At 46.4% G+C, this 125,208-nt stretch overlaps 5 protein-coding genes across 13 annotated transcripts in view; 1 reads left to right on the forward strand and 4 right to left on the reverse strand.

The window, feature by feature from the left end:
- Window positions 1-10,763: 10,763 nt before the first annotated feature.
- Window positions 10,764-20,914, reverse strand: LOC307070604 (E3 ubiquitin/ISG15 ligase TRIM25-like). 5 transcript variants are annotated; one of them, XM_079729127.1, is made up of 12 exons: window positions 20,791-20,914; window positions 20,064-20,152; window positions 18,260-18,868; window positions 17,702-17,797; window positions 16,016-16,249; window positions 15,600-15,771; window positions 13,658-13,684; window positions 13,048-13,329; window positions 12,782-12,808; window positions 12,448-12,585; window positions 12,269-12,328; window positions 10,764-12,156 (listed from the first exon to the last, which is right to left on the reverse strand). In XM_079729127.1, the coding sequence occupies exons 2-12, from the start codon at window positions 20,136-20,138 to the stop codon at window positions 11,624-11,626; spliced, it is 2,253 nt and encodes a 750-aa protein (XP_079585253.1). In that variant the 5' UTR covers window positions 20,139-20,152; window positions 20,791-20,914; the 3' UTR covers window positions 10,764-11,623. The 5 variants fall into 5 exon arrangements, with proteins under 5 accessions (XP_079585253.1, XP_079585252.1, XP_079585256.1 ...); XM_079729126.1 differs by having other exon boundaries at window positions 13,048-13,332; XM_079729130.1 differs by lacking the exon at window positions 13,658-13,684.
- A 12,156-nt stretch (window positions 20,915-33,070) lies between these two features.
- Window positions 33,071-72,236, reverse strand: LOC307070601 (integrin alpha-X-like). The gene is made up of 31 exons (XM_079729123.1): window positions 72,121-72,236; window positions 62,005-62,076; window positions 61,425-61,548; window positions 60,883-60,971; window positions 54,382-54,446; window positions 54,178-54,292; window positions 53,415-53,545; window positions 53,165-53,307; window positions 52,488-52,638; window positions 50,247-50,382; window positions 50,088-50,161; window positions 49,569-49,689; window positions 48,674-48,816; window positions 47,563-47,709; window positions 46,894-47,091; window positions 46,142-46,272; window positions 44,854-45,011; window positions 44,041-44,198; window positions 42,444-42,560; window positions 36,067-36,137; window positions 35,841-35,982; window positions 35,656-35,754; window positions 35,116-35,195; window positions 34,945-35,022; window positions 34,752-34,827; window positions 34,529-34,636; window positions 34,386-34,427; window positions 34,162-34,287; window positions 33,952-34,053; window positions 33,818-33,844; window positions 33,071-33,728 (listed from the first exon to the last, which is right to left on the reverse strand). The coding sequence occupies exons 2-31, from the start codon at window positions 62,072-62,074 to the stop codon at window positions 33,525-33,527; spliced, it is 3,426 nt and encodes a 1,141-aa protein (XP_079585249.1). The 5' UTR covers window positions 62,075-62,076; window positions 72,121-72,236; the 3' UTR covers window positions 33,071-33,524.
- Window positions 72,237-78,055: 5,819 nt separating this feature from the next.
- LOC307070605 (E3 ubiquitin/ISG15 ligase TRIM25-like) lies at window positions 78,056-89,951 on the reverse strand. 3 transcript variants are annotated; one of them, XM_079729132.1, is made up of 10 exons: window positions 89,848-89,951; window positions 84,500-85,108; window positions 84,223-84,318; window positions 83,360-83,593; window positions 83,008-83,170; window positions 81,322-81,531; window positions 80,271-80,408; window positions 80,099-80,158; window positions 79,895-79,954; window positions 78,056-79,782 (listed from the first exon to the last, which is right to left on the reverse strand). In XM_079729132.1, the coding sequence occupies exons 2-10, from the start codon at window positions 85,100-85,102 to the stop codon at window positions 79,250-79,252; spliced, it is 2,097 nt and encodes a 698-aa protein (XP_079585258.1). In that variant the 5' UTR covers window positions 85,103-85,108; window positions 89,848-89,951; the 3' UTR covers window positions 78,056-79,249. The 3 variants fall into 3 exon arrangements, with proteins under 3 accessions (XP_079585258.1, XP_079585257.1, XP_079585259.1); XM_079729131.1 differs by having other exon boundaries at window positions 81,322-81,534; XM_079729133.1 differs by having other exon boundaries at window positions 81,322-81,534; window positions 84,500-84,972; window positions 89,848-89,906.
- Window positions 89,952-90,139: 188 nt separating this feature from the next.
- On the reverse strand, window positions 90,140-101,411 carry rasal3 (RAS protein activator like 3). 3 transcript variants are annotated; one of them, XM_079729121.1, is made up of 19 exons: window positions 100,652-101,411; window positions 99,631-99,764; window positions 99,365-99,428; window positions 98,086-98,153; window positions 97,594-97,673; window positions 97,347-97,476; window positions 96,910-97,008; window positions 95,253-95,936; window positions 94,849-94,993; window positions 94,560-94,704; window positions 93,843-94,079; window positions 93,062-93,263; window positions 92,757-92,848; window positions 92,225-92,335; window positions 91,674-91,869; window positions 91,166-91,279; window positions 90,881-91,074; window positions 90,676-90,760; window positions 90,140-90,570 (listed from the first exon to the last, which is right to left on the reverse strand). In XM_079729121.1, the coding sequence occupies exons 1-19, from the start codon at window positions 101,280-101,282 to the stop codon at window positions 90,463-90,465; spliced, it is 3,519 nt and encodes a 1,172-aa protein (XP_079585247.1). In that variant the 5' UTR covers window positions 101,283-101,411; the 3' UTR covers window positions 90,140-90,462. The 3 variants fall into 3 exon arrangements, with proteins under 3 accessions (XP_079585247.1, XP_079585246.1, XP_079585248.1); XM_079729120.1 differs by having other exon boundaries at window positions 99,350-99,428; XM_079729122.1 differs by lacking the exons at window positions 99,365-99,428; window positions 99,631-99,764; window positions 100,652-101,411 and adding an exon at window positions 98,793-99,129.
- A 1,904-nt stretch (window positions 101,412-103,315) lies between these two features.
- LOC307070603 (SEC14-like protein 1) overlaps window positions 103,316-125,208 on the forward strand; it is a 42,256-nt gene continuing 20,363 nt past the window's right edge. The window contains exons 1-4 of the mRNA XM_079729125.1: window positions 103,316-103,643; window positions 105,028-105,117; window positions 123,542-123,691; window positions 124,890-125,021. Of these exons, the coding sequence (XP_079585251.1) occupies window positions 105,055-105,117; window positions 123,542-123,691; window positions 124,890-125,021 (345 nt within the window). The 5' untranslated portion in view covers window positions 103,316-103,643; window positions 105,028-105,054. The remainder of the gene's footprint in view (window positions 103,644-105,027; window positions 105,118-123,541; window positions 123,692-124,889; window positions 125,022-125,208) is intronic.

Below are 125,208 nucleotides of genomic sequence, written 5' to 3' on the forward strand. Positions count from 1 at the left end.
TATCTTTTTCTTTGTGAGCCTTCTCTAACTCTGTGTCGGTCATGATTCTAGTTTTCACTTTCTTTTTTACAATTCTGTTCTTTCTTTCTGTGGCTTTTGGCAAGGGAAGAATGACTTCTGGAGACACATGACTCAAGTTAGCAGATTCATCACTTGATAAGTGCTCGGGATTTAGCGGAGTGGCAGGTGGCTCTCCTGGGTCTGGACCTGCTTCAAGGAAAGGAAAGGAACTTTATTGTCATTGAACACAGGGAACAACAAGATTTTGTGGTCAGATGGAGGGTAAGCTTGAGCCGCGCCACTACATGCACCCAATTGTCCTACCAGACTTTTTTTTTAAATACCTGTGACATGTGTTGGCTCATGTGATGGTCCAGGCAGGTGAGCAGTTGAACCAGTGGATGGCTCTTCTCCAGGCAGATCAGCAGTTGCACTGGGTTCATCTTCTGGATTGGCCCTGTCTGTCACCACTGATGGTGCATAGTCTTCTTCCGGGAAGATGTCCCTGTTGAAAGGGTATATGCCTGTTGCTCTGAAACCTGAGGTTGTGTCTGTTGGTGACGCTTGCTTCACAAGTTCCGAGACCTCGTAAATCGATACGGTTTGCCCAGGATGTGATCGCATCCACCCATCCATCGCTCAGTTATAGTAGGTTTTGAGTGGTCCTTAGACCGTTTTGTCTAATGGTTGCAAGCGGTGTGAGGTGTGAGGTGGCAGGGTGAGCATAATGACCCCATTCTCTTTAGCAGTTGTCACTGACTTAAGTGAGGTGTGAGACTCGTGGTTGTTCAGAATGAGCAGGACTGGGTGATCGGTGGAGCAGTTGGTGTGGCGGATAAAGTGCTCCAGGAAGATGAGGAAGGCATCTTCATTCATCCATCCACACTTGGTACAATGACCAATGGAACCTGCTGGTGATCCTCATGAGGCTGTCCTTGAAGCGGACACGCAGGAGAATGAACATTGGTGGGACTGCATTTCCGGTGGCGTTTACTGCACAGGCCATAGTGACGAGCTCTCCTCTTTCAGCAGATGTTACTGAACCCACCTGTTTCTTCCCTTCCTCTATGACAACATGTTAGGTTGTTTGCACTGTCGTCACACCGGTTTCATCCATATTATATATCATGTGTGGTGGGAAGCTGTACCTGTAATGAGATAAAAGGTAGTGCTGATGATCAGAGAGGTATAAAGCAGTTTTACCATACTTGGATGTGGTTGTGTGTGTAAATGTCAACACTGCTGCTGAGGACATAAGACCCTCTAGAGGTGTGAGTGAGTGTGAGTGAGAGAGAGAGAGAGAGAGAGAGAGAGAGAGAGAGAGACTTTGGAGTGTACATGTAATCATATCAGCATGTCAAAGCCAGATGAGGATTAAGTTACCTGTCCATCACTTTAGAGAGGTTATCAAAGAACTCCCCCACATTGTGCTTATTAAAGGCAGTAGCTCTTCCAAGAGAGGTTGCTTCAAGAATGCGGCATGCCAAATGGTATCGTGCTTTAAAGGCATTGAACCAATCAGGTCCTAGAGAAGGTTAAAAGTTTATCAGCACATTGCAGTTTACATTCAGATTTAGGCTTAGTTGAAACTATCCGCTCCAAATAACTATCCAATAACCTATACTTCATCTAACCTGCTTTTTTGTCTCTGGTCCAGCTGGCAGGCATGTCAATATTATTTCTTTGTACAAACTCAAAAGCCTGTTCACGGCATTTCATGGCACCTATGCCATGAAACATTGCTGCTAGTGTGGTGACCCACAAGTACGATTAAGAGACATTCACTAAGGCACTGTACCTTTAAGGGAAAGTAACAGAGTTGCGGTTTTAACCTGGTGTCCCCGTTTGACCTCACTCGCGTTTGATGTGAAGTTATATATTGAAGTGGAGAGTAAAGCCGACTCGACGCATCTCCGTCTTTTGTCTCCTCATTTATTGCACTCCACAATTGGTGACCCCGACGCGAGTTGGATACGGCTGGGTTATGTCTCACATCGACGGTGGTGAACATGCTGCTGCTGCGGTGCCGGCCGCTGCTGGCGGCGCGGCTGATGTCGCGGCTAACGTCGGTGCTATCTACGCTGACGTTGCGGCTAACGTCAGTGCTATCCACGCTGCCCCCGTCAAGTTACCAGACTTTTGGCAGCACAACACACGGCCGTGGTTTCAACACATCGAGGCCCAGTTCCAGCTGAGAGAAATAATGCAGGACGTTACAAAGTATTTCCACGTTGTAGCAGCCTTAGATGCCTCAACGACGGCCAGGGCTATGGTGCGGTTGGAGGCTCCTCCAGCTGTCGGCAAGTATGACGCACTCAAAACGTTCCTGTTGAACCTCTTTGAACTGTCGGAGCTGGAGAAGGCAGACCGCCTGCTTTCCCTGAACGGCCTGGGCGACAGCAGACCGCCCGAGTTAATGGAGAGGATGCTGGCTGTGCTGGGCTCGACGGATACCTCGTTCCTTTTCGCCCACATTTTCCTGCGGCAGCTTCCAGCACCCGTGCGCACCGCACTGGCCAGCTCCCCCCTCTTTTCGTCAAGGGACTACCAGACGCTGGCTGTGGAGGCAGACAGGGTTTTTCTCGCCAACAGGCAGCAGTTTGTCCATGCGCTGCTGCCCCCCCAGCACACGTCTGCCCCGCTTCCACCCCCAGAGTACGACCCGGACACCGCACCTGCTGTGACGGCCCGCCGACAGTGTGACGACAGGTGGTGTTATTACCATTCCAGGTTTCGGGCCAAGGCCAAGCAATGTCGCCAGCCTTGCAGTTTTGGGTCCCAGGGAAAAAGCCTGGGCCAGCGCTCATTAGCGGCTGTGAGCACTGGCCGTGACTGTAAGCTGTTGTTCGTCACTGACACCTTGTCCAGCCAGCGGCTGCTGGTTGATTCTGGGGCTCAGCGCAGCATCCTACCGGCGAAGCCTGTGGGCACCATGGCTGGCGGGCATGGCCCCCTGATGGACGCCGCCAACGGCACACCCATTCGTACCTATGGCATGAGGTATGTGGAAGTGTGTTTCGACGGGCGGCGTTTCGGCTGGGACTGCGTCATGGCCGCCGTGTCTACACCACTCCTTGGGGCAGATTTCCTCTGCACTTACAGACTGTTGGTGGATGTTACGAATTGCCGCCTGATCGGCGCTCTCTCTTTTGCTTCGTACCCCAGCACGCTGGGAGGGGTGGGGGCGCTTTGTCTGTCGAACACGTTCGCCACCGGGGACCATTATCAACGCCTGCTTGCTGAGTTTCCTGACATCACCACGCCCACGTTTTCATCTGCGGTGGCTAAGCATGGCGTGGAGCACTACATCACCACGGTTGGCCCCCCAGTCTATGCACGAGCCCGGCGCCTCGACTCTGCCAAGCTCGCGATCGCCAAGGAGGAGTTCGCCACCATGGAGCGCCGTGGCATCGTGCGCCGTTCCAACAGTCCGTGGGCCTCCCCCCTGCACATGGTGACCAAGGCTGATGGCGGTTGGCGTCCCTGTGGTGATTTCCGTCGCCTGAACAACGCCACCACCCCCGACCGGTACCCAGTGCCGCACATTCAGGACTTCTCCGCCCACCTGGCCGGCGCCGCCATCTTTTCAAAGGTGGACCTGGTGCGCGGTTACCATCAGGTGCCCGTCCGCCCGCAGGATGTCCCCAAGACGGCAGTCATCAAACCCTTTGGCCTTTTTGAATTTCTGCAGTTGCCTTTCAGCCTCAAGGGTGCGGCGCAGACGTTTCAGCGCCTCATGGACTCTGTGCTGCGGGACATGCCGTTCCTGTTTTTTTACTTGGACGACATTCTCGTGGCCATCTGACGCATCTACGGCAGCTGTTCGGTCGGCTCAGTGAGCATGGTCTCGTCAACCCGGCCAAATGCGAGTTTGGCCGGTCGTCCATCACTTTCCTCAGCCACCAGGGGGCCCGCAGGGGGCCATTTCCCTCCCTGCCAAGGTGGACGCCGTCGCCAGTTTCCCACGACCGCGCACTATGAAGTCCCTGCAGGAGTTCCTGGGCATGGTGAACTTCCACAACCGTTTCCTCCCCCATGCGGCCCAACTCATGCGACCCTTGTACGACGCCTTGCGGGGCAGGAGGCCGGCGGACAAGTTGGATTGGTCCCCAGAGATGACTGCTGCCTTCGATGCTGCCAAGACCGCGCTGGCCAAGGCTGCTCTGCTGGCGCACCCGTCTCCGACCGCCCCGTTGCTCTTACTACGGACGCCTCTGATTACGCCGTGGGGGCTGTCTGTGAACAGTGGGTGGGCGGAGCCTGGCAACCGTTTTTTCAGCCTTTTTCAGCAGGAAGCTCCCTGACAACGAGAGGAAATACAGCGCCTTCGACAGGGAGCTCCTGGCTCTTTTCCTCGCCACCCGTCATTTCCGTTTTCTGTTGGAGGGCCGTCGGTTCACGGCTTTCGTTGACCACAAGTTACTGACGTTCGCCATGGCCAAGTCTTCGGAGCCATGGTCTGGTCGACAGCAGCGTCAGCTCTCCGCCATCCCCGAGTACACCACTGACATTCAGCACGTGGCCGGCAAAGACAATTTTGTAGCCAACTGCCTCTCCCGGGTGGTTACTGGGTCCGTCCACTTGGGCCTCGACTACACAGCCATGGCTGAGGATCAGGCTGCGGACTCTGAGGTGCAGGCCTACAGGACGGCCCCCACGGCACTGCTCATGGAAGATGTGGTGTTTGGCGCGGCAAACGCTACACTCCTCTGCGACGTCTCCACCGGCCAACCCCGTCCCATGGTGTCTGCTGGCTGGAGGCGTAAGGTCTTTGACATTATCCACGGCCTTTCCCATCCGGGGGTGAAGGCCTCTGCCAAGCTGGTGGGGGCCAAGTTCGTCTGGCCGGGCTTGCGGAGGGACGTCAGGGCCTGGGCTGCTGTCTGTGTGGCGTGCCAGCGTGCAAAGGTGACTTGTCATACTAAGGCCCCCTTGGCACACTTCAAAGTGCCAGAGAGATGTTTTGACCATGTGAATGTGGACCTGGTGGGCCCACTTTCCCCCTCTCGTGGTTACACCTACCTCCTCACCATGGTGGACAGGACCACCAGGTGGCCAGAAGTGGTTCCCCTGTCCTCCACTACATCAGCGGAAGTGGCCCGGGCGTTCATTATGGCTTGGGTGGCCCGTTTCGGCTCACCATCCGACCTTTTCTCGGACCGGGGTCTGCAGTTCACGTCGGAGATTTGGACTGCGGTCGCCGGGGTCCTGGGGGTGAAGGTCCACCGTACCACAGCCTATAACAGAGCAACAGACTTTGCGAGCGGTTTCATCGTGACATGAAGGCCGCGCTCAGGGCCAGCCTTACGGGCGGCGACTGGGCTGACCGCCTCCCATGGGTTATGCTGGGCCTTCGCTCTGCCACCAAGGAAGATCTTCAAGCCTCATCGGCCGAGCTGGCGGACGGCCAGCCCCTGCGCGTCCCGGGGGAGTTTCTTCCAGATGCCAAGGCCCCGTAGTCGGTTGCCTCCCGTCGTGCTGTGTCCCGGGACATTGCCGACGCTTTCGTTCCCATTCCGACGTCTCACCATGGCCTCTCCCGGTCCTACGTTCCCAGGGATTTACCGTCATCCAAATATGTTTTCATCCGCCACAATGGCCACCGTACCCCGCTGCGGCCCCCCTACGATGGGCCCTTCCGCATCCTGGAGGGAGAGTCTAAGAACTTTGTTGTGGATATGGGGGGCAGGCCTGAGTGGGTTGGCTATAGACCGTCTCAAGCCTGCTCATGTGGATATTGGCGAACCGCTCCAGTTGGCGAGGGCGCCCCCCTGCGGCAGCCTCGACACCTGCCCCTGCCCTTTGCTCTTCTTCTGTTAAGCGCAGCCGTTCTGGCCGCCTGGTCCGGCCCTCTATACGTTGACTTTTCTAGGGACTGTTATGAGCTGGTTTGTTCTGTTTTGCACTAGTGGGTGTCCTGTGTTCTCTTTGGGGTACCCGTTAGGTCTGGCTCTGTTATTTTGGGTAAATTATGGGGGGGAGTGTGGTGACCCACAAGTATGATTAAGAGACATTCACCAAGCGACTGTACCTTTAAGGGAAAGGGTTATGCAACAGAGTTGCGGTTTTAATCTGGTGTCCCCGTTTGACCTCACTCGCGTTTGATGTGAAGTTATATATTGAAGTGGAGAGTAAAGCCGACTCGACGCATCTCCGTCTCTTGTCTCCTCATTAATTGCACTCCACACTAGTGTCTTAATATGGTCAGCAAGCTCTTTCTCCATGGTTTCATAGAAGACATGTTTGGCAGCTGCTGTTCTTTCATAGCCTGGCTTTGTTACTTCTCCTACTTTTTTCTTATCCATATATCTTTTTATGATCATCCTGCAGATCTTCATCTCCTTTCCAACCTGACGTGTGGCCTTCCCCTCTTGCACCTCTTTCACTGCTCTCTCCAACTCCCCAAGAGGAGTTGAAACCCTGTCTGTCTTCCGTTTGTATTTGCGTGGCATGATGATCTGAGAATATCACATAGTTTTAATGATCAAATGTAAGAATACAATGTACAATAACAATAAAATACAATAAAGTAATATATAGTAAAAAAAATCATAAGTTGGCGTTAAGTTGTGCCACTGGCACAACTTAACCCAGGCCCTTTGGCACAAATTACCCCAGACCCACCATTTTGAAAAAAAATGCATCCCCCAGCTGTTTTGAGCATGCATCATGCTAACTATGGACTCAAGCTGTAGCTTACTAAAGCACTATAACATGTGTGAACTGTTTTCAAAGTTGTCTATAATTGTTCGAACACAGCAATCAAAAAACCTTAATCATAAAAAAATTACTTTTGAGGGCAAAGAATTGTTATTTGAACTTCAATGTGCTTACCTCTCAAGCCATGTGTCTCCCTTCTTTGCAGGATGAGTGAAATGGATGCCCCTTCAAAAATATGTGGTCAGATGACCAACTTCTTCTATGGTTATCTAGAACAGTGGTTCTCAACTGATCTGGCCTTGGGACCCACATTTTTCATGGTCATTATGTCGCGACCCATTTTTATTAAAACCTAGCAAATTTATTTCTCTAAAACAATCACACATACACAATTGTAATCATGTTTTTTTACTTAAAAAACAAAACCTTTTTCATCCCTGCATACAGAGCTCTCTAGCAATGAGAAACTGATCAATCAATACTGCGTGCTGCTGATTTAGGTGAATATGAAAAAGATGAACATCATAACTGATCACACAAATATAATCTTCAAGTTGGCTTAGTAAACGGATTGTTTTTACTCAACAAGTGTTCAGTGAAGCTTTTCAGATAGTTGGGGATGTGCTTTTTTCCTGTCTCCTGTGCTTTGTTTCAAAGTCTGGGGTGATGGTTGACAGAGCTACTCTCAGATCATGTTCAGCGTCCAACCTGTTCCTCTGCTTGGACTTGAGCTGGACCAAAGTTGAGAAGCCACTTTCGCAGAGATAGGTAGTGCTGAACTTAGTAATTAAAGTGATATATAGGCCGACACATAGGAATCATAAGTCAAAACGGGCTACATTTGGCTGAATTATAAAAGGTATAAGTGGTCATTTGAAGAGCCGTTTGGGAGCCGAAAGAGCCGGCTCTTGTTGGTGAGCTGATCCAAATTATCCAGCTCACTAAAAATAACCTAAAATCTCATCTCTAATCAGATGGCCTAATCACTGGTACTATTTTTAGCTATTTTATTTTTTCTCCTACACTCCGCGACCCATTCAAAATGAGTCCACGACCCACTTTTGGGTCGCGACCCACCAGTTGAGAAACGCTGATCTAGAAAACAGGGGTGGCACTACTTGCACCTTGGCACAAATTACCCCACTCTCCCCTATAGCATTGAATTTCTCAACGACATTTGTATCCCCCGTAAGCAGGTCTCCAAAACAGTTTGGTGACGAAGTTCCCATAGGTGGCGCTATAATTCGCGGTCAGTTAAACGATCCGCACGTCTGCCCCGATGGATTTAAAATTCTGAAACTTGGTGTACATGCCTTATTTCGCATGCCATTAGTATAGTTTTTGCTGTTGTTACGTATTTTAAGCACATAAGCTACTCCCACATAGCCACAAGGAAGCAGGATCGAACATATAAGCTGCAATAACTACTCCAGCCACAGATGGCAGCCCCTTTAGACAGGTGAGGAAGCCGAAGCCAATACGTCACATAGGCCACGGCTACTTCACATAGGCCACGCCTACTTGATACAAACAGGGAGCAGGAGTCAGATGAGGTCAGAGACATATGGCAGCCCCGTTGAGAGCCCCGGGGGAACCCTCGGGGCGGGAAGTTTGCTCGGCGGTATTTTTCTCCACGTGTATTAAATACAATTCCCTCCATTTGCTTCATAGTTACCATACCGAAATATGAAGAAGAACACGGCACTGTACAGTGTCATTTTTGGACAAACTTAGAAAGATCTTATTCAGAATCAAAGCTTTACATGACACAAAAGGTTTCATACACATGATCTAAGGCCTTGTATATTTTAAGTTTCTTAAATTGGTACTGATTGTGTAAACAAATGGACGAGTTATGGCAAACTGTATTCTATCAATCACATGTCAGTTTCAGAAGGTGGCAGAATCGTGCCATACACATATAAGGCACCCACTGAACATGTGTGAAATGTTTGGTTTTGATATTTCATTCCTCATAAGCGCATTTCACCACTTCGCATCTACGGGGCTAAGTTGGGATCACATATTAACAACATCTATAATTAAACCGGGTTGGGTCTGTGTGTTTGCTATGAGAGCTCAAACTAAAAACATTTGAAAAACAGAGACTTAGTTTTGTCTAGGATTATTGACTACACCCCTGATTTGCTTGAAAAGGGCGTCCACTGGCAAAGGCATTGGATGGGCTTTGAGTTCTTTGTTTGACTGCTTGCAGTGTCAAAGAACATTAGACTCTAATCTACAGATAATCTCATAAGTAGTGTGTTTTGCGCGCCTACTCTATCGGTCGTCTGATTTATCTGGTTTTGGATTGTGTCTAAGCAAACCAGCGAGCTCGGGAATCAATGTGTCACAAGGCAGTAGCACCCTTAGAGATTCAACGTTTATTCAGATACAGTACATGAAGCATATGAACAGTGAGTTTAAGGGATGGTCGCACCCCTGGAATGAAGAGTTGTCTTCAGACCTAAGAGATTAAGAGTACAGCAAAGTATACGTACGCAGAAAAGTTGCAGACACAGTTAAAACAAGAACATGTCAGTATTGAGTATTTCACAGACAAGGACATTTATAAGTTAAATAATACATGGTACAAATCCCAACAAGGTATAAATTGATCCAAATACATGTACATTAAAATCAAATTGAATATAACATTTGACGTTGCATAACGCCCCCTAGCCATTCATAAATCACCTTGCCTCTCATTACTTATTGCTTCATATAGTAACAACCAAGTTGAACCATTCGAAAGAGAGTGAAGGTCCCCACGACTTCTGATCGTCATTCGTACCATTGAACATTATTTACAGCGGTCCACTGAAATTAAAAACCCTAGACCCAATACATATTACCTTAACATTTGGATTAAAATGAATGTAATCTCTGATACAGATGTATGGCCATGTTATTGCTTAACGTCTGTAATGGAGATGTCCGTCCAGAGTCGGAGAAAAACTCAATAGAACGTGGCAAGATGGAGGGTTCAGAATATAACTTTAACAAATGTATTTCTACTGTGGCCCGTTTCCTACACAGGTTGGAATTTAACCCTTTACACTTTGTCTAAGGACGTTGATGGCCGGTCAGGATATTCACTTGTCTTCATACAGGTAACAGGATAATGATATTGCAGCAACACTATGGGGGTAGCGCAGTATAAGAGTCCTGCCATCGATGCCCACCACCTTGGCACCGTCACTAATGCCTACAGGTCACGTTTTAAAACTCTTCTAGAGCCAGAGGTGAGTCTGGGTTCACGTCAAAGTTTTCACCTAGCAGTAATTCATGCATTTTCTTTTTTGAAAGACTGAAGCCATGACAGCATAATCGACAGACGACAGACGTCTCGACATTTCTTTTCTGTCACTTCCAGGGTCCAAAACTAACTTTTTCACTTACCAGCCAGGCTGGCTGGTAAGTGAAATTTTTTACCAGCCAGGCAGATATTTTACCAGCCAACCAAATAAAAATTGCTTTTAAGTGTTGTGAATTGCTATCAGTATTATTTAACATGTCATTTGGGTCTAATATGCGATTCTCAATCAATATTTTAATAGTATATGCACTAATACTAGTAGCAATGTATGTTAAAATATGAATCACTGTTTCTGATTTTAGCTCAACCAGACTGCAACAGCCCTATATAAACATGAATATCTGACCAGTGGTGGACAAAGTATTCAAAGACATGACTTAAGTGAAAGTTCTTTTTTTTTAATTCATGTAAAACCATAACCGTAACCCTAATATTCATTCTTCCGGATTCCACCTACGAAAAACACCGGTCACATACAAAGCGGGGAACATAGGGATGACCCCGTTAGATCGGTCTAGCACACAGTCTATACATTATTTTATCACAGGGAGTAAGTTGTAACGTTACGATGGATGGTTTCCATTTGATAACGAGCGAACGAAGCCATAATATTGATAACTCAGAACGACAACTCACTTCACTCAGTTCAGACAACTATACGCTCAATATACAACAGTTAGGAACCAATCAGATCGCTTGATTTATGCCACCCCTTTTATATATATATATATATATATATATATATATATATATATATATATATATATATATATATATATATATATATATATATATATATTTACGTAATTTACCGTTAAAATATTATTAATATATTCGGGCGCAAACAATCCCAGAATGCACTCGCCCGTGATGTGGGCGGGGCGTGATGTCACGCCCCGCCTTCCCGCAGGCCGCAGCGAGACGTACTTGGAGAACTCTGCTGGAAAGACACGTTACTCTGTCAGGAAACTAGCAGTTCTACTGGGCGCGCCAAACAACACCAATGGGTACGCTGAATGGTGGCATCACGCGCTTACGTGCCAAAAGATCGTCTCTGCTGAAAAGACACATTACTCTGTCAGGAAACTAGCAGATACCAGCGTCGTTCTCCTCCAGTAACGAAAAATTAAATTTTCGCCGGTAAAAAAAATAATAACTCGCCAGAGTGGCGAGTGGTCTTAAAAATTTACCAGCCAGAGACAAAATCTACTCGTAATTGGCGAGTGGCGAGTGTTAGTTTTGGACCCTGGTCACTTCCAATCGATGGGGAGCCATGTCACGTTTTCTGTGCTTCAGCCTGTCAGGTTGGTTCCAGTTACGACTTCTCTGCTCCCAGGAGGAACATGATTGGTCGAAACACATTTGAAGTGAAAGAATGTAAAACGGCCCGTGTATGACATACAATTCAGTCTCACGTATCAGACTTAAGACACCCGTGTTTTACTTCTCAAGACACATTTGAACTTCATTAATCATAACACATTTAGGGATTGGCGAGTAGAAAGTGCAATTGTTTGAGTGGTGAAATAATCAGGTTTGTTCAAGCAATTAAGTGTTGTCCCCGTTTATCAAGAAAAGAGTAAATGTATTAGTCTAGATCATACCTAGATCATTTCACGAAGCCAATGGATGCATAGCCACCCCTCAGCCAGACAGCTTGCACAAGGCGATGGAAGAGGTGTTGGAGAAGATCCAGAAGGCCGGGTACACGGCTTGGGTGAAAGGAAACACAAAAGTGTGGAAGGGATTCGCCTTCTCACCAATGCTGTAAAACGTGGCCGTTCCCTCATCACAATCCACCAGCACGCCAACGCGGTTGGCACTGAGACTCTCCAGCACCGTCTCGCTGTTGGCGTGCCAGGCAGACAGCTTCAGGGTGAACCACTCCACGCACCAGGACTGGTCGTTACGGCCCAAGCGACTGGTGGGGCCTTTTCGATCCATGCTCTTGTAAGCCAGCCCTATGCCCACAAAGTTGTTGCTGCTCATCTTCACTTCCCAGTAGTGGCGTCCTCTGGAGAAACCCTTGCAGGTCAGCACCTGGGAGCAGACTGAGAACCGCGCCGGGCCGTCTGGGTAGTTCGCTGGCTCGTCCATCACTGAGGCCTCGGTCAGGTCGTCGCTCAGCTTCACACGTCTGTGGGCCGTCTTTGGATCCAAGGTGAGCACCGTGGCGTCTGTTCAGGGGAAAGGTTTTTCTTTGAGTTCAGGTAATAATAGAGACCCTGAGATTCCTTTACTTGTGTTTAGGGTCATACAGTGTATCAACTGTGAGCACTCTTCACCTACATTTGAGAAGCTCGTGTCTGTCTACGGGGGAGGTAATGCTCGGTGGGACGTTCACAGTTTCTGAAACACAGAAATTAAACAAGAAGAAAACAAGGAACATTTCATGAGGCCATGTTTATGTCTTCAGTGGTATGCACTCAACGATGCAAAATTGTGAAAGGTACTAGATTAAAGATTACCTGGATCCTCAGTTGATTTCCGTTCAGGTGTCCGGCCTCTGGATTGATCTCTCTTATTTACATTCAGAAGGTTCTCCACGGAGCGGGATGCCTTCATCTTCGTCTCACCCTTTTCTTTTTGACCCTGCGCGGGTTTCCCTACATGAAGCAATGTTATAAAATATGTTACTCTCTGGAGGAATGTTATTGTAACACTTAAACCAAGGATTTGAGATGTTTTCATTAAAATAATTTTTCATCAAAATAATCAAAAAGTAAACTGCTGTAAAGGCATTTTTATAATCATTGAATCAATCGTTACTTCAATCGGAAATCGTCTTCGCATATAACTCACCAGTTGCAAATATGCCATTATTGAACTCTGAAAATTAAGAAAGGATATTGGCTTAGGGCTCTGCCGAAGATTTGGAATCTCCCAAAATATTAGTATTTCAAACGAGCTCAATTGCTTTTCGTTGCAAAGAGCTGTTTTGACTATTAAAATGTGTTGGGTCTTTAACCTCATGATCCCAAAAGGACCCTGTACCGGGTTTAGTCCCTCCACCCCCAATTTCAAATACGTCATAAGGAATGTAAACACAAACAAGTGAGCCATCTTACGCTGATGTCTGCCCCTGGGTCCTTGGAACCTTGGAACCGCGAAGGCTGCTGGACCACAGTAGACACCTGGTTGACCCTGGAAGTGCCCGGGACTCTGGAAGTACCCGGGACCCTGGAAGTGCCTGGGACCCTGGAAGGGCCCGGGACCCTGGAAGGGCCCTGAACCATGGAAGGGCCCTGCACCCTGGAAGGGCCCCTGCATCAACGGACCTGGACCACGGGACCTCCCGCGGCTGGAAGACCTAACATGGCTTTGGGGAGGGTCGGGTACCTGGGGTGGCTCTGCTGAAATGAAAAGGCCGGTCATGTTATTCTATATCTTTAGGCTTTCAGAGCAGGGATTTGGGATTGATTTCAGTTTTATACTGGATTGTGCCAATGTGGCATGAATTTGATCGGCGAGTATTAGTTCCTTGCAGGTTTTAAATCAGATGATTGAAAGTTAAGCCAGTCACTTTGAACAAGTTTTCATCAAGTTAATCAAGAACTAAACTGCTGTAGCGGCATTTTATTAATCATTGAATCATTAATTCAATTTGAAAACAAGATATGAAAATGTTTGCTGATTGATTTATGCAATTCATCATCCTTGTCTTCGCATATAACTTACCAGTAGCAAATATGCCATTATTGAACTCTGAAAACAAGAAAGGATATTGGCTTAGGGCTCGGCCGAAGATTTGGAATCTCCCAGAATATTAGTATTTCAAACGAGCTCAATTGCTTTTGGTTGCAAAGAGCTATTTTGACAATTTAAATGTATTTTGGATGGGTCTTTAACCTCATGATCCCAAAAGGACCCTGTACCGGGTTTAGTCCCTGGGTTTAGACGTCAAAAGGAATTTAAACACATGAGAAAGAAGACATGTGACACAGCAATTCCACCTTTTTTAAATGCCAAACGACGTATTTGATAGATTGGATAGAGAGGATTGGCTTTTCGGGTTGAAGAGGTTAAACCTGAGGGAAAATTAATAAGTACCACTATCGACATAGACTACACTTACTTTTTCAGCTCAGTTTCAGTATATAGTGGTACTAATTACATTGGTTGAAAATTATTTTACCCTACACTAATGCACAGAGGTTAACCATCACTATTTGTCACAGGAATTTTGTCCTTATTTTTTTGTTATTTTATTAGTTGTAATTATAATGATAAAACCCATCCACTGCTTCAAAACGCTTGACCATTTAAAATTGATGTCACTTCCTTTCCACCAGTAATATAACACCCTCTGCTACAAGGCCTGAATCCACATTGTTCTCCATGGATCGAATATATATACATAGTAGAGATGGGCGATATGGCCTAAAATCCATATTGCGATATACATTGCAGCCTCTTGCGATAACGATATATATCACGATATAAAATCATAAAATAACCGTTTCAGAACAGGTTACATAGACCCTAAGGAAAGCCAAACTGCTAAATGTATTTAAAAAAAAGAGAAATATAGTATGTCATTTCGAGAACAATTATTGTGAAACACTGTAATCATACAACATAATGTTGCAGATAAATAAAATGAGTATTGGGTTTCTTTCCTTTAGTGCAAACCATTCTAAAAGGCACTACACTTAGTTTAAGTCCTTGGTTCTTAAATGCCACCCAAGATGCAGAGAACAGGAAAAATGGGTGTCTTTCTAGATAAGGAACAGACACTGTACTGACAATTAGGGATTGGCATGATTAATTGATCGATCATTGATTGTTAAGATTTTTGTCGATTACGTGATATTTTTAACCATCAAAAGGAGGTTGACCCAGCCGGAGAGGTGGTCTCGGAGACGTTGCTCAACATGGAGCAAAGAGGAGACTGAACGCTCCATGTTGAGCCACCACCCGACGGTCCGACAAAAGCAAGTAAAAAGTATGCTGGAAAACATAACTTAAAAATGCCGATGCATTTAACACATTCCGAGTCAGGATGAGGGAGAAGGAGTTGGACCAGTCCGCAGATCAATGTATATCACCCTGGATATCCATGATTGTTGACTTTCACCGGTGCTCCCCCCCCCCCCTTTTTCTTTAACGCTTTACAACGCCCCAGACCTTTTTGCCCAATGATTTAACCCATTCAGACCGGATTGCGCATCAATGCGTGTTTACCATTAACCCATTTGTACCGGCTGCGCGGAGCAACATTGTATCTACTAGATACAATGTTGCGCCGCACAGCAGCCGGTACAAATGGGTTAACGTTCTTTGCACACATGCAGGTTTGTTGACGAATTCTGGCACTGTTGCGAAAATTGCAATGTGAAGAGGAATTGCACCAAACCAAAAATTAAACATTGTATTTTGCGTCATCAACAAGCATTATCACGATAGAGCGATAGAATTACAATCTCTATCGTAGGCCATTTCTTTATCGTTTATATTGTATATCGTTTATATCGCGCATTACTAATACATAGTGCAGGTATGATAACCTGAGAACAGCTTCAGTAACAATAAAAACACAGTCAACCTTTGGTTGTAATGGTGCAAAGTCCAGCATTAACAACCACCGTTGATGTGCAGAAGAGACAGTTTAAAGGCCCACCTGGTTTCAGTATCGCTAGTCTCTTCTCAACAGGTTGTTTCAACAGCTCACACAGATAATCCTTGAAGACAACGATGAACGTCTGGGCGCCAATCACGTCCGTGTTGTCCAGATTCACCCGAGGAGTCTTGCACTCAGCATTGACAACAGAAGGCAGGTCCACTGAAGAATCCTTTCCAAAAACAACGTAGATATAATTTTTTGGTATATGCTACACGTGAAGTGAACAGTATTCATGGAGCCTGAGGCGAATAATTAAGTATTACGATATGACAAGTTACTGAGGGTAAACGTTTACCATTGGCTAATTTAAATCCGACACTAGGAGCATATTGCCAAATACCAGCAAATAAAGATGGCTATTTGCGTGCTGTGTCTAACCGAAATCAAGGGGAGCTGAAGTCTTGTCGTCTCACCTGCAGAAAGGCTAGGGTGTCTGACTGACTCAGAAGATCGCTGATGGCGCGTTTGGCACTGTCCATCTCCTGGATATTCTGGGAGAACTTCTTTGTGGCCTTATTGTACTTGGTCTCCCCACTCTGATGGTGGAGGTCCACTGCTTTCATGGCTTCACGCTCCTCTTTGTCCAGCATCTCTCGGATCTGCTGGTACTCTGCCTCCAGCATCTTCTTCCTGCTGGTCACAGATTCCTAGCGGTAGCCCATAACATACATGACAACGTTATACAGGGCTGGGTAATAATTCTATGTCATCATTCATCGTCGTAGAATGGTATTGCATTATCATGAAATCAAGATATGGATTTATCGCGACACCCTGTTTTATCTAGCATATGATGAGATGCTTTGCCCTTAAAATAATCAAAATTAGTTTTATAACAGTTTTAGTCTGATACCATTCTGAAAAGGTCAATATTTTTCAGTGTAATGAACCGCGGTTAGACTGACATTTTTATTTTCTAATTCAGAAGGGGATCGTGACATTTATCGATTTTGTGTCAAATTTCCCATGATTATCATAATACATTTCTTCTAGGGGTGTAACGGTACACAAAAGTCACAGTTCGGTACGTACCTCGGTTTTGAAGTCACGGAACGGTACAGGAGGGTACAGTTCATAGTTAAGGGGAACATTTTAAAAAACTTCTTGCTTGTCAACAACGGAGAATCGCCGTAGATCAGCAGTAATGAAAAAAACAATTGACTCGGTTATGGCATTTGCCCGTTCTGAATACCCAGACGGGTTGTTGAAATAGTGTCTTGAGCTGGGTTTGCACAGCTCGTTTTTTTTTCTCACAGCAACGGTGATAGTAACACCTGGATGGTGCCTTTTCAAATGCGTACGTGTGTGTACATGCAGTACGTAGACACGGAGAGTCCTCTCTGTAGCCGGAGAGCCTGTCGGAGACCCTCTCCGTAGCTTACGTGCGCATCCAATATTTTTTAACTTTCCGTCGACGCAACGGAGACGGCATGGGCTGTGATTGGTCCTCCAAGAAAATCATTTCCGGAATCACTTCTCCGGTTTGACTTTGCACCTTATTTCCTTTGTACATTGTTTCCTTTGCACATTAAGGACCAATAAAACACTAAATAAGATTTGAAGTTTATTTACATCCCGATGGAGAACTGCGAATACTCGAGGGGTCTCCGTAGTTACAGAGTCGGATTACGGAGTAGTATACTCTGGCTGAACAGTCCGGGGGGAACTCCGACTTCAAGTTTTAAATTCCGCATCGCAAAATAAGCCTTTACATTCGCCATATTAACGCTATGTACGCCACATTTACGCACCGCGGTCGACCTCTGTAACTGCCCAGAAGTGCCTGTGACGGTTCGGTACAACTACGTGTGTCGTTACACCCCTAATTTCTTCATAACGTCCTGCCCTGAGAGGAGCAAGGGAGCAAATTAGTTAAAAGGAAATAGCATGATAGGCAAGGATTTGGCTGAACTGGGTTTATGAAGACAGACCGGAGTAGCAAGTGCAGTTTGCAAATAACATGAAATTGTGTATTCCCCTTTTTAAGGTTATCATTGATTTATAGTTCATCATACGATTATGGTGGTCTTTGACCGTGGGGACCCCAATGCATGTACGCAAACAGCAAAGTAATGTTATATATAATGTATTTACTGTACCTTTAACTTGTTCTTTGCCACTATTATCTGGGAAATGGCAGCCTCGGTATTTTCAATCTTTGAATCCAGCAACAACAATTTGGATTTCAAATCAGACTACAGAAAAGAAGAAGTATTAGTTACACACTGAAAAGATAAGCTCTGTCCACAAGTTTGTATGTGATGTTTTGCGCGAATTGTGGGCTTCACTACCGGTTGCTATGAGATCGATGTAAATCAACGCCGTCTGTCATTCATTCATTCATTACAATGTAGGAACACAACCTCACCGAGTTATAAAACAGCAATATAATTATACCTTTGCCCTATGCAGTTACTGTATGGGAAGACGAAGTTAAAAACACAGCTGAGACGTCAGGCGCATTGGGCGGCCGGAAGTGTGGCCCACAAACATTTCCCCAGTAACCACCCCAGGAAACTTGTGAATAACTTTCAATCTTAGAATCCAGCAACACAAATTTGGATTCAAAGTCAGACTGCAGAATAACAATAAGTAAAAAGTTTAAAATAGTAACACACTTATACAATAACAAAAGATGGACACACAAACACACGCACCCCTTTCTGAGCCTTCTGTTCATCGGGAGTCGAGAAGGGGCATCCCTTGTGGACCTGCTGCAGGCAGAAGCTGCAGATGCAGCGGCTGTGTTGGACACAGAAGAACTCCATCGGCTTGTGATGGTCGGGGCAGATGCGCTCGCTCATGTCCACGAGCGGCTCTCTGAGCTGGTGCGCGCGGTAGTTCGGGTTGTCGAGGTGGGGACGAACGTGCTCGAGGCAGAAGGACGCCATACAGGTGAGACAGGTCTTGGCCGCCTCGGAGGCCATACACGTATCGCACATCACGATGGGCTTTTTGTCGGCTTCCTCTTCCTTCTTCTCAAACCCGAAGTCGGTCATACCGGAGCGGGTTCTGAACGTTTCCACCACAGTACTGAGCACCGTGTTCTTCTTGAGCTCTGGCCTGGTGGGGAAGTGGGCCCGACATTGAGGGCAGTCGTAGCTCTCCTTCCAGCTGGAGGTAAGACAGTCTTGACAGAAGTTGTGTCCGCATGAAATCGTCACCGGATATTGGAAGAGAGAGAGGCAAATGCTGCAGGTGAGCTCGTCCTCCATATCTTTTAGATATTGATCATGGCTGGTTGACTCTATTTCTGCCATGGTGGTCTGCAGTGGTGGACAAAGAACACAACTACTTTACTTGAGTCAAAGTATAGATCCACCTCGCCAAATATATCTCCAATACAAGCTAAGTTGTTAATTTCTCCTTCTTGACTGGAGTTCTTCAAAATACCTCAGAATTCAAATGTATCGTTGCCACAATGCATTTACAGAACATAATGACTCTGAAACAAACTACTGAATGCAGTGGAGTAAAAGTCATACGTTTCCAAATAAAAGTACAGATACTATATAATAACAGTACTCAAATAAATGTACTTCGTTACTGTCGACCCCTTGGTCTGTTGCAATAGAAAAACGTATTCACACCAGGAAATTCCTTTAGTTCGCTTTCTTTGGTCCGGACCAAAACACCGCGTTTATTTTTTGGTTGAACGGTCCAACTCCTTCTCCCTCATCCTGGTGCTGAATGTGTTATATGCATCGTCATTTTTACGTGTTTTTTCCAGCATCATTTTTACGTGCTTTTGTCAAACCGTCGGGTGAAAATGAGTCGTGGTTAAACATGGAGCAAAGAGGAGACGGAATGTCTATTGGATATCGAACCCAAATATCCAATAGACGTTCCGTCTCCTCTTTGCTCCATGTTGAGCTATGACTCATTTTCCCCCGACGGTCCGACAATGTGCTGCTAATCTTGGAGATACCGCTGATCAAACAATAATTCCCATAAGGCGCGCCGGGCGGGTGCCTGTGCCACGTCCAAAGAGGCGTATGATTTTTAAGTAGATCGGACAGTGGTACGATCGCTTTCACACCTCAAGCGAACCGTACCAGGGTTCGTTTCGAGACGAACAGAGACCACCTTTCCGGCTGGGTCTCGGTCCTGTTTGGTCCGCACCAGAGTTCGATGGTTTGTATTCACACCAGCCCAAACGGTCTGCACCAGCGACCTTTTTGGTTTGGTTCGAACCAAACAAGGCAGGTGTGAATACGCCCGTGCCGTGGCGTAGGCCTACACAACAACATGCCCGAGGCCAGCTTGTCAGTAACCGGATAGTAGAATGACCCGTAAAACATTTGTCATCACATTTGCACGCACACTTGACACTTAAACAATCCTAAACCGTTTTTTGGATTACTAGAGGGACTTTAATTCTCCAGTCCTTCAGTTATCTGGTAAACGTATGGGTGATGGGGTTTAAGTCCATAAAATAAATAAAAACAAAGGGTAACTTACACTGAGGGCTGTGTGTTTCTGGGGCTCCAGCTTGACGGCGAGGTGGGTCCGGTATTGAGGGACGTCGTCGGCCATGCGCACTGCTCAGTCTGCGGAGAAACGAAACCAGGGAACGGGTGACGTGAGGTCGGGAAAACGAAACCTAACTGAAAGATAACACGATGTGGGCGTATTGAGTCATACTGTGGGCAAAACTCTTTACTTATTTTATCTAAGAAATAAGAACACTGTACGTAGTAAATTATATTGTGAGCCAAACTCTTTATTTATTAATTTTATATAAAAAATAAGAATACATATTGTATGTGTAGCCTTCTTGGTAAATTACATTTGAGCCAAACTCATTTATTTATTTTATAAATAAGAATACATAAATAGTCATGTTTTCTTCAACAGGTGTGTTTTTAGCTGACACATTACATGAACTGTTGACATGCGCTTGAAATTAAAAGGAACAGTGAGCCCCAAATCATTAGCTTAGTTTTTAAAGTTGTGTTTGTTTTTTTTGCCTATTGATGAGACTATTGATTCGACAAGGGTTAAAGCCGAGGAGGGGGATGCTTTCATATCTGCCCACAACATCGCTCATTACAACGATCATACACAAAGTGAACGAAGGTCGCCATTGCATTTGGCTAATTTATTACACAGCATCACTCATTATAACGCTCATATCGCTGACATAAATCTAGACAAGCACGCCATTTATATTAAAACAACGACCTACCTTTATGTCTTTATACCTGCACGGACAAGGCTGTCAAAGCGACCACTTCAATCCATTCGTTGTTCACTCTACAGGTGCGGCCCATCCTGTATCGCTACGTTGCACTTCCTCATCATGTGACTCGTACAGTCCAGAATGGAAAAGCTGGCTGTGCAGGTAAGCCAAATGTAACTATGTGTCACTCCCTTTATTGCACATACTTGGGTGTGTATCAGTGGCGGCTGGTGTTTTTTTTAAAGTGAGGGAGGAAGGACTGCGCGCTTTGTTGCCATTGGCCTGCTTGCACTGTTAGTGGCGTATGGTGGCATAAGTATGTGAGACTTAAGTTGTTGTGGTGTTTTGGTGAACTACAAAATAGCAGGGAGGGATAATTACGTGAATTGATACAAATCCACCAGCATTGTACTTTGAAAGCTGGCGGGCTGCATGTCTTGGTCTACAAGGGCAGAAGGAAAGGATGCAAAGCCAATTAGTCAATTCAGGCCTACTCTTGATTTGTTAAACTAAATAAAAATATCTGGGCCTATCATTGGGCCTATTTTTGCCCTCAATGACTGAAGCTATTGGTTTTAAGCCCAAAAGTGTTGCAATTTAAAATGCATCATGCTCTGAATCATTCTTTCCACAATATCAAACAGAATGGTCAGAGTAACAAACAATTAAAAGAACAACAAGAACATTATTTCACAACAATTTACGTGGGCTGCAAGTAAGCCTAACATTGTTTGAGGCAAATGTGGATCTTAATGGATGTTTCAGAATGTTGGTCATGGTGTAAAGCCAATTAAGATTGAGGGACTTGGCTACCTGGAGGGCAACAAACGCCAAAAAAAAAAGGCGACGAACAGCGGCCAGCAAGGGGAATTGCAGCCTTGCAGATTTCCAATACTACAATCAATCAACTGTTTAGACCATGTGTCACAAAATGTTCAAATTAGATATTAAGAAAAGATAAACCTACTCGGAACTTGTGACCATGCACAGCACCCGCTGTTGTGTTCATTGCTTTGAAGCTGGCAACGTCTCGACCAGACTTGGGAGTTTGGAGATATTTACATTTATCTTATAGAGAATCCGTCACCTTGGCCGTGCTCACATCTAGCGTTTTTTGTAATAGGCAAAAGTTGAGGCGGCCGGTTTTTCAAAAAAATAAAAGCTGGCAGCGTTTTTTGTCCTAAAAGAGCCGAGGGCGTTTTTTCTATCGCCTAGTAACGAACCCATTCTAGACCCGATGTTACTCGCCTACTACGTATCCAGGCTAGAGACCATTAGACACGTCGTAGATCTCAACATGTTCTGTAATTAAAACTATTAATCGCTCCACCGGCACTTTCCCGAGTGATTTGTTCGCCATTGTTTCTTTTTTTGACAGTTGAGTTTCCTTCGTGACGAAGCGTCAATGTTCCGCTTGTGATTGGTCAGTTGCCAAAAAGACGCCTGACGTCGGCCACTTTCTTCCTGAAAGTTGAACTTTTTTCAACGCTCCGTATGGCAGGAAAAAACGCTGGGAGAGGCGTTTAAAAAAACGGCTGCGACTTTTTCCAGAAACACTCTGCTCCATAGGAATATAATGTAGAACAAGCGCTGGCAGATTTAGAAAAACGCTTGATGTGAACACGGCCCTACACCGCACAAAAAATGAAAGCCTGCAAAAGTACGGTTAGCTAACTTTTTTTCAAGAGTGGGTGGGTTAACAACGTTGTCGTAAAGTAAAAAACAGGAATATCTTCATAATCAAAGCAAAGGTGAGTTACTATTTAGCTAGCTACCCGCAAAACGATCAACAAATAGGTTTCTTCTGAATCAAATAACTTTTAAGTAGCTCTTGTATTGACCAAGTAATGCGGCAGCGTCCACACAAGTTACATTTTCTCAAGCATTTATGAAGTTCCAGCGCAGCGGAGCTTTTTGCTGCACTCTGAAATAAAACTGCTTAGGATCGTTTAGTGACGCCTCCGCCAGTGTTGCCAGATTGGGCCAGAATTCCCGCCCAATCTGGCAACACTGGCGATCCCCATGACGGCGGAGGGAGGGTTATTTTCATTTTGAAGTAATCGCAACTATAATGTGTAATTAAACAATATATATTACTTATTGCAAATTCTAATATAGACAATTATAGACTTATAGACAATAATACAGTTTTTCTCCTTTTCGGATGGGATCCGGTAAAAACATAACCCCGGCTTCACTCCTCGGCGGTTAGTACATCCAATCGCACAACTGTCTGGCATATCGTTTTCACCTCAAAATACCAACTTTTGTTTGGTTTGGTAAAACTCGCGATGTCCTGGCAGATCCTTGATTAGGTTGATAAGTTTCGTTGCTAGAGAACGTTGTTCTTGCCCGCCAGCCAGTCTGCGTGACGTCATGTGCAAAGTATGAATAAGCGAACAGAGCCGCACTGTACCGCAACGAACAGTAGCGCACCGCTCGGTGGAAACGAGGCATAGACTGAGCGGGTTCGTTGGTTCTCGTAGCCTATACTTGAGGGGATAACCCCTCCCTCCAGGCTGCTCCACAGCCAGGTCTCCTGCTAATTGTCTCATGCGCTATAGAGTGGCGAAGTCACGCCCCTTCCGGTAGAGCCCATGGGACCTATGAGATCGAAAAATATGAATGGGTTTCAATGGAGGGAAAGTAATTATTTTCTGGTCCCGGTCTTTATATGCCCTGGATTACACATATGTTGTTTGTGGATTTAAATGATAATTTTTCATGCAAAGAAATAAAAAAATAAATAAAGAAGTTTGATTATGTTAGGTTTTGTGTAGACCGACAATCTCCCCATCGGCATAACTGAAACCCTCCACATGCCCCGATTTATAATGGTTTTCACCTCTTTCGATGCTTTTATCCTCCCCTTGGAAAAAAAAAAGGCGGTGAAGTGGAGCAGAGAGATCGCCATGTCTGTACCGGTGTGAGTACCAAATGTGTTTTCTTTCAATATTCGCTCGGTATCTCACTATGGGACACGCCCCTCGCGCTTGTCCCCCAGAAGCAATTTTACATTACGCCAGTCGTGACTGGCCAACAGATGTGACGTCTGCCTGCAGGGGAGGGACTCCATCCTACTACATAAGTCCCGTCGTCACGTCATCTCTTCAGTCTTTAACCTCTTCTCGCTCCTAGAAGCACCTCTCGGACAGAAGTTGTGGACGGCTTAGCAAACTGTTCCCAGAGCGAGCTAACCCCTCGGTCACCGAACGCTAGCCTACATCGCTGCAACTGACCTCTGTGAGGCAAAACAAAGCTAGACTGTCACCAAACAGTAGCTGCTACTATCCGTACTAGCTGCTAGTACCCACACTAGCTGCAATCCACGTGCCCAAGCTGACCTGTCACCAAACAGCGGCTGGGCATAAGCGGAAAGCGGAGACCATGCAGTTCGAGGTTGAACCTACCCTAACCGAGGGCTCGGGGAAGCCTCCGACAAAGTCCTGCGTGTGCGGGAACAAGATGTCGGGAGCGGATAGCCACACCGCCTGCATTCGCTGCCTTGGGCTGGAACATGCCAAGGCTGCCCTTGAATTCCCGGCCACCTGCGAGCATTGCGCGCGGTTTACTAATAAAACCCGCAAACGCCGGCTGAATAAGCAGGCGAAGCTCTTCGCAGAAGATCCGGTAATGGGGGTAACCGACCCACCACTACCGGAGCTAGCGGGAGGTTCCCTGGGGCTCGCCGCCCCCATGCCAGCTGGGGGCGGGGAGGGAGGGCCAGGGCGCCAGCTGGGGATCGGAGGTGAACCTCACCGAAGCTTCCCACCCGCTGGAGTTGACTCAACCCGACGCTATCGAGGCTAGCCTGCTGGCAGGGCCTGACGAGGCCGAGGGCGGTTACTCCGAGTCGGGGGAGGAATCTATTAGCCTCGGCTCTGACGAGGATGATGATTCTTTTTCCCCCCGCACCGCGTCGCCTATGGTGGTCGGCGGCGCGTGCACCAGCTCCCTGAACCCGGCCGTCAGCATGGACCTCCACGAGGCCTGCAAGAGGGCGGCTGCGAGGCTGAACATCGAGTGGCCTAAGCCCCCGGTGGAGACCGCCACATCTCGCTACGAGGGCAAGCGACTCCCAAAGGCGAAGACCTCGACCAGCCTGCTACTTCCGGCCTTTCCCAAGAGAGAGTGCCTGGATGAAGCGACTCGGTCTTGGAGCAAGCCTCTCTCAGCCAAGATCCCTGTCCAGGGTGGATCAGGGTTGGATTGGGCCGGTATGGAGGAAAAGGGGTTCTCCCACCTGCCTCCGGTTGAACCACTGCTGGCGTCGCACCTCCACCCCACGCAGAAGTCCGCCATGACTTCGGCGAGCCCTACACTGCCGTCCAGAGCCGACTCCTTCCAGTCGTCAATGACCGAGAAGGGCTACAAGGCGATGGCCAAGACGGTGAGGGCCCTCAACGCATCGTCGTTGCTGCTGGCCTACCAGGCTGAGCTGGAGGTCAACATGTCATCGTCACCAACCCCAGCCCTCTGGGATGAATTGTGCGTGGTGACGGACCTGTGCCTACGCCTTCACAGGAGCGCTGTCCAAGCGTCCGGAAGGGCCATGGCGCTGATGGTCGCGCAGGAGAGAGCAAGGTGGCTGAACCTGTCCAGTCTCTCTCAGCGGGAAAAAACCCAACTCCTCGATGTGCCTGTGGACCCGAAGGGCCTGTTTGGCCCAGCGTATGACGTCATGCTAAAACGCTGGGAGGAGAAAAAGAGGGAGGGTGAGGCGCTGCGTCTGTGTCTTCCCAGAAGAGCGCCTTTCCCCGCCAACGCACCTGGCCAGGTGTTCACCCAGCCCCGCGCTCCTCCGCCGGCTTACCGCATCCAGAAGCGTCAGCCCCACTCAACCCACGGTGCCGGCCGGGGCCAGAACAAGCCGCCGGAGCACAGTGGCGCGTGGGCGAGGAAACCACCCGCGCCCGGGGCGGCGCCAGGTGGCCGTGCGGCCCCTTCGGCTACTCAGGGAGCCGTGAAGAAACGGCGCGCTACCTGAGGCGCTGTGGCCAGGGGGGTATGGCGGGCCCGGCCAGACGCCGTCGCCTGCCCCCCTAGATGTTCTGTTCCAAACCCGGTTCCAGAAAGGGTTACAGAGGGCGTGTTCCAAGCCCTGCAAAAGGCGTGCAGAAGGCCGTTCAGCCTTCACAGTTCACGGCGCGAAGGAGAGAAGGGTCGGACCTGCAGAGAGCTCGGTGGAGCGGCAGCAGTGTCTCGCAGACGCATGCATATGTATAAGCACACGCCAGTGCCCAACATCACGCATGTGTCCCCCTTCCCCAAATCATTGTTCATTAAAAATGTTCTGTGCCAGCAAGCATCCAGGCTCCGAGCCGAGGGCGCAGCTGATTGTGAAAACAGAAAAAATGAAAAAAATGATAAACATAAAAAAGGAACAGAATGTAATAAAACGGTGCCTGGTGGGCACAAGCGCCGGTGCGCAGCCCACCATGCCCGTTCTGCCCGGCACGACAGCGGGACCAGCGACGCTGGGGCCGCTGTCTGGTCGGGCTCAACAGTGGCGTGCATGTGGTGCGTCAGATTGGGTTATAAAAACTGTAACCACCGGCTACAGGCTCCAATTTGCGTCCACTCCTCCCTGTTTCAACAGGATACTGCAGTCGCAGGCCCGTGGAGAGAAAGCTCGTGTTTTACAGGAGGAAATCACCTCTCTAAAAAACAAACAGGCTATTCAGATCGTGCCACCGGAGAAAAACCAAAGCGGTTTTTACTCGAGGTACTTTCTAGTCCCAAAGAAGGGAGGGGACCTCCGGCCGATATTAGATTTACGCGCTCTCAACAGATACATGAGACAGTACAGTTTCAGGATGCTGACACACGCCGCTCTCATACGCTTCGTGCGCCCGGGAGGCTGGTTCACGAGCAGAGATCTGAGGGACGCTTATTTCCATATCCCCATTTATCCTCCTCACAGGAAATATCTCAGGTTCGCCTTCCAGGGCGTAACATACGAGTATTTGGTTCTCCCGTTCGGCCTTTCGTTAAGTCCACGGGTGTTTGTGAAGTGCACGGAGGCTGCTATCGCGCCCCTCCGGTTGAAGGGAATGCGTTTAGCAACGTACATAGACGACTGGCTTCTAGCCACACAGTCATCCCAGGAGGCTCAGGCGCAAACCAGCGTGCTCATATCGCACCTAATGTCCCTGGGTTTCACAATAAACGTGAAAAAGAGTGTTTTGGTCGCCACTCAAAGCATAACGTTCATAGGCCTGTGCCTCAATTCAGTGACGTTCAAAGCACGTCTATCCGCGGAGAGAGTGGAAGCCTTTCAGGCTTGTCTGGCATTTTTTCGCAGGGGGACGATGTTGAAGTTCAGAACGTGCCTCAGACTTTTGGGTCTGATGGCGTCGGCGCTGGTAGTAGTCCCACTTGGCCGCCTCCATATGAGGCCGGTCCAGCGATGGGTTGCATCACCCGGACTGAACCCAACGTGCCATGGCCATCGCCGAGGTTTGATCTCCATGGCGTGCGTCTTGGCGCTGCGTCCTTGGGGACGCGCGTCCTTTCTGACTACAGGCGTTACCATGGGAACTATCCTGGCAAGGAAGGTCCTTTCGACGGATGCCTCCCGGGCGGGCTGGGGAGCTGTCTACGAGGGCAGAACAGTGAATGGCACATGGAGCTCACATATGCAGTTTGTTCACATAAACTGCCTGGAGCTTCAGGCGGTGTCACTGGCGCTGAAACATTTTCTTCCCTTTCTGAGAGGGCAACATGTTCTAGTCAGGACGGACAACACCAGGGTGGTGGCGTATATAAACCGTCAGGGGGGGCTACGCTCCCCTCAAATGCACACGTTGGCACACAGACTGACCATGTGGGGCCACGCCCACCTGTCGTCGCTGAGAGCAACGCACGTACCGGGCGCGCGGAACTGGGGAGCAGATTTGATGTCCAGGGGCGACCCTCGCTACAAGGACTGGAAACTCCACAACGTGGTCGTGAACCAGATATGGGAGAGATACGGTCGCGCAGGGGTCGATCTCTTTGCATCAGAGGAGAACACTCAGTGCCCTCTGTTCTATTCCCTGACCGGTCGGAGCGCCCCGATGGGGCTGGATGCTTTGGCATACGAGTGGCCACGCGTCCTCCTGTACGCTTTTCCCCCATTAGAACTGATCATTCCTACTCTCGCCAGAGTGCGAGAGAAGGGTCATGCGCTGATCCTTATAGCCCCCCGTTGGCCGGGAAAATATCGGTTGGCGGAAATAGTCCAGTTGCTGTGCAGCCAGCCTTGGCCTCTGCCTTTACGCAGGGATCTCCTGACGCAAGCGCATGGGGAAATCTTCCGTCCTCATCCGGAACGCATGGCTCTGTGGGCCTGGCCCGTGAAAGGATGAACCTAACGACGGATGGACTCCCTTGGAATGTCATTACGACTATCCAGGGCGCCAGGGCTTCCTCTACGCGTTACGCATATGACGGAAAATGGCGTGCGTTCGAGGAGTGGTGCGCGAAAGCTGGGGAAATAGCTTTCCAGAGTCCCGTGCCTGTTATTCTGACATTTCTACAGGACTTGCTGGATAAAGGCAGGGCTTTCTCCACGGTCAAAGTGTACTTAGCCGCAATATCGGCTTGTCACATAGGTTTTGGGGACAGAACGGCAGGTCAGCACCCGATCGTTTGCCGGTTTATGAAAGGTGCACGCCGTCTTCGGCCGGTGTCGCGGAGCTTGGCTGCTCCGTGGGATTTATCTACGGTGCTTGATACACTGTCACGCCCACCGTTTGAGCCCTTACAACAGGTAGAGCTTAAGACGCTCTCATTTAAAACGGCTTTGTTGCTCGCGTTGGCCTCGGCTAAGCGCACGAGTGAAATCCATGCGCTGTCGGTTAGTCCGACATGTATGCAGTTTTTGAGGGGGAACTCAAAGGTTCTATTAAAGCCGAATCCTGCGTTTGTTCCCAAGGTATTTGACTCGGCAGTGTCATACCGCCCTATTGAGCTGTTGGCTTTCCATTCTCCTCCTTTCTCCTCCCAGGAGCAGGAGCGGCTGAATGCGCTCTGCCCGGTGCGGGCTTTACGCGTCTATGTTGATAGGACGGCTGGATTCAGGAAATCGGAGCAGCTGTTTGTATCATGTGCTACGTCACACCTGGGAAAGCCTCTCTCGAAGCAGCGTTTATCACACTGGATCGTAGAGGCTATAGCCATGGCTTATAATAGCGTGGGTTTGGAACCCCCTATCGGCCTGCGCGCACATTCGACTCGCGGCATATCCGCATCCTGGGCACTGTTTCAGGGGATCTCAGTGGAAGAGATATGTGCGGCTGCCAGCTGGGCGACGCCTCACACTTTCGCTAGATTCTACAGGTTGGATGTTACTGCGCCTAATCTGTCTCACACAGTCTTGAGCGTTGGATCAGTGAACATGCCTGTTTGATGGGTTTGCACTGGTACTTCTTTGGCAATACGGGAGTTACTATATCCCATAGTGAGATACCGAGCGAATATTGAAAGAAAACTTAAGGTTAAGAAATTAACCAAGGTTTTCTGATATATGAGTGAGGTATCTCACCAGACCACCCTCCTTGCCCGGAGCGAGGAAGAGGTGTTTTTGCCTATAGACTGAAGAGATGACGTGACGACGGGACTTATGTAGTAGGAGGGAGTCCCTCCCCTGCAGGCAGACGTCACATCTGTTGGCCAGTCACGACTGGCGTAATGTAAAATTGCTTCTGGGGGACAAGCGCGAGGGGCGTGTCCCATAGTGAGATACCGAGCGAATATATCAGAAAACCTTGGTTAATTTCTTAACCTTAAATTCGGGGGTCCTAGATGCGCAATAATGACGCACTTCCTGTAAACGATGTCATTAAATGCGCATGCGCATACTAAAACGCTGACTAAAACGTTTTTCCGCTCTTTAGGTAAGTACTGTATTAACGATCTCCTTTTCTTTTCTAATCTATGAATAAAAGAGGCGTTTTTATGTGACTAAACACGCCACAAACTATTCGAAGCAGCATACTTGAGAAATAAAACAAAATAACTACAGCCAACTTATAATAAAGCAAAAACAATATAAATAAAATAGATAGAAATTTTAAAAATGAACTAAATTTGTATGAAGTTGTGTGTGTGTGTGTGGGGGGGGCTTTTGTAGGTGATAATTACCCTTAACCTAATACCATTGAATTAATTGTTTTCTGGCCTTAATTCTGAAAACTGCCTTTGTCTTTGTTTATTTCATTTATTTTCACAGAAATGGAAGGGTTTTATACTGAAGTCAAGCATTACCTCAATCTAAAAACATACCACAGCTTAACAACAACCGTCCCAAACCCAGAGAGCAGGAAGGCCAACATTAGGAGGGTCTCAAAGACCTACTTTCTGAAAGGTAAGTCACATTGTGTCAAACACAAATGCACATTTGAGCCAGTTTATCGGAAGTATTCTGTATTGGCACTATTCCTTTGCTTTTTTCTTCCAAGTACTGCCCAAAACATTTGCATTTTATTTTGTTTTATGAAACCATATTCGACTTGCGCATTGTTGCGAGTTGGAATTTCACATCGAACAGATACTTTAAACTGTGCTAAAAAAAAAGCAAATTGTTTTTTTGCCACCAAGATAATATATTTCTTATTTACTGCCATTTGATTTCTTTTGTTTTTCCTCAGAATGTTATCGTTTGATTTTGCTTGTGTATGTGTGACATAATAACACGACAATGTAGAAATGCTCAAAGATGTTTAAAATATTAACTTTCTCAATGACAAATGCGTTACACTTTTTCTATTTTAAACAAACATCCAAGTACAAAACATCTAGTTCCATCTAGTTCCTTTATTTGTAACTTGGCAATTTCACTAGATTTCCTGAAGCTACTTGTTGTCATAATGTTACCTAACCACAGATTGTACATACACATTCATAAATGAAGTAGGGCTGCCCCCTAATAGTTGACTAAAAACTTGTTGGTTTTACTAGTAATGTTGTTATACAAAAGAAATGAGAGGGAATATTCTAAAAGGAAAACTCTTAGTCAGGGCAGGTCTAAGTGAATGTTTTTTTCCCGCTGCATCAGATGAGGAGTTGTATTATAGGCACAAAAACAATGTAAGATTGGTGGTGTGCACTAATGAGCGGGCTCGTGATGTCCTCCGGGAGTGCCATGACAACCTGGGCACTGGAGGTCATCCAGGGAGGCGCAGGACAATGGACAAAATAAAGGCATCCTACCACTGGGCAACATTGCGAGAGGACGTTAAGAAATGGGTAAGTTTTTGGACTTTTTGAAAGGTGAGTTATGAGACTGAATTGAGATGGATTTATTTTAAATTTAGACATTCTGTAGAAGTATTTTAATCTGTCTCCTGTAACCTCCTTAAATTGCAACAAATATACAGAGAACTTGTTATTTGCTTTGTCATACTTATGTAATACCATGATACCAGTAGATCTTAATGGAACTTTATTTCACTGCTTTAAAGGTTGATGAATGTCCCCGTTGTCAGCGTCAGGAAGGGATGAAGACGGTTGCCCCTGTCCTTCATCCTATTAATGTCAGCAAGGAAAAGGGAACTGTGATGACATCTGCCGTCCAAGATCATAGGTACATTTAAATTGTAAATATGGATACAAATCCCTTCCCGTCGAGAGGAGTGGAGATATGGCTTGATGACTGTTGTTTTCAGAGCCTGTGGGAATACACCTGTGCGATATCGCCACTGCAGGCCACATGAATAAAAAAAATAATAATAATATACAAATATGTCAGTGTGTGTGCCCGTGTGTGTATCCAAACACATACACTGCAATTCACATACACACATTCAGCTCAATGTAAATCCATAAAAAACTGCATGTTTTGATCCCACGGCCAATTGAGGATATATTCATGAATTATATACATTGTTATAGGCCTACCTTGAATTTTTTACTATTTTACAGATGTTTGTTAAATTGTAGAGCAATGATACCCCTAGTGGAAACGAGGAAAATGTTACATTTTATATTGTTATTAGTTGTATAGGCAAGGATACAAGTCAGTGAACATCTGGAAAATCATTAAAAAAAAAATCAATATTCAAGGACTAGGATGAATATCTAATATGAACACATTCATGAATTCATCCTCAATTCAACATGGGATCTAAACATGCCGTTTTATTATATAAAATCTCATCAATCATATGACTGTCCAAGCTCTTCATTTTCAGTAAATAGAAACTAGAAAATGTATATAGAAAATATTAATTCTGTACTTTTGTCATTACAGAAAATACTGTCTTAATATCTAACTTTAACAATGGCAATCCTTACTTTAACATATGTGAAAATAAAAATATGCATTCATCAGCGCTTATACTTATTTCCAATGGCTTTGTGAGAGAACGGGCTCCGTTCAATGAATTCAAAACCAAAACTGATTGAGCACCGTTTATAACCAACCCTTCCGGTTTTTGTCCGTTGGCTTGTGTCGATACGTCGAGTGTCGATACGTCATCTGTAAGCGCAGGACCCCGAACCGATCTGGCAGCCGAACACATTTGGTACTCACACCGGAGTTCCAAATGCGGGTGGTGACGCATATCATTTGCGTCGCGAGCAGCGAAGAGCTGTAGTTCACAAAGCGGCCTCACACAAAACCTTTAAACATTATCAAACTTCTTCGCGGAATTTTTTTGTTTTCTTTGCATGAAAAATTATCATTTAAATCCACAAACAACATATGTGTAATCCAGGGCATATAAATACTGGGACCATAAAATAATTACTTTCTCGCCATTGAAACCCATTCATATTTTTCGATCTCATAGGTCCCATGGGCTCTAACAGAAGGGGCGTGTCTTCGCCACTCTGTTGTCAAACGATGGAAGATGTTGATATCATGTCTGAACAGGGTGCAGTGCCTTTTCAATGGGGCAAGATATAGGACAGATTGACTGTGTGTAAAAGAGGAAAACTTGTTGGGTTTCAACTGTGATTATTCAGAAAGATCAATAAAAATCAAATAAATCATAATTGCCTCATGTAGCATCATCACTGCTAAGTCACCACACTAGCGTCATAGATATTGGAAACATGCCGCATAGTTTTTTGTCAGGGAATAATGGAAGGTGAAAAGTTCAAATGTGAAGGTAGTGTACTCAAATCGGCATTTGTCAGTAGTGACATTTCTTACATGGGAATGGAGGACAATGGAAGTGTTCACTTCATGTGAATGATGTCCATAGACAACACTGACTGGCCCACATTCAGAACCAATAGAAGCAGTTCATGGCCTATTATATAAAACAATAGAGATTTGCTTTTTCAAAGATGTGTTTTATTGTAAGAAGTAATAAAGTATAAAATGTAATAAAGTAGTAGTAAGTATAAAATACAAACGGTAATAGGTTAAAGGTAATAAATTGTTTCTCGAGGTCTTTGGTCCTCATGATTCAATTCGATGCCAAACAAAGCGTTGAGAGAGTGTGTCGACATCGTCTTCGCTTACACTTTATATCCTTTATGTTTACCATCCTCACTTCTGGGCTTCACTGATTCGCTAGTCAAGCTGCTAGCCCTCCACCAATCAGAATGGTAAAAGACTGAACGACTCTAATGGCCGATTACACATGTTGAATCGGCTAAAAAGAACGCAGACGTGGCCGATTTCACCATACACACCAAAGAGACTCATGTCACCGACCTCTCAAGTCTCACCGACCGACTGGTGTGTCGTCGCCTTTATACTTCCATGGTCGGTAAACAATGAGACTGTGCTCGCTCAGACCTCTCGCTTATGATGCGACAATGCTAGAAAACGAGAGTATTTCTGCATCCGGCACGTCATGCACTAGGGCGTGGCTAGGCACCCATGAAGTCCAACTCACTTTGAACATGAGCAAAGCAGAGATGAGCAGAAGAAGCAGGCCTGCAGTGCATCCCACGGCGACGATGAGTATTATATCAGGAGCCATGATCAGTTCAACTCGGATAAAAGGCTACAGAAATAAAAAGGAGAGAAGTCATGAAAGGGCCCTTGCGTTTTTCACATTGGGTCTTACGTTTCTTTAGAAAAGTGAATGCATACCTGTGCTCTGGGAAAGCTGGCTTCGTTCTGAAGTCGAGAATATGCAAGTTAGAAGAAACAAATTGAGATTATAATCAATACCCAATTTTTGTACAAAGCGACAACGCAGTCATTTTTAGTGCATAGACCCTCACCGATTGTTGCACATAGCGGTGTTTGTCATAGGTCACTTCTACAACGCTTCTCCACATCACATCTTGTGTTTCGCCACTGAATAGTTTGAGCAGTGACCGGCCCTGAGAAGGGAAAAATATTGGATTTATTTATCACAAAATAATGCAACAGTAGAAATGGAAACTGCAACCGAGTGATCAGCGCTGAAGTGAGGGCATGCGCACACAAACCTTTGCCAGTTGCTCCAGGTTCTTGAATGATACGTGCCCGGACAGAATGACCTTAGTGGTGGAGTAACTGGCCAGAGAGAAGGGCTCACACACCACGGTCGTGCAGGTTATGTTAGACAAGCACTTCTGTTGTAAAAAAGGGTTAGTTGAGTATGATAACGTTATCGTAACATGTTTCTAGTGGATATTGTTATGATCGTTTTGGTTGTGTTGTGTTCACTTACTTCTGAAGCGTCAGTCATGTTTGTTTCCATACATGGATTTCCCTAAAAAGGAAAAAGTGGGGCGAGTTATAATTTGTGCATTATTGTCATAACAACAGTTATAATTGTTGAAAATATCTACTGTTATGAATGCCACCTGATACCTCTTCAACAAACACTCGATAGTTGTTGATTTCAAAGTCATACTCCATTTTTGTAGGGATGGTGACGGACACAGCAACAGGCAACACTTTTAAACCCAGGTTCTTCACCTGAGGGTTGGACCAAGAACATCATTAGGTATTCAAAATCAGTTCAAAAGATGTTTGTATTGGTGCTAACATTCCATTATGAATATGACAAATATCAATAGCGCTTATTTTCTACCTCGTATATGACAACCACTTCCTTTGGTGCCTGATCTTCTAGAGTGAAGTTAAGGTAGGTTATTGTGTCTTCATGCCTGCAAAAAGGGAAGGAGATCAAATACTAAATACTGGATATACTTCAGTAGTTAAACTGATAATTGCATTAATTACACACAGCATCAATGCAATTTCTATTTAAAATGTATACTTACACTACTACTGTTAAGACCACTTGATATTGTACTGGGATGGATTTGGTCATTGAGCTCATGGTGGAGTTGTTATTATCACTGTACAACAGAGCACATGACAATGATTAATCAAATACATTAACAACAAATCAATTATTAATAATAATCAAATAGATACAAATAGAAATGTACCTCTTTCCTGTAATGGTCATTGACATTTCGCTGTCCCAGTCATATGAGTCCATAACGCGGAACAAAGCTTGAAATGTGGCCTTGAAATGTAAAAGACAGAAACACAAAATGTTCACGTTAGTCACATCCATCTTGTAGAATACTTCATAGGTTACATTTGCGAAACTCACTAAACATTGCATAAACATACACAAAAATGCTTGATTAGCTCAATCTTGTAGTAACTTGGGATCTTTATTCGATGGAAATATTTAGCCCCTGCATGGGCCAGATGGTCAAGATGTGAGGAGGCCAATGTCAGAGTAACAACAGTCTAAGGACGATGGATTCAGCAACAACAACTCAACTCAAAAGTAGTTTAGTAAGAAGGTAATTTAAACACAATGGCTCCTTGTTACAATACCCTTGCTGTGGTCATCTTCCGCACCAGGCCTGACCCACCACTCACTACATAACACTGCATTTCGAACACAACTTAGCTGTTTGATATGCACTGTTTAAGCACCCCTGCATGTGAATATCGGCTATCTATGAACTCACGTTGGTCCCACTGTGGTACACGGGGAGGTTGACCCCACACATGGTCTCGTTGAGAACCCCCTCCAGGTCCTTACAGGACGGCAGCGTCGGCCGGCTCGACTGTTGAGAACGGAAAAAAACGGTTCAAACTGCCGATCTCTAAGGCGTTATATAAAGAAGAGACGCTGCTTGTTGTGCTCCGTCACCGTTAACCGATTCAACATGGAGAAGGAGAGGCCGGGGGGGTAGAAGAGGTAGAGTTTGGTGTTGTAGGAGTCGTCTCCCTTGTTGGTCAGTCTCAGGGTCACGTTGAAGTTGTTGTGGTTGACCACCACTAACGTCGGGGCGCTGGAAGACCGAGTTCCCGTTAGTCACAGACTCGTGTGTGGTACATGGACCAACGGTTACGTGTTGGATGTGTGCTGGACGTACTTGAAGGTGAAGTCCACCTCCAGTTCTGCTATGCAGGTGTCGTTGGTTCTGCAGTTCTTCTTGAAGGGGACCTGAAACACAGAGACGTTTGGACCTTCTTCTGGGATGCAATAGAACAACAGATTGTGAGTCATTGAGTAACAAAGATGTGCCCAAATGTTGGGGTGAAGTGAAGCACATGAGGATGATGTATTGAATCACGGTAGATTGTGGCCTGCGGGTGAGAGTTTAATTGAGGTGGAAAGCCTTGTGTAAAAGTGATAAGGCTTAGAGTTTGCTAAATATGCAGTGTTTTGGGACGGAGATACAATCATGTGCTAGATTAGGCCTTGGAACACTTCTTTACAATTCACAAAACGGATGAAAAAATACGATTTACTCACACACACACACACACACACACACACACACACACACACACACACACACACACACTTAATCTACTGGTATAAGAAACATGAATTAGATAAGGATATATATCTTACTACTATAACAGCAGGCCTGTCGCACCAGTTACTCAAGTTACTCATGTGCGCATGTGCCAAGCAGCCTGGAACTCACACACACACACAGCAGGCGCGAACGCATGCGTACACCGCAAGCACACACATGCGCACCAACATACACGGCAACACACACATGCGTACACACACACACACACACACACACACACACACACACACCGCACGTCAAGACAAAGGCAGCAACACACTCGCCGAGGTAAGACGTAAGCATAACGGCTCCGCCACCGACACACGCGCAGGTAAGAACACACACGCACGCGCACACACCGCAAGGACACTCGCCCAGGTAAGACGTTATGTCGACGTTATGTTTCTCACCTCGACAAGCAACGGCAGGTCGTTCATTTTGTCATATAAAAACTGTTAAATTCAAACATTGCGCCGACCGGCATATGAACACACAAGTGACGTGATCTCAAAGAGACAGCGTCCCTATAACACAACGAAAACATTGTAGTGGACATTATGGAAACAATTCCCCATACTGTGTGTTACATTTATTTCCCTTGATATATATTCCCTTATTATCCTTGTTTTGCTTATCATCAGTCGTGCGTTCTGCACGACATGTTATTGTGTTCCAATATAAGGGACGCTGTCTCTTTAAGGAAGCGGACCTGTTTTGGTTGTGATGACAACGGCGCGGTTTGTTTATTCCGGTTTGGTGAGCAACAATAAATGACACGCCGTTGCGTTGTCAACGTGAGAAATCTCTTCTTTCATCAAATCACGATTTCCACACTGGTGACCCCGACGTTTGTCTGCTGGACGCATTCCAGTGACACACCGAACAACTATGTCGACGAATGCTGTTTCATTGAAACTCCCGGAGTTCTGGGAGTCGTCGGCTTCTGCTTGGTTCGCGCAGACTGAGGCACAGTTCGCGTTGCGTGAAATTACCGCGGACACCACCAAATACTACTATGTAGTGTCGGCCCTCGGCAGTTCAACAGCAACAAGAGTGGTTAGTCTCCTGAAACATCCCCCTGCAGAGAATAAGTATACAGCACTCAAGGCTCACCTGCTGAAGACTTTTGAACTTTCTGATGCTGAGAGGGCTAGCCGGCTATTTTCTCTGCAAGGCTTGGGCGACAGCAAACCGTCTGAACTTATGGACAGGATGTTGGATCTGCTTGGAGAGCACAGGCCTGATTTCCTCTTCGTCCAGCTCTTCCTGCGTCAACTCCCGTCTCAGGTACGGGCTGCTTTGGCCAACACTGCCATCACTGATTGCCGCGCGCTGGCAGAGGAGGCTGACAGGTTTTTTCTGGCTGTTCAACACCCTGGCATGACTGCTGCTGCGCTCCATCCTGCATACGCCATTGCAACCAACTCTGCCCAAGTCCCTCACACCGCCGCCCCGCTCCCTGGTGACTCAGCGCTCACTGCAGTGGCTACAGTTTCGCACCGGCAACGTTCTGACACAAGCCTGTGTTTTTACCACGCTAAATTCGGCTCCAGGGCCAAGAAATGCCTACCACCTTGCAGCTTCAGGGGGACGGGAAACGCCAGGGCCGGCGCTCAGTAGTGGCTTTGAGTGTCGGCCGCACTGGCAGGCTGCTGTTCATCCAGGACACCATCTCCGGGCGCCGTTTCCTGTGTGACACCGGCGCACAGAGGAGCATTCTGCCTGCATTACCACTGGACATCCTGGCGGATGGATTTGGCCCCCCCCCGGAGGCTGCTAATGGTAGCCCCATACGCACTTATGGCACTCGACACGTTGCACTATGTTTTGGCGGTCAGCGGTTTAGCTGGGACTTTATCACAGCCAAAGTGGCTGTCCCCCTCCTGGGTGCGGACTTTCTATGCGCTTATGGGCTGCTGGTGGATGTCAAAAACCGTCGTTTGATTGACGCCACCACGTTTTCTTCATACACCTGCGCTCTCAGTGGTTTGGACTCCATCAGACTGTCTAGCGTGCTCTCGCAGGCCGACGAGTTTCATCGCCTGCTCGCAGAGTTTCCAGTGCTCACACAGCCCACCTTTTCTTCATCTAAGGCCAAGCATGGAGTGGAGCACCACATCGCCACCAATGGCCCGCCTGTCTACGCCCGGGCACGACGACTAGACCCAGCCAAGCTGGCCATTGCCAGGGCTGAGTTTGACAGCATGGAACGCCTTGGCATCATCCGCCGCTCCAGCAGCCCGTGGGCTTCGCCTCTCCACATGGTTCCAAAGCCCGCCGGCGGGTGGCGCCCCTGCGGCGATTACCGCAGGCTTAACGACGCTACAACGCCAGATCGCTATCCAGTGCCTCATATCCAGGATTTTTCAGCACACCTGGCTGGCAAAGTTCTTTTTTCGAAGGTGGACCTCGTCCGTGGATACCACCAGGTTCCTGTCCAACAGCTCGATGTGCCCAAAACAGCAGTGATCACCCCTTTTGGACTGTTTGAGTTCTTGAGGATGCCTTTCGGCCTGAAAAACGCCGCCCAGTCATTCCAGCGCCTCATGGACTCTGTACTACGTGATCTGCCTTTCCTGTTTGTGTACCTGGACGACATCCTCGTGGCCAGTACCTCCAAAACCGAACACCTGGCCCACCTGCGGATCCTCTTCGAGCGTCTCAGCCAGCACGGACTTATCATCAACCCAGCTAAGTGCCAGTTTGGGTTGACCACCATCGACTTCCTGGGACATCGAGTCACCAAGGGCGGGGCCGTGCCACTCCCATCTAAGGTTGACGCGATCTCGAACTTCCCACGGCCCGTCACAGTGAGGTCCCTGCAGGAGTTCCTGGGAATGGTGAACTTTTACCACCGCTTCATTCCCAGAGCTGCTGCAATCATGTGCCCCCTGCATGAGGCCTTGAGGGGGAAAATACCAAAACATCTGGTGGATTGGTCCTCGGAGAGAGACAAAGCGTTCATGGATGCAAAGGCCGCGTTGGCCAAAGCGACGATGCTGGCACACCCATCACCTGATGCGCCTATTGCCATCACAACAGACGCTTCGGACTATGCAGTGGGCGGTGTGCACGAGCAGTGGGTGGATGGTGCCTGGCAACCGCTTGCTTTCTTTAGCCGCCAGCTACGCCCGCCTGAACGCAAGTACAGCACGTTTGACCGGGAGCTGCTTGCACTTCACCTTGCCATCCGACATTTCCGTTCACTGCTAGAGGGTCGACAGTTTACAGCTTTTGTTGACCACAAACCCCTAACGTTCGCCATGGCTAAGGTGTCTGAGCCGTGGTCTGCCCGCCAACAGCGACAACTCTCTTACATCTCAGAGTTCACCACAGACGTTCAACACGTTGCAGGCAAAACCAACCTTGTCGCAGACTGCCTCTCTCGCACCGTTGTGGGGGCCGTCCACCTGGGGCTTGACTACGCCCACATGGCAGCCGATCAGGCCACGGACCTGGATGTACAGGCACTCAAGACTGCTGCCACTGGACTGCAGTTGTCGGAGATCGCTTTTGGCAATGGCGGCACCATGCTGCTTTGTGACGTCTCCACTGGAGAGCCACGGCCCGTCGTTCCCTCGGCATGGAGACGACGTGTTTTTGACGCTGTGCACAGCCTTTCCCACCCGGGTAGGAAACCATCTCAGAGGTTGGTGGCGGCCAAGTTTGTCTGGCATGGCCTCAAGAAGGATGTGCGTGACTGGGCAGACTCTTGTGTGGAGTGTCAGCGATCAAAAATTCACCGCCACACCAAGGCTCCGCTGGCGCATTTCCCGGTGCCGGAGCGAAGATTCGACCACGTCAACGTGGATCTCGTGGGTCCTCTTCCTTCCTCCCTGGGTTTCACTTACCTCCTCACCATGGTGGATAGGACCACTCGATGGCCGGAGGCTGTCCCATTGACATCAGGGACGACTGCTGAGATGGCGCGGGCGTTCATCGGTACCTGGGTTGCCCGGTTTGGCACCCCATCTGACTTGTCTTCGGACCGGGGCTCACAGTTTACCTCTGAGCTCTGGAACGCCATTGCGGACAGCCTGGGTGTGAAACTTCACCGCACCACTGCATATCACCCCCAGGCTAACGGACTTTGCGAGCGTTTTCATCGTGCTATGAAGGCCTCTCTTCGAGCCAGCCTCAAGGACAGTGGCTGGGTTGACAGGCTCCCTTGGGTCATGCTGGGCCTGAGGACTGCCCCTAAGGAGGACCTACAGTCCTCATCAGCGGAGCTGGTGTATGGCCAGCCATTGCGGGTTCCAGGGGATTTCGTTCCTGACTCTACAATTCCCTGGTCCTCAGCCCATCAGCGGACAGTGCTTCAGGATAGGGCTAGGCTTTTCGCGCCTGTGCCTACTTCACGCCACAGCCTCCCACAATCCTACACGCCCCCACGTCTTTCGTCAGCGGAGTACGTCTTCATCCGTCATGACGCACACCGGGGGCCGCTGCAGCCTCCTTACGACGGCCCGTTCCGTGTTTTGGAGACGGGGGTAAAGCACTTTGTGGTGGACATTGGCGGTAGGGCAGAGCGCATTTCTGTGGACCGCCTTAAGCCGGCTCATCTGGATGTGGACAAGCCTGTTGGGCTTGCCCAGCCTCCAAAGCGTGGGCGCCCTCCGGTGCGGCCCAAGTCCCTGAGGGTGGAGCCTAGGTTTTCCTCACACCGCCATTCTCCCTCCCGCCCCAATGCCTCAGAGGCGCCGCCGCCATGCGCAGGGGCCTCGACCCACGCCCAAGTGCAGAGGAGTCGTTGTGGCCGAATTGTTCGCCCTCCTCCTCGCTGACTTTGGATTGTTTTTGTTATGGTGAATTCTTGGGGGACGTATGTAGTGGACATTATGGAAACAATTCCCCATACTGTGTGTTACATTTATTTCCCTTGATATATATTCCCTTATTATCCTTGTTTTGCTTATCATCAGTCGTGCGTTCTGCACGACATGTTATTGTGTTCCAATATAAGGGACGCTGTCTCTTTAAGGAAGCGGACCTGTTTTGGTTGTGATGACAACGGCGCGGTTTGTTTATTCCGGTTTGGTGAGCAACAATAAATGACACGCCGTTGCGTTGTCAACGTGAGAAATCTCTTCTTTCATCAAATCACGATTTCCACAACATGTCAATAAAACAGTATGGTGAATTATGTCTATAGAGTCCACCACAAGACTACACTTTGTTGCTCAAATGTAATAATACTCTCCTCCTCGAGCCTCCCGAAATGTCTTTACACTTTGTTGCTCAAACTTGATATTACCCACTTCCTTGAGCCTCCCGAAATGTCTTGCGATATTGATATCCCCCCCTCCCCCCTGCGGACTGTTTTAGTTTTTTTAGTTTTCTTATGCTATGTCTGACTGTAGGCTACTGCTGCCTGTCTTGGCCAGGACACCGGAAGTGATGTTTAATCTCAATGATGATTATTATTTTCAACTAACCAAAAGTAGTTGCCTTGAATTTTGAAATGTCAATGCACTTTTCAGCCCTGAATAACAATAAAAGCTATTTAATGATTGATTTGCATGCATAGTATGCTACAATTTCAATTGAACAATTACCCCTGTTAATTACAACTAGAGGTTGAGCGAAAACTCTAGTCAAAATAAAATAACAGATACAATTATCGGAAAACAGGGTCTAGGTGCAAAGAAATCCCAAAGTTTTCCTTAGTGGTAATTCAAAGAGGTATTATTGCAAATGATAATATGGTATCTTCTAGAAATGATCTACAAAGGCATGCAAATCTGCAAAGGCAAAGGCATAATAAACATTATCAAACAAATAAACATTGATCAAAGTTGCATCCATGTCCTCGAGATCTATGTTTTCGAGATAAAGTTTGTAATGGTATTTTACCAATACATGCAAGAAATCCCTTCAGATACAGATATATCCAGATGTATGCATAGAGATCTGTTAGAGCTTCCACCATTTAGTTATCACCATACCTCAGTAGCAGTCTCTGTGGCGCTGTCTGCATTCAGGATGTTAGCGGCTTTCTCGCTTTCATGTTGAGAATAGTTCAGTCTGATGACGACGGGTGATAACGTATCGTACACACAGTTCTACAAAGAGAAAAGAGTCAGTGGTAAAGGTCATCTTTCTATTTATTTCTATTACTCTCTCTAGTAAAAATTACCCCCCAAAAATGTTTTCATACAGTATAAAATCCAATCATTAGCATCACTTGGCACTTAATGGCACTTAATGTACACCCTGGTTGTATGTTGTACGTCCTTGCGCTTTAAAATGTGTACTTAGCATTGTGTAGCGTGTTATCCTAGCTATTTTTGTTGTAATTGGGGAATTGGTTAACCTTACAATTCACATTGCTTTGCACTTGGTTCTATGAACATCCTTACTGTACCGACAGCGCTATATTGTTTTTCTTCTGACAAATGTACTTATTAGAGCCCGACCGATACATATGCAGGCCGATATTATCTGCCGATATTAGGCATTTTTCAAACTATTCGGTATCGGCATTTATAATGGCCGATAAATGAATATTAAAATAATAATAATAATAATAATAAAAATGTTGGCGTTGCATAGTGTGTCCACCAGAAGGCGCTCTAACGCCCCAAACCCGCTGAATCAGCCAGAGTCAAGCAGAGTGAATGACGGAGATCGACGGAGATCATCGGTGTTGTTCATGTGTGCAAGTGTGTTCATGGTAAGTTGGCAACTGTCACGAGACATACATTGCTTGAATAACAATTAAAAGAACATCCCCATCAATTCTCTAAAGTCGATAGGCATGACTTAATTCATGACTACCATGTCAAGTTTTGCTGTTGTTACGTGTTAACTAAGAAAAGGAAAAGGATTTAGCTAACGTTAATTGTTACAGTATAGTCGGTTTAACTCTTGACAATGTGACTGAAGATGTATTTCTTTAATAGCGTGACAGCAATGAGACATATCATCTCTCCCCGGCCCGTTATTTGGAAAACTATGTTTTTTTTTAAACTAGCCTACTTACTTCTCTGCTCTCTCTCTCTCTCTCTCTCTCTCTCTCTCTCTCTCTCTCTCTCTCTCTCTCTCTCTCTCTCTCTCTCTCTCTCTTTCGCTTTACCACACACGTTATGCTGCCCTATTCCTCTTATAACATTCATTAGTCCAAATGACTTTGTCAAAAAGGAGATATATAGCAAATATAGCAAACTAAACAGTGAGTAAACCCACTTTATGTAAAATGCTGCTTCAGACTCTTTTGCTGAGGACTCATAAATAACTACAACTAACCAATGTTAGGGAAATCTGTTTGTTTTGTTGCACGTTTCTGGATTTTTTTTAAAAAAATAGGCCAATATATCGGCATATCGGATTTTTAAATCACAAAATATTCGTGTCGGTATCGGCCTGAAAAATCCTATATTGGTCGGGCTCTAGTACTTATTGTAAGTCGCTTTGGACAAAACATTTCCAAATGGCTAGATGCACTGAATGTAAATTTGTATTTTTTTAAATGAGGCATTGTCAACCAACTTTTCTAAAAGTGAAACAAGGAGTGAACTGTGATCATTAGTGGGGTCTGCGTACTGGCATGCTGACGGAGTGATAGAAGCAGTGTTTGGTCGTCAGCTCCACAGTCTGATGAAGATCTCGTTTGCCTGTTTCACTGAAGAACCCACGGCCTGCAGCGTTCAGAGGATCCACATCCAGGCTGTAGGAGATGTTCAGTGGTCTGGTCGTAGTTCCTAGGCACACGTTAAAGATGAATTGTATTTTAGTGCTTCAGCTTGTCCACGCCCTTAAGGCTTGGCTATTAGGCTATAAGGCTATTTAGTATTCTTCTATAAACTTAAACATATTCATTTATTAGGCAATTTTTCCACATGGGGGCGGCATGTGGCTCAGGAGGTAGAGCGGGTTGGCCGGTAACCGGAAGGTTGCTAGTTCAATCCCTGGAGTGTCGAGCTGTCCCTGAGCAACACACCTCGACCTGACTGCTCCCGACAAGCTGGCTGTCTCCTTGCATGGTTGACACCGCTGTCGGTGTGTGAATATGTGCATAAATGGCTGACTGTTAGGCAATATTGAAAAGCGCTTTGAGAAGCTACTGGTTAGAAAAGCGCAATATAATTAACCATTAACCGTCAATTAACCATTTACATTTGTGGTAAATCGTTTATTGGCTCTTTACAAGATATCAGACTACCTTTCTGGGGGTAGATGAGAATGGTGTAAGGAGTGTGGTTGGTGTGTTCAACTGTAGAATTGTTTGGCCTTCATGTGATTGGCTCACCCATATCTTCCGCAATAGTCGAGTGGGCGGAGTCTAGCTGAACCATAATGCTCACTTACAAACGATCACAAGCATCAGGCAGGGTACTGCTTCATGCCCTCGCTTACCGCTCCGGCTGCGTGTCACTTCAGCCAAGTCGAAGCACGTGGTAAGGACGACCATGGGCAGAGCCCCAGCCTGGGTTTGTGGACACTGGATGCTGGCAGTGCTTATCTCTGCAGGTTCAAAGTGCAGGTGGGCTTTGACGTTCACCACTGGCTTGGACCTGGATGACATCAGAGGATCGGGTTAAAGGGGTGATATCATGCCACCGGGTGTCAGTGTGATTAGCCATTACAAGCCATTTCCCCCTGGGCCCTGGTTACATCACTAGTGGGCATGTACACCTAGATGTATGATGAATAGATCAGCAACATTTGCCACGTTCCACGGGTTAGGCTGGTAAACTGATCTATCCAGCATACATCTAGGTGGACACTAGGGATGTCACTAGTAGGGAACAGGGAAAGGCAGATTTCAAATGGCTTGTAATGGCTAATCCACCCACAGCTAGTAGCATGATATCAGTCCTTTAATTTGTTCTGATTGCTTCTGTTCGTTACATTGAGTTAAGACAACTAAGACCCATTTAGTGGTTTGATTTGTTAAACCCCTAAATGGTTTCTTCAGTTCATCACTTTGAGTCGTATCTAGTTCAGTGAGACCCCAGTACATTCTCTGCTCTCGTTCAGAATGTCATTTATGAGATGGGGCCTTCAAAAGTGCTAAAGTGGGATTTAGGAATGCAAGAACTACCGTACACCACCAGGGTTGTGCTAGTAAAGAGATTCAGCCCCCACCAGGTGGTGTGGTAACCAATAAGGCTCAGTCCTTAGGGCAGCGACCCGGGTTTGATTACTGCCCATGGTCCTTCGCTGCGTGTCCTCCCCTCTCTCCCCCAAACCTTCATGTCTAACTCACTGTATCTTCATGAATAAAGCATAAAGATGCAAATCTAAAATCAACTTAACGTTGCAGGCTTAAAGTCACAAAATGCAATTCATTTAAAAGTCTGTCCTTGCCGATCTTGCTAAAGGTGAACGTTAGCCTGTCGCTGAAGGGCTGATTATGGTTCCACGTTCACGCAACGCAACGACCATGCAGACGCTTCGACGCAGTCGTGAACCTTTATGGTTCTGCGTCGGGTTTTAGTAAGCGGACCAATCACAGCCCTTGCTGCTGTGTCGCCTTGACGGAAGGTTAACATTTTTGGGAGGTGCACGTCAGGCCCTTGCGGTGGACGCAAGGAGGGTCCGCAAGGACGTAAGGGGTCCGTAACCCCCTTGCGTTGCGTGAACGTTGGGCCATAATCAGCCCTTAAACGTTTCCACGGCGGTGAAGTAACGGGACACGTACCTCAAGACGACAGCAGCGCCACGCGAGCCGACCACCAGGTCAGCCAGCCCGTCCTCCCCCAGGTCGGCGTTGCCGTCCACCGCCTGGCTGAAGAAACGGATCCGGGCGTTCCCTGGATGGGCTGTGATCCTCTGAAACACGGCAGACGGCAGGGTCACCCAGGGGCCGCAGGGTTCGACCCCCGAGCCGAACGCTACAGGGTTCTGTCCCCCATGTACGCAGCTTAGGCATCCTGGAGCAAGATGGCCTCCTCGTACCTGCTACTTAAGGGCCTGTATCTGACGTGCTTTGGAGTCACTTTTGAGTCACTTTTGAGTGACTTCAGATACTTTTATGGATCTGCAAGCGTCAGCGAGTTTATTTTGGATGTAACGAATAGCATATAGATATAACGAATAGCAATGTGTGTTTGTCACACACATTGATACTAATATTCTTGTATTATCCTGTATCACATTTTCAACGATTACCAAAACGACCAATAAGTATGTTGTTTTAATATGGAATTCACTTCATATTAAAAATAGAGTTCTTAAACATAACTTATTTTTACATATGTTATTCAGCTACATGTCAACCATAATGAACTGCTTTCTAATTAAAGAAGACTGGACTATTGGCCCCAGCATCTCTCCAAGGCCCAGGTCACTACGGTGGTGTCTGGTCAATGAATGCAGAAACAACGTCAATGAGACGAGCACAGGCAACGTGTCGCCTCGGTGTTCTTCGTTTAACAGCGGTGCCTTACTGACCTGGCTGAAGGCGGGGCGGATCCCGGTGTGTTGGTGGCCGAGGTAGATGTACACGGCCCCCCTGAGGTCGTCCTCCAGGGGGGCCCCCACGGCAACGTCCCTGAGCCCGTCCCCGTTGAGGTCGGCCAGGGATGAGACCGTGGTGCCGAAGCGGCCCCGCGACGGCACCGTCACGTTCAGCACGCTCTCCAGCTCCAACTGCCAGAACGTTAGCATTTCGTTAGTCTCGTAGCATAATCGTCTTAAGTCATATTTTAAGGTTTATCTTGGCTTCAATGTCAAAAATACCTAAAGGTACGTTCACACCAAAATAGAGGGGGCGGCGCGACTCCATACAAAGTCAATGCAAAGACGCGTTTAGACGTGAATTTGTCGCCTGATAAAACCTGCGATGCGAATTGATGAATGGCGCGGAATGAACGCCCTCAGTCAAATGGGGGCAGATAGTGATTATGGAGTGTAAAAAGCACTCTGATTGGCTTAGGATACAGCCAACGAGGCACAGTGAATCAGCAGGGTTAAGGATAGTAGAGTTAGGTAAAATATCACAATTTGGCCAAAATATGATTTTTTTTGCTATGAGGCTAACGGTTTAGTAATTTGGCAGCATGTGAAGATTATTCACATTCGCAGATGAACAAGAGCTCCACAGATGAACCCTTGCCTCACCTTCTTGGTCAGTTTGTAGATGTATATCTGCCCCTCTCTCTTCTCCTGAGGGTAGTGGAACAGGGGCGCACCCACCAGGAGGAAGTCAACGTTGCCGTCTGATTGGACGTCTACCAGGCACAGCTCCGCCCCAAAGTATGAGCCAATCTGGGCAGGCGGGGCATTCAAATAGAAAGCTACATTTGAAGGTATAAAGTTGCAGTAGGTTGGAAAAGCAATTGTTGGTTTGGACTATTGGAGCGATGGTACGTATACATGAAACTACAGTACATTTTGTTTCTGGAGGAAAACGTCCATTTCTCTGCTATTTATTCTAATATATTTATAATATTTAACAATTTCGATGGTATTCTGAATACATCTGAATGTAGGTTTCTGTGTGTTCACAGACTAGAAAGTGGGTTGAGAGAGAATATCATGTCGAATAGGGCCGCAGCTGGTCAGAATCAAACCTTGAGTAACGTATGTAATTACAGTTCTCTGGATTTTGGATGACAGTGTCAGAGTCAGAGCTCTGGACTTTGGGCGTTGATTCCTATAGTATCTTCCAACAGAAGTTCTGAGTGACAAACAACACTGGTGGTCCTTTAGAATTAATAGAACCCTGGTCACAAGCGTGACTCTCGTTCTATTCCCTTCTCACTGACCACGAGAGGCCGTAGCAGGAGTTCCAAAGCTTGCAGGTTTCGGCAGCTAATAGTACATGGAGGGGAACCGATTTCTTTCGACGGCAAGAGAATATTCTCCATTGGACCGCGTCGAGGGACCAGATAGACGGTGCTCTGGAATTCAAAATGACGCTTACCACATGCCCTCTATCGGCTTCGGGCCCTCAGAGGCCAAAGCCACTACTGCAGTCATTTGTCCCGGGAATGAACGCCGATTGTAACTTTTCCCACCAGGCAAAAAGATGCTAGTGGTTGTTAGTGGGACTCTTCCAGTCTGTCCGGTGGGAAAGGGCTTTAAAATGACAGAGGACTACATTGATAGCGCTCTTGTTGGTTTATTAGGGGCGGCAGTAGCTCAGGAGGTAGAGCGGGTTGGCTGGTAACCTCAAGGTTACATTTATTATTCTAGCTGTATAGATAATAATTAAGAAATGAGGCCCCACCTGTTCTCCGGTCACTCTTTGCACCACCTTCCAGGTGTTGCCCGTCTTTCTGAAGACCACCACCTCTCCTCTGTGTCTGTACCGCGGTGCCCCGGTGAAGTACAGAGACACCGAATCCTTTTCTCCAGCAGCCACAGAGTAGCCTGCGTGATGGCACACACTGTGTTTAATGACACGTGATTATTACCATCACTGATCAATACTTTGATTTATAGCTCATCGCTCAGCGGGGCGTCACACACAGATTCTGAATTGTGCTACTTTAACAATCGCTCACTCTTCTCTCTCTCTCTGTTAAGGAGTCAATAGGATTCTTTCACCACTTTTTTGTCAAAGCTCTCATTAAGATAAAGAGCAGCGGCCATCCTATTACGTCTATTAGTAAATAAAAAGTGCATTCATGTTACTGCTTCGGGGTCAATTCTTAATGTAAACATTCATATTTTTACTAATGCACCAAGTTAGATGGTTCCTTGTACATTTTACAGAATCTGTTTCACATTCAAGCAAATTTGGTATTTCAACTGAAATATCCCTAACTGAATCGATTATTTCGATTCCGGACCTTGTGAATCGAAATCGAATCCTTTTGGGAAATCAGTGGCGATACCCAGCCCTTTAACTAAGCATTTTTTAAAGGGGACATATCATACCACCAGGTGTGAGTGTGATTAGCCATTACAAGCAGGTTTGAAAATGTGCAGCATTGTGACATCACAGGTTGGCGTGTCCATCAATCCGTCACACATCTAGATGGACACGCCCACCTGTGATGTCACAATGCTGCACATTTTGAAAACGGCTTGTAATAGCTAATCACACTCACACCTGGTGGTATGATATGTCCCCTTTAAAACAATATGTCGATTCAGGGTATTTTCATTGAGATCATTACCCATGTAGGAGCTTTGCTCCATGTCAGGGTCCTCAATGTGTATCCCTGGTTCTGCCCGGTCCTGTTCATACAGCGAGCCACGCCAGTCTTTAGACCCTACCAAACCCAGCACCAAGGCACCCTGTAGATCAAACAGAAGATCATTTGCTTTACATTTACATTCAGGGCATTCAGCAGACGCTTTTATCCAGAGCGACTTACAATAAGTACATTTGTCATAAGAAAGTGAATATATCGCTGTCGGTACGATAAGGAAGTTCATAGAACCAAGTGCAAAGCACCAACAATCGCTAGGTCAACCCATTCCCTGTGTTCAACATAGATAGCTATGATAAGATGCTACATAACTAAGTACTATAACTAAATGCGACATTCAATAAGTGTGTACATTAAGTGCAAGGATGTACAACATACAACAAGCAGGAGGGGAGGGACTTAAGATCACCATTACATCTTACGAAAATACTGTATGATTTAACTCAAAAACTGAAATATTAAGGGAAAATAAGATTCCTTTACCTTGTGGTAGACACTACTAAACCCACTCTGAGACATTTCATACTGCAGTTTTTCAGAAAGTGCCGTTCGAGAATCTAAAAAACAAAATTGTATTAAAATATAGAGTTAAGAATAGGATAATTCAAATGACGTTGATACAGAGGGAAAACACCACAGTACCTTCTATGTTAAAGATCTTTTCTTCAAAGTTCTTCAGGATTCCGGCGAGTCCGTCGTAGTTATTGATGTGAAACGTGTTGTTGGACTTGGGCTCTGAGGCGATGGTGTAAAGGTTGTCCAGTTTCACCTTTTTGACCTATCCAGATAAAGCATAAAGTCATTGGCAGCCTGATGTCTGAGGAAAGGCCACACAACGTTGGTTCTGGTAACTGCAAATAAGCTACTGCTGGTTATGCATTAGACAGGATATATATATACAGTGGGGCAAAAAAGTATTTAGTCAGCCACCAATTGTGCAAGTTCTCCCACTTAAAAAGATGAAAGAGGCCTGTAATTTTCAACATAGGTATACCTCAGCTATGAGAGACAAAATGAAAAAAAAAATCTAGAAAATCACATTGTCTGATTTTTAAAGAATTTATTTGCAAATTATGGTGGAAAATAAGTATTTGGTCAATAACAAAAGGTCATCTCAATACTTTGTTACATGCCCTTTGTTGGCAATGACAGAGGTCAAACGTTTTCTGTAAGTCTTTACAAGGTTTTCACACACTGCTGCTGGTATTTTGGCCCATTCCTCCATGCAGATCTCCTCTAGAGCAGTGATGTTTTTGGGCTACACAGACTTTCAACTCCCTCCAAAGATTTTCTCTGGGGTTGAGATCTGGAGACTGGCTAGGCCACTCCAGGACCTTGAAATGCTTCTTACGAAGTCACTCCTTCGTTGCCCGGGCGGTGTGTTTGGGGTCATTGTCATGCTGAAAGACCCAGCCACGTTTCATCTTCAGTGCCCTTGCTGATGGAAGGAGGTTTTCACTCAAAATCTCACGATACATGGCCCCATTCATTCTTTCCGTCATACGGATCAGACGTCCTGGTCCCTTGGCAGAAAAACAGCCCCAAAGCATGATGTTTCCACCCCCATGCTTCACTGTAGGTATGGTGTTCTTTGGATGCAACTCAGCATTCTTTCTCCTCCAAACACGACAAGTTGAGTTTTTACCAAAAAGTTCTATTTTGGTTTCATCTGACCATATGACATTCTCCCATTCCTGTTCTGGATCATCCAAATGCTCTCTAGCAAACTTCAAACGGGCCCGGACATGCACTGGCTTTAGCAGGGGGACACGTCTGGCACTGCAGGATTTGAGTCCCCGGCGGCGTAGTGTGTTAGTGATGGTAGCCTTTGTTACTTTGGTCCCAGCTCTCTGCAGGTCATTCACTAGGTCCCCCCGTGTGGTTCTGGGATTTTTGTTCACCGTTCTTGTCATCATTTTGACCCCACAGGGTGAGATCTTGCGTGGAGCCCCAGATCGAGGGAGATTATCAGTGGTCTTGTATGTATTCCATTTCCTAATAATTGCTCCCACAGTTGATTTCTTCACACCAAGCTGCTTACCTATTGCAGATTCAGACTTCCCAGCCTGGTGCAGGTCTACAATTGTGTTTCTGGTGTCCTTTGACAGCTCTTTGGTCTTGGCCATAGTGGAGTTTGGAGTGTGACTGTTTGAGGTTGTGGACAGGTGTCTTTTATACTGATAAGGAGTTCAAACAGGTGCCATTAATACAGGTAAAAAGTGGAGGACAGAGGAGCCTCTTAAAGAAGAAGTTACAGGTCTGTGACAGCCACAAATCTTGCTGGTTTGTAGGTGACCAAATACTTATTTTCCACCATAATTTGCAAATAAATTCTTAAAAAATCAGACAATGTGATTTTCTGGATTTTGTTTTTCATTTTGTCTCTCATAGCTGAGGTTTACCTGTGATGAAAATTACAGGCCTCTCTCGTCTTTTTAAGTGGGAGAACTTGCACAATTGGTGGCTGACTAAATACTTTTTTGCCCCACTGTATATACACATATGTTTCTATGTGTGTGTATATATATGTGTATATTTATGTATATTCTGCAGTGTATAGTAGTGTTTAATATTAACCAAATTGTAAAACTTAAATAAGTAAATAGGGCATCTTTAGATTTAGCATGCAAAAAAAAAGGTTTCACATGTAAGTCTAAACCAACAGTGGTACTACATTTATTAGGATTGAGGATAAAATGGATTACCATCTTACTCCTACAACACAATCTGATGAAGGAGAATGCAGGGTGAAAGAGAGTTCAAGGTATAAACCTAGGTTACCAGTTTACCAAAATTCAACCACAAGCATTTCCAGAAGTCTTCCCCCAACCTGAAGACGAGCCTGACACACCCCCGAGAGGAGGATTCATGTTTCCAACTCACCCCAATCACAAAGCGTATGATTTCTTTCTCATCATATTTCTCCACAATCTTTATCCTGTCTATGTCGGTGGGGTCCCCGTCTGTGATGATCACCAGGACCTTGGTGGCGTCGGGAGAGGCCCCCGCAGACTGGTTCTCAAAGAGATCGTACCTGAAACCGTCGCACAATGAACCTGTTTATTAGTGCTGATGACGAGGAGGAGGCTCATCTTGGGTGGTGGGCACGTAAACGCAGGCTCACTGTGACACTTTCACTGGGTCAACAATCAGAGCGGTGAGGGCCAGTGATGGGGGGGGGAACAAGCACAAACTATAGTCACACACTCCGTTTTATTTCCTATTCAAGATCCTGCACTTAATGTACGCACTTATTGTATGCTGTACGTCCTTGCACTTAAAAAATAGTATGTAGCATCTTATCCTAGCTATCTTTGTTGCATACGGGGAATGGGTTAACCTACTGATTATTGGTGCTTGGCACTTGGTGATCTGAACATCCTTATTGTACCAACAGCAACACATGTTTCTCTTTCTTCTGAAAAATGTACTTATCGTAAGTCGCTTTGGATAAAAGCGACTGCTAAATGCCCTTCATATAAATGCTAATGTAAATCCTTGAATATCCCTGAAACAAGGCAATTTCATGCAAAGGCAGAAAGACGTTTGTCTCAACCCACAGCGTGTAGTTCAGTGCCCGGTACGTGTTGGTGAGAGACTGCATGAACGTCTCGTTCCTCAGTAGCTCCGTGGCCTTCCCGCTGTGGTAATCGTTGAAGTCAAACACTTTCCTAGGGTCAGTTGAAAACTGGACTGCAGCAAACTGAAAATAGGATTCAGGATAATACAAGGATATTAGTGTTAGTAAGCGTGACAAACAATAGCACAAGATCACTGTGATATGATGCAATTTGTGATGCGTTTTGTTACTTTGATGGAGGAGTTCTTAATGCTGTTCATGATATCCAGAATGAATTCTTTGTTCTTGTTGAATTCATCCTTGGTCATACTCGCAGAGCCGTCAAATAGAAAGACGAGGTCCACTGTTTTCTTTGTACAATCTGTGAATACACGACAAACAATGAGATAGGTCATTAATTATACATGTTTAAGGGATGAAATAAGAATTTTGTGAATGAAGTAATGTAAACCTTGACTATGCAACTGTGTATAAGGATAAATATAATAGGCGTTATCCCTAGATATTAAAATATATATTTTGGTATTAAAAAACCCAACTGATAAGATTTTAGTAGGGACACACTATTTATTTTTTAAGTATTCGTTGTCACTTTTCAGTGAACACTTGTCTTTCCCGATGGGAATGAAACTTTAACGTTAAACCAAAAGTGTGCATTGACATTCAAGTTACAACTATCTATAACTATTGAACTATTATAACTAATAATATTCCCTTCATTTCATTGGTCGATTAATACTTGTCTGTCCAACATGAGCCTATAAACTGCAAAAACCTTAATTAATTAATAATTAATTGATTCAAGAGATGGTTGTATTATATCGTGTGTTTTGTGAATAATATTGTAAATCCAGCAATTGGTAAAAGTAGGAAAGAAGGCTGTGGTGGTTGGTGAATAAGGGCGTACAGGACCATCTGTTTCCCTAGTAGCCTATCCCCCCAAGAACAGTATTTGCACTCAAATTCCTGCAAGCGTTTCTGTTAAATCATTACCTTGAAAAGCAGGTTTGAAACTCGACTCAGACTCAAGTTTTGCATTGAGCTGGTAGCACTGTCCATTCAGGTAGGAGTTCTCATAGCATTCATGAGCCACACTTGGACTGCAGATCTACCCAAGGTCAGAAACACAGATGATCCGTTATTACGTAAGATCACGTATATGTGATAATCAACTCATCAGTGGGTCTGCGTTCTTACCGTGAATCTCCACCAAGTTGGTTCCTCAGCGATTGACCATCCGAACAGCCTGACTGGCATGGCCTCTGGAAGAGATGAGGAAGGCAGCAGGGAAGTTACAGTTCAGAAAGTAGGTTTACCCTTAACAATGATCACACTCATATTCTTGAATTAATTCAAGTAATTATGGTGACTGTTAATGTCTTCAGACGAGCAAGACAACAGTGGGAATACAATTCAGAAAGTAGGTTTACCTGTTACAATAATCAGATACATATAGTGGAGCACATTAATGAAAAATCGTTCACTTTGTGGTACAAGCGCCAAATTTGGTACACAAGTGCTTTTGGACCTACTATCTCATAAAAGTACGTTGCCCACTTGAACAAACAAAGTGGCCACCATTTTTCAAGATGGCCGCCATTCGAAGTGGTTTGAAACAGCGTTTGAACGATATTTTGATTGAATAGTCCTATTCTGATGGTTTATACATTGAAATATGTGTTTTTGCACATGAGAAATACAACTCTGCATATAGAAAATCAAAATTATTGAATATTATGATGATACAATGCGAATTAAATGAAAAAAACACTCACAAACAAAGACATTAGTTTCACTTAAAGCTTTTGGACCTGTAAGCTACTTGTAGGGGAGGCCACGTAGAGGCTGTCTTTGTCTCCCCCATTTTTTTTTTTTTTTTTTTGTATAGGCTATTTTTTTTTTTTTTTAATTTTTAGATAACGGTATAAAAACACAGAAAAGGTGTCAAAGCATAGGCTGCATGTTTTACGATCCAGAACTTGAATCAACATAACTTAAAAAATAATAATACAAATATCCAACTCAAACATTCAACTTTGGTTGTTCTATTTTCTTAGCCCTCACATGCACAGGCACACAACTGTGTGCACTTCAGGCCGAAGCGATAGCATTTGCATCGTCCTTGGCATTCAGTCTTGCAGCCACATTTTGTCAACTGCTCACAAGTCTGAGCAATGGGTGGAAGGGTTGTCCAGAGAACTTGCCAGATCTGACCATCTTTTTGCCAGCCCCAGTTGGCAGGACTTTCAGTTTGCATTTTGCACACTGTTGCTTGGCCCCATATGCAGGCAGCTTGGAAAGCAGACCGTTTCACATGCTGAACGAGGGATGCGCTTGTTGGTGGAATGGCATCATAAGACCTTTGCTTCCGAGCAAACAAGTCCAGTCTTGCCTCATCAACCTTGCATGTAGTACTTTGCTTGTCATACATGGTGATGACAAACTTCAAGGATGTTGAGGTCTGCATCTTCTATGATAGGTGGGTATTGGCTGAGCTTTTTGAAGACAGGACTAACTTCAGGGCAAACCTCCCATGCTTGCCATGCACTTTTCTTGCTTTTACCACGGAAAGCTGACACAACATCGCAGCCAGTGAAGGCATGGAAGAACAGCATGCCACTGGATTTCTCTGGGCCAAGATTCACCACCATATCATGAATTGGCAACCACCTAATGGACTGACCCTGGCCAAATTCTATCCAGATCTTTTCCAAGCCTGCATCCTGAAGAGTCGCAAAAACATTGACTGCAACCACAAGAATATCTGTGTCGCATGCCTTAATCAACACAGACTTTATCTGTTGCTTGGCTGCATGAAGAGCATGTGTGAAGATTCTGGAGTCAGCTTCTTCGTGGTTGCAAGGACTTAAACTTTCAAGGCTGATGGGTTTGTTTGAAAGAGCCTGCTCTCCTTTGGTCACAACTACGACATTGTCAGGACACAAGGTCACTATCTTCTCTGCTAGGAACCCAAAGAGTTCAGTCTTGTTTTCATTGTCTCGCAAGAAGCTTTTCCAGTTGGGCGGTAGTTTGGTTTTGTCGGTCACTCTACGTCGACCTCCCTTACCTCTGTTTGACCTTGTTTCAGCCTTCAGGCTTGAAGTCCAGTAGACATCAAAAATTATGTCTGTTCGCTCATACTTTGATGAGTATGCCTGGATCTTTGGAACTACATCTTGGACAGCATATTCCTCAAAGGTCTTTGATGTCTTTGGAGACAATGAATACACAAGAGAGGAACCATCAATGATAATAGCACCACATTCTGGTTGTTTGTCAGGAGGAGAAATGGTAGCTTCCAAAATGTTTGCAAGCTGAGACTTCTGGCCGTAGTAGAGTTTCCCTGTGTCGCTCAGTGCTGCAGGGAAAGACTGATTCTCATGCTTAAAGAACTCAAGCAGGTCACACTCTCGTGATTGGCAGGATATAAAGAGCTGTGAGAACAGGCGACAGTCATCTTTGAGTACCTGCTTCTTCATGTCACTGCAAGCTGAAGCTGCTTCTTGGCGAAAGAAGTCAACTTTGTTCTTTTTAATCGGCCTATAGAAGGAAGTCTCATCACCCAGACCATTGAAAAAATCTCTGAAGGCAACTTGACCTTTCTCAAAGTGAGTTCTTACAAGCTCAGCAGCACTGGGATGTGCAATGTTTTTTGTGTCCAATGTGAGCAGATCTTTGGACTCTTCCTGAAAAGGATTACCCAGATCCTTCATCACAGCAAACAACCTCTGGACCTTGTCAGTGAAGGACTTCTGAGAATGACGAGTCTGCTCATGATGCCTGATATCTTCAGTTGCTTCATTGACCTCAGATGCCAACTCATACTGGTTGACTAACTGGCTAACTTCTGGTCCAGACACCATCCACCGCCTCAGTGCAGATGGATCCTCAGTAACTCCAATGGCACCACCATCACCTTTAACAACTGCATTAGCCTGCTCGTGAGCTTGGTCAATGGCTATGCCTGAGAACTCCCTGTGAGTCTTGTGGACCACAAACTTTCCCAGCTGAAATTCATTGAAAATCTGAGGGTGAGTTTGCTCCAAAGAAACCATGTCTCTGAGGTGAATGGGGAGCCATCGAGCATAGTTCACATTGTTGTTTGCAAAGAAGAAGGGGATTAGAGCAGACAGTGCTTGACAATACAAGTTGAAGTTAGCCTCTCTGAAAGACCTGACCAGCGAGAAAATCACCAATTCCATTGACAACACAAGCTCCCAGAATTGAAACTGAGGACTCTCCTTCCTGCACTTCTCACACCAGTCATTGAAATTCAGCGCTCCATCATTCTGTTCTGCACAATGGTACTCATATGCTTCCTTTCGGAGCATGTACAGACAGCATGCTGTAACTTGGTGCATGTGGCGTGTTCTTGTGACACTTGAGGCAGAAAGAAAGGAGTCAGCTGTTCCTGAAGAGGCCACCCCAGCCTCCACAAGAGCACCTGTCCACCCACTACTCTGAAGCAGGGTCCCAAGTGATCTGAATGCAGCCATCTCTATGTGGAGACCGCCAAACATTACAACAAATTTGTCCTCACCATACAGGTCAGGCCAGTGCCACTGGACTTGTTTGGCAATAGAATAAATAGGCTGGTCTGCAGTTATCACAGGGACCTGACCAGGGTTGAGGTGTGCAATAGCATCCCTGACTTTGTTCATGGTATGCCTCACTGTGGCAATAGAATGGGCCTCATCGCGAAGAAGGGGGAAGAGTGAGGTAATGCTCACATCAAATGCAAGACCTCGCTTCTTCTCTGCATGGTGAGCTGACCAAGTGATGTTAACCTCATCATCTACATCTTGTGTTAGGCTAACCTTCTGCAGCCATTCATATTCATTTGTCAGGAGGAGAGTTGGCAGAGATGCATATGTGACATTGCCCTTTGGAGGAGATGGCTTCTTTTTTGTGAAGAAAGCAGGGTGGACATTTGTATAGGAATCAGGAAGTTCCGGGACTTTCTTTACACTGCTTTTCTTAATAAGAATTGGTTCTCGAACTTCGCCTTGATTTTCTGATGATGTATGTTGGAAGATGGAGATGCTGGTTCCATGAAATGATGAAGTCGCAGTTGTAGATGAGGATTGTGATCGATGTTATCCATTGCACTTGTGCAGAAGAGGCCTTTTCTTAGTTTGGGGGGACAAACCAGACCTTCTTCAATGTATCTGTTTACAACTGCATCTCCCAACTGAGCTGATATGTCAAGTACTCGATTATATGGAATACTAAGACCATGGTCATGCAGCATTTCCACAAGGTGTCTCTTTCTGGTCTTAGCATAAATAGACATCCCTATATAGACCGGAAATGGGGTTTCCCTGTCTCTGGAATGCCTTTGTGTGGCAGCACCTTCTTTGCACTTGGCAAAGCAGTTGTATTGAAGGAGCTGAGCCATTGCCAGATCATTTGTAGTCGCTCCAAATTTCAGCTGAGATTTTATATCTGCCCCATGTTCAATCATACAGACAAACTGAAGTAGAGCTGGAGGAAAGGAATCGTGCACTGAACTCTCATAGAGATTGCCCTCAAACTTAGACTTGTGATTCACCATGTGCCTGCGCAATATCTGGGCAGCTTTGGCGAGAATAATGGCATCAGCATCGGATGACGCTTCTGACAAGACTGGACCAACATCTTTTTCAAATGCCAGAAGTATATCTCGCCCTTTCTTGTAGGCTACAAGTCCAGGTATCTCTGCCAAAAGCCTTTCTTTCAGTCGGGTCGCATTCACATCAGGTAGGTCTGTCCCAAACTGCTTAAGTCTCTCCCTGTAAAGACTAACCAATTCAGCAAGTCGGAACACAGAAGGCCCATCACTGTTTGTTTTTTTTGCCTCAATGACATAGGTCAGAAGTTCAGAGAACACCAAATGAAAGGCTTCCTTTTCTTGAGACGACTGGATTTTTTCTTGTTTTTCCGCTTTAATGTGTGCCCTCTCTCTGTGATACAGGTCCGTTAAGCAAGACCAGTGGTATTTAAGTTCTAGGGCCACCACATCTCCGCCACTCAATAATGCCAGAAGCTTTCCGTCATTAAGGTTACGAGCACATTCATTGAGCCTCTCTTTCAGCTGCATGGTCATGGCTTGTCGCATCTCTGATGTTGGTTCCATCTTTTCGCATAAGAAACACTGCTGTACTTCAGTGCTAGCCCTTCGAATTTTTTGATGTCCTTCACCAGGATCATTTTGAGTTTCAGCTGCTCTTTTAGTGGCACGCTTGAGTTTGTAGTTGCTAAACATTTTGCGACAATTTTGGTGATACATTGCACCGTTTCGCCTCAATGTATCCTCAATGCCACCTCCATCATCCAATCTGGATGTGTCTAACCTGATGGGCAACAGGTTGATTGCCTGTAATAGAGGTATGTTTTTGGCTATCATGGAATAGCCGTCAGAACTACACTCATAACGGGTAGGGGGAGACTTCAACGCTGCTTTTGTATCTGTCTGACAGAGGCAACACTTGCTCCAGTCAGTTTTAGTAGCACAACTCAATGGATTATCGGCAGACATCTTATACAGTTGAAGGTCGAGGGATTATCCTTTTACCACCCAAACATACAAAATATCATAGCACATTGGAATATGGGATGCAACTAGGTTCAAGTATCTGGTGCCCTACACCTAGCCCGATCGTTCATCCAGTGCCATAAATCCCGTGCGATCTGTACACCATCCAGGTAACTAAAGCCCCGTTACCCTTGGCTCGGCTATCCCGCGCTGGCACATCCTGTCAATTCAGGTGCGCCTATCTAACTACAATACTACAACTAACTAAACTTCTAGTTGAGTCTATACAGGGGCTTATTAGATAGCATTTGGGACACTAAAGTATACTACAACTACAGTGAGTACACCACTACAACAGTTAGTAAACTACAACTACAGTTAGTACACTACAAGCTGACACTGAACCCCATGCTGAGTCTCACAGCAGTGATGTCACCAGTGTGCCCTGGTTGTGCTTTGACATCACTCTTATAAAAAATTACTAACCAATAAATTTTGACCACAGAATTTTAATGAATTATCATTTATATTGCTAAATTAGTACTTTTATTTCAGTAAAGAACGCTTGTGTTGCTGTATGTGTGTGTGTGTGCGTGTGTGTGTGTGTGTGTGTGTGTGTGTGTGTGTGTGTGTGTGTGTGTGTGTGTGTGTGGTGAGTGACAGTCAAAAGTTTGGACACATTTTCACAAATGATTCACACAAAAAACACATCCCTCAGAATTCTGCTGATTTTCACTTAAGATCATTGCAGAAAACTGAAGAAAAAACGCGAAAACGCTACTTTTTAGTCATTTAATAGCAATTATCTTGAAAATTGGTGGCCATATTGGAATTCAATTGACACCATCGAGTTATTCCAGTCATAATACATTCATTTTGATGCTTGGATCATTAACATTCTTCTGTTAATTCAAGTTCTACCTCGAAAACCTTTTTTTGGCGTTTGACGAGGCGGCCATCTTGAAAACTGGCGGCCCTCTTGGATTTTCAGCTGGGCAACGTACTTTTATTAGAAGGTATGTCCTGGACATCATTTGTACCAAATTTGGTGCTTGTACCATGAAGTGAACGATTCGGCTCAAAAATGGACTTAAGCAGTCCCACTTATATTCTTGAATTAATTCAAGTAATTATGGTTACTGTTAAGGCCTCATCGCTGCTATATTTTCTGTTTAGTTAACTACCTTGAGGTGTGAAGCAGCTGTTTGTGTGTTTCATGTATCTGCAGAGTGTTCCTGAACCATTTTGCTGCAGGGAAGCAGTGACCAAAATCCTGCACGGACCAGACATGGACAAGGTATAACATTACTATTACTACAAATTATTTGCAGTCGGCTTATTGACAAGGTATGAAATTACTCATACTACGAATTCTTTGCAGTGGGCTTATGGACAAGGTATAACATACCTATTACTACGAGATATTTGCAGTCGGCTTCTCCACATTTTAAAACCAGAGCTGGTGGGTCCTTTATTTTTATCTTTTTAATGTTATTCAATTCACAAATTTACAGAAGACATATCATGTATAATATATCATATATAACAATATATATACATTAAGACAACCTCATCCAACATTCAAAATAACATCCCCCTACTCAAAACATTTCATTAAGAGCTGGCGGGTCCTAACAGCCTCAGTTATTGATAAATCACACGTTAATTTAAGCATCAAATCTTTAAACGATGTGAGTTTCATCAGAAACTGCTCTGATGTACATACCCTTTGTCTTCACCAGCAGTGACCTGCAGAACCATGTGTCCAAAGGATCCATTTCCATCTCCATAGTAGATGCTGGGGTCAGCTGTGTCAATGTTAAAGGCCAGGCAGACAGGCTGCAACAACACTGAAAAAGTTTAGAAAAATGTTTTAAAATCCCCCCAGAAATAATAATGGTCTTACTCTAAAACGTATCATTTTTTTTAACGTTTTTTCGGTTGCTTTTGAGGAGGTTCATGTTTGCTGGCTGACACCACAAACCAACCAAGGTTTCAGATTGTATTCAGTCAAAGTGGTGGAGCATAGTTGTGGTGTGGTTTAGGTTGAGTGGTTCAGCTGAACCTTCCTCCACTGATTCTAAGTAACCCATAAGTTAAAATGTTGATACTCCAAAACAACAATCACTCAATAATGCAGACGCTAATAGATGTTTGTCTGTGATACAATCCAATTAGTTTCTCATAGTAACCACTATGAACCCCAAGGCCATATTGACCACTATTAAGGCAAAGGTCAAATCCCAAACACCCAATATTTCTATGCGAATGCTATCATTTTGAAGGTTTACAAAGCATAATCTTACCAATCACCCCAAAGAAGGACAGCAGATGGGAGCCAGTGCGGTCGTACATGTTTCCCACAGCAGTTCTCATTGCTAAAGAAGAAATAGAAGGTTACACCTTACAGAGATTCAGAATCAGAATCAGAACCAGAATCCCTTTATTGTCATTGCACAAAGTGCAACGAAATTGGGGTAGAGGCTCTCAAAATAAGTGTTTTAAAAAAAAAAAAAAAATTTTTTTTTAAAACAAATACAAAATGAGAGAAGTGTTGTTTAAAAAATATATATACATATATATATATTGAATGTTAAAGAATTCAAAAACAAATATATATATATTTAAAAATGTCAGCCAATTTTATAGGTCAGATTGGTATGGAAATGCAATAATTTATAATTCTGCATTATTTAGAGAAATAACAGCTCTGTGGTAGAAACTGTTTTTTGTTTGTTTTTCATCCGATTGCCCTGTAGCGCCTCCCAAAGGCAACAGTTCAAACAGGTCATGGCCTGGGTGGGATGAGTCTCTCAGGATGCTATGAGCTCTCCTGAGGCAGTGTCTATTGTAGACATCCTCAAGAGAGAGAAGAGGACATCCAATGACTTTTTGGGCCGTTTTTATGACCGTCTGGAGCGCTTTCCTCTCAGCTGCAGTGCAACTGGCAAACCACAGCGAGGTGCCGTAGCTTAGGACAGTCTCAATGGTGCAGCGAGAGGATGTCTTACTTCCTGCAATTGTTGCGAAAAGGGTGTTTCCGTCACATTTTGTATTGTGGTTTCTGTTCTTGAGTCTTCAAGTTGGGTGGAGGAGGGTGGTGATGTAAATTATTTCAGTCTATGCTATTTCTGATGGCATGTTTCAAGCTAACCACGGTTATGAATGGTTTCTTCACCACATAATGGACAACATCATATAAGGTTTTAAGGATTTTATAGATACATTAAAGACTACAAACATGGCCACTTTGCCATTTCCGTTTAAGCCATGACAGACCAAAGGTTTACCTGGGTAAATTAGAACATGTAGGCGTGGCTTATTTACCGTTTTGCCCACTCCCAATATAACGGTGTGTTTATCTGTGTTCAGGAGATGCTTCATGAAACACCACTCTTTCCACCCCCCCCCCCCCCTCCTCACCCCCCCCACCTCCCTCACCCACTCTCTCTTGATCGCTCTCCCATCTATTGTTCTCTCTCCTTCCCAATCTCCCTTCCCCCCCCCCTCATTTCCCCACCCCTTCCTACCTTTCCCCCATTTCACATGGACCCACAGCACACTGTTCTCCTAAAGAGGCACTACACCATAGGGCTGCCGAGCCTCAGACATTTATCAATAACTTACTTGCAGCATTTAAGTAAAACATTCTGGCCGCCGCCGATTTCGCTACTTCATGCCACCCACACAAACTATATGTCATATGAAAGCTGAGGCTCCACCGATTCCAATGCTATCACTCCCATCACAAAACTCACTGAAATAGCAGCCAAAGAAGAGCAAAATAAATAACCAAATAAAAAACGTTATACAGTGTTATACTTTTGATTGGCGAATGGTGTTGTTTTACATGGATTTGGGTCCCTCGATTTGACTGTCCCTCGACTCTATTGGCTCTGACGGTTCGGTAGAGGGGTCAATTATCCAAATTGACCAATGAGTACCCAATATATCTTTCTGCGTTGGACTGGAAGGTCAGCATAATTTGCGCCAGAAGCGCCGAGAACATTCTCAGAGCAGACACTCCGACTAGATAGAGACATACGATCCTACAACACCCTTCTTACAACGTTTGCATTCCTAGTTACCTAGTAGTTAGCTAGTTATTTTGTATTTTCTTGCCTTTTTGTTCCATTTGTTATTCTTTTCAAATAAATAATGGCAGGCAGGAGAAAGACCTATACGTTTGCGCAGGCGTTTGCTATCATTACTAGCGACAGTGGGGCTACTGGAGTCCCTCTCGAGTCCTCGTCTGACGACAGTGACTTGCTGTTGCCAGAACTGGACATGGATTAATTGTACGGCAGGAAGTGCCAGGTCCCTTTGTGCTTCACTTCCAAAAAGAACTGCTTCCAGCAGTGGCATGACAGCCCTTAGTGTACCGTATTTTCCGCACTATAAGGCGCACTTAAAAGCCGGTAATTTTCTCAAAAAACGACAGTGCGCCTTATAATCCGGAGCGCCTTATATATGGATCAATTGGTTAATTGGTTGATCCATACTGGTTGTAAACGGCGCTCTGTCAAAATGTTTCAGTATGAAAAAACAATAAAAACAATTTAATAATAATAATAAAATGTTTCACTACGACTACGATAAAGCCACACCGCTTGCAGCATTACGGCTATCGTAGTCAGTGTAAACAGCATTTTACTGCGCTTACTCACAGTCCCACACCACGTCACGTATAAAGACTCCAAAATGGCACCTTCCAAGAGACACGCTTACGACGCAGAGTTCAAGCTCAAGGCTGTCAGTCACGCAGTAGAACATGGGAATAGAGCAGCAGCGAGAGAATTCAACATTAATGAATCAATGGTACGGAAGTGGAGGACGCAAGAAGATGACCTGCGCCAAGTAAAGAAAACTAAACAGAGTTTCCGAGGGAACAAAGCAAGATGGCCACAGTTAGAGGACAAACTCGAACAGTGGGTTGTTGAACAGAGAGCAGCAAGTAGAAGTGTCTCTACAGTCACTATTCGAATGAAGGCAACAGCGCTAGCACGGGAAATGAACATCGATGAATTTCGAGGCGGTCCTTCTTGGTGCTTTCGTTTTATGAAAAGACGTAAACTCTCCATCCGCAGACGAACTACCGTCTCGCAGCAACTTCCAAAAGATTACCATGAAAAGCTGGTCACTTTCCGCGCATACTGCGAAAAGAAGATCACTGAAAAGAAAATCCAGCCAGAGCACATCACCAACATGGACGAGGTGCCACTCACCTTTGATATTCCCGTGAACCGCACGGTGGAGAAAACGGGGACCAGTATGGTGTCTGTACGCACTACAGGGAACAAGAAGTCATCCTTCACTGTGGTTCTCACCTGCCAGGCTAATGGCAAGAAACTTCCACCAATGGTTATTTTCAAGAGGAAGACCTTGCCAAAAGAAAACTTTCCAGCCGGCGTCGTCATCAAAGTTAACCCGAAGGGATGGGTGGATGAGGAAAAGATGAGTGAGTGGCTGAGAGAAATTTACGTCAAAAGACCGGGTGGCTTTTTCCACACAGCTCCCTCCCTGCTGATCTACGACTCCATGTGCGCCCATATCACCGATGCTGTCAAAAAACAAGTGAAGCAAACCAATTCGGAGCTTGCCGTCATTCCGGGTGGGTTAACTAAAGAACTCCAGCCGCTAGATATTGGTGTCAACAGGGCGTTCAAAGTTAGACTGCGAGCTGCGTGGGAGCAGTGGATGACAGAAGGCAAACACACGTTCACCAAGACGGGGAGACAGCGCCGGGCGACTTACGCCACTATCTGCCGATGGATCGTGGATGCCTGGGCGGATATATCGGTCTCAACTGTGGTCAGAGCTTTCAAGAAGGCAGGTATCACTGAACTGCCAGACAACAGCAGCGACACGGACACCGATAATGACGAGAGGGAGCCCGGCATGTTGGATGCCGTACTCGCCGAACTCTTCAATTCGGACACTGAAGGGGAAGAATTCGAGGGATTTGTGGAATGAACTGGAAAAAGTAACTGAACAATTTTGAGTTATGCTAACGTTTGAATTAGCGGTATAAGACTGTTTCTTTTTCTGTTTCGTGTTTACAAATGAACAAAGTTGTCAGAACGCTTAATAAAGTTTGACTTTGTCTGACTGTTTTGTTGACATTCCCTTTATTGCTGGTTCAGACCACACGACAGATATTCCTCCACTATTAGGAAGGTCACACTATACGATCACAGAGCCAGGAAATCGGGCGGAAGACTGGCCACACTACAAGATTCGAGGGTGCGATGCTCTACTTTGTATCATTCACGTTTTCAAGATATTTAAAAAATCTAAGGTTTGGAACTGCGTAATTGTGTTTTACTTTTTTGTCATAAAGGTTCCAGTTTTATATCTGCTAAATGCAGCAACTCGTCCTCACAGTTGCGTTGCACGTGACGAGCTATACAATTAGCACAGCTCCATCTAGTGGATGCATAACGCATCCCCAGTCAAACGTTTGACTGCAGTATCTTCTATGCTATGCGCCTTATAATCCGGTGCGCCCTATTTATGAAAAAAGTTCTAAAATAGGTCATTCATTGAAGGTGCGCCTTATAATCCGGTGCGCGTTATAGTGCGGGAAATACGGTATATAGTTAGTTTTAGTTAGTTAGTTATATTTGTTCAAAGTTGCTGCCAGCGTGTTTATATATATATATATATATCTTTATCCCTATAGTGATTGTAGTCTTTAGCTGTGTTTTTACAGTTTGGTTTTATTATATTGTAGCGTCACAGGGTTTGGGAGGAACGGGCGGGCCTTCTGAGTGGGGGGTCCCGGGGGTTTCCTTCCGGGTGGGTGTGTCCGGTTGTTTTAGTGTTCCGGTTGAGCTGCGCCTGTCTGCCCCTTTTGAGGAATCTAATAAAGCTCCTATGGACTTACTTCGCTCACTACCTCGCCTGTGGTCATTACATTGGTGTCAGAAGTGAACAAACGACGGGAGTGGGTGGAGAGTTGTGCGTCCAAGCGGAGGGCTACTTTTGATTTACGTCGCGGTCGGGCTACAGCGTTAGTTTCAGTGTGTCGGTTAGTTCGCGTCGGTCATGTCTTTTCCGAAAGTGAAAGAGGAGGAGGTGGAGCAGGAGACTGGTGCGTTCGGATGGACAGAGGACGCGTATGGGGAGTTTCGCAGAGCTTCCCAAGAGGGCAGAGAGGGGTTGAGAGAAGCTGCAAGGAAGCTGGCGGCCGACGCAGGGTTGTCTTCTCTTCCCGCGCGCCCGGAGCGGGAGCCCGCGGCTCGGGAGGTAAACAGACATGGTGGCGCCCATGTTCCAGTTGCCGCACCCCATGTCCCAGTTGCCGCCGTTTCGGTTAAGACGCCTAACTACTCCGGTAGGTCTGACTGGGAGGCGTTTCATGCTCAATTTGAACTGCTGGCTGACGCTGGGGGATGGACAGTAGAGGCTAAAGCATTGCAGCTGGCTTTGTGCCTCACAGACGACGCGTTGTCGTGCCTGCTGCTGCTTTCACCGGGGGAGAGACGGGATTACGGAGCTTTAGTGGGGGCCTTGCAGAGGCGGTTTGGACAATGTGTGAAGCTGGAGCTCCTTCGTAAGGAGCTTGGTAACCGCTGCAGGAAGCCGGGGGAGTCGCTGAGGGTGTTGGCTAATGACATTGAGAGCCTGGCGCGTAGGGCATATGCACACATGCCCCCCAGCGTGCAGAGCGAGTTGGCACGGGACCAGTTCATCAGAGCCCTCCTTCCTCTGGAGCTGCGGGTTCAAGTGCAATTACAGCACCCAATTTCTCTTCAGTCGGCTTTGGAGATGGCCGTGGAGAGGGAAATCGTGTGGGGCGCGGTCACTGAGGGGGGCCCGAGAGGGAGTTATCCGGCAGGGGGGGCAGCCCGGGGCCCGGTGGCGGAGGAAAAGCCGGCGTGGGCGACAGAAATTACGGAACTGATAAGGGCCGTATCACTGCAGCCGTCACGCATTCGACAGCGTCCCGACCAAAGAGCCTGTTGGGGGTGTGGCCAACCCGGACATTTGGTCAGAGATTGCCCCACACGCGCGGGTCCGGGAAACGCCACAGGGTCCGCACAGGGGGGGATGTGCGGACCTTAAACAGTTCTTCCCCCGCTCCCCCCGCCCCAGCTGTTCCAGAAACGGAGGGGCCACGTCAGCACAGGCGGGGGAGCCAAGACCCACTTCCCCCAGAAGCAGACGTCATCGAAGCTTCAAGGACGGCGATGGTGGTGGGTCGACTCGGTGACGGGGATTCATGCTATGTTCCTGTGGCCGTGGAGGGGGTGCCGTGTTCGGCCCTGGTGGATACCAGTTAATCAGTGACGGTGCTCAGACCAGACGTGTGCCCGGAGTGGATTCGGTTGGAGCCCACTGACGTGCAGCTGCGCACGGCCACAGGGGGGCTGGCCCCGATGAAAGGTACGGGGCTACTTACATTGACTGTGGGGGGAAAGGACGTACGTCACCCAGTGTGGGTTGCAGCGGTGCAGGACCCATGTATTCTGGGCTGTGACTTTTTGAAGGCCACAGGTTGCCGACTCGATCTGGACGCGGGCACGGTGAGCTTCCGAGGGGGGCCTGTGATCGCTTTGTTGCCCACTGGCTCAGGTTCGGGGCCGCCCGTGGGGTCCATCTCGCCGGCAGTGTGTGCAGTACAGCCCGAAGTCAGCGATCCCCTGCCCGTGGCGTCCGTAACCTTTCCCAGGACTTATGTGCCCCAAGCAGCCCAGGCCCAGTCACGACGACTGAAGGGGGGGGCGTCGCCGCCGACCGTGAGGGAGATATGGCTAAAGAACCGGGAGGGGCTGGACGACCAGCAGCAGGAGCGGTTGTGGCAGTTGCTGCTGGAGTTCCAGGACAGTTTTGCTATGGGGGAGGATGACGTGGGCCGGACTCCCTTGGTGCTTCACGAGATCGACACTGGGGAGGCCAGGCCTATCAAGTGTCGGCCGCGTCGTCTCCCTTTGGCACGTCAGGAGGCGTGTGACCAAGCGGTGGAGGGCATGCTGCAGGCAGGCGTAATTGAGCCTTGTGGCAGTCCTTGGGCATCCGCTGTCGTCATGGTCCCCAAAAAGAACGGCACCTGGCGTCTCTGCCCGGACTACAGGCCGGTAAATGGGGTGACCAAAAAAGATTCGTACCCGCTACCGCGCATCGACGAGTCCCTGGACTTAGTCTCGGGATCGTCCTGGTTCTCTGCCTTGGACCTCCGCAGTGGGTACTACCAGGTGCCCCTCTCCCCAGAAGCAAGACCCAAGACAGCGTTCTGCACAGGCCGGGGTTTGGGGCAGTTCCAAGTCCTTAGTTTTGGACTGTGTAACGCTCCAGCCACCTTCGCCCGCCTGATGGACCGGGTTTTGTCAGGCATCCCCCGCCAACAGTGCCTGGTATACCTGGACGATATCTTGGCACATGGCAGTGCCTTTGACTCCGCCCTCGAGTCCCTGCGCCGGGTGCTGGAACGGATCCGTGCATCGGGCCTGAAGCTGCATCCAGATAAGTGTCACTTCATGCGCAGAGAGGTACAGTTCTTGGGGCACACAGTGGGGGGGGAGGGTATCCGCACAATGGAAGCGAAAGTGCAGGTGGTTGCAGACTGGCCCACCCCGGCCAATCAGAGGCAGCTCAAGAGCTGCCTGGGCCTGGCTTCCTATTACCGGAAGTTTGTGCGGGGTTTTTCATGCTTGGCTGCTCCACTTTACAGGCTGCTACAAAAGGACAATGTTTTCCTGTGGACTGAGCAGTGCCAGGGGGCGTTCACCAGCCTTCAGCGTGCCCTGAGCGAGTCCCCCGTGCTGGCCCCAGCTGACCCCTCGCTGCCGTTCATGCTGTACACCGATGCTAGTGGCGTCGGGGTGGGAGGGGTGCTCTCCCAAGTGGGGCCCGATGGAGAGAGAGTGGTGGCGTACTTTAGCCGGGCCTTTAACAAGGCGGAGCGGCGTTACTGCGTTACCCGCAGAGAGCTCTTGGCCGTAGTGCTCTCCATCCGTCACTTCAGGTACTACCTCTGCGGCCTGCCTTTTACAGTGAGGACTGACCACTCTGCTCTCCAGTGGCTAATGACCTTCAAAGAGCCGGAAGGGCAGGTGGCCAGGTGGTTGGAGGAACTCCAGGCCTACGTCTTCCGAGTGGAACACCGGGCTGGAGCCCGACACACCAACTCCGACGCACTCTCTCGGCGGCCCTGCGCTGCCGAGGGGTGTCGCTGCTGCGAGAGGAAGGAGGCCCGCGAGAGAGAGCTGCGGGCAGAGGAGGAGGGATGCGCCGCGGTGAAGCAGTTGGAGGTCATCTGCCGAGGGTTGGAGACCATAGATGGAGGCGATTGGAGAAAGCAGCAGGAGCAGGATACCGACCTTCAGCCGTTGTTGCAGTGGGTGGAGGTGCAGCGAAAACCACCGTGGGAGGAGGTGGCCGCCCTCTCCAGAGATGTCAAGGGACTGTGGACCAAGTTCGGGGCTCTGCGCCTCTGCCGGGGCGTGCTGCAGCAGGCCTGGAAGGAGCCGGCCGGGGGCGAAGAGAGGTGGCAGGTTGTGGTTCCCAAGGGCCTACAGGGGGCTGTGCTCGAGGCCATGCATGGAGCCGCAGGGTCGGGGCACTTTGGGGTTGCTAAGACACTCCGACGCCTACGCCAGGGTTTTTACTGGGGCCGGTCCCGGAGGGATGTCGTGGACTTTTGCCGTCGGTGTGACCCCTGCACCGCACGGAAGGGCCCCACCGGGCGCTCACATGCTCCCCTTCAGCAGTTTCTGGTGGGCGCGCCTATGGAGAGGGTGGCGGTGGATGTGGTGGGGCCGCTGCCCCGCTCGGACCGTGGCAACTGCTTCGTTCTCACTGCCGTCGACTACTTCTCCAAGTGGCCCGAAGCCTATGCCATCCCCGATCAGGAAGCTGAGACCGCGACACCGGCGGGGCCTCGGTCGGACGCCTTTACCCCAGCTGGCCGGGATAACCGGCCCTCCCCTGTATCCGATACCCTTTGCCCCCCGCATCCTGCCCCCTCCCAGGTGCTGAAGACCCCGTTCCCTTTGTACCCGAGGCCCGGGGAGGGGGTTCTCGACGGCCCAGGGGGCCACCAGGGCACTTAAAAGACTTTGTTTGCTATCGGTAGGATGAGTTTAGTAATTTTGTTCAGCGTTGTGCCTGTTGTTATGTGGGGGGGCACGTCATGTTAAAGAGAAGTTACGTTTATTCCTGGGGCTGTTTTTTTATGTGATTCCTCGGGGCGAGGAACTTTGTGAAGGGGGGGTAATGTAGCGTCACAGGGTTTGGAAGGAAGGGGCGGGCCTTCTGAGAGGGGGGTCCCGGGGGTTTCCTTCCGTGTGGGTGTGTCCGGTTGTTTTAGTGTTCCGGTTGAGCTGCGCCTGTCTGCCCCTTTTGAGGAATCTAATAAAGCTCCTATGGACTTACTTCGCTCACTACCTCGCCTGTGGTCATTACAATATGTTGTTCTCAAATATATCTGCTCCAGTTGGAGTCAATCTTCATTTCGATTCTATGGTTTTCTTTGACTGGGAAAATGTATAGAGGTCTGGGTGAATTTTCAAAAGAAGTCAAAACTGTTGAATTTGGATGGAATGAATACCTATAGTGATATGTCAGTGAAATAAAACTAGTTTTACAGTCTGGTACCTTAGAAAGGTCAAATGGCACTGATGGTGCCCAAAAGGCACCATTTAGTCCGCCTGGACCTACCTGTACTAAAACCTCTCTAAAATCACTTTATTCACTTTATTAGCATTTATCCTGGAACAGGGTACTCATCAGATGTTGTTATATGTTTCCCTAAAGGTTCTGGGCTACTATCCCATAGTTTCAAGGTGGTATTTACTCTAAATAATGTGTTTTCTCTAGGCGAAAATTGAAAATTGACATTTCTTACTATGTTCTAGCTGAATTTACTGACACAGTAACATCCATATTGATTATGACACTTCTGCAGCCACCTCACAGGTGTTATCTTCTTTTTGAAACCAAGTTTATTCATATAGCCCTTGTAGTTGTGGAGGCATACTCTATTCATTTTGAGCATGTCATTTCGGGCAGGAGGCCTGTGAAATAGGCCTAGGGCTTAACAGGTTAAACCAATCTTGTCTCCTAAATTATTAGTTTCGATTCCCTAGCCTATATTATTCTAACCATATAAAACAGCACCCTTAATAAATATTAAACACTAAACACACACAATATCAACACTACACGTATTAGTAAGCAAGCCAACAAAAAGGTAAGTAGTTTACTTATTTTAGAAGAAAATATAAATGCATGTGCATGTCACAGATACAATATCACATACACCATATCACAATACACAGGCTATAAGTAATAATAACATTACTAAACTAAGCCGGCGTAATATATAAAAGAAAACTAAATGAAACAATCCTGTACAAAAAAGCCCCGTTGATGAACAGTAATCCTCTTCGCTCCTCCGCCAACTAGAACACGGTACTCACACGTCCAGGTGAACGGCAACGGGCGTCTTTGAATGTCCGTGGAAAGACCTCGAAAGACCGTGGAAAGGACAAAAGCATTCCTCGTTGGCTTGTCGCTTGATTCCTCTTCGCCAGAGGAAGGTAGTGATGGGTCGTTCGCGACCGAATCAGTTGGAATGGACAAATCTTTAACAAGAACGAACCGAACTGATTCTTCTCTCTCGTTCGTTCTCAGACTCTACTCCTCCCAGACCCACTAGTTGCTGACTCGCTGTTCGTTCACTGACTAGGGGTAGTGAAGAACGAGGCTTAGTGAGCCAGCTTACATAATACGATTCCATCAGTGAAATGGTAAATGCATGCTGTCTTTGTATTTCCTGTGTCATGTCAGATTAATCAAATATTTGAATGTCTCGTCAATCTGTCTGTTCTTTCATGGTTTGTTCTCCACCCGGGACCCCCACCATCATTGCTAAATCAGGTCTATTATCTTGCTGATATGTTAAACATCCAATAATGAACTACCCCCCATCTCGCTGAGTTTGGTTAAAGTTATAATGTTGCGCTGATTGATGACTGACTTCCACGATTGTTTGAGAATGAGAACGAGGGAGGAGCTGAGTCTGACTGACTCAGCCGAGAACCGTGCATTCCATGATTCGATTCACCGCTACCGGAAACTCGACTGAACGATAGAACGAACGGTTCTTAACGATCCCTCTTGGCGGACTGACCGACGTGAACTGAATCAAGGAAAATAATCATTGAATCCATCACTGGAGGAAGGCGAGCAGAGAAAATCCCTTCGTAATAGCGTCGCTGTCTGCGTTAGTTAGTAGGCCACCACTGTTACATCACTGCTACTTGTGCTAATTAACTGACCGGGTCGTTACAGTGGACTGGTCCGGTGGAGCTTTCAGTAAAGTTCGTGTTGAACTTTACTTTCATTTACCAGACACAATCTTGAAGCTTAAGGGTTACTGATATGTCATCAGCCTTCAACAAGACTACTCCATCGAAAAACATGTGCTCCTTGAAACGAACTCTTTCTTCCCTCTCCTCCCAACTCCAGCACGTTCCCTTTTCTCTACTTTCCCGCCTTCTCCACATACACCCGCAAACACCTCATCGCGCCCCCTCCTGTCTGGATGGCCATATCACAGTTCAATTAAGCCAAGGATATATACAACATTTACCTTACATCTAATAACATTTACAAAGTTTGCAACCATTGCACAAACGTCAACAAAACATAATGAAAAACAATAAACTCTTATATAATGTTGTTTATTCTTATGAATAACCAGAACCCAAATTTCAACTGGGTAACATAATATTTGCTGATACAATTCAGATGTAATTTATATTCCCCAACCCTGATGCTGTGCCCTTTTGTATGATTACTCACAGGACCGTGACCTACAGGAGGACGTAATACTAGACTTAATACTAGAAAGAAGTTATTTGGTTGTACAGAAGAGAAGCAACAGTTTGGCCAAAGCAATGCCTCTTGCACACTAAGTGCACCCTCTATTCTGTTATTTTGTTACACCATTGTAGGAGACACTTCCTGCTGGAATGCACCAGAGCCCTACTGGAGATAGTGGTCACACTAAAACCTCTCTGTGCCTACTAACAGCAGCCCCCGGCTCGTGCTCCTGTTCAGGGCCATCTATCTGCAGGTCCTCCGTGCTGGTCTGTCTCTTCAGGGCATATCTGTTGTGGCCTGGACGCCTGTGTGGAGCACTCTGGGTCCTGGCGACCGGTTTCCTCTCTCTCATGCTCCTCCGGGTGTGAACGCCCCTGTTGAAGACCGGAACCCTGTAAGGATGTTCATATAAACAAGAGCCAAGCACCAAAAATTGCTAGGTTAACCCATTCCCCGTATACAACAATGGTAGCTAGGATTAGACGCTACACAATGCTAAGTACTATTTTTAACTGCCAGAGTTCCATAGAACTCTGGCAGTTAAAAACATACGTTGGTTTGGTTTTTTTTGGACTGCAATCAGAAGTCAAATCTCTGTCACCATATATTCATGACATGGAAAGCAACAATGTCAAAATGTCAAAGGATTGGCTCGCTGCTCTAGAGCAGTGGTGTTCAAACTTTTTCTACTAGTACACCCATAGGCGTCGATTACGCCAGATTTCGTCAACATTCATTTTTAACCCACACCAAATTATTAATTATTATGGATTATTACACGAGTCTTTTCAATGCCGTGGAACGCTCCGTTCACTTGCATGGGCTCTTCACAACTTCCGGCAGTGAATTATATTTGATAATTGAATTATATTTGATAATATTTGATAATTCACCGTTGTTAAGTATAATTGACCGCTGTCAAGGAAAACAAAGGACTTTTTGCCTATAATGACGTCTTTGGTATCACTGAAGTAGTCCGTAACTTATCAACGCCAGCGTCTTCGGTTGCTAAGCGACGTCAACGTCTTTGGCGACTATTTCTCTGCTGATCAACACTACGAATGCTGGTAACAAATAAATTGTAAAAAGACACACCATGTGAAGTCTTTTTTTCGTTTTGGCACGTAGCCGTGTAATAAGCGGGATAATGTATAGAACGTCGCCGGTCATTATCGAAAATAAGCCCCTTCAGGGCGAAGCAAGACACCTTCGCTGCGCGTCAGTGTCCTGTTCACCCTGTCGGGGCTTATTTTCCCGATAATGACCCGCGTTCTATACATTATCCCTTACTTATTACACGGCTCTTCTCAATGCTGTAGACTGCTCCATTCCCTTGCATGGGCCTTCCTAACGTTCAGCTGTCAATTATTTTTGTTTATTACACGGCTCTTCTCAATGCAGTGGAATGCTCACGTCCATCATATTTGACCACTGTCAAGGAAAGTGTTGTTTTTTTTGCCTCTGATACACGTCATCTGTATCACGCCTCGTGCCCACTACATCCGTCCGTTGACTGATCCCCATTGACTTTGAATGGGGACGGACGCGCAATGCATTGCTGATCCGTGCGCTCCGTTGGTATGGAGCCAGCATCCTGCCATAATTCAAACCTGAAAAAAAAAAGTTTCAAAGGCTTGTAAATCTGGGTTTGCAAACTCAACACCTTGTAAAAAAGGTTTTGCAACACTGAAAAAAGAGATTATAGCCTGACTTTTTTAAAAAAACATCTGCAAACATGATTTTGTGTTCTATTTCATCTTCTTCATCATTTTCACCAGCACATTTTCAAAGTTTCAAAAATGTCACCAGCGCATTTGCAGAGTTTCAAATCTGACACTGTTCTAACAGTGTATTTCATTGTTTCCCGGTTTTGAAACCTTGTCAATGGGATACTGCAAACAGGTGTTCATACATTGAGAAATAAGTTTTGAAAGGTTGAATATTTAGTTTTAAAAACTTGTAAAGGTGTAAATTTACACCATTGCAATGTATTTAGCACTGACTTTTCAGAGATTTGACCACACAGGCGCAAGCTTTGAGTCACGTGATTATTGGCAGTGTTCTGTCGCGCATTCGTTTTGAAAGTCCCTGACAGTCAAAGGTCTGAAATCGTTGATCTGCAAAAGGGAAGAAAAAAAACGTTCCTGGGGCGGGACCATTTGGCTCTAAACCTATTGGTTGCTCTCTGCTGACGTACATTCCAATCACGTGTGCCGTTGACCGGGCTGTGCGTGGTTGACCGTGCTCTGCCGATGACAAGAATAACAAGCGACCTGCGTGGTTGATTTTGTTTTCCATTTTCTGGAACCATGGCTGGGATTATGACCAACTCACATTTCCTTTCTTTTTTTTCTTCCCCTGGAGAAAGAAATCATTTAAACTGCGCTGCTGCTGTCTTTTCATCTTAACGGCTCTAACCTGTCGTCAGCTGTAGACACCCGTATCTCAAACAGTCTGAGCCGTTGAGGGGACGAAGGTGTGTTATGTCCCCAATTTAGCCTTCTAGGCAGCGATTCGAAGGCGTTTCCAGCATGAAGGCCTTAACCCCCAACCGCCCCCAACCCTGCGCGCTGCCTTAAAGGCTCCGTGGAGGGCATACAACACCATTCATGGGGCCAGTGACAAGACGCTGTGTTGCGCTTTCAAAATAAAAGCAAGTGAGTAAAATATTTAAAAATCAAATATTTTGCGGTATAATTTTTGGGTGGGACAAATGCGCCTGTCTCGAAAATTTGAGGGGACTCCGTCCCCCCCGGTTCCTACGCCCTTGTACCCAGCAGTTCTGAAAATGCCCTTCCGAATGCGTCTCCGTCCCCAGCACATTTCAAACCAAACTGACGCCCATGAGTGCACCCCCTTTAAATTGAAACCGTAGCAAGAGTGAGGCGGGGATGAGGCGATGGCCTATCTCTGGTCGTCCTTGGTCCTCACACTGGGTCACCCAGCTGGCTCCGGCGGGAGACAATCCCGGGCAACAATTCCCGGCAACAATCCCTTTCTCCTCCATGTGTCTGTTCAATCTGAACTTCAGCGAGTCAAAGCCAAAGTTCCTTCTCAACCATGGCCGACATAACCCCCACTATAAGTCGGCAACAATCCTTTTCTCCTCCTCCATGTCGCCGCTCAGTCTGTGCTTCAGATTGACGTGGAAGTGGAAGGACCAGAGACGTCGAAGAACCCGATGCAGTCGTTAAAGATTCATAATATCATCCGGAGACACACAGCATTTGGCCGTGATAATATATATATATTATATTATATAGATATAGAGCCCCAGGACTACCGCCGGAGCATCCCGAGTGTTCAAGAATATTTACAGAACACGGAAAAAAGCTGTGTGCGCCTCCGGATGATATTAGGAATCCGAGCCATTGCGATACATCCACTGTAAACACGAGCACATGGTACCGTGATTGTAAGCTGCTCAGGGCCACACCCCCAACCCCACCTTGTCCCACCTCTAAAGAGCGGCACGTTTGCGGAAAGCTCATTGTGGGACTGGCTCGTAGTGGCTGTAATTTTGCACCAAGGCTGAATTTCTTGAACGTCTTCAAATACTGTATTGAGGGCCCACTAACACCTATATATAAGAATCCATAAACTAGCATGCATTGGGACTTTAAACGATCATCACGTCCGCCCCGATGGATTAAAAATTCTGAAACATGCCTTTTTTCGCATGTCATTAGTAAAGTTTTTGCTGTACGGTGTCATTTTTTGATAAACTTAGAAAATTGTTCTTATTCAGAACCAGATCTTTACATGACACAAAGGTTTCATACACATGATCCAAGGTCTTGTTTGAGTAGAGTTTCTTAAATTGGTACTAATTGTTTTAAACAAATGTTACGAGTTATGGCAAAATCTATTCTATCAATCACAAGTCAGTTTCAGAAGGTGGCAGAAACGTGCCATACACACAGAAGGCACCCACTGAACATGTGTGAAATGCTTGGTTTTGATATCGCATTCCTCATATGCGCAATGCACCACTTCGCCTCTAGGGGGCTAAGTGGGGTACACACATAAATGCCATCTACAATTATACCGCTGTGGGTGTGTGTGCTATGGGAGTTAAAAAATAAATAATTGAAAAACAGAGGCTTAGTTGCGTCTAGGAGTAATGACTACACCGCTGATTTGCTTGAAAAGGGCGTCTGCTGGCAAAGGCGTTGTAGGGGCTTTGGATACTTTGTAACTGCTTGCAGTGTCAAAGAACATTAGCCTCTAATCTACAGCTAATCTCATAAGAGTTTAGTTTTAAGCGCCTTCTCAATCGGTCGTCTGATGTTACTCATTTATCTGGTTCTTGATTGTGTCTAAGCAAACCAGCGAGCTCGGGAATCAATGTGTCACAAGGCTAAGGGATGGTCGCACCCCTGGAATGAAGAGTTGTCTTCAGGCCTAATGGATTTAGAGTACAGAATAGTAGAAAAGTACACAGAAAAGTTGCATTCACAGTTAAAACGAGAACATTCATGCATCCCAGACCCAAGACAGTAGACGTATGTCACAGACAAGGACCGTTATAAGTTTATTAGTACATGGCACGAATCCCAACATGGTTATTGATCCAAATATATGTATGACATTAAAATCTGATTTAATGTAACAGTTGATGTCGTGCCTCACACCCCCTAGCCATTCATAGATCACAGCCTATCATTACTTATTGCTTTATAAAGTAACGACTCGACCAATTTGAACCATTTAAAAGAGAGTGAAGGTTCCCACCACTTCTGATCGTCATTGATACCATTGAACATAATTTACAGCAGTCCACTGAAATTAAAAACCCAAGACCCAATACATATTACCTTAACATTTGGATTAAAATGAATGTAAAGTCTGATCTAGACATTTGACAATGCTATGCTGAACGTCTGTAACGGAGATATTCGTCCAGATTCTGAGAGAAACTCATTAGAGTGTGGCAAGATGGAGGGTTCAGAATATAACTTTAACAAATGTATTTCTACTGTGGCCCATCTCCCACACAGGTTGGATTTTAACCCTTTACACTTTGTCTAAGAACGTGGATGGCCGGACAGGATATTTTCACTTGTCTTCATACAGGTAACAGGATAATGATATTGCAGCAACACTATGGGGGTAGCGCAGTATAAGAGTCCTGCCATCGATGCCCACCACCTTGGCACCGTCACTAATGCCTACAGGTCACGTTTTAAAACTCTTCTAGAGCCAGAGGTGAGTCTGGGTTCACGTCAGAGTTTTCACCTAGCAGTAATTCATTTATTTTCTTTTGTGAAAGATTGAAGCCATGACAGCATAATCGACAGACGTATAACTTTCTTGATTTTTATTTTCTGTCACTTCCAATCGATGGGGAGCCATGTCATGTTTTCTGTGCTTCAGGCTGTCAGGTTGGTTCCAGTTGCGACTTCTCATCGCCCAGGAGGAACATGATTGGTCGAAACAAATTTGAAGTGAAAGAATGTAAAACGGCCCGTGTATAACATACAATTCAGCCTCACGTATCAGACTTAAGACACCAGTGTTTTACTTTTCAAGACACAATTGAACTTCATTAATCATAAGACATTTAGTGATTGGCGAGTAGAATGAAGTATTTTTGTTTGAGTGGTCAAATAATCTGGTTTGTTCAAGTAATTAAGTGTTGTCCCTGTGTATCAAGAAAAGTGTAAATGTATTAGTCTAGATCATACCATGTCACAAAGCCAATCTATGCATAGCCACCCCTCAGCCAGACAGCTCGCACAAGGCGATGGAAGACGTCTTGGAGAAGATCCAGAAGGCCGGATACACGGCTTGGGTGAAAGGAAACACGAAAGTGTGGAATGGATTCGCCTTCTCACCAATGCTGTAAAACGTGGTCGTTCCCTCATCACAATCCACCAGCACGCCAATGCGGTTGGCACTGAGACTCTCCAGCACCGTCTCGCTGTTGGCGTGCCAGGCAGACAGCTTCAGGGTGAACCACTCCACGCACCAGGACTGGTCGTTACGGCCCAAGCGACTGGAGGTGCCTTTGCGATCCATGCTCTTGTAAGCCAGCCCTATGCCCACAAAGTTGTTAATGCTCATCTTCACTTCCCAGTAGTGAAGTCCTCTGGAGAAACCCTTGGAGGTCATCACCTGGGAGCAGTCTGAGAACCGCGCGGGGCCGTCGGGGTAGTTCGCTGGCTCGTCCATCACTGAGGCCTCGGTCAGGTCGTCGCTCAGCTTCACACGTCTGTGGGCCGTCTTTGGATCCAAGGTGAGTACCGTGGCGTCTGTTCAGGGGAAAGGTTTTTGTTTGAGTTCAGTTAACAATAGAGACCCTGAGATTCCTTTACTTGTGTTTAGGGTCATACAGTTTATCAGTTGATAGCACTCTTCACTTACATTTGAGAAGCTCGTGTCTGTCTACGATGGAGGTAATGCATGGTGGGATGTCCATAGAATCTGAAACACAAACAAGGTGAGCACCGTGGCGTCTGTTCAGGGGAAAGGTTTTTGTTTGAGTTCAGTTAACAATAGAGACCCTGAGATTCCTTTACTTGTGTTTAGGGTCATACAGTTTATCAGTTGATAGCACTCTACACTTACATTTGAGAAGCTCGTGTCTGTCTACGATGGAGGTAATGCACGGTGGGATGTCCATAGAATCTGAAACACAGAAATTAAACAAGAAAAAAACATTTTATGAGGCCATGTTAATGTCTTCAGTGGTATGCACTCAACTATGCAATATAGTGAAAGGTACTAGGTTAAAGATTACCATGATCTTTAGTTGATTTCCCTTCAGGTGTCCGGCCTCTGGATTGATCTCTCTTATTAAGAGTCAGAAGGTTCTCCACGGAGCTTGCTGCCCTCATCTTCGTCTCACCCTTTTCGTTTTGACCCTGGGCGGGTTTCCCTACATGAAGCAACTTTATAAAATATCTTACTCTCTGGAGCAATTTAATTGTAACACTAAACCAAGGTTTAGCGATGTTCTGATACAATTTGTTCCTTCCCGATACCAATTCTCATTCTGATTCCTGAAACTTGAGTATCGGCTGATTCCGAGTACATCCTGATGTTGACAATTTTTTTTCAGAACTAGATGATTTACATTTTTTATCTATAATTATAATACATTTGTATTCTTGCCATTAAGCATCCATTCATCCATGTTTTTCCGATTTGGTAGCTTGAACGCACGTAGGTTGTAGGTGGCGTTTCCCTTTCCACCACAGACGAAGTAACAAACGTAGAGTAACACTGCATGTGTTTGTGATGTTCTTTGCCTGTCTAGTAAATGAGCATGATGGTATCGGATCGGCACATAGACTTGCGTACTCGCCGATACCCAATTATTTTAGGCAGTATCGTTTCAATTTCTGATACTGGTATCGGTAACGGAACAACTCTACCAAGGAAAGTATGCATTTGGAATTGGTTTCAGTTTTTTACTGGATGGTGCCAATGCGGCAAAATCTTGTTCGGCAAGTATTAGTTGTTTGCAGGCTTTCAATTAGATGATGGAAGTTAAGTTCAACTGCTGTAGAGGCATTTTTTGAATCATTGATTCAATCATTACTTCGGAATACAATTGGAAAAGAAGATAAGAAAATATATGTTATCCAATTGATGCAATTGATCATCCTATCGTTTTCGCATATAACTCAACATTAGCAAATAATTGCTTTTCGTTGCAAAGAGCTATTGACTATTTAAATGTGTTTTGGATTAACCTCCTCATCCCAAAAGGACCCTGTACCGACCCTGTACCCCCAATTTCAAATACGTCATAAGGAATTTAAACACAAACAAGGGAGCCATCTTACGCTGATGTCTGCCCCTGGGTCCTTGGAACCTTGAAACTGAGCAGGGTGCTGGACCACAGTAGACACCTGGTTGACCCTGGGAGGGCCCTGGACCATGGGAGGGCCCTGCACCCTGGAAGGGCCCCTGCATCAACGGACCTGGACCACGGGACCTCCCGCGGCTGGAAGACCTAACATGGCTTTGGGAAGGGTAGTTTACCTGTGGTGCCCCTGCTGAAATGAAAAGGTCGGTCATGTTATTCTATATCTATTGGCTTTCAGAGCATGGATTTGGAATTGATTTCAGTTTTATACTGGATTGTGCCAATGCGATAAAATCTTGTCCGGCGAGTATTAGTTCTTTGTAGGCTTTAAATCAGATGATAAAAGTAAAGCCAGTCAATTTGAACAAGTTTTCATCAAAATAATCAAGAAGTAAACTGCCGTAGAGGCATTTTTTTAATCATTGCATAATTAATTATATTTGAAAACCATATTAGAAAATGTTTGCTGATTGATTTATGCAATTTATCATCCTATCGTCTTCACATATATCTCACCAGTAGCAAATATGCCATTATTGAAATCTGAAAACAAGAAAGGATATTGGCTTAGGGCTCTGCCGAAGATTTGGAATCTCCCAGAATATTAGTATTTCAAACAAGCTCAATTGCTTTTCGTTGCAAAGAGCTATTTTGACTATTTAAATGTGTTTTGGATGGGTCTTTAAATGGATACTTCACTGATTGAGAACGGGCGTTCTATCATTATAAAATCGCTATTGTATTTTTTTTTTTTAACCCAGTCTTCCCTTGGCCTAGCTTTTCTGATTTGATTTTCTCCTGAGATGACGTCAAATGACGTGTTTGATGTCATCTCAGGGGAAAATTAGATCAGAAAAGAAAACTCTTTCTGCCTTTTCTCAGGCTAGGATGAACCGATTTCAATAATATAATTATTTACTTCATATAACCTTCATATCTCAACCGGTGAAGTATCTCTTTAACCTCCTCATGCCAAAAGGACCCTGTACCGGGTTTAGCCCCTCCGCCCCCCCAATTTCAAAGACGTCATAAGGAATTTAAACACATGAGAAAGTGGACATGTGACACACCATTAGAAAGATTAGATTCTCAACTTTTAGTCCATCATAACCATTGTGAGCTGAACGACAGACAATTCCACCTTTTTAAAATGCCAAACGACGTCTTTGATAGAGTGGATGGAGAGGATTGGCTTTTCAGGATGAAGAGGTTAAACCCGAGGGAAATTAGAACCAGATAAATAAGTACCACTATTGACTGAGACTACACTGTTACTTTTTCAGCTCAGTTTCAGTATATAATGGTACTAATTACATTGGTTGAAATGATTTTACCCTACACTAATGCACTGAAGTTAGCCTGCACTAATTGTCACAAGATTTTTGATTATTATTAGTAGTAATTGTAATGTTAAAACCCATCCACTGCTTCAAAACGCTTTGCCATTTGTCACTTTCCTTTCCACCATAATATATCATCCCCTGCTACAAGCCTGAATAAACATTGTTCTCCATGGATCAAATATATTGACATAGTGCATGTATGATAACCTGAGAACAGCTTCAGTAACAATAAAAACACAGCCAGCCTCGGGTTGTAATGGTGCAAAGTCCAGCATTAACAACCACCACCGCTGTGCAGAAGAGACAGTTTAAAGGCCCACCTGGTTTCAGTATCGCTAGTCTCTTCTCAACAGGTTGTTTCAACAGGTCACACAGATAATCCTTGAAGACAACGATGAACTTCTGGGCGTCCGTATTGTCCAGATTCACCCGAGGAGTCTTGCACTCAATATTGACAACAGAAGGCAGGTCCAGTTGTGAAGCCTTTCCAAAAACAATGTAGAGACAACATCTTGTATTACGATATAACAAGTTACTGATGGTAAACGGTGACCATTGGCTCATTTAAATCCGACACTAGGAGCATATTGCCAAATACCAGTCAAAAAAAGATGTCTCTTTGTGTGCTGTGTCTAACCGAAATTAAGGGGAGCTGAAGTCTTGTCATCTCACCTGCAGAAAGGCTAGGGTGTCTGACTGACTCAGAAGATCGCTGATTTTGCTTTTGGTACTGTCCATCTGCTTGATATTCTGTGAGAACCACTTTGTAACGTTATTGAACTTGTCCTCTCCACTCTGCAGCTGGCGGTCCACTGTGTTCATGGCTTCACGCTCCTCTTTGTCCAGCATCTCTCGGATCTGCTGGTACTCTGCCTCCAGCATCTTCTTCCTGCTGGTCACAGATTCCTAGGGGTAGCCCATAACATAGATGACATTGTTATACAGGGCCAGGCAATTATTCAATATTTTCGTTTATCTTTGGTGTGGCATTGCATGGTGATGAAATTAAGATATGGACTTGGATATGGATATGGATCGTGACACTCTGTTTTATCTAGCATATGACGAGTTGCTATTCCATTTAAATAATCAAAATTAGTTTTATACCAGTTTTAGTCTGATACCATACTGAAAAAGTCCACTATTAACAGTGTAATGAACCATGGTTAGACTGTAAAAATTTTATTTTCTAATTCAGAAAGGGATCTTGATATTATGTCAAATTTCCCATGATTATCATAATACATTTCTTCATAATGCCCCGCCCTGAGAGGAGCAAGGGAGCAAATTAGGTAAAAGGAAATAGCATTATAGGCAAGGATTTGGCTGAACAGGGTTTATGAATCTTCTCATAAAATGACAGACAGAACGGTGTAGCAAGTGCAGTTTGCAAATAACATGAAATTGTGTATTCCCCTTTTTAAGGTTATCATTGATTTAGTTCATCAAACGATTACGGTGGTCTTTGAACGTGAGGACCCCACTGCATGTACGTACACAGCAAAGTAATATATTATATAATATATTTACTGTACCTTGAACTTGTTCTTTGCCACTGTTATCTGGTAAATGGCAGCCTCTGTCTTTTCAATCTTTGAATCCAGCAACGACAATTTGGATTTCAAATCAGACTACAGAAAAGAAGAATTAGTTACACATTGAACAGATGAGCTCTATAACTTTCAATCTTTGAATCCATCAACACCAATTTGGATTTGCAGTCAGACTGCAGAATGACCATAATTAAGAAAGTAAAAAACAGTAACACACTTATACACAAACAGAAAGATGGACACACCCAAACACACGCACCTCTTTCAGAACCTTTAGTTCATTAGGAGTCTTGAGGGTGCATCCCTTGTGGACCTGCTGCAGGCAGAAGCTGCAGATGCAGCGGCTGTGTTGGACACAGAAGAACTCCATCGGCTTGTGATGGTCGGGGCAGATGCGCTCGTTCATGTCCACGAGCGGCTCTCTGAGCTGGTGTGCGCGGTAGATCGGGTTGTCGAGGTGGGGACGAACGTGCTCGAGGCAGAACGACGCCATACAGGTGAGACAGGTCTTGGCCGCCTCGGAGGACAGACACGTATCGCACATCACGATGGGCTTTTTTATGGCTTCCTCCTCCTTCTTCTCAAACCCGATCTCGGTCTTCCTGTAGCGGGTGCTGAACGTTTCCACCACAGTACTGAGCACCGTGTTCTTCTTGAGCTCTGGCCTGGTGGGGAAGTGGGCCCGACATTGAGGGCAGTCGTAGCTCTCCTTCCAGCTGGAGGTAAGACAGTCTTGACAGAAGTTGTGTCCGCATGAAATCGTCACCGGGCATTGGAAGAGAGAGAGGCAAATGCTGCAGGTGAGCTCGTCCTTCATATCTTTTAGATATTGCACATTACTGGTTGACTCTATTTCTGCCATGGTGGTCTGCAGTGGTGGACAAAGAACACAACTACTTTATTTGAGTCAAAGTATAGATCCTCCTGGTCAAATATTACTCCAATACAAGTTAAGCTGTTCAGTCAAATTTCTCCAAATATTGGAGTACTTCAAAATGCTTGAGAATTCAAAAGCACATTTTCTTTTTAATGTCAACGTATTGTTGTATCGTTGCCACAATGCATTGATAGATCTTAATGAATCTGAAACAACCTACTGAATGCAGCGGAGTAAAAGTCATAAGTTTCCAGATAAAGTAATACTCAAGTGAAGTACAGATACTATATAATAACAGTAGGCCTACTCAAATAAAGTACTTCGTTACTGTCGAACCCTTGGTCTGTCGCAATAGAAACGAAACGTATTCACACCAGGAAAGTCCTTTAGTTCGCTCTCTTTTGTCCGGACCAAAAACACAGTGTTTATTTTTTGGTTAGGTGCGGTTCCTTTTCACATTACAATTTTCGCAACAGTCCCATAAGTTGACAACAAACCCACATGTGTGCAAAGATCGTTCAATCATTGGACAAAGGGTCTGGGGCGGGGTAAAGCATGAAAATAAATAAAAGGGGGAGAAAGCGCCGGTGAAGTAAACAATCATGGATATCCAGCGTGACATAGCCTACATTGGTCTGCGGACCGGTCAAACTCCTTCTCCCTCATCCTGACTCGGAATGTGTTAAATGCATTGGCATTTTTACGTGTGTTTTCCAGCATAATTTTTACGTGCTTTTGTCAAACCATCGGGTGAAAATGAGTCGTGGTTAAACATGGAGCAAAGAGGAGACGGAATGTCTATTTGATATCGGACCCAAATATCCAATAGACGTTCCGTCTCCTCTTTGCTCCATGATGAGCTACGACTCATTTTCACCCGACGGTCCGACAATGTGCTGCTAATCTTGGAGATACCGCTAATCAAACAATAATTCCCATAATGCGCGCGGCCGAGCGGGTGTCTGTTACGTCCAAAGAGGCGTATGATTTTAAAACCTGGATCGGATCGAGGTGCATTCGCTTTCACACCTCAAGCGAACCGTACCAGGGTTCGTTTCAAGGCGAACAGAGACCACCTTTCCGGCTGGGTCTCGGTCCTGTTTGGTCCGCACCAGAGTTCGATGGTTTGTATTCACCCCAGCCCAAACGGTCTGCACCAGTGATTTTATGGTTTGGTTCGAACCAAACAAGGCAGGTGTAAATACAAAACAATCCAGAAAATCTAGGTTTTTCGGTTACTAGGGACTTTAATTTCCCCGTCCTTCAGTTATCTGGTAAACGTAGCCGGGTGGTGGGGTTTAAGTCAAAAACAGAAATAAAAACAAAAGGTAACTTACACCGAGCGCTGTGTGTTTCTGGAGCTCCACGGAGCTCCAGAAAAACACAGAGAAACGAAACTAGGGAGCGGGTTACGTGAGGTGAACAACACGATGTGGACGTATTGAGTCATACTGTGGGCAAAACTAAATTATATTGTGAGCCAAACTCTTTATTCATTTATTTTATATAAGAAATAAGAACACTGTACGTAGTAAATTATATTGTGTGCCAAACTCTTTATTAATTTATTGTATATAAGAAATAAGAATACATAATGTATGTGTAGCCTCTTTGGTAAATTATATTTGAGCCAAACTCATTTATTTATTATTATTTATTTATTTAATTTAATAAATTAGAATACATCAGCTGTATGCGATGTTTACTTCAACAGCACCAGATAAATAAGTGTGTGTTTAGCAGACGCATTATATGAACTGTATACATGCGCTTGGAGTTAAAGGGCAGTGAGCCACAAATCATTAGCTTATTGTTTTAAAAGTTGTGGTGGTTTTTTGCCAGTCTCAGCCATCTAGTTTGTGTCTGCTGCTCCTAACTCATGTTGTATTTATTCGATAAGGGTTAAAGCCAAGGAGGGGTATGCTTTCATATCTGCCCACAACATCGCTCATTACAACGATCATACACAAAGTGATCGAATGTCGCCATTGCATTTGGCTAATTTACTACACAGCACCACCAATGGCGGCGCCAGGGTGTCGCTTGCTGTAGCTATAGCAACACCAAGATTTGGCTTAGAAACACCAAAGCAACACCAAGTTGGCTAGATGTTTTGTTTTTTTGTGTGATACAAAAATAAAAATGAGTGGTGATTTGGGGTAATTTTATTTACGTTTGAATATGATGATATAACGCCAACATCTTGCTCACGCCAGTGCCAGCACCGGCACTCGCGAGATTGCAAACGAGTGTAACGTTGCCTAGCGACAGTTAGAATAACAGCCTACCGGAGTTTCCAGTTAAAAAATTAAATAACAGAAATTAAAAAGGAGACGTTTCTCGTAAGGTACAAGGTGGTGCCGACGACAGATAGTAAAAACGTGGACCCTAACAGTGAGGACTCTGAGGATCAAAGAAACGATTTGGATTTTTTGGAAGGAGAAAAACATTCTCCCAGTGAGCCTGAGAATATTTTCTGCCATGAGTCCCATACCGTCTCAAGTATTGTCGCGCCATTGCAGTTACCCCCGATAGAAATGCGGGTGCGCGCATGCATCCAGTGCAGGCGGAAGGACACGATACGCTTCGATTTCACCCAAGGCTTAATCAAAATAACATGTTTTTCTATATATTTGTTACCAACGAGGTTGTAAAGAAATTATTTATAGCACACCTGTCAAAATTATTATTTTTATTCCTCCTACGTGTTTACGATCTTGATTCATTCATTGCACAGGCCTATCGCAATTATGAAATAAATAAATAGGGAAGATAGCCAAAAACCAGGATAAGTAGCCTATCCCTTCTCTATAATGCACACTGAAGGAAGAATATACATGATTCTTCTTTCCTAGTCAATGTTATAGGGGGACACACATTTTGTCAGAATGTACTTTCGACATTCATGTAAAGTCATGCATCATACTGAGTTGTTGCTCTTTCGCAAACCATTTGTTCACCAGTAGTCAAGCTTTTTGAATCATTCGTTCACCAGTAGTTAAGTGATTGAACGAATGATTCAAAAGCTTAACTACTGGTGAACGAATGATTCAAAAAGCTTAACTACTGAATGATTATAACATTGGCTAGGAAAGAGGAAACATGTTTATATTCAATAGTTATTATTAATGATCTGAAGTTGTCTAGGAAAGAAGAATCATGTATGTCTATATTCTTCCTTCAGTGTGCATTATAGAGAAGGGATAGGCTACTTATCCTGGTTTTTGGCTAGACTTATTTGGGCTATTTTTCGTTTATTTGTGTAAGGTAATGAAATGCACTACGCCAGTACATTTACATTTACATTTAGGGCATTTAGCAGACGCTTTTATCCAAAGCGACTTACAATAAGTGCATTTGTTACAATAAGTACATTTGTCATAAGAAGTGAAACAATATATCGCTGTCGGTACAGTAAAGATGTTCATAGAACCAAGTGCAAGTATTACAATCGCTAGGCTAACCCATTCCCCGTGTAAAGCAACGATAGCAGCTACTGTAGATGCTACACAATTAAGTACCTAGTAGTTAGGAAAAACTCACAACCGAGAGTATAGTAGTCGAACATAACTTTACTGAGGCACCACAAAGGGGAGCGGGGAGCGCGCACGGAGACAGGCAGGAAAACAACATAGAAAAACAGGCAACGGCGCTTGCGCCGATGAGGGTTAAACAAAAAAATGCCAGCGGACTGGCGCTATAATTGCGATAGGCCTACCATGATCAATGTTATAGTTATTTATCCGCAGATTTTGCAACTGAAATGTGGATTAGCCTATAGGAATAAAATACGATCAGCTGGTTTCAGTAGGCCTAGACAGCTGTCAGTTCGGCCGCTGTGAAATGAATGAATAAAGATCGTAAACACGTGGGAAGAATAAAAACATTAATTCTGACAGATGTGCTATAAAGGACTTCTTTACAACCTTGTTGGTAACAAAAATATAGAAAAACATGTAGGTTACTTTTAATTCAGCCTTGGGTGAAATCGAGTAGTGCGTCTTTACGCGTGCACTGGATGCATGCGCGCTCCCGCAGCAGGGGATAACATTTTAATCGGGGGTAACTACATTGGTACGACACCGGCACTTTGGTCACCAGCCAGGATTCAACCAGGAGAAAACCTATATCCTAAATGGATTTAATACGTGGGTGAGAGCCATGCAGTCACTGCACACACACAACGCTACCCGGCACAAATCAAACTTCACTCCTGTTGGATGAAGTTCAGAAGAAGGAATGTATGTAAGGAAATACAACTTTGGAAATTACATCGCGTATGCGTATGAATGTCGGCCTATTATAAACTGTTCAGTGTGTTATTTGACAGTCAGTCGGCGTAAGATATGCATGATAAAAAGTAACGAGACAAAGAATTACAAAAAAAACATCGCGAAGGAGGAGTTAATGCATCGCAAGTCCCCTCTGGCCTGTATAGGCCAGGCCTGTATAGGCCAGGCCTGTACAGGCCAGGCCTGTATAGGCCAGGCCTGTATAGGCCAGGCCTATACAACTTGCGATCTTCGCATCATAATTTCAAAGTCATTAGGCCCCGTTTTATTTTTTTTCCTTTGGAATGACCAGCAACATCTTGACTGCAACACAGCAACAGCTTAGCTACACCAACAAAAATATCCTGGCGCGGCCAATGAGCATCACTCATTTTAACTCTCATATCGCTGACAAAAATCTAGACAAGCACGGCATTTATATTAACAACAACCACCTACCTTTATATCTTTATTCCTGCACGGACAAGGCTGTCAATGCGACCACTTCAATCCATTCGTTGTTCACTCTACAGGTGCGGCCCATCCTGTATCGCTACGTTGCACTTTCTCATCATGTGACTAATACAGTCCAGAATGGACAAGCTGGTTGTGCAGGTTAGCCAAATGTAATTATGTGTCACTCCCTTTATTACACATACCTCTATAAGGGATGTGTACATATCTCTCACGCACACATAGAAAGACACACAGACACAATACAACATAAATATGCTTGACACTCACACAGGTTTTTTATAGTTTATTCATCCATCAAAGAAGTTGGCGTGGCACACTCTATTGGATTTTAATACATATAGTTGAATGGAGGCCTTCCATTCATGTACAAAAAACAGTCGACTGGGTAGGCTGGTAGACTGATCTATCCGGCACACATCTAGGTGGACACGCCCACTAGTGATGTCATAAGGGGAAGATTTTCAAAATGGCTTGTAAGGCTCATCACACTCACACCGGGTGGCATGTCATGGGACCTTAAGAGAAAATAGGGTTCTGTCATCTAGCCTCACACAAAATGGAACAATTAGACTTGACATTCACAGCCTTTATCTGGGCTCAGTCACTGTCTACGTGTGACTCTCTGGGCGGCAGCTCGTCGTTCTCCGTGCAGACCTCCTTATTGAGCCGGTGGAGGCCCTTCAACATGTCTGCCAGCTGCTCCTCCTAAAAACACACGATCACTTTTCTCTTATCTTTCATTTATTAATATTTGCATTAGCAATTTTGGCCAAAAAAACGAAAATGTTGAAAGTCCTTTCTCTCTCTTACCAAGACATTAACTCGCTCTGCGGCTGCCAAGGCAACGTTCAGCTTCCTCTCATCCTCCTCCCTCTCCTCCTCGATCATACCAAGCCTAATACGAAACAGGTGAATCTGTGTTTCGTATTCATTCATTTCACAAGTCTTAGGATTCAAAATGCTGATTTAACGAATTCTTGGAAGCAACATTTTGGATTTCGGATTCAGATCCCACCTGAAGGTAGCGCTGGCCAGCTGCTCCTCGCACGACTCCACCGTGTTCCTCAGCCCGTGCACCTCCGCCTGCAGCATCTCGTTCTGCTCCATGCTCTGAGCGATGAAGTCCTCCAGACGCTTGGCCATTTCCAGCTCCCGCTCAGTCACCTGCTCCACCCCAAGACGGAGCTCGGACAGCTCTTCTGCATGCTTCTATTGCAAATCCCAAAGCCACACAGTACAATCTATTGCTACTGTGTTTATTTCAATCTAGAACGAACATAGTCACAGAAAGAACACATACCCTGTCCAATGAGTCCAGTTGTTCGTATTCGCTCTTCTGTATCTCGCAGAGCTCCTTCTTGTGATTTTGTTTGATCCAAGGAACTGGTTTAGGGGTTGGCTTAAGACTAACACCCTGAAAGAAGAGAACAAGTTGTGTGCATAGTCTCAGACATCATCTTGTCATTTACATGGAAAATCAAATGGTAAATGTATTCATTTAGCGCTTTTCTAACCAGTGGCCACTCAAACCTCATACAATATTGCCTCACATTCACCCATTCATACACACATTCACACACCGACGGCGGTGTCAACCATGCAAGGCGACAGCCAGCTCGTCAGGAGCAGTTAAGGTTGGGTCTCTTGCTCAGGGACACCTCGACACTCAACTAGGAGGAGCCGGGGATCGAACTAGCAACCTTCCGGTAACCAGCCAACCCTCTCTACCTCCTGAGCCAGGTACTGCCTGCATGCTCAGCCAAGCGACGAGCTGTACTACCGCAGTAGATGAGCTGCTTGTCACTCACCGTCTGTGGGGATGAGATGTCCAGTGGGTGGGCAGCCCCCGGCTCGTGCTCCTGTTCAGGCCCATCTATCTGCAGGTCCTCCGTGCTGGTCTGTCTCTTCAGGGCATATCTGTTGTGGCCTGGACGCCGGTGTGGAGCACTCTGGGTCCTGGCGACCGGTTTCCTCTCTCTCATGCTCCTCGAGGTGTGGACGCCCCTGTTGAAGACCGGTCCGTTCAAACATTTGTCTATCCTTCTTGGAAACAGTGATGTAAACATACCCCTCAGTCACATTTGCACTTGTATAAACACCTAATTTACATTTAGGGCCGTTAGCAGACGCTTTTATCTAAAGCAACTAAAAATAAGTACATTTGTCAGCAGAAAGAGAAACAAGACATTGCTGTTGGTACAGTAAGGATGTTCATAGAAACAAGAGCAATGCACCAACAATTACTAGGTTAACCCATTCCCCGTATACAACAATGGTAGCTAGGATTAGACGCTACACAATGCTAAGTACTATTTTTAAGTGCCAGAACAGACAACACATAACAAGCGAGTATACATACCCATCTCGCAGGCTTCTGGGTTCAATGGAAAGTTGCTGGAGAGACGACTGGTGAGGGCTGTATTTGCTGAGGTCTTTAGGAGGAACGTACGTTGGCTTGTTTTTTCTTGGACTGCAATCAGAAGTCAAATCTCTTGTCACCATATATTCATGGCATGAAAAGTAACAATGTCAAAGGATCATTTGGGTCGCTGCTCTACAGCAGTGGTGCTAAAAAAAATTCTACTAGTACCCCCCTCTAAGATATTTTTTACCCCCTTCACCGGCACATATCTATTTTGGGAGAAAAAAAAAAATTACATAAATAATGTGTGTGCATTCTATTTGGCAGTGTAAACATAAACATTTAAAGGGTCCATTATCTCGATTGTCTTTATCCAGCTTTCAGGTAAAAATAAAAAGATAGTTGGCTTTTCTTTTTTCTTTTTTGCCCCCTGCAGTCCTCCAAAGTTCGCCTAGGGGTCTGAGTGCCCCCATTTAAGAACCACTGCGCTAAAGAACCATGAGGAACCGGCCATGGTGCCCACACACACCTGCTGATAGGAATCCAAGGACCTCCGGAACCTAGGGACTCTGTGATGTTGTTCAGAATGGAGGGCAGCGGATGCAGTTGCTCTATTGTGTTCTTAGAAGAGAAGAAAGATATCATGGATTTTATTCAAAATGATCTGTCACCAGAAGGAGCAAGACTTTTATTTGATCGGGACAGATACAGTCTATCTATACAAACTGAGGACTACTACCCAATACAAGTATCCTCGTGCTAATAGCGGATGCTAATTTTCCACACCCGTCCCTAGGGCAGGTTCTGTACGACCTGATGGTGCTGAGCTCCCACCTGCTGTTTCTTGGAGATGATGTCTACCAGCAGTCCGTGGAGCACAGCCAGACGCAAGGGCAGGTCGACGTAGCCGTCAAAGGAGGCCATCGGAAGGTCGGAGTCCGGGTTCGACACGGCTTGAAGGAAGCCTCTCATGGCTTCCCAGTGCTGCTGCAGGAAGTCATTCATGAAGAGCATGTACTCCTCCTTCTCTCCAAACCTGGGTACGAAACATTGGTGTTAATCAGTGCTCAGCCCGATCGAGGAACCCTTCTTGACCTTTCCTAGTTTATAAAGTACGTGAACATCAAAGGTCTTTCAAGACCCACTTGTTCAGAGTTCACTAAACTCTGCACAGCCTCCACCCTAACCCCCCACCACACCCCTATTACGCACTTATTGGATGTTGTACATCCTGGCAATTTATGTACGCACTTATTGGATGTTGTACATCCTGGCAATTTATGTACGCACTTATTGTATGTTGTACATCCTTGCACTTTAGATAGTACTTGTGTGTGTGTGTGTGTGTGTGTGTGAGTGTAGCAAACACAAGTGTGTGTGTAGCATCTTACCCTAGCTATCTTTGTTGTATACAGGGAATGGGTTAACCTAACAATTGTAAGTGCTTGGCACTTGTTTCTCTGAACATCCTTATTGCACCGACAGCGATATATTGTTTAGTCTTTCTTCTGGCAAATATACTTATTGTAAATCGCTTTGGATAGAAGCGTCTGCTGAATGCCCTTAATGTAAATGTAAATGTAGAGGTTTTGTGTGTAGATGAGCAGCTCCTCACAGTCTGAAGTTGGCCAGGTTCTGCATGACCTTTGCAGTCAGAGTGAGGGTGCGTAGGGTGAGTGGCTCAGGGTAGGGCTGTGTCAGTCCGAACAGGGAAGGACTGAGGATGGCAGGACATAGAAAGCGTAGGAAGAGCGAGGCGGAGATGAGGCGATGGCCTATCTCTGGTCGCCCTTGGTCCTCACACTGGGTCACCCAGCTGGAGAAGACCTTGTTCAACTCCTCAGGAAATGATCTGTACAAGTGAAGGTGGTGTTTTAGGGTTCAGGGTTAAATGAGATTTGTTTCAATTTTTAAACGCACACACTCACACACATTCAAAATCCCACACACACAAACACAGACAGACAGACAGACCGAGACACACACACATACAGACAGACAGACTGAGACACACACACTGAAACACACACAGACAGACAGACAGACAGACAGACAGACAGACAGACAGACAGACAGACAGACAGACAGACAGACAGACAGACAGACACAGACTGAGACACACACACTGAAACACAGACACACACTGAGACACACACACACAAAAACACTGAGACACACACACACACGGCAATGTCAACCTAGCAAGAAGACAACCATTACGTTAGGAGAATTGGGTGACTTGCTCAAGAATATCTCAGCGGTTTAGGTGTCACGTTTTTAATAAAATAAATGTATCCTGTTCAACGTTCCCATATGATGTATGTTATGTTACCCGTGCATCTCAGTGATCTTCTTCACTGCCTCCTCACAGGTCTCAGTCAGGTGTCTTTGGTTGATGGCCAGGTCAGCCGAGTGGCATTTTAGAGGATCCACCTCACAGTTCTCCACTGAGGCGTATAGTCCGATGATGAAGTGACCTTAGGGGACGGGAGGTATGTATTTTTTAAAGCACACTGTTATCAGAGAGGGATTATCAAACAAAGTGATCGATCTGTCGCTTTTGTATTTTTTGTTGAAAACCCGGCTGAGATGTTGGCTTCCCCACAGCTAAGCGTTCTTACCAAGGGTGTCGATGAGGTACTTCTGGCCCACCAGCTTCATGTACTCATCAATGGCTTTGGTGGCCAGGGTGTTCTCTCTGAAGATCAGTGCCTCCTTCTCCCCAAGACGCTCCACTTCCGCACTACCCAAATCAATCAGGAACTCCTGAAGTAAAGAACATATAAACGGTATGAAACAACCCCCAATGTAAGAGAATGTTTTTTGTGTTTAGCAAGTATTACATACAATAATAGATTTTTTCCATTTTTATGATCAGTGTACTAAGAACACCAATACATTTGGGAAATAATAGCTATAGTCCAGTATAGTACTATGTATAACCAATTGAACATCAAACAAAATTGATCAACGATAATGTCAGGGCTACGTGTTCTAGATCTTTAGGCTTCATAAATGTAGTCACCTTGGCTTTGCCAATGCTCTGCAGCACGTGGACCAACGCCCCGGCCAGCTCCTCCTTCTCCTTCACGCTCAGCAGCGGCTCCAGGCTCTGACACATCTCCACGTAGTCCACGGTCACAAACTCGGCAAACTCCTTGTACCTCTCCATCGGCAGCACCTTCAGATTCTGAAACCGGGCCTTGATGCGCAGGGAAGCCTGGGGCCCCAGTAGTTCCTTGCTGCCACCCGAGCCTGCCGCCTTGTACGGGACGATGGCATGCCACTTCTCCTGATGCGCCCTCCCCCGGATCTCAGCCAGGGGTATGGCCACACTGCCCAGAGGGTGGAGGCTGGAGTCGTCCCGGGACAGGCGTCTCTTCTTGGGGTCTTCGTCGCGGAAGAGGTACAGAGTCACCTCGGAGACCGCAGGCAGGTTGTCCAATTCGAATAACTCCCCCCAGAACAGCTGGAAGCCCCCGGCTTGGCTGCTGCTGCTGCTGCCACCCCCTTGGCCCCCAGACGCCCCATTGACGCCGTCCCCGGCCAGGCTGGAGCGCTCGGCGCACTTGTCGACGGCTCGGCTGCTGGTTCTGGCGAACAGGGTGCCGTCCAGGTGGAGCTCCCAGAAGTACCGGCGTTTGGGGGCCAGGTCCTTGGCTTCGTTCACCCAGAGACTCAGGGAGTTCTCACTGCGCTCGATGTTGTCCTGTGGATTAGGAAGACATTCGTACACTGAGGATGAAACATCCACTTGGGCTGGTAGATCAGAATGCATCACAGGATCTCCACTATTTTGAGAGGATTCAAGAGAGTTGAAGTACTGTCAAATCCTAAAGCAACTTAATGTAACCTAGGCTAATGAAAATGCTTTGGCACTTTCAAACACCACAATGTTCTCCCATAATGACAAATAATTGCATTTCTTTTTAACTACAATATAATAACGACCATTCCAATGCTCCTATGGTCCCAAAATGGCGATGCTCCCAAAATGGCGATGGTCATTGCAATGTGATATTGACATGTACAAACTCTATCCCCTATTATTATGTGCGTCTTTATATTATGTTTATTACCAAAAGTTCATTAAGGTATGTGTTTGGGTATAAGTTGAGAGGAATAATGCTGACAGATAATGTAATGCTAACAGCCTGCAGAGAGTGTTCCTGTGGAGGGTGTAGATGGTGTGGATGGTGTAGATCAGGGGTCTCAAACTCGCGGCCCGGGGGCCAATTGAGGCCCGCAGGATGATATTTTGTGGCCCCCTACTTTACATCAAAGTTTAGTGTTAGTGCGGCCCGCGCGTTGTTGTCAAACGCACATTTTTGCTGAGTTGCTTGCCACGCCTTTTTATCACTTGTGATAGGGTGACCAGATGTCCCGGGTTTGCCGGGACAGTCCCAATTTTGAGTTGCGTGTCCTGAGTCCCGACAAAAGCCAAAGGACGCTAAAATGTCCCGGTTTCCACCAACCGCCATGAAATGTCCCCTGTTGTCAGCGATTACATAGCCAACGTGATCTATTATAGCCCGATCATTTACTTAGATTGGGTCAGTTGTGCTACTTTTTTTTGTGGAATACTTGATGTGGCCCAGCCTGACCCAGACTCTACCTCCAGCGGCCCCCAGGTAAGTTGAGTTTGAGACCCCTGGTGTAGATGGTGTGGATGGTGTATTGACCTTATTGGGCTGGGCAGCGCGCCTCAGATCCTCGATCCAGCGGTCTCGTTCGGCCGCGGAGGTACAGCCGAAGCAGTGGCTGTTCTCTGGGTTAATCACCTGGCAGAGTTTTACGTTGAAAGACAGGTCAGTAACCACAGCATTACATTTCCTCATTTTGACGCTTTTATTCAAAGCGACTTACAACAGTTCAAACAGACATTCACACACCGACGGCAGTGTCGACAATGCAGGGCAACAGCCAGCACATCAGGAGCAGTTAGGGTTAGGGACCTTGCTCAGGGACACCTCGACACTCGGGGAGCCGGGGATCGAACTAGCAACCTTCCAGTTACAAGTGAACCCGCTCCACCTCCTGAGCTAAACCGACCCAGATTGGTGATTAGAAGCTTCATCCGAACGACAAGGGACGTTCATGAGTGTCTAGCGGTGTCTACCTCGAAGCAGTACTTCTCCCCGAGGATGGAGCTGTGCACGGGTCTGATGACCGTGCTGGCGTCCGTGCTGAGGTCAAAGGTCCCTGCTACGCTGACCGGAATGGACACGGACTCCCGCGAGCCGTAAAGCCTGTAGAACACCATGTTGAGACGGTGAGAGCAGGCAGAACACCCGGGGCTCACAGCTTCCCTGGAAATACACAATCACTGAACAACAACGGAAGTTTACGTGGAATAAAACATCCACCTGCTGCTCAGTCCGATGCCGTTTATTTGGGTTGTGCTGCTCCTCTTTGCCCGGCCCTCAAGACGGCGTTTGATCAGTGCCTGACGAGACAAAGGAGAATGGAATGAATGAAATAATTGAAATGTATTTGGATATATATATTTTTATTTTTTATATTGTGAAATATTCAAAGGAAACGCAACAAGGATGATGCATTAAGGGCATTTAGCAGACGCTTTTATCCAAAGAAGTTGACAGGGCGCACTATATTGGATTTGAATACATAGAGTTGAATGGAGGCCTTTCATTCATGTCCAAAACTACAAATGTACAAAACGGTTTATACACAAATTAGTGAGTCGGTCACACAAGGCGACAGCCAGCTCGTCGGGGGCCGTCAGGGTGAGGCGTCTCGCTCAGGGACACCTCGACACTCGGAGGTGGAAAGGAGGAGACAGGGAGCGAACTAGCAACCTTCTGGTTGCCCTCGTTTCTGCTCCCATTTTGACTCACCCTCACTCCGCCGTCCTGGGTCTTGAAGCGAGCACCACCTCCTTGGCCCACCGGGTCCGGACTGCATTCTGGGGAGATCAGAAATGATGCAAGCTTTCATCATTTAGCAAAGACATCAGAACCCCTTTAACAAAGTAGTCTGAATTAATTAAGAACTTTTTAAAGAATATTTTCATGCAATTCAATTTCAACAAGAGTGCTCTTTTCAATATGGTAATGGGAAATAGATAACCTATACTCTCTACGGTTTCTTTCAATCTTAACAAGGATGCACAACTTAATTAGTTAGTCTTAAGGTCCAGAATTTGTGGGGGTTACAGGGGAAATCCTGGACACGTCTATGACTAGCAGGAAACCCAGAGCCACTGAGCTCTTAGTAATCAGACCAGTATCAGAATTAAAATCATGCAGGATGTGGTTTTCAGCCTTCCCTTGCTCAACTCGACATTGTACAATTTATTTTACATTTACACAGCATTAATTACATCAAATTATGAACCCTTTGAACCTATCATGTATTTACTTCATAGAAACAGCAAACAGCAAATCTTTTTTCCTGAATTACATAAGCGTTGTATCATTAAGCAATGTAACAATTGTGACGTAACAATTTATTCAAGATTAATGGTGTATTTCCTTGCCTTACCCCCCCTAAATTAAATTTCTTGTATTTTGAACAAGTGGTCCTTCTTTCTCCTTCTTCTTACCTAACGCCCCACCACACACTATCCAACGTCTGAACACCATCATTTAATCCAGAATCTTGAAAATCTGTGAACTTGGGTCACTTCCAATTCTGAGGTAGTTCCTTCGTCATGGTCCAACTCTGCTGACCTCAACGCCTTTACAACAATGAAAGTAAAAACTAACAAAAAAAACGACGGGTCTGATCACAACTCCTTTCCCTGATCAAAATGCCCGTTGACAGTGAATGAAGCACGTATACTTAACATTTGACATCCACTGATTGGTTCAGAGGTGGAACACCCAGATGTGATGTTATCATTTGTGAGGAAGCAATTTGAGCACCGCTTGCGTGCATAAACGTCTGTTACTTCCGCTGCCCAATCAGTGACTTTCTACCCGCTACACTACTGCTAAGAAGTGTAACACTGAACAGCTGCCTCCTCATACGAATAACCCGGGTTCACACAGTACACAATAAATAAAAATAATTGTTTTCACAATGCTGAATAACCTCTGTGTGTGTGTGTGTGTGTGCGTGCGTGCGCGTGCGTGTGTGTGTGTTTGTGAGTGTGCTGACCTGTATTTATCTCACCGAAGTTCTGCATGCTGAGTAAGGACATCGAGCTGCTGACTCTATTGCGGGTCCACATCGTAGGCTGAATAAGAAACACACACACACGCACAACAAAAACAAACTTTTTTTTTCTTTTTTTTAATAAAATCAACTACATTTGGTTGAAGGCAATGCAGATCTGCTTATTCGCTGATTGTTTTTTTTGCGTAATGACAGGGCTTTAAACAGGCTTCTAAGGGAGGGACAGGCAGAGTTGAGTGTGTTTGTTTGGTTGATGGAAGTACCTCATCATCCGGAGCGATGAGAATCTGTCCGTCTTCCAGAGTACAGTTGCTAATGTCCCACAGGGGTACTTCGAGGGGCGGGGCCCACTGTAGCCTGGGTAGCTCAGCTGGCGCGCTCGCATTCTTGCCCGCATCTGGAAGTTCACGCACATACAGACGCAGATGAAATGGCGTACACACCGTAACAAAAACACACTTTTTTTTAGTAATTCTAATACCTGGGAAAACGACATTCATTTAGTTGAGTTTGTGATTATGTTGTTGTATTATATATATTTGAAGGAATAGTAGTTTGTCTAACATGACCAGGGTGTTAAAAACACGCGCGGTGCATCGTTTTCTATTTACTTTTCTAATTACTGCGTAATGGCACTAATCTCCCACTACCGCAAAAACTGTGGCCAAAGCTGTGGCTTTGAGTCTATCTTCCACTTCCTGTTATGCATTTACACACCATAATAAACTGTTCAAGTCCTGTTTGGTCCTTTGTACATTTTCAAAAAATAATGCATAATTTATATTATTGTATTTTTCATTCTTGTATTGTTACATACTATTAAAGCAATTATAGGATATATTCCCGTCCTGCACTTTTTAAATGAATAAACATTGTTATTGTTGTTTTTTCAAAGAAGCTTTGCTTTGAATTCAATTTTATTTCAGATTCATAAAATAGTTATCTTATTTCCAAACAGCATGATGTTTTGGGTGTATTACGTCAGCCAAAGCGTTAGAATCCTATATGACTGCAATACCCGAAGACGCCACAAGATTTCCTTGTTTTGCTGTATGAAACTATGCACGACATTTTCTAGTAAATAGTCGAGCTACGCATCATTCTGTACTTGAATTAAGTGCACCACTAATATATGCAAGGACACGTGTCAACATTAATCGTCTGAAAGGCGATCAATTTACAAATAATGATGAACAGATTATTTGTAAATTGATATAATCCCATATAATCCCATATAATCTGCTCTGATGAACAGATTATATGGGACTTTCAAAAACACATTACCACGCAGCAGGTTTGAGGTGCTGTGCCGACTCTGCAGCCTCGGCCTCTTGAGCTTCTGAGACACCGTCTTCAGGCACTTCCTAAAGAGGGCCCCTCCGCTCCCCCTCTGGGCACCATCCACGGGAGGGGCCCCTGGGGCTTCGGCCGCTGCTGTGGACTGAGTCGCGTGGCCGGGGCTGGAGCCGGAGGGGCCGCCGGAGGTCCGAAACAGTGACCCCGCGGGCTCCGACGCGACCCTCCTGAAGGGATGCTTCTGGGATGCCCCGGACGCCTTCTCCAGCTTGGCCCCGGTGCTCTTGCTCTTCACGGGAGAGGAGTGAGAGAAAGCCCTCTCGCCCAGGTCGTCGCTCAGGGCCTTGCCCCAGTTCTGAATCCGACTCCACTTGGTGGTGGAGCTCTTCGGAGGCTTCTCCATCGGGGAAGCCGCCAGCGCCACAGCCGCGCCCCCGTCCCCCTTGCCGTCCCCTGGCGCCCCCTTGGTGCTGGTGTGCCAGTTGTAGATCTTTAGCGGGTCGCCGTTGTCGACGGGGACCTCCGAGCCGGGCTCCCTCTCCACCGACGACGTCTGCTTCGCCTCCTTTGGCACGTCGTCCTCCTCCGCCAGCTGAGAGTCGTTCTCTTCGTTCCCCATGTCGGACGGAGGCCTTTCTTTCTGACTTTGAATGAAAGGATCTCAGGCTTCAGTCAAACAGCTTCTTTAGTCTACGGCGTTCCTCTCCTCATGAGAAGAGCTCCACCTGTTGCATGAGGCGGATGTCTGTGTGCGCTGCGCTCCGTTGGTTATAGGTTGCAGGTTCCTTTTTGGGGATATCAGTGTCGGCTTCCGGTGTTGTGTCATTCGCAGACGGCACAGAAGCAAGAGGCTGCTGCACTTGCGGTCGGTTGTTTGGCTGCAGCCTTGTCTGCCACTCTTTGGCTCGTTGCTGTTTCACACACTGACCCTGCAGAGATGTCGCAGAGGTAATCAGGGTGGAAATATCATGCTAATAAATGACAAACAACAAATTTTTAAAACTGAACTAGTATTTGATAAAATCCTCAGGTTGGCTGTTTGTGGTCACCACTATACCGTACAGCTGTGTGTGTGTGTGTGTGTGTGTGTGTGTGTGTGTGTGTGTGTGTGTGTGTGTGTGTGTGTGCGTTTTCCTAAGTGTGCGTGTGTGTGTTTGTGTGTCCTACACATCAGGGGCTGTGTGTGTGTGTTTGTGCATGTGTGCGTGTGTGTGTGTGTTTTAGCATGTGCGGTGCGTGTGTGGGTGTGTGTGTATCACCTCAAAAGTTATTATTATTAATTAGCTATTCAGGTTTCAGATTTATTCAGATTTAATCATTGTGACCCGTTCTCAATTATACTTTAACTACCACTGAGGCTGTCCAACACTGTCATTCTTAGGAGCAAAGGACAATACTGTTAATGTGCTGTTGTTCAGCTTTCGACTTAAATGTAGTAACCCAAGGCAGTAATTATATTACTGTATGTGGAAGGTGTAGGCTGCATTGACTGTTGGGTTGACTTCCTGTGGAGGTAGAGTTTCTGAAACCACTTCCTGGATATGTTTTCCCTTAACACACATCTGCAACATGGTGAAGATTATAAAAGAAAAGGTTCGGGTTAACTAATAAACATAATATAATCGATGATAGATAACAACAGTATGATATAATGTTGTAAACTATGAAGGCTATTCTAAAAGGAATGCTTGTCACAATATTATATTTATCTAAATATAAATATTAACACTGGGTGTAATACAAAGCAGATGTCTACTGGCGACTAGCGATTATCTTCCGTTTCCGGTGAACTTTAGGTGACACAGAGACTAGAGTATATTGCTTCTCAGATACAATTCAAATGACGAACGGTTTATCCAATGTTGGTTGTTTGCATTCATATCTTATCACCATCTCCTTCAGAACCATCTCATGAAGTTTGTATAAATAGATGATGTAGGTCACCCAATTAAATATAGAAGATTAGGTGATATAATAATATATTATCGTTTTGATTATGTCCTTCTATTTGTTCTTTTTCACAGTTGAATACGAACACATATTGCAATTTATAAATCTTCCAGTAGGTGGAGTCATGCACTTATTTACATTCCATGCTTGTCCGTAGCTCAAGCTGCGCGCTCCTCCTTGTTTTTTCCACCAATCATTTTGTTTACATTTTTAATTCAGTATTCCATTATTCCATTAGTCTTTTGAGCAGCACCGAGATGGTCTTTGGGCTATTTGGTGATTATTAATGCATAGGATTACCATGACGTACCTCTATAAATATACATTTTTAATTCTTAAGAATTTTGAGGGACATACATCAGCCTCAATCAACTCAAACATTAACCAGCCATGCATGCTCGTTAGCCTGCAAATCCTACATCATGACGAAATGGCATCTTTGCCAAAAAAAAGATGCGCATATATGCGCATGTATTTCATAAATCCGGTACGATTCTCAAATTGTCCTCCGTTTATCATAACGGCGTCTTTTTTATACATATATGTATATTTTGAATGTAATGTAATCATTAAAAATCATATTTAGTAAACAATTATTGAACATGGATGGCCGGGCAGCCGGTTTATTTTTAATGTAGCCATCGCAACCGGGCGCTCTAGTGGGAGGAGCCAGAGGAGCGCCACTACCGAACGACCCACCGAAGGAGGAGATGTGTCAGTTGAAGAGAGATGTGTGAGAAATCACAAGGCTCTGGTGACACACATATCTCCGAAACGATCTGTGAAATTCTCGATTTTTCTACCCACTGCTGTTGCGCTCAGAAAGGCGCACGGCTCCATGGCTTTAACCACCCTTGCGTAATGGCTGTGGCTCACACTACAAAGCTGTCTGCTTACCGCCCCGGCCAAGTGGTAGCTCTTCGGCACAACGCAGGGAATGGCAAGAGTTAGCCTGGATTGGCTCTGCAAAAGGTACACAGAAGACTAATCTCAAGAACCGATTCTCTAATTGCGTCTCTATCGCCTACTGGTAAGTGCAGCTGTTCATGCAGTTTATTTGGTATTCACGTTACATTGAAGCAGTACAGTGCATTGGATGGTTCATCCCGTGCGTACGGACTGTCAAACGTGTTCATGTGTGGCATTGGAAACAACCGTAATGGTTTTTTCTTTCGGCTGTCTATATTGTAAACAACTTACCGTTGTTGTATTTATGAATGAGCAGAAACCAGCAAATACGAGTGTGTCTACCCCTGTGTTTCATTACGCGTTTCTTTCTTTAACGGTGCCACACTCTTCTACTTCTGTGTGCTCTCTGTCCCTCAAGTCTTCCACAGAGCTTGAAACATGACGGTAAAAATGTAATAGCTAGACACTGGTAGTAGAAAGAGAATAGTGTCAATTGTCTGTCTGTCTGCGTCTCCCACAACTTAGTTCTCGTCCCATTGCACTGATCCCTTCTAATATTTTTTTGTAACCTTAGCTTACCGGCTTCCTTCCCAGACATGTCCCTCACCCTCACACTGCTGATCACTGGCGACGGAAGTTGCCAGTTGATAAACACACGCCATGGGGAACACGCTATTCAGAGCAGAGTGGTACATGATACCATTATCCAGGGCCAAACTCAGCACTCGTCACACAGTCACCATGTAGTTATGATTCATGATGTCTAATTCATAATATCTCATCAAATAGGTTCCATTGCGCACTGGAACCAACCTTGTTAACAACCATGTACCCAAGTTGTGCACAAGTTGATTCATTGCAGACGTTCTGCCCAAGTTCTGTACCGACCCTAAAATTCAGTTAATGCACCAGCCTTGTACATGTGCAATAAGCCTGACCCTTTTTAGTTTGACATTACCCTTCACCTCAGAAGGATTTAGCCCACCCAAATCCCTAGTTTTTGGCTCTGAAACTCCATTGCAGTAGTTTCGGCTTTGACTAATGCTCCGGGGGAATACTGCATCAATTCATCCAACCAACACATTTCTGGCCATGGATAAGCGCAGCCACCTTTAGTCCCCGACGTCCATCCCCTGAAAGAGCCTCTGAACTCGTCCGACCTCTCGTCAACAACACCGACCTCACAGGCCTGAGCGCGCACACTGGCACGGCCGAGCCTTCCAGAACAGGGCTCCCTGTGGCGTCCCACCTGCACAGTAGCTAGCGCGCCTTATCCCCGCAGACGGCCCTAGTCGCCCTCCCTACGCACTAGGCCCTGACATGGAAGCAATGCCTCTCACGTCGTTGTGTTACGGTGATGCCCGGGCCTAATCCCACACAGCTGTAGATCACCACCTCGCCCTGAGTCCCTGAAGCTTATGATTACGGTTGCATCAGCAGCAGAGTCAACCTGTGCTTCCCCCCCATGTGTGTTTGTTTTTGTCTCGCACCATGGCTGTGTTTAGGTCGTCGGCGCCATTGTGGTCCCCACCATGGTGCAGAAGTACCAGTCCCCCGTGAGGGTGTACAAGTATCCCTTTGAGCTGGTGATGGCGGTAAGTGTCCCTATACACACACACACACAGGCACACGCACTGCCAGGTGCACACACTGGCAGGCGCACGGAAAAGGCACAAAGGCAAGCACACACACACACACACGCACGCACAAGCACACACACACACACACACACACACACACACACACACACACACACACACACACACACACACACACAGCGGTGTGTGATGCAGACTGTGTGATGCAGTCAGGGTGGGCGTGTTCCAGATCCCCTTACCCAGATGGTTATTTCAGTGGTTGCTCGTTATGCACCTTGGGGCCAACACGGCAGGGGACTTAAAGGAAGCCGTTGCTCAGTAGTATTACTTTCACACCTTTTCTGCCCTCTTTCTCTGTATTCTGAGTCTGATTGACGGTAACTCATTATGCCAAATCCTGCTGCTCTCCATTGGCTACGATATGCACCGCTCGAGTGATGGTAGGGAGGATATCCCATTCCCCTATGGTTCTCTACACAGCCACAGCCCCGTGCTCTCGTTCTAACCTGGTAGCCTATGTCTGGAGTACATGCAGGCAAAGCCTAAGCTCTCTGGTTTACGCGGCCTTAGCCGATAGTTCCTTCAGAGTGCGTCATACTGCACACTATGGCCATGCACTTTCACTTTCTGAATGCGTGTGTATATTTACTTAGTATATGCTACACGTGAAACGCCTAGGATGGCGCCATTTCATGATGGCGCCATTTCATCATGGGACATTGGGCAATGTCCCATGATTGAGATCTCAAACTCGTCTCGTCACGCTAATAAAAAACAAATAAACCCCGGCAAAAGGTGTTATCTTGTTTTTTTTTTGGAGTGTTCATGTGTAGTATATACTAAAACAATTATTCACCTCAGGCTCCGTGAATAGTGGGGTAAGGGTTAGGCGAATAATTGTTAAGTATCCACACACGTATTTACACGTTGTTGGCTTTTATTCATTTTCGTTTTCTGGGTTGAGTGAGTTGAGTGATTTTGAAAGATTTCCTGTAATTCCTGTAGTTTTCAGATTATAGTTTTAATATATTTATGTATGTATGTATGTATGTTTGTTTATTTATATATATATATATATATAGAACATGTTATTTGTCTTCTCGTCGTCCCGGTCCATTCGCAGTGTTGAGAATTCTGTGTTTTTCCAAAGCCTCTTAGTGCTGCTGGGTCTGGCCCCTGGGTCTGGCCCCTCCTGGGTCTGGCCCCTGGGTCTGGCCCATGGGTCTGGCCCCTGGGTCTGGCCCCTGGGTCTGGCTCCTCCTGGGTCTGGCTCCTCCTGGGTCTGGCTCTTCCTGGGTCTGGCCCCTGGGTCTGGCCCATGGGTCTGGCCCCTGGGTCTGGCCCCTGGGTCTGGCCCCCCCTGGGTCTGGCCCATGGGTCTGGCCCCTGGGTCTGGCCCCTGGGTCTGGCTCCTCCTGGGTCTGGCCCCTGGGTCTGGCCCCTGGGTCTGGCCCCTGGGTCTGGCCCCTGGGTCTGGCTCCTCCTGGGTCTGGCCCCTCCTGGGTCTGGCTCCTCCTGGGTTTGGCCCCTGGGTCTGGCCCCTGGGTCTGGCTCCTCCTGGGTCTGGCCCCTGGGTCTGGCCCCTGGGTCTGGCCCCTGGGTCTGGCTCCTCCTGGGTCTGGCCCCTCCTGGGTCTGGCTCCTCCTGGGTTTGGCCCCTGGGTCTGGCCCCTGGGTCTGGCCCCTGGGTCTGGCTGCGTGCTCTCATCTAGTCTCTCAGCACCCGGCTCATGTTTCCCTCCGGCGGCTGGACCAGGTGTGATGGCGGAGGATTTGCATGTCCTTTCCATCGATATGTAATTTATCTTCCCCTCAAAACAATATAATGGTGTACCAACGCTGTGCCCCCCTCTACCTCCTCCGACTCCTCCTCCTCTGCCCACTGTGGTGGGGGTTCAGTCGGGATGCGGTCACACGTGGTGTGTTCTCATTGGCTGGTTGGAATGTTGGGGGCGTGGCTTGTTCCCCACCGATATGACTGAAGAGTCACGGGCCCTTTCTTAGTAGAGAATGGGTTAAGAGGTGGGCAACGGATGTCTTTTAAGTACAAGGCTGGTGCGTGGAGCCTGGATGAGGGGTCAGTAGTAACAGGGCAGGGTTGTAGAGGGGCCTCTAGCGCGGTGGGGGATCGCTTCTGTTTTGTCTCTATTAAAAAAAGAAGCTCTCGCTCGTTTGATTACCTGAAGGTGGTCCTCAGTCAGACAAATGTTGCTGCAGAGGGTGTTGGCCTTTCCAGAAGATATGTGTACATAAACGACTATTGTAATATAAACGATATTAAGGCCACAGAACGTGGACTGGATGAGGCTCACCTCAGAGCAATAAACTAAATAGGGGCTCCTGCATCAGACGTTTTTACTTATTTCAAGGTTGATGAGGAGGTGATGCATCCACTCTATTTCGGAAGACACCGCAGAGAAGAAGGGAAAGGGTGTTGTAACACATGCTCAGTTCCTTGTCTGGTAAAAATTGCGTGTCTTCCTGTTTTCTTAACAACAATAATGAAGCAACATTCCACTTGTGGAAGACGACACCACTACAGGCGCCGCAAACTACCCCGGAACAATGATGTTTCCAGTGTGTTCCACCAAAAGCGTTTGAACTCGGGGTTGCAAACACCTGCGTGTGTGGGTGGGGTGGCGTCTACACGTTATGCTGGACTTCAACTTCTTGCTGTACTATATAAAGCAGTTCCTCTTTGTCGCTCGGAGGATTATGTATTTGGTGTCCCTTCGACCGTGACTACGGCAAGTTAAAGGGGTGATATCATGCCACCAGGTGTGAGTATGATTAGCCATTACAAGGCGTTTGTAAATCTGCCTTTTCCTGTGATTTAGTGACATCACAAGTGGGCGTGTCCACCTGGATGTATAGATCAGTCCACCAGCCTTCCCGGTGGACTGTAGCAAATGTTGCTTATCTATCCGTCATACATCTGGGTGGACACGCCTACTATTGATGTTGATGCTAATCACACTCACACCTGATGGCAGTGTCACCCCTTAAACGCTTACTCCAATTACCCTTCTGGAGGAGGGAGCAGAAGCGGGGCTGGGAGGTGGAGAAAGGGGAAAGCGAGATTCTAAATTATTTTGTTGTGCTTACATTTTTTTTTTAAAGGCATCCCTCGGCGAACCGAAACACACCTCCTCTCCTCGCTGGGCCTCTTGGCTCCCTGACAGGTGCTGTGTTCAGGGCCTTGGAACTGGTTGTCAACTTGTAAACACAGAGCTGTAGTGGAAGTCCAAAGAATGTTAGTGTTGCACGGTGGAGCATTTTAGCCCTCCGTTGGCCCGAGAGAGTCGGTGGGTTTCTGGTCCATAAGGTTTGCATAACATTTAGCAGAGGCTTTTATCCAAAGTGACTTACAATAAGTACATTTTTCCGATATATATATATACAGTGCCTTGCAAAAGTATTCACCCCCCTTGGCATTTTTCGTGTTTTGTTGCCTCACAACCTGGAATTAACATGGATTGTTTGAGGATTTGCATAATTTAATTTACAGAACATGCCTACAACTTTGAAGATGTTTTTTTTTTTTTATTGTGAAGCAAACAACAAATAGGACAAAATGACAGAAAAAGTCAATGTGCATAACTATTCACCCCCCTAAAGTCAATACTTTGTAGAGCCACCTTTTGCGGCGATCACAGCTCCAAGTCGCTTTGGATAAGTCTCTATGAGCTTGCCACATCTTACCACTGGGATTTTTGCCTATTCCTCCTTGCAAAACTGCTCCAGCTCCTTCAAGTTGGATGGTTTGCGCTTGTGAACAGCAATCTTTAAGTCTGACCACAGATTTTCTATTGGATTGAGGTCTGGGCTTTGACTAGGCCATTCCAACACATTTACATGTTTCCCCTTTAACCACTCAAGTGTTGCTTTTGCAGTGTGTTTGGGGTCATTGTCCTGCTGGAAGGTGAACCTCCGTCCTAGCCTCAAATCATGCACAGAGTGGTACAGGTTTTGCTCAAGAACATCCCTGTATTTAGCACCATCCATCTTTCCCTCAACTCTGACCAGTTTCCCAGTCCCGGCTGCTGAAAAACATCCCCACAGCATGATGCTGCCACCACCATGTTTCACTGTGGGGATGGTGTTCTTTGGGTGATGCGATGTGTTGGGTTTGCGCCAGACATAGCATTTTCTTTGATGGCCAAAAAGTTCAATTTTAGTCTCATCAGACCAGAGCAACTTCCTCCATACATTTTGGGAGTCTCCCACATGCCTTTTCGCAAACTCAAAATGTGCCATTTTGTTTTTTGCTGAAAGTAATGGCTTTCTTCTGGCCACTCTGCCATAGAGCCCAACTCTATGGAGCGTACGGCTTATTGTCGTCCTATGTACAGATACTCCAGTATCTGCTGTGGAACTCTGCAGCTCCTCCAGGGTTACCTTAGGTCTCTGTGCTGCCTCTCTTATTAATGCCCTCCTTGCCCTGTCCGTGAGTTTTGGTGGGCGGCCGTCTCTTGGCAGGTTTGCTGTTGTGCCATGTTCTTTCCATTTGGTTATGATAGATTTGATGGTGCTCCTGGGGATCATCAAAGATTTGGATATTTTTTTATAACCTAGCCCTGACTTGTACTTCTCAACAACATTGTCCCTGACTTGTTTGGAGAGTTCCTTGGTCTTCATGGCAGTGTTTGGTTAGTGGTGCCTCTTGTTTAGGTGTTGCAGCCTCTGGGGCCTTTCAAAAAAGTGTGTATATGTACTGACAGATCATGTGACACTTAGATTGCACACAGGTAGACATCATTTCACTAATTATGTGACTTCTGAAGGTAATTGGTTGCATCAGAGCTTTTTATGGGCATCATAACAAAGGGGGTGAATACATATGCACATGGCAAATTTCAGTTTTTTATTTCTAAAAAATAGTTTTATGTATATATTTTTCTCATTTCACTTCACCAACTTAGACTATTGTTTTCTGATCCATCACATAAAATTCAGATTAAAAAAATATTGAACTACAGGCTGTCATGTAACAAAATAGGTAAAAAGCCAAGGGGGGTGAATACTTTTGCAAGGCGCTGTATATATATATATATATATATATATATATATATATATATATATATATATCGCTGTCGGTTCAATAAGAGAACCATAGAGAGAAATGTTTTCATAGAACCAAGTGCCGAGCACTGACAATTGTGTAGAATGGAAGACGCAATTGAGTTGAAGCCTTCATTTATAAATGTGGTAATACTGTTATGGAATTAGCATTTTCTTAATGATGATAGGATCTCGATGCATGGTGGACTGTACTAGATGTTATCAATGCTCGCTGTCTGATAAAACACACCAAAGGAAAATGTGTGAATACTAGGCATAAGTTTGCACATGTTGTTGTTATGCTTTTTTATTATACTATTAAAAGGCACCCCCAGAGGCTTCTGTTGCGTCTCAATAACAGGATGCTGTCCTGACACACACACACGCACATGCACACGCACACGCACACACACAGCCCACGATGTTTGGGTCCTATAGGAGGGCCGGCTGCACGTCAAAGAGGCTTCGCAGGCCTCCTCTCAGTGTTATTTCAGGCCCGTGGAACACAGTTATCCTCAAGCACATCCGCTGTGGAGCCCAATGATCTCCAAGCTGAGAGGATTTACTAACCGCCTGATCCTGGATTAGTAAACTGCTACATCTAGGCAGCCTGCCATTTTGTTTTAGAGACTAACCCCCCCCGTCCCCAATCCCTGCAACCAAACAAACACACACACGCACACACACACGCACAAACACACTCTGAACGCACGCACACACACACACACAAGCACTCTGAACACACACACACACACACACACACACACACACACACACACACACACACACACACACACACTCTCTGAACTCACACACATACTCTGAACGCATGCACACACACAAAACCACTGAACACACACACATACACACACACTCTGAACACACACACACACACACACACACTCTGAACACACACACACACACACGGCTGACACGCACCAAGCTGTGCAGGCCAGCCTAACCTGTTCCCCTGTGCGTGTGCCGTGTGCGTCACGAGGCAGCGTTCGGGCGCCTCTGGCGTTGGGTGTCCCTGCAGACACGTCGAACGAGGGAACGCTCAGGTTGTCCCCTGAACACCCATGTCTGATCCTCCTGGACACCCACGCCGCCCGTAGGAAACACTCTGCAAACTCGTTGTGTAACCCTCCTGGAACCCTTTTACCTCCTGATGTTTTGATCCATTATATCCATTTGCAGCTATTTTTGTTCTTATCCAAAAGGAATACAATTTTATTTTGGGAGTTGTGAATGGTTATTTGATGTTACTTTTAGTGAAGCTTATTCTCTGGATTTGGGCCTTTTTGTTTATTAAAACACTACAGTTGAGCAGCAAAGGTACACAACATTAGAGAGTCATTTTGGTGTATTCAATCCTCTAATTCACATCACCTATATTTCACACAGTCCCCCCCTCCCCCCACGGTTCAGAGCAGACTTATCTGCTTCTAAAGATTAACCAAACATCCAGAAATCCATAGAACAAAGAGATGGATCAAAACTGCAACCTAAAAGTTAGTTTTTTTGTCGTTGTCTGAAACAAAGTGGCCCATCCAGCATGTAGCATAAGCAAACGATGACCGACGTTCTCTGTTTGTTCACCGAATGGCCCAGAGAGAACCGTCCACCGGTGAAGCCTTCTGGCCTTGTAAGAGCTTCCCCCCCCCCCAGAAGAAGAGCTCTGTTCTGGGCTCTGGGTCTTCAAGGGGGGGACTGCTGAGTCTCTGGCATCAGTCTCCCTGTCCTGTTGCTTCTTAAGGCTATTAAGAACCCATCTTGGACCGGGAGACGATGCCAACAGTGCAGCAGGTGCGTGTGTATTATGAACACAGGCATCCGGCCAGCACCATCAAACACGCCCCGGCCACCGTTGTGTATCGTTGGCCCGCGGTTGCAGCTGCCAGCGCCCCGTTCCGACCAGGGTCTTTGTAGGCTAATGGGAAAGCAAATAGTGTTGTTATTCCGTGCGGCGGTGGTGGCCAAATTGTTCCTCCCTTTCCTGCTCTGTTGGGTAGATATTGCAACCTTTGGTGTTCAGCACCAAAGTGGATGCCTGCATCAGGGTGCGGTGGTAATATTAGGATTGGAATAAGTGCATTTCCTTTTTATGGAAATGAGGCTCCAAGGTCGTTTTTAGTTTTGCAAAACTGAAAGGATTCTGGAGACTCTGCTGAGTAGATTAAATTCAGGACTTTGCAAAGCGGTTCGCCATTTCAAATGAAACACAACGTGAACAATTCTGTGTGAGGACTTTCAAGTGAAGTCGCATCAATCGTCACCTGAATGAACGCCCGCCACAGACCCTGAAAACAAGGGCGTTCTCTGCCTCAAGCGGCCTCGGTCGGTCACCAGCCCCGGTTGATCGAGCACTCTGTCCTGACCCACTTTCGGGCAGGTCTGGCTAAGGATGCCGCAGCCCAATTCCCCGGGACGCCGTCGCCTCGCAGTCCCGGCTCCGACCTGTTGTTTTAATCCCCCCCCGCCCCCCTCCGTAAGCCTCTGGATGGCCAAGCACTCATCCCCAAGCTGGCCTCTCGTTCGGGGTACAAAGCACTCGCCAAGACGCTAACCTGGCTGAGTTTGAGATTTCCCAGTTCCTTCAATCGGCTCCGTCGCTCCCGCGCTCCCATTCAGAAAAAGGCACGGCGGCCCTTTGTGAATGAGCCCTGCCTGTGTCTGTTCTCCCTGCGGCGTCGGAGCAGGGCTCTCGGCTGACGCTCCCCGCGTCGATAAGTGAATGAGAGCCTGCCTAATGCGTTCTAATTGTGCGGCAGGTTGCTTGACAGGGCGTTGATAAAAAGCCAGCGCCACGACGCGGCGCATGGCCACCGAGGGGACGATGACGCCCGTTGCGGAGTTCACTCACAGATCACAAGGACAAACCAGCCGCCCCCCCCCCCCCCCCCCCCCCCCCCCCCCCCCCTCTCCTCACCATCCGCGTTTTGGTCCTGCAGCAAGGGCAAGGCGAAACAGAGACCCCCCCCTCTCTCTCTCTCCCTCCCACCAACCCTGACTCGTTCTCCCCCCCCCACCCTGCCTCTCTCCCCCCACCATGCCTTGCTGCCCCCCTCCCTATCTCGCTTCCCTCCCCCGCTTTGCTCTCCCCCCCTGCCTCTCGCTCTCTCTCCTCCCCCATCCCGCCTTGCACTCCCTCCCCCCCCCCCTCGCCTCTCTCTACTCGCGCTGCAGTGGCAAACATACGCACCGACGCACGTGACCTCACTCTCGCATCCCCCCCCCCCCCAGTTCCGCGGCAGCAGTTTAGCGCATCATTGTGCTCCGCGCGTCGCGCTCCGGGCCCTGGCAGTGACTCACAGCCGCGCACGCAGCCGCGCTGGTGACGTGTGCGTCCGTAGCGATGTGTGACAGAGTGTCGTTTCTCTGGCCACGCCGGATATAGAGCTCCGTGATGGATGCAGTGTGCCGGCTCCTCAGCCTCTCGCTCGTGTGTGTGTGTGTGTGTGTGTGTGTGTGTGTGTGTCTCTCATCCCCCTGTGTGTGTGTGTGTGTGTGTGTGTGTGTGTGTGTGTGTCTTCATCCCCCTGTGTGTGTGTCTCTCTCTCTCTCTCTCTCTCCAACCCCCTGTGTGATGTGTCTCCAACCCCTTGTGTGTGTGTGTGTCTCTCTCTCTCCAGCTCCTTGTGTGTGTCTCTATCTCTCTCAAACCCCCTGTGTGTGTGTGTGTGTGTGTGTGTGTGTGTGTGTCTCTCTCTCCAACTCCTTGTGTGTGTGTCTCTATCTCTCTCAAACCCCCTGTATGTGTGTGTGTGTGTCTCTCTCTCTCTAACCCCCTATGTGTGTGTGTGCCGTTAATCCACGCTGACAACCGTGATCACAAATCACCCCTCTCCACGGCCCAGGCCCCGATCCCGCCCCGGTTCAACGATCCCGGCTGCTCCACGCAACCTTTCCCCCCCCACACAGGAGGCTCTGCCTGGCCCTACGCCGTCTCTCACGCCAGAGGCGGTCGATACGGGCTCAGCCCCCATCAGGGAAGTAATTTAATAATGCGGCAGCTGGATGGAGGGCAGGGGGGTTTGCAGGCAATAACTTCTCCTTAACAGCAGATCCCTTTTCGTCACTGTGTGAGGGGCTGGCTATGCTGCACCATTTACCGTATGGCCGTTCTACCGCGGTCCCTTGAATAGAAACAGGAAGCGCTCAAGTGGTCCTTTCCTGCTCGACGAGGTACAACTTACCTCGACCGCGACGTCGCAGGTCATCACATTGCCGATCTTTCACCAGATTGATTCAGTGTTTTGTTCAGTTCATTTTTTTGTATTGATTTTGTTTTTGTACAAATTGGTGGTTGAATCCCAATGAAGGGCTATTCATTCGGAGATGGCTCTGGTAATTGGTTGAATGGGTGACTTGGGGAAATCGTAGAGCCTAATTAAATGGTATCAATATTAAATGTTTGTGTTACATAATTCAAACGGGGGATATGTTTTTGTTGACATCTCGCAATAATTCAATGGAATTTTTTTTGATTAAAACAAGTAAATGAATAACTTATTGCAGCTGTTGTCCTCCAAATCCAGCTGTTATTCATTTGGAAACGTTTGTTTTGATCCTTTCTTTCATGCAGCAAACGTTGAACTGAATCGCAAGAAACAGCCCCTTGGCAGTTAAGGGCAAACAAAGGCCTTGACCGGTCCAGCTCCCAGTGTCTTGTGTCCTCACTGGGAAGTGTTTGACAGTCTGTTGTTTGTTTTCTGATTGCCCTTAACACTGTTCTGCATTACCTCAAGTGCATGCAACTAAATGTACTTGAGAGTCTTGCATTCGCAGCTACATTTCCTCACTGCCCAGTAAGCGTTGACGCCTTAGTGGTGGTTGATGTCCGCCATCGGTTCGGTGAGATTGCTGTGGTTGTCACATAATCGAATGATTGGCAATTTCCTGCCCTGTTTCAGAAGGTTTGTGAGCCTGGGGTTTGTTTGAGGAGCTGTCATCCTACTTTGAGATGCTCAAGTCCAGTATAGCGCAATTCCGGTTTGAAAAGTGCAGGAGAAATATCAGACTGAGCACCACGGAAATGATCCGAGCTGTTTCTTGATTACCCTTATCAAGAAACAGATGTCTTCGTATTGATGATCATGTCATACTCAGCTGTACGTATTTTCCAGTGAACTTGGTTCTGTGTTGGTTCGTGGTTACCATCGAACCAGGTCACTGTTTCTGCAGTTTCCATTGTGTAAGGCAGATGTTTTTTTGGGATGGAAAAAAGCTACACATGATTTTCTGAACTGCCTGCCTGCTCTTCAACTTTCCTCTCCCTACAATAACAACCTTGTTTGGAGCTCACACACCATACTCTGTTCGATAAAAAACAGACAAATTATTTCCTCACTAGTCTCTCACCCTCCTACTCATAATTCACTTCCCTGCCTTCCTTCTGGAAACGGCCTGCAGGGTTTAGCTAGTGTCATGAGGATTTGAAGGATTTGTTGCGTGTGCGCAGCAAACTCTTTAATGCATAATGTATTAGTGGGACTCTCTTGTGACATGTAGATCAGAAATACTCTTCCAGAATAGTACTGGGCACCTAGACTGTTGCTGAGGGGCAGTTGGCAGTGGCCTGTATTCATCAGTGAGAATATCCAAAACTGAAACGATGAAACATGCCAAAAATCAAATTCTGTGGCATGTTCATTTTTATTGGAAGTCTGTATGGTTGGATCCTGATTTCTTTGTTTTTCTATTATAATTGTGTGGTGTGTTCTTGGCTGACTAAACCTTTCATTTGTTCCCGTTACCCATAGCAATACAAAAGTAAGGACAGGGAACTGAGCAAAACAATTGAAAACGTTCTATATCAAATACTAAAAGATGGCCATTCGCAAAACCCACCAAGGATCTCTTTTACAGATGACTGTTTATGTTGGTAAAGTCTTGAATTTGTTTGCATTTTCCTCAAATAGACTGTCCCGTCAGTCCGAGTGCTCCCCTGTTATGCTTTTTCTACGGGTTTGGACATTTCCTGTAAGATAAGCTGTATTACTCATCGAGCATCCTAATTGCCAAACTTCAAGTTCCTGCTCTGTCTCCAAGTTCCTGCTCTGCGTCAGGCCAGATGCACAGAGCTGATAAAACCGGAATATGACCTCCGTTTGGTGGCAGACACTGTTGTTTCTCAACCAGTAACCACAGGCTCTGGAGATGAGACGATGCTACTGGCCTACTGGTCCTGTCCTCAGAAAGCTTCTGCAGTCCCTCCCGTCTGAGGTGAACACTGAGCGGTGCCTCCATCTGAAGTACTAGTGCATGTTTCACTGAGAGATACTTTCATTGATATTAGCCTGAAGGAATAGAAGATAACAATAACATTTACATTTACGGTACTTAGCAGACACTTTTGACCAAAGCGACTAACAGTAAGTGCCTTTGTCAGAAGAAAGAGAAACAATGATATATCACTTTCGTTACAGTAAAGATGTTCACAGAAACATGTGCCAAGCACTTGTTCGGTTGCAAAGTTAACCCATTCCCCGTATACAACAAAGATAATTAGTCATATTGCATATAGAAAAGGCAGCTACAAGTTTTTTGAAGGAACATGAATATCTTCATGGAGAAAGGCTCTTCTTTAAAGCACGTATTACATTGCCCTGGTGGGACAGGCGCAAAATGATGGTTTTAAATTTTTGTGTCCAAAAATAGATTTGAGTCTTATCTGACGGGCCGGAAGATGCAGGCTGCAATATTTCCGCTCTATATGCATTGGTCTGTTAAAACAACATGATTTAATTAATTTTTCTATGAAATGAATTTTGTGTTCTGTGTGCCTTGGGCTTGAAGTTTAATTCATTGATTAAAGAAGCAATTTATTCAGTTTTGGCAGCTTGCATTTACCTGGTATTTAAAAACTAAAGCCTTGATCGACACATCTTGTACTCAAGTGCTTCAAGTGTTTGAAACCGGACTGCCTTTTATCATGCATTAGTGTGAGACTGTATAAGTCAGTATTTCGCGATAAATTGTCTATTAACACTAAATATTAATACTACTCTGCATGCATCCTACACAAGGCCTCCTATTCTGTCTTCAAGCCCAGATCCTTAGGACTGCGGTCATTTCCCACACATACAGTCACACCGAGCCAGCCTGCCAAGCCCAGAGGAATCCTGACACGGCAACCTGCCAGAACCCCCTTTTTAAACTCCACGAGCCTCCAAGGAGATCCATGTCCCTTTCAGTATCCCTGGATCGCATTCCCCCCCGATCCCATTCACCACTTCCAGGCTTTCATAAGCTCCTTCCTGGGGCTTTAGTGTTCCCCCTGGGAGTTTCACCTTCACCGCGTCCACTGATGACCGAAATGGATTTCTTCATACGGGAAGGGATCCAATAACAGCCCATTGTTTGGATGTTTTCTCGCATGCTAATAGTGTCTCCATCAGCCGAATTCCAGGAACTAATGTCTCACGGCTTGGCTGCTTTGGAGAGTGGAGGAATGTCGCCGTGGTAACCCACACTCGCGGAACAGATTCTTCTGCAGGGATTACCTCGTCGTCCGTTTCCCCATTGGCAACAGCAAGGAGGGCTTTTTTGCTAACCTTGATGGCTATTTAAGAACCTCCCTTAAGAGGCTGCTCTTGTTACATCCGACCCCACCTGCATCATGTGCTTGATAAATCATTTTATCAAGCAGCTTCAGCTCTGAGGGCCATGGAAATTGTAAATTCGCGTTTTTAGTTTTAGTTTTCATTCTAAAAAAGCTCCACTCAATAAGAGTTAAGTGGAAAAATGACCACTTCAGACGATATTAACACGTACGATATACGCAGATTTTCGGCCTTCTAGGAAATCCTACCACAACATCCCCTTTCAACATTAACATTTCAACACTTCCTAAAATGTTACCCATTCCAGGAAGCTTAAAGGGGCCGCATGTGGCTCAGGAGGTAGAGCGGGTTGGCTGGTAACCAGAAGGTTGCTGGTTCGATCCCCGGCTCCTCCTAGCTGAGTGTCGAGGTGTCCCTGAGCGAGGCGCTTCACCCTAACCTTGCATGGTTGACACCGCCGTCGGTGTGTGACTGTGTGTGTGTATGAATGGGTGAATGTTAGGCAATATTGTAAAGCACTTCGAGTGGTCACTCTTTAGAAAAGAGCTGTATAAATGCAGTCCATTTACCCTTCACCAACCATCATATCGGAGCGTCTAAACCTAGGATGCTGTACATGCTTACCCCACTGCTACTTAGCATCACACCCATCGGAACACAGTGACACAACTTCCTGTCGTGTTTGAGTAGGGTGATTATGTCCCCCAGGGAGGGGTCGAGGAGGGAGAGCAGAGTCAATATTTACCATCGGCGATGGGGCTTTATTTGGGATGTGTGATGTTTGAGGGGATGACTTCATGACCTACTCTTTATTTTTGCTTGTTGCTAACGAGCGGAGACATTCCATCTGTGTCAGGAGGAGCCGCTAATAGCCCCGGGGGACAGAAGGCTTCAGCCCAGTCCCTGTTTAACTCATTCAGCTCTGTTCTCCACCGCTGGGAAGATCAATAGGTAGATCAGTTGGTCCACTGCACATCAACAGCACAGCCTTACATTGTGGTCTCGGTGAATGAAAAGTAATAAGATCATAATCGATCCATCTAGCGGTCTCTCTCCCTTGTTTCTGTTTTTGGAGAACTTAAAAGCAGTTGCTCTGCTCGTTATAATTATTTTGTTATGCGCTTGCTTGATTCTTACACTTTTAGGGGTACATCTGCATCGTAGAATGCACTTACTGTAAGTCGCTTTGGACAAAAGCATCTGCTTAATGCACGTTAAGTGATGTAGATATTGATATCAATATCTATAGATATACTGTATGTAGATATAGATATACCAAAAACGAATTCTCAAAAAATCCAACTTTGTGTATATACTCATAAGCATTTAAATCTAAACATTTGACCTCTGGTTAAATTGTTGCCAATAAATGCCACTTGAATTGATGATGAAATCATTACCACTGGGTGCGGAGGTGGAACATTCAGTCGAGCGAGGAAGGGTTTTCCAAAGTCCCATGGATTCTGCGGTCTAATCAAAACTGAAAACCCCTGCAAGCTGCAATGTGTGGCCGGTTATTCATCGGGGAGAACTCCTCCTTTATAGAGTTTAGACCAGTCATCCATGATTTAATTAGGAGTGGAAACTAGACATGTAACACCGCTCTTGACAGACTGATGCACTTTTCTTGACGTTCGTTGTGCTATGACAAACCTGTTGACCTTCAGGCCGACTCCCTATCGCCATCTGTGTGTGTGTGCTCTGCAGTGAGTCAGGCCTGTATCATGTTGGCTCTGTGCGATGCAGCGGGGGGGGGTTTGTCTGATGCAGCACTAAGAGGAGGTACTGTTCTAGAGGAGGGGCATCCCTGATAGACAAAGTCCTGGACCATCCATGCAAGCATGAGTTGTTCTCTCTACGGCTCGCTGAATACTCTGCTGTTCCGCCACAGCTAATCGCTTTAACGTTAATTTTCCTTTTTTAATCATGAAGCTTAAAAAAGAGTGAACGTTTGACCCGTTTGTCGACTAACCTAGTCCATGGAAACGCTGCTCTGGTCTGCAAGCTGATTCAGTTGGCAGAGCCTTGAATGACTACAGGTTCAGATGATGCACTGAGCCATTTGTTCCATGCAAAGCCACCCACACTGTGCTCTCTTGCTCTGGCACCAGAAGACATTACATTTCCTACTGGGGTGTTAACACTCCCACCGTCGTTCCCAGTAGACGGTTCGGGTCACCTGTGTTCCCCCCGGTGTCTTCTGACGGAACTACAGCGAGCCCAGCAGGGTTCCCTGGCCCCTCCCCTTCTCACAGATTTCAAAAATATGCTCGGCATCGTGAACCCAGGGCTTCCTGTTATTCACGCGCACTTTCACGGCTCGGCTATTTTCGGTTTGTCACGTTAGCCGTTTGTTGTTTCTGTCGTTCCTCGCCGGGGCACAGAGTTCCCAGACGTTCCCAGTCGTTTCGCCCATTGTTTGGTGTGGCTGTTGATCCATTCGGTTTATTTGACTAAATGTTTGTGTTTTGGCTTTTTATAAGATTCCTAACGGTTTTCCATTGAGCTGTTGTAGTAGTAGAAGCATTAGTCTGCAATGTAATCTAAGCATGTGTACTTGAGTACCTTTTTTTTTGTGTTGTTGTTGTTGTTGCGGATGTTCTCATTCTGATGTTTCTGGCTGGGTCAGCTGTTGTCCAAGTGCTTGTTTTGATGCAGGATTGGTTTTCAAAAGCTGGTGTTTACCGTCCGGTGGGGGCAGTGTGCTGAGTGTGCATCAAAGCCCTGTTGTGGCCTGTGTGTTCTGGAGGGCGTCCGGCTGGCGTACAGCGCTGCTGCATTCACCCGGCCGCTGGACTGCTGGGTCATTAAGGGGTTGAATAGTGCAGTGTCAGTCGCTGTCTCCTGCCAACCGCCCACCACCACCAGCACAATGCGTCCAGCTGCTGGCACGACCCGAGCTGTTGAGCGGTCGTGCCAGTCGTAATCGTACGACGACAGCGGATCGATTTGATCGAACTGACCCTCCTTTGTCAGTGTTCAAGGGTCTGATCTAGGATTGGGACGAAATATCCATACTGCGATATATAAATTCGGTCTTCCTCCTGCGATATGATAATCGATACACTGGCGCCAAATATCAATATTAATCTGTTATTTGTATTTTATTATTAGTATTTTTTTTTGGTTTGGTCCATGAATAAAGACAGACAGACAGCATTTTACCTTTTCACAGTCATTTTGTATTCATCGTTAGACATATATCGTGATGATGCATCGTTATAGGATTGTCTAACAATATATTGATTATCGCAGAACCGCTGTATCGCGATATTATCGGTATCGTGGGCCTTGTATCGCATATCGTATCGTGAGGTACCCTGTGATTCCCACCCCTCGTCTAATCCCCACGACAACCTGACACACCCTGTGTGTCAGGTTCTCTGTCGTCCGAATGAGTCAATGTTACATCTGAACCTGAGAAACATCGTGATGCTTCAGCCAGTCAGGGGTTCTTCCCCGTCACGCCATGAGACACCAGGCTGTTGGTTCTTGTCCTTAAGACGGAGAAAGCACATGCTCTGTTTGGCCTCAAACAACACAGCTCCCTTGTCTCGGCAGCCAATCGGCCGGCACTTCTGCGTCTAGCGCCAAACTCCTCCAGAGTCGTCTGTGTTTGCTATCCTCTGTATACGTCTCGACCCGTTTATCGTGAGTCATTGTACTCACTGAAGGGTATTTTTAGCCAATAAGTCATCAAAGGTAGTGACTAAGAGATGGCAACGAACGGAAGGCTAAGTCCTTTTTATAATAACAGTCCCTCAAAACCCACCTTTTCAAGATTGCTTTAACCTCCTTCCCTCTCTCTTTCCTCCTTGTTTATCATTTTACTTGTATACGTTTTTATGAAATGATTTTTATTTGTGTCCGCTCTGTAAAGCTTCTTTGGGTACTTAGAAAAGCGCTTTATAAATCGAATGTATTATTAATACTATTTTAAAAACGGCTTCAGTCATCTTCAACCTAACGTTTCCATCAAAGGTCTCCACAGAGAGACGGGCTAATGGCTGATGTTCGCCGCTGTGCTGGAGCTCTCTGCATCCGTGGCCGAGCCTGAGCGTGGGCATGTCATTACCCGCCCGCGAAGAACTCTCGCCTGTTACATAACACATAACACCGCCAGTCAGATCCCGCACGCTGCATTCCCGAAAGCATGCGGGCCGTTCGCAGCCATAGCTGCATCCATACTTCCTCCAGCGAGACGGCGTTGCAAAACAGACGGCCGGCCCCCCCCTCACGGGCCGGGCGTTGGGGGGGGGGGGGGGGGGGGGGGGGGGATGCTCAATTATGGGAAAAATATCGTAATCACGATTGTTTTGGTCAATATTGAAATCACGATTATTTTTGAGTTTGAAAACATGATGCAATACTCAGCATTTCTCTCCAAAAGAACACTTTGTAACCGAGAACTTGAAATTTCGCCTTAAATGATGAATGAAATAAAACTCTATTCTATTAGATTGGTGATCGTTTGATGCTCAAATCCCAATCAAAATAAGATTAATCGCCCGGCGCTACGAGCGGTCCCCGCCATTGTTCCTGGGCTCCGTGTGGCTGGGAACAATGGCCCAGGCCCCGTGGGACCAGAGGGTTGTTATTGTGCGCTGAGGAGTGGGCGTGGCTGTGGGTGAGAGGTGTTGAGTCGGGCCGTGGCCCCTGGCTCTGCTGGGCCTCCACTCAGGGTGCGACGTCGCTTTGGGGTTGAAAGCGCTTTTGTCCCTTCCTCTGAGCACACCGTGGGCCCCACAGCCTCCCTCTCTGCTCGGCCCTGGGCACATTCTTCACAGGCTCAAGGAGCGAGGCTTCAGCGGTTATCCACAAAAGAGGAAGGATTTGTCCTCGGCTAGATTGAAGTTCAGATTGGGGTTGAGGATTATCGTTTTAGCTGAATATTATTTTTCACACAGTGGTGTTCTTGCCCAAGTTTACCAACAAACGGCCTCTGTTTTATTGAGATTATCATTGCATGTTACCGCGGTTTCCTGCCCTGACTCCATGCCTAAATATGAACAATGTTTGTGTTATTGAAGTCGCTTCAAAAGCGTCAAAATGCCCTAAATGTGTGTGAATACAGCCATGAGCAAAATTGTAATTTCAGGAGGCGTCCCGGTGGCTCACTGGGTACAGCACGTACCGTTAAAGGCTCGGTCCTGATCGTGGTGACCCGGGATCGATTCCTGCCCGCGGTCATTCACTGCACGTCCTCCCTTCTCTCTCTGTCGTGACTTATTTTGTCGTTAATCAAAAATATGCACGTTCTTTCGGGATTGTGGCTTCTAGGCACGCTCCCTCCTTTGATTGAAAAAATAAATGGCAGGGATCGTCCGTCAGCTTTACGATATTTATGTCACCGAAAGCAAAAGCGAACATGGAGGATCAAACTAAACCTTTTCTAACATTTTCTAACAGTTCTTTAGCCGCTCAGCTGTCACTGAGCGGCTAAAGAACTGTACCGCTTCCCGTCTACCTATTCACCTGTGGCTCCCCTCCTAAATACACACAGGTGTGCTTCATAACCCGAATACGGCATCCCCAGCATGGCAAATGCAAAATATGTTTGTACCAAATGAAGACAGATGAAACAAACAATCAACTCAAATGACCATGCCCAAAACCATCTTGCATATTAATAAATAAATCGAACATTACCTCAAACCGAAAGGGGCTCCAACGCTCTCCCATACCTTCCTGTCATAAAGCATACATTTTTTGGGGTGATCTCGTATGCGTCGTACCGTTAAGTGCAGTTCGTACAGTATCGTACCGTCCTAACGACCCACCCTCTCCCCCTCCCAGGCGTACGAGCGGCGCTTCCCCACCTGCCACCTCATCCCCATGTTCGTGGCGAGCGACGTGGTGAGCGGGGAGACCAGCGAGGACGGCGCCGTGAGCAAGGTGGAGCGCCGCTGCGCCCTGGACGTGGACGCCCCCCGCCTCCTCAAACGGGTGGGTGGTCCACCCCCCAGACGGTCCTCTCAGACCCCCCCCAGATGGTCCTCTCAGACCCCCAGACGGTCCTCTCAGACCCCCCAGACGGTCCTCTCAGACCCCCCCCCAGATGGTCCTCTCAGACCCCCCAGACGGTCCTCTCAGACCCCCAGACGGTCCTCTCAGACGGTCCTCTCAGACCCCCTGACGGTCCTCTCAGACGGTCCTCTTAGACCCCCAGACGATCCTCTCAGACGGTCCTCTCAGACCCCCCAGACGGTCCTCTCAGACCCCCCCCCAGACGGTCCTCTCAGACCCCCAGACGGTCCTCTCAGACCCCCCAGATGGTCCTCTCAGACCCCCAGACGATCCTCTCAGACGGTCCTCTCAGACCCCCAGACGGTCCTCTCAGACCCCCCAGACGGTCCTCTCAGACCCCCCCCCAGACGGTCCTCTCAGACCCCCCCCAGATGGTCCTCTCAGACCCCCCAGACGGTCCTCTCAGACCCCCCAGACGGTCCTCTCAGACCCCCAGACGATCCTCTCAGACGGTCCTCTCAGACCCCCCAGATGGTCCTCTCAGACCCCCCAGATGGTCCTCTCAGACCCCCAGACGGTCCTCTCAGACCCCCCAGACGGTCCTCTCAGACCCCCCAGACGGTCCTCTCAGACCCCCAGACGATCCTCTCAGACGGTCCTCTCAGACCCCCAGACGGTCCTCTCAGACCCCCCAGATGGTCCTCTCAGACCCCCCAGACGGTCCTCTCAGACCCCCAGACAGTCCTCTCAGACCCCCAGACGATCCTCTCAGACGGTCCTCTCAGACCCCCAGACGGTCCTCTCAGACCCCCCAGGCGGTCCTCTCAGACCCAACAGACGGTCCTCTCAGACCCTCCAGGCGGTCCTCTGAGACCCCCCAGACGGTCCTCTCAAACCCCCAGACGATCCTCTCAGACGGTCCTCTCAGACCCCCCCCAGACGGTCCTCTCAGACCCCCAGACGGTCCTCTCAGACCCCCCAGACGGTCCTCTCAGACCCCCCAGACGGTCCTCTCAGACCCCCCCCAGACGGTCCTCTCAGACCCCCCAGGCGGTCCTCTGAGACCCCCAGGCGGTCCTCTCAGCCTCCCCAGACCGTCCTCTCAGACCCCCCGCCTCCTCCCGTCACTGCTTCTCCACAACCGTGTCTCTCTCTGTGTTTGCGTGTGCGCGTGCAGATTGCGGGGGTGGATTACGTGTACTTCATCCAGAGGAACACCCTGGACCGCCAGGAGAGGACGCTGCACATCGAGTCCCACAACGAGACCTTCTCCAACCGGGTCATCATCAGCGAGACTTGCTGCTACTCGGTCAGACCCTCCCCAGGCCTGCCTCTCGGGTCACTGAGCACACACGCGCAACCCTTGCAAACCACGTGTGTGTGTGTACCCTACCCCCCGTTCAAAAGTTTGGGGTCACACAGAAAACCCCTAACAGCTAACATAATTGCACAAGGGTTTTCTAATCATAGAACACAAGAGGGATGGTTGCTGGAAA

The sequence above is a fragment of the Pollachius pollachius genome (genome assembly GCF_949987615.1).
Source record: "Pollachius pollachius genome assembly, chromosome: 2".
NCBI lineage: Eukaryota > Metazoa > Chordata > Actinopteri > Gadiformes > Gadidae > Pollachius > Pollachius pollachius.

Bases quoted from the DNA above. Each gene is read 5' to 3' on its own strand.
- LOC307070604 (XM_079729126.1), bottom strand. From the start codon at position 20,138: ATGGCCGACGACGTCCCTCAATACCGGACCCACCTCGCCGTCAAGCTG. The intron at 16,250-17,701 runs GTACAGTAAATA...GGCTACCGCTAG, and splicing joins TGGCAAAGAACAAGTTAAAG to GAATCTGTGACCAGCAGGAA. The intron at 13,333-13,657 runs GTAAGTTATATG...TTTTCATTTCAG, and splicing joins TAATGGCATATTTGCTACTG to CAGAGCCACCCCAGGTACCC.
- LOC307070601 (XM_079729123.1), bottom strand. From the start codon at position 62,074: ATGAGAACTGCTGTGGGAAACATGTACGACCGCACTGGCTCCCATCTG. The intron at 53,546-54,177 runs GTAATGATTTAA...GTGTATTCACAG, and splicing joins TTTCAAACCTGCTTTTCAAG to ATTGTACAAAGAAAACAGTG. The intron at 44,199-44,853 runs GTAAGCGAGGGC...ACGTGTGCCTAG, and splicing joins AGTGACACGCAGCCGGAGCG to GAACTACGACCAGACCACTG.
- LOC307070605 (XM_079729131.1), bottom strand. From the start codon at position 85,102: ATGGCAGAAATAGAGTCAACCAGTAATGTGCAATATCTAAAAGATATG. The intron at 80,159-80,270 runs GTAATCTTTAAC...TCTGTGTTTCAG, and splicing joins GAAATCAACTAAAGATCATG to ATTCTATGGACATCCCACCG. The intron at 79,783-79,894 runs GTAAGTGAAGAG...TCCCCTGAACAG, and splicing joins CAGACACGAGCTTCTCAAAT to ACGCCACGGTACTCACCTTG.
- rasal3 (XM_079729120.1), bottom strand. From the start codon at position 101,282: ATGGGGAACGAAGAGAACGACTCTCAGCTGGCGGAGGAGGACGACGTG. The intron at 91,870-92,224 runs GTATGTATACTC...GGTCTTCAACAG, and splicing joins CCCAGAAGCCTGCGAGATGG to GGGCGTCCACACCTCGAGGA. The intron at 90,761-90,880 runs GTGGGATCTGAA...GTTTCGTATTAG, and splicing joins CTGGCCAGCGCTACCTTCAG to GCTTGGTATGATCGAGGAGG.